We start from the raw sequence: 144179 nt of genomic DNA, 5'->3' as shown, positions 1-144179 counted from the left end.
TCCTGACAGCACCAATTTACTTCAAAAGAGGATGATGGGCATCAAAGAACCTCCATATGGCATTTGTTTTCTTTATGGCAGAAGCTAGCCATTTGGGCAAAGAAATGCCCTTGCCTCAATTGCTAACAGCATACTATCCAAACTGGACTAGCAGAATGAAAAAAAAGTGACTGCCAAACTTTGCCAAGACAAGGTAGGACAGTCCTCCAAAATTCCCTGCTTCTCAAAAATGTCCATCAGATATACTAGGCCTATAGGCCAAACATACATGCACCAACATTACAGAAGAACTTTGGGTGACTGTCCAGGTAGCCAGATGTTCCTGTTGTTAGGTAACATTATACCCTTCTGGAGTCTTTGGTGAAGTTAAAGACTAAATAATGAGAGTTAAAGTTTTCCTTAGTTATAATAAAAAGTTAAATTAGGTATAAAACTTTAGACTGATAAATATAAGATAGATAATATTTTCTCTAAATTTACCAAATAAAAATGGACTAGATATTATAACTGTATTTCTTACTTCATAACTGCTTTTGTTGTATGTAATTTTACTATGTTAAAGTTAAAACCTTTCTTTTAATTAGACAAAAAGGGGGAAATATGGAATATTCCTTTACACTGGGTGAATATGTCATTCTGATTGGTTCAATAAAGAAGCTGAATGGCCAATAGCTGGACAGATAGAGGTTAGGCAGGACTTGCAGACAAAAAGAGAGCATAAAAGAGAAGAAGAATGAGGAGTCTCAGAATTGCAAGGAGATGCAGAGAGAAGGATATGAACTTGCCATACTGAGAAAAGGTACCAGGCCACATGGCTGAATGCAAATAAGAGATATGGATTAATTTAAGTTATAAGAGCTAGTAAAACAAAAGTCTAAGCTATCAGCCAAGCATTTATAATTAATGATAAGTCTCAGTGTGGTTATTTGGGAACTGGCTAGTGAGACAGAAAAGTCTGCCTATAGGTTACATCATATATTCCCTACTACATGTATTGATACTAACTCTATTAGAAATGAATTGCTTTCTGTTATTGTTGTTCCCACTGGGTTCTACCCAGTAAAGTTCTGTGTGAATTTTGTTACTGTGGTTTTCAGATTCTGGATGTTTTTAAAAATTAACTTTGAGTCTCTGTAGGCAGAGAGAGGTGCATCTCTGTGAGTTCAAGGCCAGCCTGGCCTACAGAGTGAATTCCAGGACAGCCAGGACTACATGGAGAAGCCCTGCCTGAGGTGTGTAGGTGGGGTGGGGGAGGATTAGCTTGACTCAAAACATCAGTGTATCATACCATGATTACTTTTTATGCTTTCTCCCTCACTGCATCCCTTGCTTCCTTGATCTTTCTCTCCTCCGCCCCTCCCTCTCTCCCTCCCTCCGTCCCTCCCTCCCTCCTTCCCTCCGTCCCTCCCTCTATCCTTTGTGTCTTTCCTTGTTCCCTCCCTCCCTTCCTTCTTTCCCCTTATCTATTGAACAGAAAACTATTTTGTTACCATACCACCAAGAAAACTCTTCCCTCATGCTGCTGGACCATGAGGGAGCCAGTGAATGGCACACAGTGGGATATTTGCTAAGGAGACCCAAGTGCAGATGGCTCTGGAACATAAGCAGGAAAGGCGAGATCGGAGGGATGCTGTGCAGGACATCAGCACCATGGGCACTTGAGGCCACTGCTCCAAAGCCAGTGAGTGGGGTGAATCATTTCCCATAGCATTTGTCTGCAAGCAGACCAGCTTCTTTCCACAGCCCGCAGCTTACTGCTCTCCTGAGCTCATCTCCCTTATTTAAAGCACCTCTTTAAAAACGTTGCCCCTGAAGGATTGAGATCAGGAAACTGACAGCTCACAAAACAGCCTGCTGGCACAAGGGCCCAAAGGAGCAGCCCCTAAGAGCAGAGGTTCTACTCAGCCCAAATACAACCTGCTGTAAACCGCAGCCTTCTGTGTGTTTGTTCTACAGCCTTCTTCCATTACAAGACACTTTGAAGATCTCACCTTCTCCCATTACTTTGTCTTCTACATAAAATGCCCGCAGATGTGAGACTGTTAGAACGTGTGAGAACTGCAGCTGATAATTTATAAACCAATAGGGCTCAAGCTGTTAGGATTCCATGTTGGTAAGCGGGCCTATTGCTGCAGGAGCACCCCCTACTGGCTTTAAGGAGAAATGCTATAAACTGGGCACAAAAACTGACAAGTTTAGAAATGCCAGTCAACATTTACTGTGTACTTAACAAGCCATTATTGGCCGATGTTCTGCCGTAAAAGAGCAACGAGTTTGTGTATTCAAATGATCAAACTAAGTATCTTGATTTTGTCACTTTTCAAACTAATGCGTTTAATAATTTGACACCTTCTAGAACAATTATCACTAAAGGATCTGAGATTTGACTAAATTCTAAGGTCTTGGGGATTGTTCACCTTGATTTTTTTTGTTTTTTTTTTCTTCAGTTCTTCTTAAAACATGTCAAAGTTGACTGTGTAACAACTGAGCAAAATGGAATGATGCAAAGAAAGATTTAGACATACCCTCTCTGTACATGGAAGGATTCAAAGGTGAAAAGACATCTAGAAGTACAAATATAACATAATCAGAAACAAATTGGGTTCCTTTATGAGTATCAGTGGATGCTAAGCTCTTACCCAAAGAAGGCAAGGCTTGTCTTGTTTGATATGTCAAATATCAAACACAATGCCAAAGTATTGTAACGGAAACATCACAACACCAGTAAAGTGAAGTTGCCAGAAACAGACCAGGTATTTCAAGGGAGACAGAATTGGGAAAGGCATCATGGAAGTTAATTGAAAGAGAATTAAATGAGATGTTGAGAAAATCCAAGCAATGCCTTACTTAAGATCTATACAACAAAAGGTTATAGCTTGGGTAACAATCTAAGCAAAGGAAATCATAAAAGCAATGGGGGAAGTGTGGGATGGGATTTTGGTCATTCTAGGGAAGGGACGTATTCCCAAACCAGACATAAAATGAGCCACATAGTTGGAAGAGGAAGGAGGTTGGTGGGAGGGGCAGGGGAACAGAGGAGGATGGGGAGGACCATATGGTGAAAATATATTAGAGACATGTATAAAAATGTTGTGACTAAACCCGTTATTACAGATAATTAACATATACCAATAGAAAATGCTTTAAAGATTTCTTTAAATGAGTCATAGCTTCAGGCAGCAAAAGGAATACATTATCTTACAATTTCATTTGACATGTCTGTGTTCCTCCCATTTATTTCTGACTTTTCAGCTACTCTTAACACATACTTTGTCACTGTTACTTACTAGGCACCCTTTCCATTTTATAATTTTCTCTTTTTTAAGGTAGGAAAATTGAGGCACATGGTGTTGGAGTTACTTGGCTCCTATTTGGAGAGAGAGTAGGTGAGGGGTAAAGGGTGTCTCAGCAGGAGAATGTATTTCAAACTGATGGAGACAGGCACATTAACAACCAGGATGGTCTGTGAAGAAGACAGTTTCCACACCCTGTCAAAACTGGAGAGGAATCTGCTGAAGAAGCTGCTGCTTGCAATTTAATGCTCTAGTAATTGTTCCATAAAAAGACCCAAGAGCCTTCACTGTGTGAAGGAAATGGTCTAGACACCCGCGGTCCAAGAATGTGCCCTTATGTGGATAGCCAACTTAGTTTACACACTCCTCCTGAGTCACAAAGGGGATCCAGAGTGCCAGTGGGCCAGGGCCAGGATGTGGGTGGTTAAACAAGAGCTCTTGGAGGGACTTTCCTGGCAGCCACCTCATCACACCAGCTGATGAGCAAATGCAGAATTTCTGAATGAAATTAGACAAGAAGATAAGTTGGCCATGTTCTTTCCAATAAGTGAAGGATGGGCATCCACCAAACTTCCACATTTCTCCAGACTGTCAAATTTCCAGGCAATCCTGAGTAACTACCAATGTTTCTCTGTGAGCTTCACATGGGGAAGACCTGTCTATACCAATTATACCTTGGGATTTTTGACTACACATGCACTACTGTGCTTTCCAAACTGCCTTTGTGATTAGACTGCGCTTTCGAAGCTGCTGCTACATTCCACTTACGGTCAGATGGGAGCAGGGAAATGGAAAGAGGAAACAATCTACATGTTTCTCCTGGATTTGCAGGGTGTATTTTTCCCCTTAATGTATTACAAAGAAGCCTTAAATCCCACCTCTTTCACAAAGAACTTCATTGCTTAATGAAAAACAGTTGTCAAGTTTTCCACACCCAAAGCTGTTCAAACTCATTTCCCCTGATTATCTATTTGCCTAACACATGTACGTAAAGGAATGTGTTCTTTCCCTGTGAGTAACATGTTTTTATATTAAGGTGTTCTATTACATAATATCCATTATTATTTTCATAATGCAACATAGATTTTGCAAATGAAAATATTTATATAAAAATCTCCCCACAATTTACTTTTCTGTAGCAATCATGCTGCCCATCATAGGCATGGTAATATAAAGTTTGCCTCATCAGGACAAAGAATTGGATCAAAGGTGTTAACTTGGCAGCTTGCCTTTGGCTGGGACTGAAAGAGGAGAACCAGGCAGAGCTCACTTTTGGACCCACTCCTTTCATCTTCTAGCCAATGCCCTCTATGTCCATCTTCTCCACATATTTCTCTCCTACCCCTTCATGGTATACATTACTAACATTCATCAGTATCAGCTTCTCCTTTGTTTCCTACAACACAAGGACTGTATCTCTCACACATCCTACCTCCTGGAAATTAGGTGTGCCCGTGTGACTTATTCTGAACAAGACAATATGAACAGAAGGAATGCAGAGCCAAGGAAGGGACAGCCCTTCAGCTAAAGTGATTCTGAGTATAGATCTTATGCTGACCTCACTCTGCCCTCCAACAGTCAGAACATTACCAATGGACTTCCCTTCCATCTAGAGTGAAAGAGAACTGTACACTGCCTCAGTTAGAGCTTAACCAGAGAGACAGGGCCACTGAATATTACGAGAGATGATAGATATATAAAAGACAGGTAGATAGAGAGATGATAGATAGATAGATAGATAGATAGATAGATAGATAGATAGATAGATGCATACATACATACATAAGTAGGTAGGTAGATAGATGATAGATTAGATAGAAAGATGATAAATGATAGATTCATTGGTTCATATATATATATATATATATATATATATATGTATGTATGTAGAGAGATTCATCGATATATACAAGATATACGTATGTATTTGTTATAGTGACTCAGCCTTAAGCAACAATGGGAGATGATGAAGCTGTCTTTGAGGGACTGCTGTTTGCAATGTGATGCTGGATCTTGAAGAGCAAAGGATGGACAATCAGAAAAGGAAGACAAATAATGGTGAAAAGGAACAAGACTCACCAAACCACAAGAACAAGCTAGTCTTCCCAAACAAGACTGATGCCCAGGTCAGCTCCCATTGCCTCTGTCCTTGATTACAAAGGTACTGTGGTAGGTAGATTCACAACCCCCAAAGATGCCCAGTCCCTGAGACCTGCGAATATGTTCCACATGCCGTGAATGGGAGTTAGGACATCAGATGGAATTGGAAACAGTCAGGTTGGTTTCAAACATGAGAGTGATTTTTTATTTCCATGAAAGATAGAAACTGTCTCAACCTCATTATACATAAGAGGGAGCTCATGTGTTCAGCATGTGGGTCTGATTTAAGTAAATTTGTCCTCTTTGGATAGAAATCATATGTAGTCCCAGGCTGTGGCCTGAACCATTTGCTTGTATGAATTGGGTTTTGCTGAAATCAGCTGACCGTAAGATAGGAGTTTATCCCCGTGTCCATAGATCCCGTGTAGACCAACTCCTTGAACATAGAAGAAGGTAGAAAAGTGCGAGTCAGAGCCACGAACGACAGGAAAGACCCATCACCCATGGCTAACATTGGAGGCCAATGAAGGAAATCTTGAGCCAAAGAATGGGTTTGCCTCTCCTGAAAGTGGCAAAGAAATGGACCCCTTCTAAAAGTGAAGGGAAATTTGCGGACAGCTTGATTTATTTTCCCCGTGAGATACTTGTCAAACAGGGACTGCAGGATGATGAAGTACTTGAACCTGCAGGATTCTCACCGTGTTAGGATGGTAGAGGGAGCTTAAATAGGCGCCTGCTGATGGGGCCAAGGTATCAGAGAAACTGAAGGAGGATCTGAGGTGAGGTGAAGCAGTTTCAGGCCCAACTTCTTCGTTAAGACAATGGGATGGATCGGGAGAAAGACAATAGTATAGTAAGTCACGAAAGCACCACTGCTTCCTTGCCTGTCGCCCACACTGTAAGAGAAAGGACTCTGTGAAGCCTGCAGTTCAGCTGTACCGGGCTAACACGTTACAAAGCCATGACACAGGCTTCCAGCTCTGTGGAATTCACATCTGATCTTATTTTCTTCTTTCTTCTCAAGGAAATTAATGCCAAACTGACAGTTGTTGAAATTTCACTTAATATTAAAATGTCTGAGCGTGTTGAAAATGTTTTTTCTTTAGGGTATGTGTATAAAATAATCCTCATAACTAGAGTTTTGAGAATATATATTGCTTTTACATACACATTTATTTGTGGCTTAGAAAGGGAATCTTTATTAAACTTTATTTAAAAAGCTCCTAACTGGGATACATACAGTTTCTCAAATGAGCAATTTATGAACATGTATGGTTTCCTGAAAATCGTCCCTATCACATAAAAAAAAAAAAAGAATCACTCAAAGGATCGGTGTATCTATTGCAGTATGGGAAAATGATTAACAATCTTAAGGGCAGGAAGTATGTTTCACTTATACCCTCTCCACTCTGGCGTTGGGCTTGAGAACAACATCTTATTCCTGTGCACGGCAGTTGCCTTCTCAGTGAAATGAAATGATCTTTTCAGCTACCTTCAATTTCATAGCAATCACCTGAATTATCTGTGACTTTTGGAGCCAAAGGGAGTATATGAAAGCAGTTGTTAGAAGGGGACTGTTGTTGTCAACCAGCCTCTTTAACTAACTGATAAAATTGGCTTGTACCCACAAGGAAAACAACCCTATGTATGGGTAGATCCATGGATGCCATCAAGACAGACTTTTTAACCTGCCTGAGAAGAATTCATTAGACTCACAAACAGGCTGATGCTGTCACTCTGATGGGCAGTCCTAGAGCTCTGAAAACATGAAACAGAGCAGACCCCATCTTCCTGAAGAATACCTTACCCTAGGAAGCAGAGAAGCAGTATCGAGGACACACAAGAATGCCACAGTCCAAAGGGAAAAAAAGAAAGAAAGAAAAGAAAAAATAAGGAGCACTGACTCTTTGCTGTTTATCCTCAGTCAAGGGCTTTTGTCACACACAGTCTCAGAGAACAAATTTTGGCTGTGAAATGTATTAAGAATTTAACGTATTGACCATGTGTTATCTGAAACAAAGAAGAAAAACTACTGTGGAAACATTTAAAAAAAAAAAAAAGAGTTGACCACATTAAGAGTGAGACTCAAAAGGACAAAAGGATAGTGACTGTCGTCCCTAACTCCCAGCCTAAACACAGTATCCCAAAAGTTCCCTTCACAAAAGTCCCAGATGGTTAACCCAGCTGAGGGAAAACAGCCAACTCGATTTCAAATGTGAGAGTGATTTTTTTTATTTATTTAAATGAAAGATAGAAACTGTCTCAACTTCATTGTACCTAAGAGGAGAGCTCGAGTGTTCAGCATGTGGGTCTGGTTTGAGTAAACGTTTGTCTCTTTTGAATAGAAATCATATGTAACCCAGGCAGTGGCCTGGACCATTTGCTAATACTAATTGTTGTCGGTTGAAAGTGGAGTAGGGGATTGTTAAAGTCTTCCCTGGCAGAAACCCGATCTGTGGAAATGTACTTCACAGGAACAGTGATGAGGTTTGCAGCTGGCAGGAGAGTGTGACAGTGTGGCCGCATGTGTCTCCATCTTCTCTTTGCCAATGGCAGAGAAACTCACATGAAACACACTGGGAGTGAGGTGCCCCAAATTCAGATTTTGACTTCCTCTGCCTCCCACCCCAACCCACCCAGCCAGCTCACAACTTGACAACAGATACTGAAGTATGTGTGTTCACCATTTCTAAGAACATGTTTTGTTTTGTTTTTTCAAAAATTATTTTTTAATAATGTGACTATTTTGAACTATGATTAATATAAGTACATTTAAGGTATAACATTAGCAAGTTATAAAACCACCAAGTAAGGCCAGATGTATAAACTGACTTGATGTTTTAATTTAAAACACTGGGACCAAGTTGAAAGGCCTGTTATAATCCGAGCCAAATCATGGCAAATTCACATACATTGCCTACCTGTTATGCACATACCTGAATGTCATTGCCTTGTGCAATTATTATTAGCCAATCTATATGTGATCAAAATAATTACATTTCTTTTTAGGGAAAACTTAAGCTAGACAAGTGAACCTTTGATCTTAGGTTAATCACAACAGTATTTGAGAACCCAATTGTGTTTGGTAAGCTATAATATAAATTATCTTGTTTTTTAAATAGTTATGGGGTGTGAAAATGGTAAGTTAGTGTGACTTTCTTTTCTGGTTTCTCATTTGCCCCCCACCATCAGCACTGTAGGAACTAGCATGTATTGTCAGGTCAGTCAGTTTTACTGGGCATCAACACAGCTCATTTCAGGTTGTGAAGAAAGGTATCAGCAATATTCCTCCGTAAGAATAATCATACAGTGTCATATAATATTCTTCCTGTGCCGTAGAAGCTAAAGACTGATGCAATACCTGCACTCTTGGTATATTCACTAATCATTTATTTAATAAACATAAAGCCATGCATGATTCTTCCCTGTTGGCTAGAATGAATCCTCCAAATACTTCAGTCTCACCAGCAAATATTCACTATTACCCTTGTTCAGACACGGATGCCCAGAACCCAGACAGCCTGAGCGAAGCTGGCCTTAACATCTGCTCTCTCTTCATGACACCCAACCATGCAATAAAGAGAAAAGCAATAACAGTAGCACAACCTTGGGAAAGGTGTAAGAGAGCCTAGCCCATGAAGGAAACATAAAATAGTTAAGAATCCATGTGGCTTATGAGCTGTCTCTCAGATATAAATCACAAGTCTCCTGCTGTCTTCACAATAGTAGATAGAGCCCCAGGGCTAGAAGGGTGGCTCAGCAGTTAAAGAGCATTGGCTCTTCTTACAGAGTACTCAGGTTCGATTCCGAGCACCCACATGATGGTTCACAATTACCTATAACTCTAGTTCCAGGAATCTGACTTCCCCAGGCATCAAGTATATACATGGTACACATATATACACTCATATACAGTAACTAAAATAAATCTTAAAATCATATTTAAATGCTATAAATTATTACCCCAAAGACTCTTGTGTCTTTAGGTCATACCAGTGTATTAAAATAGCTGAGGTTGACTTGTTATTAAGTTTGGCATCATTTTAAACACTTTCTTGATTCAAAGACACTAAAACAGTGGTTTTCAACCTCCCTAATGCTGCAGTCCTTTAATACAGCTCCTCATGTTGTGGTGACCCCCAACCATAAAATTATTTCGTTGCTACTTCATAACTTTAAGTTTGTTACCATTATGAGTCATAATGTAAATATCTGTTATGCAGGATGTATGATTTGCAACCCCAAAGGGGTTCATGACTCACAGATTGAGAAGCACAGCAGTAAAGGATCATTTGTACCAGCAATCAGCTACCTGAGAGTGTTGATGGACCTTGCTAACTGGCCATCCAAACTCTTTCCTTTTCTTCCTGCACAGCAGAAAGGCCACACTTTTTAATCACTTGCAGTTTGGTGCAGCCACATGATGTTAAGGACTAAGTGACAGCAGCCCCTTCCAGTCCAGACCCATAAAAGCCCCCACACACACACACTAATCCCATAGCAACACATTCCCTTTCCTGCACACACACACCAGCTTGATGACAGGATGTGACTCTCATCCAACAGAATGTGAAGGCAGACAGAGCTGTAAAAAAGGAGATGTTGAGCACCCTAAAAACTCCACCCCAGGGAGGCTGCCTGTAGGAATTCACATGACTGTGAGCAAGTGTGACTTCCCTTCTACTGAGCAACTGAGCCGGTGGGGGACTATCAGTTGTGGGACTAACTCACAACCTAGCCTTGGTTCCACTCCTCTTGCAAATTGAGTGATGGGTGGGTAAGTACAAGGACCGAAGGAAGGTTTTGAGTACTCACTCTTCACACACTGTGCCACACGCTCTTTCATGTGACATATCATCTCAACCACTGCAGAGATAAGAGACAGAGATATCATTGCCCTCCTTCAGCATACAGGGAGACATCCATAAGGTTACCAGCCTCTAGACAGCAAGATTAATGTTCAAGTCTGACTGTGCCACCTGGGATGAGCCAGCTCACCAAGAACCCTCCTGTACTACCTGAACTATCCCACTTTCTGTATCCTGGGTAGACATTTCCCTGAAGTGACAGCTTCTGGGGTGGGCAATGTAGGAAGCCAAGTGCTTTCACTGGAATGAGAAGTGGGCAGAGGATGCATTTATAACTTGGAACACTTTTTTTTGTTTGTTTGTTTGTTTGTTTTTGTTTTCCCCCACGGAAAAATTATTATGCAGAGATGTTCCATCTTTCAAACTGTATGCAAAAGCACTTTGCAAACCATTATGAACTATATAATAAGACGATAAGGAATTACTATTCTACAGTACATTAGCACTATAATTCCGACCCATCGTAGATAAAATAGCATTTTGTGAAGTTGTTTGAGAATTTTTTTCCCTCAGTCTTTTTTTAAATTTCCGTTTCTTTTTTTTTTAATTTTATAATTAATTTAATTTTACATATCGGCCAAGGACTCCCCTGTCCTCCCTCCTGCCAACCTCCCTCCCCCTAATCCACCCTCCCATTCCCACCTCCTCCAGGGCAAGGACTCCCCTGGGGATTCAGCTCAGCCTGGTAGATTCAATTGAAGCAGCTCCAGTCCCCTCCTCCCTTCACCCAGGCTGAGCAAAGTGTCCCAGCATAGGCCCCAGGCTCCAAAAAGCCAGCTCATGCACTAAGGACAGGTCCCGGTCCCACTGCCTGGGGGCCTCCCAAACAGTTCAAGCTTATCAACTGTCTCACTTATCCAGTTTGAGAATTAAAACCACTGCTGTGCTATTGCAAAGTAAAAATACATTCCAGTAGCCCAAACAGCTGACTTGTCACCGATTTTTGGAACTCCATCCATCAATAAACCGAGAATGGCGTGGATGAAGAGGACACAGCATCACTGTCCTCATCGGTCATTATTTATTGAGGGCAGTATATTGGGGGAGGCCTTCAGAGTAGGGTGGAAAAAGGGAAGTGTTAATCGAACTGCTCAGCGGCGACAGTTCTCACGCCCACTTAGGAAGGAGCCCAAACTGTTCCACAGCATCGCTCTCATCCTTTGCTGTCCTTCTGCCTTCGGTGCTTTTTCCTCCCACCTTCACTGATCCTTTGCTCTATGGGACGCGTCTCTTGTCGTCCTTCTTCTTGTCTATCATGCACACTGACTCCGTCAGTCGTCACTGAAGACACTCTCTGCAGGGGCTGACTCAACAGTCAGGGTTTGTGTCTAAGGGCCCCTTCTCCCTGCTGTGGGCCACACCAGTACAAACCTTCAAGACTCTAAAATGGTCCTAACCAATCTCACGACATTGGTCCCCCTGCCACCCAAAGAATAGACTGTGGCTGGTCAGCACCCACTCAGAAGCCACACATCATTCTCACAGAAAAATTCCTCATTACATTTAGAACCCCTACAATGTCGTGTCTAAACCCATCCCTATCCGAAGTTCCCCTATGTATGTACCCAATTATTGAGTTACGTGATCTCCTGTGTACAACTCTATACACCTCCTTCCTTCTGCCTTTGTTAACCTGCCTTCCTCAACAGCGCTCTTCAGGTAACCAGGATAAATCAACTTAGTGCATTTTTTTTCACTATTTCCCTCAAAGATCATGTACTTGCAGAACATGTCTATATCACTTCAGCTATGGCTCTCTTGTGGGGATAGAAAGAAGCATGTTTTCAAAAGCCCTTTACGCATTAGGCACAGTGATGGGTACTTTTATGTAGAATGCTATTTCATTGACAATATCCCTACAAAGTGACTGACAATTTCCTAACTGTTTACATATGGAAACCAAGACATTAAGGATGTTTTGTAGGTCAGGAAAAATGCCAGGCCTGGATTTGACCTACTGTACACTGAACAGCAAAAGCCATGGCTGTCTCCAGCACTATTTCTCTTACAGCAAGACTTGGAATGTGGTGTCCACACATGTCAATGTGTCTATGATTCTGTCTATAGATACTTTCAGGTCAGAAGATGAATCTCAACCATCTTTGCATCATGGAGGATCTACTGTTATGCCTGGAATAGCAGATGCTTAGTGTATTATTGATTTGGGCATGATCCTGAATGGGGGTGGTTATGCCAAAAATTCTCTATATTGTTGCCATACACAAGTCACTCATCCATAAGCAACCATGGATATGTCTGCAGATACATTCACAGAAAGAACCAGGCATGGGAATCTCTCCAGCTCAATGCTCCATAGTGATTTGAATAAGAACAGCCCCCATAGGCCCATCTATTTGAATGCTTAATCACTGGGGAATGGTACCATTTCAGATAGATTAGGATTAAGAGGTGTGACCTTGTTGGAGAAAGTATGTCACTGGAGGAGGGGGGCGGCTTAATGTTTCAAAAGCCCACACTAGGCTCAGTGTTACTCTCTCTGTCTGAAGATCAGGCTGCAGTTCTCAGCTAATGTTCCAGTCCCATGAGTGTTGCCATACTGTTGGGTGACAAAACTTCTCCTTAGGAGACATAACACACATATGTCTACTCACCCCAAATAGGGATCCCACAACAGGCCAAAGTACAGATACTACAAAAGCCCAACTTGGTAAACCAATGGGTTTTATTGGATTACCTCCAGGTTTATGTGTGACGTGTTACTTACAGAAATGGCTCAAAGACAGCTGTATCAGCAAAGCCCACACCAGCATGGGTGACAGCTCCCAAAAGCTGGGACCCTGGAGCACACTACACAGCCTTCAGGCAGCTCAAAGGGGTGGTGAGTGTCCTTTCCTGGTGACCCAGTTGTTCTAAACCTCTTCTCCCAGGCAGATTGTCTGGTCTGTCTTCTTTGTAGTTCAGTTTTTCTGAGTCCCACCATGCACCACCACGGTGATAATGAACTAACCCTCTGAAACTGTAAACAACCCCACAATTAAATTCTTTTTAAGAGTTACCTTCATTGTGGTATCTCTTCACAGCAATAGAACAGTGAATAAGATATTCTCTAAAGAAATTTTGAACTGAACAGAAAGTTGAGTGATTGGCTCTTGGTATTTGCACCTGGCAAAGTCTGATAAGAATGCAATGGGGTGTCAGCAAGCCCTGAAATACTTTGTTTGTTTGTTCAATGAACTATTTGCCAGTTTTGTAGATTCAAACGTAAGACTGAGACACATACACAAGTGTTTCTCCTCAGCCAATAATAGTTTCTATTTCTATCTGGAAGTCTATTCCAGTTAGAGAAAAAATATCTCTGTTTTTTCTTTTCTTCTAAGACCTTAAAACTTGTAAATCTGGGATCTGTGGGGTAGTAATAAGAGAGATCCAAAAATTAAGGCCCTCTATAAAACTCAAGTTCTCTGTTGGCCAAGACTTCAGATTGTAGAGACCCTGATCTGTGGCCCAGGCACAAAATGCAGTTGCTATAAGTTCTGAACAAGCCTTGTTGTGATACAATTTAAGGATCAATAAGGCCCTGTAAATTACTATGACATTTTTAGTGATGCCATGTCAATGGACCTTCTACATTCTAACAGAAGCATGTTGTTGAAACACTTAAAATGTCTTGGCACACTTTAAAAGTGCTTTCTATAAAGGAGACACGAAATTAATGGTGTGTTTCAGTCAACACATCCTACATGATGCTTTCTTTCCCCTTCCTCAAAGCCACAGAATTAAACAAAGTGGGCCTACAGGAGCCCTTTAGACATTTCTCTGATGGTAAGAACATGTGGGTAGTGAGGAATGAAGTCAGTGTTACAATCTCTTCTCACACTCCCATGTGCACATGGCCAGCACTGAGCTAGCCTTTATCATCTGATTTCTTACTTAGGAAGTTTTAGATATAAGCGCTTCTCGAGTCCTTTCTGTGGTGTGCTGGGAGCAGGGCGTGGTTTACTTCTCATTTCTGTACCCTAGTCTTTGTCTTGGTGGGCTCCAGCCTGCCTCTTTCCCCACCACTTTCTTCATGCCCCGTTCAGAAACATTCACACCCACTGTGACTGCTCTCACTCCACCCACAGCACGTTTTCAAGGCTGTTTTTCTGCCACACAGCAGTCTCCAGCCATCCAACTCTAGGTGTACATTAGCTTGGAAATGCACACCCCACCCTTGGTTATCTTATCCATAACATGTATAAATATTACCTCATTCATACTTGCCCTGGCTCCAGAGATTAACTCTGAAGTGTCATGATAAATGTACAATTTAAAAAAAATAATCGTTTCCTCAAACTTGGTCGGCCTCATTTCAAACTTCATCCCTGTTGTGATGGAGCTACAAGAACTTGTCATCTTTTACACTGCTCCATTTCCAAAGACTGGAGCCAAATATGATGTCATATGTTCTGGTAGCCCAGCACTTATCTAAAGGAAAAGGCTTACCCAGGGCTCTTAATAATGTTTTTATTTGTTATAATAACACAGAGAGCATACGCTGGAAAACATATTTTTAAGGGAAGCCAGTGAGACAGGCTTTAACCTTTAGCCATGAAAAGGTTTTTTTTTTATAATATTTCAAAAATAAGACAAATTGTACTTGTCAGACAGAGTAAGCATTGATTGGCAGAGGTTTTAGTCACTAGCTTTTAATGCTGGAAAAATGTGCTGGCCAGCATAGCACTGTGCAGGGGTTACAGCAGGCATCAAGAAGTGAAATATTTATTCCTACCCAACATACCTGAATAGTTAGTTTTTTAAAGGAAAATAAAAACATTAAGATTCTCCCATGTTCTAATTAGCACCCATTGTATAGTTAAGTCGCATGAAAAGGAGGTGATGTCATGGGAAACAGAGCAGATTTGCAGAGAGAGAGAACAGGACGTGGCCTTGGAGGGGAATGATCCTGAGAAAATATCTTCCTTGAAGATAAACAGTTCCACCTCCAACCCAAGGATATAAAAGTACTTGTGGTGATCTTTTATTTGTGCTAAAATGTGGTGATATTTTATTTGTATGTTAATAAATAAATAAAGCATGCCTGGAGGTCAAGGGGAAAAAGGCCAACCATTTTTAAGTAAATATAGAAGTCAAGCAGTGGTAGCACACACCCTTAATCCAATCACTTGGCAGGCAGGGTCTCTGTGCATTCAAGGTCACACTGGGAACACAGCCAAGCGTGGTGACACATGCCTTTAATCCCAGTACCAACCATAGAGACCTGGAGGTCTGTACAGACAGGCAGTAACAAGGAAGTGAGGTAGCTGGGCTAAGAGTCAATGAGAGAGCAGAATGGCAAGGCAATAAAAAGGCACGGGTAGACAGGAAGTAACTCACCTTTTGGTAGCTGCAGAGCTGGAGAGGTAAGATTGATGGCTATCACTATTTCCCTGATCTCTAAGGCTTTCACCCCTATATTTGGCTCCATGTTTTTCATTTAATAAGACCATCTAGAAATTCATCTACAAATACTTAAAAAGCCTGAAAAACAGTGCAAATATGTAGAGTAGTTTGGCCAGTTCTACGCACACTATTCTTTCCCTTCGTATTGAAAATAGATTTTTTTCTAATACACTATATCCTGATTATAGTTTCCCTTCCCTCTACTCCTCCCACTTTCTCTCCATCTCCCCTCCCATCTGGATCCACTTCCTTTCTGTCTCTCATTAGGGAAAAAAAAAAAAAGACAGGCTTCTAAAAGATAAAAACAAAATGTAACAAAATAAAATACAATAAGGTAAAATAAAGACCATCACATCAAAGTTGGACAAAGCAAACAAACAGGAGAAGAGCCCAGAAGAAAGCACAAGAATCAGAGGAACCCCCCCCCCCATTCATACACTCAGGAGTCCCATAAAAACACTAAACTGAAAACTATAGCATATACCAGAGGACCTGGTGCAGACCCCTGCAGCCCTGTGCATGCTGCTTCAGTCGCTGTGAGTTCATATGTGCCTTGCTTAGTTGATTCAGAGCATCTTGTTCTCCTGGCGTCCTCCATCCCCTCTGACTCTTACACTCTTTCTGCTTCCTCGTCTGCAAGGTTCCCTGAGCTCTGAGGGGAAAGACTTGATGAAAACACCCATTTAAAATTGTCATGCTGCTTACTATTTGCACATCGCATCCTCTCCTCCCTGACCAGCCTGTGCTGGAATTATATCTACAAAATCACCCCTCCCACTGGTCTGCAAGTTTCTGAAACTCAATTCATTATTCCATCTCCGGTGTTTAGGACAGTCCTGGGCAGCAGGCCTGTGAATGATTTACTTGCTCAATGAGTATTTTGTTGGTCCCCAAGTTTTCCATAATTCATGTCCGATTTCCTTTCTTCCCTGAAAGCCCAGACTTATTGTCTTTGCCTCATTACTACCCTGTCTATACAACATAATGTTAATTTTTGACCTATGTCCCAGAGTTTCCTTCACTGTTATTTTGCCATGGTGTCCACCTTAGACAAGACATAAGAATAAATACTATAAATAAAAAAGTTACCCACAGCAGAAACTTTCTCTTCATTCTTTGGAGTTAAACTTTAAATACCATGTACATTTCAATAGAAATCTACACTATAGCCAAATTTAACTTAATCAAAACAGTATTCTCCTAAAATACTTAATTAAATAACTGCTCCAGAAAAGGGCCAGATTCATCTTGCATAATCGAAGACCCAATATTATAATAACGTCCTCCAAGACCCAGCAATAACTTATATTGAGTTTTATTTTAATATATTAAAATTAAGGGGGAATCTGAACTCACAATGTAACTGCACCTTGTAAACCTCCCATGACCAACAAATTACTGTGTTAAAAAGTCCAGAGGCCATCCTCGTTGTGACTGGACTTGATATTTGTCAGAGTAATCTGAATTTCATTTTTGCATTGCCTAGGGAAGTGTCTGTTTCATACAGGAGCCAACAAATCCATTGTTGAGCATCATAACAATTTATGAGCTTCCAAGATGCTTCCTACTGTTCTGACAAAGTTGAGAATTTCTGAAGTATTTTCAATTAAGACATACCAAAGGCAGGATAGCTGGAGACCTTAGGAATGAGGAACAAACATCATCTTCTGGAAGTTAATCCAACAGCAGAGTCCAAAGCCAGGCCTAACTTTGGTATCAGAACAAATGTCTTGCTTCAAAATGAAAATCAGCTAAGGAGCATTCTGCTTTTGGAAGTAACCCAGTCTCAAAAAAATAAGGAAAACACCTGACATTGACCTCTGGCATTCATATGCACAAGCACACCCATGCACACACACATGAACATGCACACAAAGAATCACATTGTGTCCAGAATAAGTATTATAATCCTGAGAAAGGAATCAGAAAGATGAATATGACATGATGACATGCTGTTCAGAGGAAAACTCCTCTGTCCTTCAAACTGTTTTGTGGAAAGAGCATCACCATTGGGCAAGATGGTGTAAAGCATGCTGGTATTAGATTCAAAATGATCTCTGGCTAGATCCTGACTGGATCATGTGTCAGCTGTGTGACCTTACAGAAGTCATTGAGCCTCTCTGATCTTCACAGACTCACCTGCAAAATAATTTAATATATATTAACATAAATCCATCTAAGTAAGTACAATGGCTGCTCTGGAATAAAAACTTGATGTTGGTGGCTATTATCATTATTATTAGATATTAGACTATTCACCACAGTCATTAAAATTATTTAATTCATACTCCTTCCTTTTTGCACTTACAAATTACTTAGAAATCACCTCTTATTAAAACATATGTCAATTGAGAAAGAATATAAGGATTAGTGATCAGAAGTATATGCTCTACCCCAAAGTTTCTGATGCTTATCATAATAAGGATCACCAAAATGCCAGAATCACTATTCATATATACAAATCTTCTGTTAATGGCATTAGTCAATTCCCTGAAACAAAACAACTGTGCTTATTTAACTACAAATACCTCTTTAATGTTGGGTTCTTCCTTACAACCTTCCAGGGCTACCGCAGCAATCAGGAGGTAGAGTCAGAGAGATCAAGAGTTCAGGATCATCCTCAGCTATATAGTGAGTTCCAGGCCAGCCTGGGTTAGGTGAGACCCTGTCTCAAAACAGAAGAAAAGGGGGAGGGAAGAAGGAGAGGTAGAGAAAGAGAGAAAAAATGATTTCCCCTTCCAAGAGACTTCCTGCAACACTGTTTGGCCTGTGCCAGGCAATGACTCTTCTCTTCCTAATTTTCTACTTTCTCCTAGACTGTAACATAAAGGCTTCATTGGTGTTCCTTTTAAAAGAACTGTGTGACTATATTTTTCACTGATAAAGACAATAAAGAAGGTTTCAGGGTGGCTTATATGAAAACATTTTGTAACCTGAAAAGTGGTATTGGGTGTGACTGAGAGCCTGCTACATGTCAAGCATTGTCCTCAGCATCCAGCAGTACAGGAGACAGAACCCTTAGCATCACTCTGGTGGAGGAGGTAAATAACAACAATAATAAAACATTATTGTAATGTAATCTAAGAACTATGAAGAACAATGAAGTTAGTTGAAGAGGATTTAGTAATGATGACATAGAAAGACCAATCAACGTTATCCAATCATTTCAGCAGACATCTGAAGTGAGAGAATAAAAGAACAAAGAATAAAATACACACACATATGCAAGAACAAAGCAAAGTATCAGTGCCAAAGACCTGGGATGAAAGGCAGTAAGTCAGTGAGCCTAAATGCTAACTTAGGGAAAGCAGGAACAACATCCACCAATATCCTTGGGGAACAACAACAACAAAACACTGTGTCTTGCATTTCATGAGAGTGTGTGCTTACAGAAGATATCAGGAAAACAATAAAGACAGAGCTAAGAGCAAGGATGTGACTGAGGTTTGAGAGACCACTGTGGTTGGAAAAGAGACAGCACACACATAAATGTTATCCCTACACCATGGATCGACCAATGGATATTTCTCCTAAGGAGGTAAAATTTGGAATATCAGGTACACCATGCAAGTGGTCACAAGCATCCAAAACGAGGGCAGGAAAGACACTGAGGGAGGCAAAGGCTGATTGCCATAAAGAGAAAGGCAAGTTGTTGGTTGATGTGCAGCACTATGACTGCTCCTGACTGTATGGTCATTTGTATGTGCACACATTAAAAATGATAAATTATGGCATGTGACAGGGCTTGGGGTTTGTTGCATTCTTTTCCAAGGGAGTGCAGTTCTTGAGATCAGTCTTTAATGCTGTCCTGGTTGTGTTTCTCTATGTTCATCTGAGAAGGAATGGTGTTTCTTTCTCCCAAGTGGTGAACCACATAAACAATTTGAGTTAATTTTGAGAACTTCAAAAGCAATTATCCATTTTCCTTTTCAAAAACATCCTATTTGAGTCTGAATGGCTTATAGAACAGAGAGTGAGAAGCCCAGACAGCCTGGAGTGGCACTGGCTGTGGTGAGGGCCTCATGACAAATGGCTATGGTGGGACTACATAGAAGATGTCATATGGCAATAAAGGAAGCCAAAGTCTAGGGCAGCTCAGTCTTGCTCTCTTTTACCAACTCTTTCCCCAGAGCTGGCCAGAGTCCCAGAAGAGCAGATTTAATCCCTTCAGTGACCTAATGACCTCTCACAAGCCCTACCTCCTTTTTTCTCTATTTATTCTCTATAATATTGTGTTCAGCAGTCATTTGCTAAATGTAGCTGAAAGTTTTCCTGTATCCTGCCTGATCTGTAGCCACTCAGACCCAAATAAACACACACAGGCTTATATTATTTTTAAACTATGGCCATTGTAGGCTTCTTGCTAGCTAGCTCTTATATCTTAAATTAACCCATTTCTACAAATCTATACTTTGCCATGTGGCTTGTGGCTTACCAGTATCTACATTTTGCTTCTTGTGGCAGCGGCTGGCAGTGTCTCCTCTGCCTCTCCTTCCTCTTCCTGTCTATCTGTTTGGATTTCCTGCCTGCCTCAACGCTGCCTTGCTATAGGCCAAATGGCTGTATTTATCAACCAATCAGAGCAACATATATTCACAGCATACAGAAAGACATTCCCCCATCAGCTAAACTCATGGATGGATATATATATATATATATATATATATATATATATATATATATATATGTATATATATATATATATATATGAAAAATAGTCATTTGCCTCTTTTTTTTCTAATTAGCAAGAAAGAGGAGGGTTTATATGAGCAAGAATTGTTGAAACCAAGGTTGGATAAAGCACAGGGACAAATAGCCAAATGAATGGAAACACATGAACTATGAACCAAAGGCTGAGGGGCCCCCAACTGGATCAGGCCCTCTGAATAGGTGAGACAGTTGATTGGCTTGATCTGTTTGGGAGGCATCTGGGCTGTGGTACCAGGTCCTGGGCTCATTGGATGAGTTAGCTGTTTGAAACCTGGGACTTACACAGCAACGCTTGGCTCAATCTGGGAGGAGGGGACTGGACCTGCCTGGACTGAGTCTATCAGGTCGATCTCAGTCCTTGGGGGAGGCTTTGCCCTGGAGGAGGTGGGAATGGGGAGTGGGCTGGGGGAAGGGGAGGGGGGGCAGGAAGGGGGAGAACAAGGGAATCTGTGGCTGTTACATAGAACTGAATGGTATTGTAAAATAAAATTAAAAAAAAAAAAAACATTTACCTCTTAATAATTTCTTCTCTTTCCAAAGACCTATCTAGTGCCAAGTGTGAGTCCTTTGGTTCTGGAGCAGTACTACTATGTACAAAGCAAGAATGTGAAGACCATGTAAAGTCATCATAGATATTACTTACATGGTTGTGTAACATATCTTCAGAGTTGTGCTGTGTCTTTTTAAAAAAAAATCTTTGAGAATTTCACACAATGTATTTGATCACATCCACCCTCTTCCCTAAATCTTCCCAAGTCTACTGCCTACTCCCCAAAAAATTTATGTCCTTTTTTTTTTTCCTTTGTGATAACCCACCAATTCCAGTTTGTGCTCTCATTTACTCCTGGATATATGGCCATCCACTGAAGCATAATCTACCTACCAGGGGCCACACCCTTCTGACTCTCCTTTCTCAGAAACCATCAATTGTCAATGGTTCCTCAGGCATGGGGGGCTTATGAGCTCCACACCTATCCATGTTAGAATATTAACTGGATTGATCTTCTGTAAGTCTTGTGTAAGCAAACACAGCTCTTGTGCATTTCTGATCACAGCAGCCCTGTCATGCCCAGAAGACACTTTTCACTCTGGTCCTCCTCCAACTCTGGCTCTTAGAATATTTATGCCTCTTCTTCCACAGCAGCCCCAGAACCTTGTGTGGGGAAAGTGTGCATGTTATAGGTGTCCTAGTTGTATCTGAGCACTCCACTGACACATTTTTTATACTTTGGTTGTACATTACCCACCATCCACGGCAAAAGAAATTTCTCTGATGAGAGCTGCACTAATCTGTGAGTGTAGAGACATGCATGTAGAGGGCAGTTTGTTACTATGTCCAGATAACAAAATAAGAATAGTAGGTTCATCCTTGGTAGGCCCACCTCTTAAAGATTCTACCCCATCATAATATCACCATATGGATAAACAAGCTTCCCTGATGTGAAACCATGAAGGATGAACCACATCCAAATCATAGCAGAATCTATTTATGGATGATATGTGAATTATTTGAATTTTTCTCTAGAAATAGCTTTGAGTGTACAGCATTATTGGTTAAGAAATAGCTGAGGGAGTCTACCATTCTAGGCACTTATTTTAAGTATACCCAGAATTCTACCTTGTTAATCTTTGGGCATCAAAAGAAAATGGCCACTTCCATAGTGATATACAGCACCCTCTGCAGGCAAAAAGAATAGAATTACCCATAAGGGAAACATCTTTAAAGGGAATTTGTGCATGAATTTCTTTATTGTTGTATTGTTTGTTGTCCTTTGACAGAAAACAATCATTTTTTCTGAGAGAAAAACAGTGGCATGAAAGGAGTATTGTGCATCTCTTGATCATCTCTATTTTGGAGTCACAGACTCTATGAAATTTTCCTTTCCTCCACAATTAGCAGACACAAAAGTTTGAGGTCAGTTTCTGGGGTTTGTGGACCTTAGGGTCTCTGGATGTACAATCAAGCCAAGGTCAAGCATTTCTGCCCTAAAGGACTTCAGACCTGACCAAGGCAAATTCATGGTCCTCTCTGACAATGGCCAACATTTAACAGTCTTATACTTTTTTGTGACTCAACATGTAGTTAAAGGTACATAATGTTGCAAAGGAGAGAGTTAATTAATGAGATAATTTCTCCTAAGAAAGACAACTGCAGGCAGAAACCACAAAGTTTCCATGAATTTGAAAAATAATGAAATCTTATGAGAACCATTTGGCAACAGATACATTTGTATGTACAAAACAATATGAATAGCCCCAATTGATTATATTTAATAAACATTTGCTCATTATAACTCCCACACTGATAGGAAATCCATAACATAGGAATATTGTTATCTAAAGACAACTAGTGAAAATTTGTTACACAAGAACCAGTTGATGCTTTCAGCAATGGTCCTTGCTTATAGTTTAATCATATTCACCCAAGATCTGAAGAGATATAGTTAGGACTAGAGAAAAGAAAATTCTGAGAGTGTGGGGTGTAACTTCCTGTGAAGCATTCTATTCTCATACACCCTGTGACCTTATAGAAATGGGAACCATGAAAATATTTTCTAGCTTGGGGGGTTAATCTATAGTTCACTTTCTCCAATGTGTCCCACCAAAGACCAGATGGGATTCTAAAATGAACTAGGCTCTCACTACAAAGCACCCTTGTAGCCTGAGGCATGAAGAGGTATTGCAAATATGTGTGCTATGTGGAGGTCCCAGCAGGATTTCCACAGAGAGCCTGTCTAAAGATGCATGTCCACTCTGGGAAGCACACCACTTTGAACTTCTCAGTTCACTCTAAGCACTGACCTTGCAGCATGGGCAAAGAGGCCAATTCAAACCATGTGTAAAGAATAAGGTCAGGGCAGACCCAGTACTCCCACCCCACTGCCTGGCCATGGTCCCAGCTTCAGACACTTCACAGCTCCTTGCTTGTGGGACACGCTCTCTAAACGCACTACAGCATCATAGCAAAAGCACACACCTCACCACAAGGAAGCATGAGTAGTTTGGGCATCATTTGTCCCTGGATTGAGTTGTGGCACTACCAGAACTCTACCAGAACGTCTCCACTGCATGACTTTAGACAAATTACTGAGACTGGGCCTTCAGGGCCCTCACATGTATAAAGGGATGCTGACACCTAAGTTGTAGGATACTACAAATGCTAATTAAGATAACAAAACATACAGGGAAGCAGTCTAGTGCCAACATCAAGCTCTGTCAGCCTCAGTTTCTTTGCCTGTTAAACGTCAACAATATTTTCCCAGTGAGATCCTCATGAGAATCCAGTGAAGGGCAGCAGAAAATATTGAGCAGAACATGGCAGTAAAGTGGAGGCTCAAACACAGCAGTGCTATTTCCCTTCTATTTTTTCCTACACACAGCGCAGAGGAAAAACTAATTGTTTTCCTACTGTCTCATGGTCAAATTAAGAATGTTGAGTGTTCTTGGGACAGTGAGTCGAATCAGCAAGTAAGGGCACATGCCACCAAAGTCCGACTACCTGAGCTCAGTCCCCAGAACCCACGTGGTTAAAAGAGAGAACTGATTCCGGGAAGTTGTTCTCTGACCTCTGCAGGCATGCTGTGGCATGGGGGAGCAGACGCACCAGCACAAAACGAGCAATCAAACAAACAAATAAATAAATGGAAAAAGAAGCCTACAACAGAAATTTAGTGTTCTCAAAACTATCTTTTTACATGCCCTGAACATTTTTTTGCACAATGTCTACATTCTCTAAAAAGTGCTAGCATGTGTTGAATACACACATTTTCTAGGACTACAAAGCAGAAGCAGAGTCATACAGATTCCGTGAAACCTAAAGAAAACACACCAGGAGAGTATCAGTTTGGGATTAATTATGTGTCATGGAAAAATTTGGCAATCTTAGCCAATACATATCTGGGTACTTCTTCAAAATCTCATCGCAACTGGTGTTAAAAAAAAAAAAAAGTTCGGCCATCAAATGAAAGATTTATATAATATTTTCATAATAGCGATTTTCATCCTGTAGCCAGGTTACCTTAAGGAGGAGAAAACCCAGTTGTGCAGCCTACCATGAAAATAATTCCAGGAGCAACCAGACCTCGGTATTTGGAGAACTCTGCTCTCAATTCATTTCCTCTAATTCACTTGATTTCCCCAGCTCTCAATTGCCAGTGCATGTGTCTCAAAAAAGGCTATTGTGCCACCAAACTTCCAAATTAGGTGCTGGACATGTGCCTTCCAGATGCCCGACAGAAAAGTGGTTAGGAACGCAAGAAGATTTATGTTCACTTGACATTGGTTAATGTTTTGTCTGCACGAATGTATGTGCACCACGTGAGTGCGTAGCGCCCTCAGATGCCAGAAGAGGGCACTGGATACCCTGGAACTGTAGTTACAGATGGTTGTAAGTGACCATGTGTCTGCTGGGAACTGAATCGAATCCACTGAAGGACTAGTAATAAGTGCTCTTAACAGCTGAGCCGTTCTCCAGCCCCACTTACAGTTTTTTAATAACCATCTCCTTTGTGCTAGTTCCACGGAGAAAACAGTAGGTTTTTAGTGCTAACTCACTTCCATCTACATGAGACGGCACATGTGCATGCAGTCACTGAAAAGCAGAGTTACCAGTCTCTGTTGTGACCTTCACTCTTGGGTTTGAGCACAGGGGAAGCATTGACAACTGCAGCTGCTCTGTCAGGTGTCACATAAGGAGCACGGGTCACAACTGCTGACTTAAAGTCCATTGCAACCTGTTCTTTGTAGAAACAATGACATGGGGAGATTACCAAGGGGCTCAGTGCTGTCATGGTATCCATGTCAGGAGCAAACCAAGATGAATTTGTCCCAGGGAACACCAGGAAAATAAGGTAAGTTTTAGTGCACAAACCTTCAGACTCAGTTGCTAAAAGTCAGTATTTTTGAAGGGAGTAAAGGCTTTTCTCTAACAGAAGTCCTGTGTATATATGAGCCTACTAGTATTTCTTTACATGGAAAAAACTATTTCTTGCAAACAACTAAATAAACAAAAAGAACTATGCAAACAGAATAGTCTTCATTACAATGTTTAAAATTACATTTACAGAAAGCAAAATACAGGAACACACAATCAGATTGATAGTATTATTATGTTGCTTTAAGAGAACTGGGTAAGAGTCCATCAAACTGGGAAGGTAATGCCTCAATGTTCCATATGAAAAACAATGATCAAGATTTTCCCTTTTAATATTAAATAGTAATTTATGCCTTCCTCTCTTACAATAGCAACATCTATTTATTCTGCACCATTAGGTGCCACTGAAAAGACCATTCAAAGCCCCTTTGTTACTTCTTGGTGACATTTTGGGGCCTTTGGGAATACAAGTTATTACTTCTTGTGACATTTTGGGGCCTTTGGAAACACAAGCAACAGTCACTTCTCATTGTGCAATCGGTGATGACAATTTACTTTTTAGGATAGAGCATCCATCTTAGCAACTTTTCACACAACGTGCATGTGATGCTCGTGTCAACATCAGGCAGAGCAAAGAAGGCTTATAAGCAGGGACTAAGTAACAGATAAATCACGTCCTGCACTGCGGATGTAAAATGCTCCATTCTTCCCGTGCATTATTGGCTTTGTGCTGTCTCGCCACTGCCACAGCTTAGGCGTTTTTTTCTTTCCCTTTCTTTTTTAGTATGACTGCCAGCATTTTGATGTCATATGTTTTGCCTTACTGAGCCATTTGGACCACAGGTGTGCCACTGTGTTTTTGACGGAGTGTTGCTATTCAAGAGTGCTCCATCCAAAACACAGCCCCACACATGTAATCCAAGCCCAAAGATGAGTCAGTCATTGCATTTGCTGTGGCACTCACGAGAACTTTGTACCAGCTTTACAGCCCTGCTAACATGTATCCTAGTAAAAGGACAAGCCTGAAATTTTAAAGACTTACTCTCTCTCATATGAATTTTTAAGGGAGAATTTCTTTGTGTGCATCCACTCTACTGGAGTTAAATTGTTGTCAGATTGCAAAAGGCTTTTTTTTTTTTTTTAACAAATAATCCCCCTTTCACATGCCTTTTAACACCCTTTAAATAGGAACATTTCCAAAATGCCGTTTAAATAGTCTTCGAAGTCAGAACCAGGAACTTTACAAGAATTTCCTAACAATGAAAATGCTGGTTAAGATTCTAGCCATCCTGATAAACACACAACAAATTTCAGAAATTGCATGCCAAAGGCTTTAGTTTCTTATTGCATGAAGGAAATGCCCGCTTTGAAAAAGCTCACAACAAAGAGAATGGCCCGGTTTGGGAGGTTTAATCTGGGTATTATTTTCAAGGCACACTTTGGAGAGGGTCTTTGAGCTCCGCGAGCACTCCATCAGAATTGTAGACTTGCCTTCGCCGGTGTTTATTTCTTGAACTGATTGCGGTTACGAGATGATTAGCGGCAAAGATGCTTAAAGGGAGGGAGGGACCAGAAGGACAGGTGTCACAATCTCTGCACGCTTGTTTAGCGCTTGCGCGGCCAGCTCCACAGTGGCACATTTGGCACGATGTGGGTGGCGGCCTGACTTCAAATACTCAGCTGCTCTGGCTCCCAGGGCACTGACAGACTGTCTCCTCCACTTCAGAATCCTCCGGTGATGAGTCTCCGACCTTTTAAACAGAAAGGCCTGACAACCATATGGTGATTTAAAGAGTGCTATCTAACGACACGAGGGCTTTATGAAGCACGTCCCTACGTCACTCCACTTCATGCGGTCAGGATTGTCTGCTGTTCTTGTGAGAAGCCACCTCCCAGTCTGTATCCTTTAACAAAAGCGTGGGCCTTGACTAAATGGGAGGGGGTGGGGAGGATGTGGCTTGTAAAGCATCTATCCCAAACTTCTCAGAGGGGCAAAAAGATCATGTGTGTAAACAATTCATAATCTTAAAACTTCTTCCCTCCAAAGCAATTGCTTTTTATCTCAAAGATGTCGAGGGCTACCACTGCAAAGCCGTGACTTTTCTATTGTACCTTCAGTTGGTAGACAGCCTCGTCATCAATCTTCACATTTTGTTGAGAAGTTTTAATTACAAAGTTCTTACAATGTTTGGAGTGAGTTCATGAGTTCCATGCCTTCTGTTTTGGATTAGGGGTTCAAAAACTCTAATCCATGCAAATAGATGACCTGGCCAGCAATACATGATGATACTTCAAACAAAATCCTTGTCAGCCAGATAATGCCTCTGTATATGCAGGTGTTCATACAGCCGATACCAAACATCTCCCAGGACAGAATCATAAATTTAACCAAGTTGTTTTCCTTTGGGGAAAATAATGAGAGTTTGGTGTAAAATCCTGGGTAATGTTTTAATACCAGAAGTTTCCCAATGTCATGAGGAGTTGTTACATTCCAGGAAGCAGAAAGGCAGAAGTAACTGTGCATTAGGCCTAATTGAGGGAAAGGAGGTGCTCGTTGATTCTGATGTTCACAGCACCCTCTGCTGCCACAGAATTGGGACTGTGCACCAAAACCAGCGGTGCCCAGGGAACAGCCCAAAGAGGCCTAGATACCCACAAGTGGAATCTGAGAGCATCACAGATGTACTGAGATGTTGGCTGAGCCCATTTCTCCATCACTCCTGTATCTCCAGGATACAGACTGCAGGGTTGCCTGGCCCAAGCACAACCCAGTCCCTCTACCAGAAGCTTCTCTCACTTGCTACTGTGCCTCTCAGCTTCTCCATAGCAGATTAAAGAACTGTTGGGGAAGGAGGGAAGCTAAAGGGTTCTGAAAGGAAATAGGAAAGACATGTAGCAGGGTTGACTTTACTCAAACCTAAGAAATTAAAAACCTGCTTCGATTTTTTTTTTACCACGTTGTAGTTTCACAACAAATTTACACATGAATGTTGTCACTGTTGGAGGAAATGGATAAGAATTTGGAGTGATTTCCAAGTTAGCAAATGAATGTGACATGTAAGACAATCCCCATGTCTTAAACCGTGTGGCTGGAACACAGTATATTCCAACAACTTCCAAAGCAACGAAGATGCCAGATGTCCCCTGTCTTGTATTTCAGTACCTGGGGCCCTTTTAATTTGTTTTCTTTTACAACGTGATGATGCTGGAGATGCATCCTGTTGTATAAGATCTGTCAAAAGCCGCAGACGACAAGTGTCAGTACACTGCCCACTCACACCTCCTTGGTTAGACTGTGCCTAGTACTGGCCAGGCAAAAATCTGATATGCTGTTCTCAAAAATATAAGCAGCCAAACAGGAATGGATTTTCTTTCTTAACTGGAAGGGGGAGGTGGGTGTCGGCCCATGGATTTATTTCCATGGTTCTCTTCCATCTTAACTAAGGGAAAAGCTTGCAAGTCCGTTACTCCAGTATTATATTGGGAATTTTTAAACAAATAACCATTTTTTTTATAACATAAAGTGTGTCCCAATTCACCCCAAGCCCATAAGAGAAAGGAAAACCGCTTAGTATAGAGGACAAATGGTACTAGAGCGAGGACCTCTCAGTGTGGTGCTGAGAGTAAACACACATTCACATACTGTTTATTATACTTCGGGAATTAAAAAAAGTTTCGTGGGGGGAAATTTTTTCTAGCTGTATTTAGAGAGTGATCTGAGATGTGGGAAAGTTGTCTATTGCTTATGTTATTTTTTTCACCCACTTTTGAATTCTTTGAGGCTCCATTTCCCCTGAGTTCAGCGGATTGCCACCCACCTTGGCTCTTCCTGCCTCTGCCCCAACAGACTTTCTTTGTTGTTTTATCTAATCAGATTCAGAGGCCCTGCGAGGGTTGGCCCACTTGGACTTTGCAAGGAGGTTATATTTCTGATTTCCCAGGCTTCAGAAGAACTAAAAATAACTGACTGAACATCTGAAAGGCAAAGCTGTTCTATCTGCCAGTATCATCAGGAGATGGAGTTGGGCTTAACCAAGAGAGAGGCTCTCTCTGCTCTGTGCAAACTTGTAGCTCATATCAACCTGCGTGGCTGGAGCTTCTGTGTGTTTCATGCTCATAGGCGACATATTTTCCTTATGTTCATCCATTAAAATTATCCATATTAGGGGCTGGGGAGATGGTTCAACCGTTGAGAGTTCTTCTTGCTTTTCCAGACAACCAGAGTTCAGTTCCTACCATCCATCTGTGTCTCACAACCACCTGTAACTCCAGGAAATCTGACAATTCTCCTCTGGCTCTCGAGAACCAGCACCCAGGGTGATACACCTTTACACAAACATATACATGTACACATAAATACAAGCAGATCTTTTTCAAAGTATCCATATTAGCACCTATGCTTCAATGACAATCTTAAATATAAAATTATTCATGGGTCATGTTGACCTTTATCCTTGTTGAGTCATTAGACTTGGTAGACAAGGTGTTCTCCACATATGAGCTAAGGCCCCAACCCCCCAACAAAACTAGTCTTAAATAACACCAATGGAATGAATGTCCTCTGTCTGAAGGATCATTATTGCCATCTAGAACCACATTCTACGTTTTAGTCTCACGTTAATTCTTTTCCTATTTAATGTGGAACCTAGCAGATAAAATTGACCAGTGTGTGCCCCTAAGACTCATTATGAAGGATTTGCTAATCAACACAAGCAAGATTCATTTCACGAGCCTCTGCTGGCTGGGACTTCCACCCTTGTGTTCTCTAAAGATGGATTATGCTCATGAAACATGGTGAGGGAACATCTGTCATACATGAAAGATAAAAGATATCTGGCTTTTCTTTTTCATGTTTTATTTTTTTAGAGCCATAAAAATGAAAGAGACTAAGTCAGGGGGAAAAGCTAAAAAGGGGGTGGGGTGGGGTTTGTACCGCTAACTCTGCTAGGACATCAGAGAAGATATAGAATTTCAGTTCTGAACAAATACATGAAACTAGAGACTATGAAAATAAATATTTAGCCATATTTGTAGTTATACTTTTGTAAATGTTAGGAGGTTCAGACTGGATTAAAAGGCACAAACAAACATTGTTGGACCTGCTTTCTCTGTCATGTTGACTATAGTAATCCTGTCTTACAAGACTAAGCAATAAAAAAGATGGTAGACACTCCAAGATAATATTAAATGGCATCATTACTAATAATCATTGAAAACATAGAAATGTTACATAGAAATTTTAATAAGTCTTTGTAAATATGGCATTAATAACCCCCTGTAGGGAGTGAATGGAGTCCTTGGTGAATGTGTATTGTTGGACATGAGTGTAGCCATGTAAAGGACTCCAATGCCTCAGACCCATGGGAGTGGCAAAGCCCCGAGTTGGGAGAGGCTTAGAGGGATGGCAAAGTATTCCTCTCATCCTAGGGAAAATGTTGACGATGTGTGTAGAAAATGTCCATCATGCCCAGATGTCCATTGCCAGAAGATTACCCCCCTACAGAGTTGGCTACTACTGAGATCAAGCTAAACCTGCCTCTTTGTTCAGTTGTATACAATCCTGCTTCCTTTTTCATCTGTACACAATAACCACACCTCCCTGTTCAACTGTATACAATAACCACACTGAGCTTCGACACCCCCCCCACACACACACACACTTAGGCATAAATAGCCAACTGGCCACTGTATCCCCATATCTGCGCTGTCTCAGTCAGTACTTTGGAATAATAAGAGTGACCTAGGTGGGGGAAGAATGAGTGAGACCGTCGTTGCACAGGAACAGAAATGAAATCTCCCACGCTGAATCACAAAAGCTTTAGTAGAGATTCCTCACTCTCTGCATGATTTTGTAAACATTTATCCAGTTCTGACCATCTTTTAAGCTGCACTGGGACAAGGATGATATCTGAAACAGTCCCAATTGTCCTCTAAGACCCACCAGCACACAGTAAGTACTTGCAAAATACTCACCAATGGTGAAAGAATGAATAGGTGAATAGACTAAGTAGATGTGGCTTCCTTCCCATGACATTTTTTGGTGAGAAACATGAGATAGACCGATGTTTTCTGTGAACGTTGGCCACATTTCATTTTCCTCCTTGCTAATACGGCTTTTCAGTGTAAAATTTTGCAAGGGTTGAAACAGAACTCCAAAGCCTTTTTCCTGCAAACTGAATCCCTCTGTTACTGTATAGCCATTCCAGGCAGAATTCTGTTTGAAATGAAGAAAGGCTGAATAGATTAGGGAGGAACAGGAAATCCCTTTGAAGAAGAGCCTGAGGTACAAAAAGGCCACAAGCCACAAGCATTGACACTTGTTAAAAAACAAAAATGATCAATATCTCCAGTCTCTTTCCTGCTCCAGTAGCTTTCATGTTTCTTTTCATTCCAAAAGCTTCTTTGGCTAAAAGAAAAAAAAATATTTTAAAGCATACAAATTTATCTCAAACCATGTTAGATGTTTAGGGTATCAAAAGCATGAATATTTTTGTAAAAGTATTTTCATAGGTCTAGACTTGCTCACAGAATAGTGTATACATATATATATACATGCTAATATCAATATATTATTAATAATATTTAGTTATAATATATTTAATTTTATATAATATAAATTATACATTATTACTAATAATATATTCATTGCTAATACATAGATAGCTAATATTTTATTTTATGTAGCTCAAGTAACTTTGAAGTAGAATCTTGCATGCATTGAGTATTTTGAATATATTATCTTCACAATAAACGGAAGAAAGATTTCCCCAGACACATTAAACAATGTCACACATTCAAAACCTCTTTCTTTTGCATGCGTGTATGCATTTCTTGTATAAAACATCTATTAACATATGCAGAAGTCTATCAGAGACAAGTGTGAACTAGGGTATCAGAGGGGGAAAAAGGATGTTTCACTGATGAGCACATGGGAAGGAATTGATGGGCTATACTGAATGGTGTTGTTGGTTGATTTTTGCTCTTTTGAGAGACCCACCACTCAACTCCCAAATAAATCACACATGGAGGCTTATTCTTAATTATAAATGCCTGGCCTTAGCTTGGCTTTGTTTCTTGCCAGCTTTCCTTAACTTAAATTATCCCATCTACCTTTTGCCTCTGGGCTTTTCCCATTCTCTTACTTCTGTAAATCTTACTTTTACTCTATGGTTAGCTGTGTATCTGAATGATTGGCCCCTGGAGTCCTCCTCCTCCTCTGGCTACTTCTTTTTTACTCCCAGATTTTTCCTTCTATATATTCTCTCTGCCTGCCAGCCCCACCTATCCTTCCTCCTGCCTTGCTATTGGCCATTCAGTTCTTTATTAGACCATCAGGTATTTTAGACAGGCACAGTAACATAGCTTCACAGAGTTAAATTAATTCAACATAAAAAAATAACACATCTTTAAATAATTCTACAACAGAATGGAGCTATGAGGATCTGCTGGGTAGGTAGAGGATATTTTGTACTTGGAATCTTAGACACTTTAGGAGGTGCTTAAGGGCTAACTTGGAGTCACGGGTGAGATCTGCAGGTATATTCTGGGTCTATATGCCTGTTTCTCTTTAAAGTTTCTTTATCTGTATGCATTAGTTCTACATGTTGGTGGAGTGTGGGGGGTTTGTGCATATATAAAGAAGTCTGCCTGTTCCAACAAAAATACACTTATTTTCAAGTGTTTGATAATTCAGGGCTCCATGAAATGGGTCATTTGAAAAACTAATCAGCTGCTTAACAAAACTATAGTACCTCTTCCTCCAGTTAAAATTGAGTTTCACAGGTTACACAAAATACTTTACAATGGATGACAGAAATTTCAGAGTAGTTTTAAGAGTGATTGCTAACTGACAGTGCTGAAGGGTTCCTTAAGCTAAGATGCTTAAATTCAGTTATCCATCTACACCTACACACTGAACATCTCCAACTACTCCTTGCATCCAGCAACTCAGTGGATGTAAAACTTGCTGGATTATGTGCTCAGTGGCTATACTATCCATCCATCCATCCATCCATCTATCCATCCATCCATCCATCCATCCATCCATCCATCCAATCATCCATCCATTCATCTATCTACCCATTTATCCAAACTATAAATCTTCAAGTTTTCATCTACTTCTCTCTATACCCCAGCCTACAGATCACCAAGACCAATACAGTTTCTTCTAGACAAGCTCATGAATTGACTTTTCCCTCTCTTTCTCAATACTCCATTCTTTTAAAACCTTGATACTTCTTGCTGGACCATCAAGGTTACCTCCAACTTGGATTTCTTGTCATCATTCCCATCTTCCTAACCAAGCTCAATTCAAGTACAAGAATTCTTAAGCACAAATATATTTTAAAGACTTCTATGTGGAGAATATTACCAAGGCATAAGGGGCCTTTCACATTCTACCCTTGGCCTTTTCAGCTCCAATATGAACACCTATTGATCCATATAACATTTTTAGTTGAAAGAAATATTGTCAAAGGTGTAGGAAAATAATTTGTGACAAGATGTATTCTGAGTAGTTGACAGAAATTTTGTTAAGGTTGAGAAACCAAACTGAAAAATAGGTGGAGGAGACCAGGGGATTATCCAGGAAGAAAAAGAAAAACAACATCAAGGAAAACCAGTCAAAAGCAGAGTATGCAACTAAGCCAGGTGAAGACCCTATCGCTACCACCATAGAACAATGATCCTGGACTGCAGAGATAGCACTGCTGTGCTCTCCAGACACAGTCTGTGGCCTAGTGTCACCCACCCTGCCATCACCGTCACCAGAAAGTGCAAACCCTGTGATGCCATGAAGATTATTCCTCTTCAGTGTGTTTTTCTTCTTTTTTGTCCCATTAAACTAGCTATTGGTCCACCCCTTGCTAGGGGTGGAGACTCGGGGTGTAGAAACAGGAGGGAGGAATTCCATCTTCATAGAGAAGCTGGTCGTAGAAAGCAGACTCTGATGCTCAATGGTAATGCCATCACTGCTTCTACTACCCAAGCTACGCAACTTTCTCAAAAAGAAAAAATAAAGACATGCTCATTTTGCCCTCTTTGAATAGAAAGATAGGCTCTATTTGATAGTAGGTGATGCCTACCCATCTGCGACCTAACGCCATCTCCTCTGTGGAAACACTGATTGGTGCCTCTGAGCAGAGCTGGCAGCTCTGTGGTGATATTGTGTTCCCCAAAATATCGTGTACCTTAATAAACTTATCTGGGGTCAGAGAACAGAAAAGCCACTAGTTAGGCAGTGATAGCACACGCCTTTAATCCTAGCATTCCAGAGATAGAAATCCCTCTGGATCTCTGTGAGTTCAAGGCCACATTGGAAAAAGCCAAGCATGGTGACACACGCCTTTAATCCCAGAAAGCCAGCCTTTAATCCCAGAGAGTGGTGGTAGAAAGCAGAAAAGTATATAAGGCATGAGGACCAGAAACTAGAAGCGTTTGGCTGGTTAAGCATGTGGCTGGTTAAGCTTCAGGCTTTCCAGCAGCAGTTCAGCTGAGAGCCATTGGGATGAGGACACAGAAGCTTCCAGTCTGAGGAAACAAGACCAGCTGAGAAGTTGACCAGGTGAGGTTAGCTGTGGCTTGTTCTGTCTCTCTGATCTACCAGCATGGACCCCAATAACTTGCCTTGGGTTTGATTTTATTAATAAGAACTTTTAAGATTCCTGCTACACAGCTCTTTTGGTTTGGGGCCATGGCACTCAAATGCAGCACCATTTACATCATTTGTCACATGTCATTCCAAGTGTTTCCCTCATCTTCAGTGAGTTCCTGTCTCTAGGGATTATATGTTTCATCTCTGTACCTTCTAAGATCAGCACAGTGCTTGGAGCTGACTATGCCATCCATTACATTTGGTGAGTAATTTTGGTGGCTGTCCTTAGGAAAATACCTTGGACTCTGTGGTCCAGAGGCCTAAAAACACTGATCTTGACACTCAGTAGTCAGAGCACATCTTCTTTTACCTAGTGACAGAGACTAACAGTCCATAAGGCAACTGCAAAATGGAGGTGCTCTTGGTGTGAAATTGACCCTCACCCTCTTAACCAGCACTCCTCCACTCCATTCTCACTCCTGCATCCATTACAGCATGTTGTTGCAAGATATTTGATCACACTGTGTAAAGAATGTCACTGTGATTGGTTTAATAAAAAGCTAAATGGCCAACAGCTGGGCAAGAGGTATAGCAAGGACTTCTGGACAGAGAGAGCTCTGGGAAGAAGAAAGGCAGGGTTGCCATCCAGACATGGAGGATGCAGAATGGGCAAAATGGAGATAGGGTAATGAGCGCATGGAAGAATGTAAATTCAAAAACATGGGTTAATTTAAGTTATAAGAGCTAGTTAGGGGGGCTGGAGAGATGGCTCAAAGGTTAAGGGCACTGACTGCTCTTCCAGAGGTCATGAGTTCAATTCCCAGCACCCACATGGTGGCTCACAACCGTCTGTAATGTGATCTGGTGCCCTCTTCTGGCCTGCTGTATACATAATAAATAAATAAATCTTAAAAAAAAAATCATACTGTAAATATTTAAAAAAAAAAAAAAAGAGCTAGTTAGGTCCTGAGTTTGATTCCTAGAAACCACATGGTAGCTCACAACCACCTGGAGTCCTCCTCTGGTGTGCAGCCATACATGCAGGCAGAGCTTTCATAATTAATAAGTCTCTGTGATGTTTTATGAGTTGGTGGCCCAAAGAAAAATCCATTTACAAATGGCGTCCAGTGTGGGGGTTCAAATACCCAAAAATAGGGCCTAAGAAATCTAAGAAAAGCTCTGGACAAGGAGCGAGATGTGGATTTCTAGTCCTGCACTTGGGCCAGCGCTCAGCATACAGAGGCACCTCTACTGGCTGCTGCCTGTGGGCTAGAGCTAACTGCCAGAGCCATGTGCTAAGCTGAGCCATGCTGGTGGGTAACAGCAGTTTAAGATTTATCTCACACAATCAGAGAAAGCTGTAGATGCTCAGTAAAGATAGATCCAAATGGGAAAAACTTCTAAACAGGTTACAGCATGTTTTAAAAATGTGCATAAGCTTTTAAAAAAAGAAATTGGGTATTGTCAGTGATAGTAAAAGTAAATAGTTTATAAATGAGATAAAGTCTTTAAAGAAAGACTAAAATAATATAAAAAGGATAAGCCACTTAAAGATGGAAAATACACAGAGTCTGTGTAAGTGGACTTTTCTGTTCTGCTAGCCAGTTTCCAAATAACCACACAAGGACTTAAGAATAATTATAACTGGTTAGCTGATAGCTTAGGCTTGTTTTTAGCTGGCTTTTATAACTTAAATTAATCCATTTCTATTCATCTATGTGCTGCCCCAAGGCTCATTTGCCTCATCTACATACTTCCCATCTTGCTCACTCTGCATCTCATGGCATTCCTCCAACTCTGCCCTCCTTCTTCCCAGCATTCTCTCTGTGCCCTGAAAATCTTTTATTAACAATGAGAGCAACACATCTTCACAGTGTACAAAAGGATTATTACACAGCATTTCCCCCTTTTTATCTATTAAAAAGAAAGGTTTTAACTTTAACATAGTAAAACTATATATAACAAAAACAGTTATCAAGTAAGAATTACAGTTATGCCGGGTGGTAGTGGCACACGCCTGTAATCCCAGCACTCAGGAGGCAGAGGCAGGCGGATCTCTGTGAGTTCGAGGTCAGCCTGGTCTACAGAGCTAGTCCAGGATAGGCTCCAAAGCTACAGAGAAACCCTGTCTCGAAGAAAAAAAAAAAAAAAAGAATTACAGTTACAATGTCCAGTCCATTTGTTTTTTTGTTTTTTTTTGCAAAATTAGAGAAAATACTCTAATATCTATCTTATCTTTGTGAGTCTAAAGTTTTATATCTAATTTATCTTTTATCAAAACTAAGAGTTTAACTATTTAGTCTTTAATTCCATCAAAGACCCATAAGGGTGTAATGTTATCTAATGACAGGGACATCCAGCTGCCTGGTCAGTCACCCAAAGTTCTTCTGTAATGTTGAGGGATCCATCTTCAGCCTAGAGGCCTAGAATATCTGACAGACTTTTCTGTGAAGCAGGGATTTTGAAGGACTTGTCTTGGCAAAGTTCAACAGTCACTTTCTTTTGTATCCTGCTGGTCCAGTTTGAACAGTATACTCTCAGCAATTGAGGCAAGGGCAATTTCTTTGCTGAAATGGCTAGAATTTTACCACAAAAAAAAGTAAACTCCATATGGAAGTTCTTTGATGTCCACCATCTTTTTTTGAAGTGAATTGGTGCTATCAGGAGCAGACATGTCTCATTGTCATGAAAAGCCTTAGGTTATATATTAAATGCCATATTGTGTAGGTCTTTGAAGTGTTTGAAGACCATATATCTATCAAAATATCTGTTTAACCTTGAAAACATACCTAATAAGACTACAAGTTTGATTATTATACATGTTTAACTACTAGCCTGTATTTTTAATTATACATTACATTTTTAAATGAGTTACATAAGCATAAAACCCCAAACAAGAGTAGAAACATAGAGTGTAGAAAAATAACTGTAAATTTGTATCAATAAACCAAAATCCATACCAAAGTAAAATATTTTGAGATTCATAGTTGTTTTTTGGATTAAATTAGATTCAATAATTGACCCTTTTTCCCATCATTTCTATATCATATCCCCCTTTTCCTTTAGAAATTTTCTTTGAATTTAACTCTTTTGTTTAGCTTTTTTTCTCACTATGACCAATAACAACTTGTAACCAATCCCCCTAAACAACGATAAACATCCGTAATATATTGAATAACCAAAACCCACCCATACCTTGTCCCTTGGGAATGTAGGTGTCATTTTCTATACTATTTCCTGTTGTCTGTGGGTGCTGGTATCTTTGGGGAAAACTTCAGAAAATCAGGATAATGGTTAAGTCTTGGCTGGAGTACTTTGTGAGGCTAGACCATCTCAGCCAGCCCCTTTGAAGCTGTTCTGGATGCAGCATTCTGAGGAGACTGTAACAGAGCCATTTTGAAATGCTGAATCACCTGGGCCATCCATTTTAATTGCTGTCTGGTCCCCCTATTCTGAAAATACATAAATTTTAAAAGGTAACATACACGTCCTCATTATATAGACTGTGTCTTGTACACAAGTTAACCAAAGATGATTTTTTTGTTCTATGTTTGAACAGGTAAAAATATACATTATGGGTTTTATAGTTTTTCTAGGTTTACTTTTTTATGTCTTTAGCCAGGGATTTTTTGATATTTTTATTTTATAATTAATTTAATTTTACATATCAGCCACAGATTCCCCTGTTATACCAGTATAACAACATGAGCATGTAATTATTTTCAGGATGTATACGGCTTTCAAGATTCTAAAGATAATAAAATATATGGTAAACACTGAAAATTTTATCAATAATAAAGACCCAATCCCTATGGGAGCCCACAACTGACTCAGTTTCCCAGTTTGAATCTGAGGTCTATTCTGAGTCAATAGAGTTCAAGCTTGTTTGCTCCAAGGCTGTTAGAAAGTCCTGATTAACCCATAAGAGGGAACATACTATCTGGCTAGATGCAAGCTGCTGATGCCCTCCAGAGGTACATTGAGATAGAAAATGAAACTGCCTGTTCCTTGGTGCAAGGCAGGATAGATAGATGGTTGAATGCCTGTGCTGTGCATTGTTTTACCTCTGTCCTTCAAAACTGTATATAAGCTGGCTGTGAAATAAACTTGGGGATGTTTGGCATTGCTGTCCGGCATTGACCAGAAGACTTCTCGACTCTTTTCTGTCTTCTTCATTGTCTCTTCAATCCGCACGCCTCTACCCAGCTACCCAGCTGACTGTCGGCAGGCCCGACAAATTCCCCAGTCTCATCCCTATCTCTGTAACAGAATACCACTGCAGCCTTCCCTCACCCTTCCCTTCACCTCCTGTGGATCCCACTGACCATCCTCTTCTACCTCCCTCCCAGTCCCCAACTCCAGAAGGCACCCCTGGCTAGCCCAAGGGCAACTCTTCCCAGGGCAACAAGTAGACTGAAGGCAGACCCATACCTCTCCTACTGCTCCTGAAATCCAAATCTCCAAGTCTCATTGCCAGCTCTGTAGCAAGAAACCTATTGTGGTCTCCCTTTCCTCTTTGATGCCATCTCTAAGGCATCACAAAGGTATTCTCCAACCTTCCCTCCCCCAACTCATCCCAGTTACCCAGCTTCCAACACCAGCAGGCATTCCCTATGAACACACCAGCTGAACAAGCCAGAAAAACAGACAATGCACAGCCATCACACGCTCCAAAAATTCAGAGAGGAAACAGAAACCCAGGATCAAAACACCCACCCAACAAATCCAGAAATCAGCTCATAGAACTTTAATCATCCAAATCCAGATGCCAAGATGCCAGCATAAGAACACAATCAACACCAGCCAGGGCAATATGTCTCCAGTAGAACCCAACTATCCTATCTCATCAAGCATTTAGCCATCAGGACAATGCAAATCAAAACTACTTTGGGATTCCATCTGAAACCTGTCAGAATGGCTAAGGTCAATAACACAAATGACAGCTCATGCTGGAGGGGATATTGAGCAATGGGAACATTCCTTCATTGCTAATAGAAGTGCAAACTTGTACAGCTACTATGAAAATCAATACAGCAGTTCCCAGAAAGTTGGGAACTGATCTACCCAAGACCTAGCTGTACACTCTTGGGCATATACCCAAAGGATGCTCCACCCTACTACAAGGACATTTGCTCAACTGTGTTCAGTGGGGGCTTTATTCATAACAGCTAGAAACTGGAAACAACCTAGATGCCTCTCAATAGAAGAATGGATTTTAAAATGTGGTACATTTTCACAGTGGAGCACTACTCAGCTGTTAAAAAAATGGCATCATGAAATTTGCAGGCAAATGGATGGAACTTGAAAAAAATCATCCTGAGTGAGGAAAGCCAGACCCAGAAAGATAAATATGGTGTGTGTTCACTTATAAGGGGATATTACTTGCTAAGTAAATGGTAACCAAGCTACGATGCATAGACCCAGAGAGTTCAGGCAAAGAGGAAGGGTCTAGGGAGGATGCAGGGATCTCCCTGAGAGAGGGAAATAAAATAGATTTTATGGACAGACTGGGGGTGGAGTCAGGACATGGGGGGAATCAGGTGAGAAGGGGAGATAAGGTGAAGGGAGAGAGTTCAGGGAAAGACAACTGGAATGGGGGGGGGCATGAGGAGGTGGTGTGGAAACCTAGTGCTGTGGAAGCTTCCTGGAGTCTATTAAGGTGAGTCTAATGAGGACTCTCAGTAGTGCAGGATACAGAGTCTCAACTGGACATCTCTTGTACCCAGGCAAGGCTTCCTGTGGTGAGACTAAGATGCATTCAGTTGAGTCATTGGCCCAGGAGGGTGGGATCCTGTGGAAATCCTAAAACACCACAGGCTGTTGCTGAGACAAACTGACAGTAGGGGCCCCATTGCCAAGGACAACACCCACACAACTCATGGAACATGGAAAAGTTGGTGCTTACTTGGAGCACTTACCTCACTCCTACATTCTAGTCTGCTCGGTGCAGGAAGGTACTCTGCAGGATACTGAAAGAGAAACGTGGACACCAACCCAGCTACAACCTTTGAACTACAATCTGTCCTGGCTACAAAATTATGCTGGGCAATGGTGGCGCAGAATGTGTGGGAGTAGCCAATGTGATTTGCTCTAAGGCCCACTCTGAGAAGGGACCCATACCTAATACTGCTTGAGTAACCAAGAACTAGAGACTAGACAGCCCAGAGACCTAGGATAAAACCAAACACTACTGGTCTTTAAAAAAAAAAAAAAAAAAAAAAAAAAAAAAAAAGTTGCCAGGAAGGAGGTGGTGGCGGCGCATGCCTTTAATCCCACCACTCATGAGGCAGAGCCATGTGAGTTTGAGGCCAGACTGGGCTACAGAGTGAGTTTCAGGAAAAGCTCCAAAGCTACACAGAGAAATTCTGTCTCAAAAAAACAAAAAGGGGGAGGGGTTAATAAAATGATTTCTAATGATATTCTGCTATACTCATAGGTCAGTGCCTTCTCCAGTCATCATCAGAGAGGCTTCCCCTGGCAGCAAATGGGAATAGATACAGAGACCCACAGCCAGACATTATAGAGAAGTCGAGTCTAAAATTAGAGATCTCCATCAAATCCCTCCCCTCAGAGCTCAGAGAATCCTATTGAAGAGGAAGTATAAAGATTATAAGAGTCAGAGAGGATGGAGGAAAACAGGAGAACAAGGCCCTCTGAATAAACTAAGCAAGGTGCATGTGAGCTCACAGACTAAAAGCAGGAGGCACAGGGCCTACATGGGTCTGCACCGGGTCCTCTGTGTACATATTATAGCTGTTAATAGCTATTAGATTAGTATTTTTATGGGATTCCTGACTGTGAGAATGAGTGAGTTCTGACTCTTTTGCCTTCTCTTGGGACTCTCTTCCTCCTGTTGGTTTGCTGTGTCCAACTTTGATATGATAGTTTTTGTTTCACCTTATAATTTATTTTATCATGCTTGGTTGTTATCTCTTAGAAGTCTGTTTTTTTCTAATGAGAGACATAAGGGGAGTGGATCTAGAGGGGAGAGGAGATGGAAAGGGGGACTTGGAGAAGTAGAAGAGGAAAAACTATAATCCGGATATATTGTATGAGGAAAAAATCTATTATTAATAAAAGGAAAAAAGAAATTTTACAATAACAAATGAAATGCTAAATATATTTTATGTTACTAATATCAACCAAGAGATACTAAACCAATATGTTCATTGGCCTTAGAGGCTAATGTTTTGTTTTTTGTTTTTTTTTTTTTTGCCTTTAGAGTGTTTGGGTTTTGTATTTTGGAGACATAGTATTTCTGCATATCCCAGGCTGGCTTGGAACTTGCTGTGTGTTGTGGAATATTTTGATCACACTCTGACACTCCCAAGACTGACAATAAAGTTACCTTGAATCAAGGGCAGAGCTAGCTAATAGCTGACCAGAATTAGCCAAAAGGTTTTGGAGGACTGAGGACATATAGAGAGACACAGGAAGTAGTAGGCAGGGGCTTATAAAGATTCGAGAGCCCTTTTTGGATTGAGGAAAGAGAGAGAGAGAGGAGGTCACTGGTTGCTTCTCCACAGCTTCTCTAATCAATCAGGTCTTTATCCTGATATCTGATCCCTGAGTTTTATTTAACAATATAAGTAATCGCTTCAGCTGTGTGGCTCAGAGTGGTCTCAAACCCATGATCCCAAGTGCTGGTAGATAGGCTCCACTGTGCTCAGATCCATTCATTGTTCTTAGCACTAAGACTTCAGCAGTATGATTCTTCAACTAACAGGATTGTGAAGGTTGGTATCTCTTAGAAAGTTCTAGGCATCTAATAAATGGTGAACATGGCACTTACTCTCCCTATAGGCTCCAAACTTGCTAAAATAAAATTGGCCTGAAACAGCTGACATTGGGACAGAAATGATGCAACAGTTGAAATTGGAAAACTGTGTGAACAATAATTATGCCTAAATTCAGGGGAATGTGATTGTTCTACTGTGCAGCCCGTTATCTCTCGTTTACACACACACACACACACACACACACACACACACACACACACACACACACACTTAACTACTTTCTTGTACAAATTACAGCTTTCATTAGTGTGCCCGGAAAGCACTGGCAGCAAGGTCTAGAAATTTATTACAGTATTTTTGAAGATGGTGTTCTGAGCACCTTTATATTGCATACATTCTGAATAAGTTCTATCCAACTGTGTCCTGCTGGTGGAAGTACAGATAGTATTTCTATGAAACTATTAAAGTATATTGTTTACTTTAGTGCATGGGGCCCCCTGACTTAGACCCAACACACTAAAATTAAAATACTCAAGTTTCCGCCGGGCGGTGGTGGCGCACGCCTTCAATCCCAGCACTCGGGAGGCAGAGCCAGGCGGATCTCTGGGAGTTCGAGGCCAGCCTGGGCTACCAAGTGAGTTCCAGGAAAGGCACAAAGCTACACAAGAGAAACCCTGTCTCAAAAAAAAAAAAAAAAAAAAAAAAAAAAAAAAAAAAAAAAAAAAAAAAAAAAAAAAACTCAAGTTTCCACTTTATGACCTAGATAAAGAAACACTGGGAAGAATTTGGTTACAATCCTCAACTGATATCTTTACCCATTCTCATCTTTGTATTTATTTCTTTATAGTCTGTTATTACTTTAGATTCTTTCCACAACATGAAATCTTTATTACTAACATAACTTACTCTATCTTCATGTATCCTAAAATAGCTTTATAAATTACTTATAATTCCTTATTCTGAAGTTTCAAAATATAAAACTCTCACATTTATGATTTATCCAAGGAGTAGGCATAAACCTGAGCAGCCCTATTGGTAACAGCTCGGAAATGTTGTCATTTTCTTTATGATTATGAGAGTACTTATGTGGCTGGATAAATGGCTCAGCAGTTAAAACCATGTACTGCTCCTACAGAGGACCTGAGTTCTGTTCCTAGAGTGCATCATCAAGTACCTCCAGAGGATCCAATGTCCTCTTCTGCACTGTGTGGGCACCTGCACACATCAACACACAATCACACGCATGTACACACAATTTTAAAATGAAACAAATATGTTTTAAATAAGTGTATTTAAGAGGAAATAAAAGCAGAAAGTTTAATTTTTATCTATTTTATTAATTTTATCTCTAATAATTTATGCTTCAAAAAATAAATCTCAAGTAAGAATAATACATTGTTAACTAACAGTTATCTATACGCTGGTGATTTGTATTTTAGTTAGTCTAAGTATCTTCATTGTTCAAGCTTCATAAAAGGTTCCTTGTTCAATAGAGATAGCTAAAAAGAAAAATGATAAAATACAAATAAATTAAATATGGTTTCCCAGCTCAGAGAATCTTGATATACATCCCATGCATTTTTCCATGACATTCTACACACATACTTAACAAAATTTGAATTATAATTCTAAATTTAATATTTGAAATTCTGCCTCATTCTAAGATTTCATTTCATAAAGCCTGGGGAACTTTTTGAAAGAGAAAAATAGCCTTTCTTCTCTTGAAAAGTTGCCATCACTAAATAATGTAAGATGAACGCCGAGTACTATATGTCGGTGGTATTATCCAGGCTTTAAAAGGCTGTTGAGTTGAGCCAACACTATTCAGTCCTCTAAAGTTCAAGAAGCTACTGTTCCTGGTAGCCTGCTCCTAATTGGCTTGCATTTCATTTCCTGAGAGTTCCTGCCAATTTGCCCCCTCCCTGCATCATCTACCAGGCTGTGGCCTCTGTGGCAGGCAGTGCTGGGAGCTCTCAGACCCTCGGACGTAATCCTCCGTGACAGCCCACATCAACTGGTGGCTTGTCTGTCACTCCTGGTACCAAAACAAACCCACTAGATGTTTAGGTTCAAACAAAGCAGATTCATGATGGTGACACGTCCAAGCTCTATAAAATGAGTTAAACCACAGCTGGCACTCTCTCCTACGCGGCTTTCCCTCTGATTCCACCATAGAGTTACACAAAGAAGTGAGTTTCAAACCAGGGTTCAGGTTTGTAATGTTAATTAATCATTGTGTTCTTTTTGTCTCTTTGTGCAGTAGTTTTGTTACAGATTTTTTTAAAATAGAAATTCTATTTAAGGATAAATAACATAAAATGGTCAAGATTCTGAAACGACTTCTAAATATCGAAATCTCTGTGTTTTTATTCAGTTTTTTAAAGAAAAAAAAAAGTCAAGTATTGACATCTCTTTTGTTGGGGGGGGGAGTGGAGCATAAATCTTGCATCTTTACCTAAAGTTTCCATAACTCGGATTCACAGCATACTGGTGGCATTATTCAGGACTTTAAAGGATGCTGATCTGAGTCAGAATTACACGTTTTTCTGACATCTGGGTACTACATTCCTGGTAGACTGGCCCTCATTTGTTTCTGTTCCATTTCCTATGCGCTCTTGCCAACTTGCCCCTTACTCTGCCAAGCTGTCTCCCACCCTGCCAACCTGCCCTCACCCTGCCACCCCACCTTGACCTATGGAATCCACCAGGTTGAAGCTCTACAGCAGACAGGAATGGGGACTCTAGGGCCTTCCCACTTAATCCTCCATGTGTAAAACAGCTTTTCAGAACACGTGCTTTGCCAAATTGTGCTTCCTGTAATGAGAGGGAAGAAATGAAGCTGATGAAGAAATTTGCCTTCCTTGGAGTTACATTCACTTATAAGAAAACCATGACACAAAGAACAGTATTCAAAGACACAAGGACCATAGCTTGAAGGCCATTAGCAACAGTTATCCTTACTTGACTCCAAGGAACTCTCTACAAGAGTAGTAGAAAATTAATGAGTTTTTTTTTTTTAACTTAGTACACATTCATCAGAATTGAGGCCCAAAATGAAAGAATGTTGCCATCACTATAGTATTGCTCAGAGTAAAACAATCAGCTTTATTCCTATACTAATTTGATCCTGGAAATCAAGAGACCTTGTGGATTCAGAGAGCTGAGCAACTGCTGAGCAGGTTAAATAGATTCTATGATCCCTTCCTCTCTCACTGTTCTACCTTAGAGACAGTCATCACTGCTAACATTGGAATTAGGGAGAGTGATACAAGATCAAAGTGTCATCAGACCTACCTAGCAATAATGCAGCTCAGAGATCAAGGTCTCCGTCTATACACAATGATGGTTGGCATGTAGTAGAGAACAGAGGGAGAAAGGGAAGGATCCGTCTGTAATAAGACATTTGGTCAAGATGTAAGAATACTTTTAAAGTATCCATTTAAAGCTTAATCTGTCAAATAATAAAAATTAGACCAACGGACAATAAAGTCAACAGTTCAACAAAATTCTTCTTATACAAAACACTGGCAAGATATGAAAATTAATAACACAATGCCACCCTGAAAGAGTTTATGATCTGATTAAAAAAAAGAAATGGAGAAGAACAGAAGTTAAATAGATATGTAAATAAAATAGGGGAGGGGAGAAATAAATTTTCTACCTGAGGTAGAAGCAAAAAGTGTTGTCTCCAACTTCAAGTGTCAGAAGGTTACTGCAGAGTGGTGTGAGTACAGAATGACTCCAAACTGAATGGTTCTCCTCATTGTTTAGTCTGTGTAGATGTTCACATGTGTATGAGTAAACTGTGGGTGCCGTTCCTTGTGACCCGAGGCTCACCAGTTTAGCTACACTTACTGGCCACTGAGCCCTGGAGATCCTTTTGCCTCCACCTTCCCAGCACTGGGATTATAAGCACATGCTACCGAACCTGGGTTTTTATATGAGTGCCGGGGGTTTAAACTCAGGTCCTTGTGCCTATACAGGAAGTACCTTAGGGACAGGGCTATGTCCACGGGCCTCTGAGCTACTCTCCAGCCCCCTCCCAGACTTTCCCAGGATCTGAATTCCTCTAACAGTGGTGTCACACGGCCATTGCTGCTCTCATCGTTCATGACTGTTGAATATGGAATATTGTGAGTGACAGATTATTCATTCATGACTGTTGGATATGGAATATTGTGAGTGACGGATTATTCATTCATGACTGTTGGATATGGAATATTGTGACTTTCCTTTCTTTGACTGTCACCCTGAGAACCATTCTGTTGCTCATTAAAACCTCCTGCTGTGGGCAAGGGTAGGATAGAGATGAAATTCATTTTGGAACTTGTTAGAAGCACTGATGAAAGGTTTGCTGGGATTGTGGAAACAAGTCTCTTTATATTTCCTTATTCTTTTAAATAAACCTTGTTTTCATCAGTAAGATTTATATGGTGGCTAGAGAACATATGTGTGCTTTGCCTTTCTGTTTAAAGCAGTTCCCCAAAAACTTCACGGAAAAAATTCAAATTTTCTCCCAATCCATATGAAATACTTATTTATACTTTTTCTGTTAAAATTGACTGCATAACTACAAACAAATACCTGAGCAAAATGGTTTCAACCCACTGAATACGTCAATATTTGTGTAGGTAGAATCTGCTTTCATGTCTAAATAGCATGCTTTTAATGTCTATACACACTAAAAATATCAAGCAAGTATGAGCCACACAGGTCTAAAACTATTTTATAAATACCCAAAGAATTAAGAACAGTTGTTACTATCAAGAAAAGGCCATGAATTAAAATGATGAGGTCTCCAGCTAGGATTTTTTTATTCTAGATCATGCCAGGAGTTTACTGCACCTATCTGAGGCAAAGAAAGTGACTCCAGATATGAGCAGGCTGTCCCTAGGAGCAAGATGAAGGCTTCCTAGATCTGAGAATTGTGATCTCGGATAGCAAGCCCAGCAAAATAGAGCTGGCTGGAGGAAGAGGATGGAACTTGGGGCTGGGAGATAACCACATGGATGTTTGTGATGGCTAAGTTTTGATTGTTTAAGTAAATAGTCCTTAAAAAAAGAATTTCATCTGTTTAGTCAACAAACTTGTCCCTGAGTTGTTATTAAGGCTTTTTGAAACATAAAATTCCTGGGATTCCAAGACACAAACATTAAAAAGTCTTTCATAGCCCTTATTAGAAGAAAATAGTAATAATGGTAGTTATCAAATCATTGATTCTACATACACTAAAGGGTGTTGTTGATGTATCCAACAGTCTTATTAAATAAGAAACACAGAAACAATGTAAAAGAGAAAGCCGAGAGGTCAGAGCTCAGAGTTAAAATCTCACCCTTCCTCCTGCTGTTCCAGCTTCCCGAAAGAGAGCTATTCCTTTGTGTGTCAGTCGTTTCCATAGTCATTCTGCCTTCTCATTGGTTGTAAACCCAAACACGTGACTGCCTCATCACTGTCTGAATGTACAGCCCCCTAGGTCTTAAAGGCATATGTCTCCAATGCTGGCTGTATCCCTGAACACACAGAGATCTATGGGATTAAAGGTGTGTTCCACCACCACCACCACCACCACCACCACCACCACCACCACCACCACCACACTCTGTCTATGGCTCTAATAGCTCTGACCCCCGGGCAACTTTATTTATTAACATACAATCAAAATCACATTTCAGTACAATTAGAATACCACCACAGGGTGTCATTTAAAAAGAGTAAATTTATGTACAACATGTTATTAGGTACATGGTTTTGTTTAAAATTTCTGTGTTTTAGGGTATTTAGAGCCTACAACAGTGTAGTGTAGATGGTATTCTTTCTGTTGAATCCATGAGGAGTTTGGAATAGCCTCAAATTTCAGTCTAAATATCTTATCTGAATCAAACATAATTTCTTTCAACCAGACCTCAGTCCTTCAGGGGCTCCTATGTCCACTGGTGGCTTCTTAGGATGGGCAGGGCCTAGCTAGGCAGAACCAGTGTTGCTGAGAAATACAAGCAGATCACTGGTAGTAAAAACAATCTTACAACTCCAGACAAAGGATCTGGTTGCCCAATATCCGCTCATATGCCAAGCCACTCATTAGAGTTTGGTTTTTGTTGTTGTTGTTGTTTTTAGATTTATTTATTATTTTGTGTATACAAGTATTTTGCCTGAATGCATGTATATGTACTATGTGTGTGTATGGTACCTGAGGAGGCCAAAAGAGGGCATTAGTTCTGTAGAACTAGAGCTATAGATGGGTAGTTGTAAACCACCATATGGGTGCTAGGAACTGGACCAGATATCTGGAAGAACAAGTGCTCCTAATCACTGAGCATCTCTCCAGGTCCTGCTCAGCAATTTGTTTGTTTTTTTAGTGAATTAAATACATATCAGCTAGTGTTTGCCATATTGACTATTTTTAAATTTACAGTTTAATAGCAAGTACATTCACACAGCTATGCAACTGGTGTTCAGAAATCATTTGACGTTGCAAAGCTGAGAGTCTACATTCTTTAACAACTCTAGACTCTCCCCATTCCAGTTCTCAGCAATCACCACTCTGCTCTGCGTCTACTACAAGTACTTCATGAAAGTGGAATCACGCAGTAGGCTGTATGTGACCTGCTCCATGTACCACAGTATCTTTGAACACAGTATCTTTTGAGGCACAACAGACTATACCGATAATCATCTCATAAGGTTTTAAATTATTGTATAACAAAGAGTAGCACCAATGGATGACCTTATGATTTAAGAAAACATAAGTGCAAATGATTTTAACTTGCATGGGCTTTCACAGTTCTAATAATTTATCTAAAGCAAAAGAAAAAAGCCTCAAACCAATATACGTTGCCCATAACTCAACCAAAATACTTATCAATAAAGGATCTTTGGGGTTGGAGAGATGGCTCAATGTTTAATACTGACTGCTCCCAGAGAGGACCTGGGTTCAATTCCCAGCACCCACATGGCAGTTCACAACTGTCTGTAACTCCAGTTCTAGGGGATCTGGCACCCTCACACACACAAAACACCAATGCACATAAAATAAAAATAAATTATTTTTAAAAAGGGTCTTTAAATTATAATTTATTGTAAATAAGGTAATACATTTTACAACAGCAGTTTTTCCAGTGAAAAGTCTGAGACACATTTTACCACTTCTCATGAAGTACACTAAGAAATGTATTCAAATATATTCCAGAGCATAACTTTACTTTCTTCTTTGCTTCTTATTTTCAAGAATATTTTTTGCCCATTATAGAATTACAATACCAACTGAAATTATAAATTCATGTTTTCAATCCAAGTAGTTACTGATAGTTTTTATTTTAAATGTTGTTCTTAAAAATGAAAGTGAGTACACATGTCAAAAAAAAAAACCAGCTGATGTTCTTATAACCCACCAGATAACCCCATTTCCCTTAAAAAGTTGTCCTTATTTACAAATGGCATTGTGTTGTGATGTTTTCTTTTCAAGTGTTCTAAAAAAAAAATTGCAGTTTTAGCTTTAGTTATTTCCCACAAAACTCCAGATTTCAACTCTGCATTGTTCTTTCATGACCTCTGATGGTAAAAATGCAAAGTGACATTATAAACACTACCAACAAAAATACCTCAAATCCCATTCACCTCAGTAGAGTAAAACTGTATACCCCTTTTCATGTGCACATATCTTGACAAGGCGATATCCCTACTGATGTGAAAGTAACAGTGGACAATTTCAAACTAATTTAAAGAATGGAAGAAGTTCTCCTAGTTGAATCCTGTAGGTAACAGAAAGGACATTTTAGTAATACAGTAGCTTACAACCCACTATGGCTACAATCTATAAAGTATAAATTAAAATATAGATATGTAGGATAAATCATCAGTGCCTATATCTATGTGTGCATAAATAACAATAATGAAGCATGATTATATATTAAGAATTGAGTTATTTGTGCTTATATATTAGTTCAATTTAGTAAGATTACTGTCAAAGCCTTGGTTTCTCTCCCTATAAAAGCTTTCCCTTAATCAATTTACCTGGGACTATAATCCCAGAGAATATAATCCCAGGAATAATGAAAAAACAGGAGTTAAATCAGAAAGGAAGAAAATACTGAGATAAGAATGCATTGTCAAGGGGCTGGAGAGATGGCTCAGAGGTTAAGAGCACTGACTGCTTTTCCAGAGGTCCTGAGTTCAATTACCAGCAACCACATGGTGGCTCACAACCATCTGTAATGAGATCTGGTGCCCTCTTCTGGTGTGCAGACACACATACAAACAGAACACTGCATACATAATAAATAAATAAATCTTTAAAAAAAAAAAAAAAGAATGCATTGTCAAATGATAACTTCTGTGGCCAAACTATGCCATTTTTGATGTCTTCTGCAAAGGCTTAATGAAATGCCTAGGGCTGGGGAGAGTATCATTTCTTCATGGACTGCCACCCACCGCAGGTGAAAGTGGCCCTGGGACTTTGACTAATACATAATTATTTGTCAGTTGCATGTATGTAGTAGCTCAATGGACATTTTATGCTGAATTTGAAAAATTCCAGGGAAAGAAGTCTCCACTCTGGCCAGAGGTGAAGCATTTTCCAATTACACTTAAGGGCAGCTGGCCAAAGTTTGTGAGAACCAATTGTGAAAGTGATTGTTGCGTGTGGCTAAGGGGACTTGTGATGGACAGAGTGACATTGGGGCAATAGGCCCTTTGCACTTCTCCAATCCACCTTCTCTGCTCATTAAGTCCGATCTATCATAGAGACTCCTGTAAGGGGCTGGCCAGCCACAATCTCTGCAAGAGGTTCTGTGACATTAGCTAGCAGTCCTGCTGCTCTCAATGGTTATAAGGCATTGCTAACACCATCATCTCTTTCTTCCCTTAGCTATTAGAATGTCTCTCACCTTTGGCCAACACTCTGATGATCTTCTATTGCCTGATAGAGAGACCCAAACAATCCTTCTTGTCAAGTTATGGTTGCTGCAACTGCAACAGAGTCATCATCTGTGCAGTCACCTGCCACAAAACCACTTCCCTTGCATGATGACAGGGTATTTGGGGGACCTACATTCACCCCTTCCCAAGACAATGGCGGACCTACATTCACCCCTTCCCAAGACAATGGCTGTACAGATATAGGATCCAAAGAGCTGTTCCAGTGAAAAAGTACACTTGTAAATTGTTTACATCCCTATCATTCACTTAAGGTCACAGGGTGAACCAAAGACTCGTTGTGACCTTCATGAGACATATTTGAACTTGGGCTTGAACTTGAATCTTACATACCCTCCATATGGTTCTCACTCACATCAAAAACCATGGTGACTTTCCTTGTCCTTGTCTTCAGTGTCAGCTCAGACTCCTTATCAGAGAGCCTTTAAAAGATTTAACTTTCTTTCCTCAGTGTGATATCATCTTGGTAAATGGCCATAGTGTGGCCTCCTTGTGGAAAGAAAGAGAGATCTTCTGATATTAGTCCTCACTCATAACCACTCATCTTTCCTTTAACTGATGTGGTCTTGGTCTAAACTAGGCACCAGCCTGGATTTTTCATTGTGATAATGTTAATCTCTCTCTCTCTCTCTCTCTCTCTCTCTCTCTCTCTCTCTCTCTCTCTCTCTCTCTCTCTCAGATGTAAAATTTTAAATATAGAGAGTTAAAGGAAATACAGTACTGCCAAAATAATTTTCTGGTTTACTGGTTTACTTTTAGTCACAAAATAAATTTATATCAAAGAAGGGACTATATATTAGACATTTGAAAATAATTTTATCTTTAGTCTTCTATTGCTATATCAAACTACAAAAATTTGTAATTCCTTACACATAATAATCAAAGGCTAGTTTTGGTTGCATCAAAGAGACACGTCTTTTCATGTGTGTGCTGGTTAGTTCTTGTCAACTTGACACAAACCTAGACACACCTGGGAAGAGAGAATCTTAATGGAGGGATTCCCTCCATGAGGTTGGCCTATGGCCATACCTGTGAAGCATTTTCTTAATTGCAGCAACCTACTGTGGGAGGTGTCATCTCTAGGTAGACTGGCCATGACTCTATACAAGAAAGGTAGCTCTGTGAGCCAGAGGAAGCAAGCCTGTAAGCAATGTTTCTCCGTGGCCTCGGCTTTTGTTTCTGCCTCCAAATTCCTGCCTGTGTATTGATGTAACCAACCTTCTTATTAAATAAGAAACACAGAAACAATGGAAAAGAGAAAGCCGAGAGGTCAGAGCTCAGAGCCAAAATCTCACCCTTCAGCCTGCGGTGTCCCAGCCTCCCGAATGAGAGCCCTATTTCCTGTCCTGTTCGTCTATTTAAAGAGACAGAACAAGCCACAGCTATCTCACCTCACCAGTTCCTCAGCTGGTCCTGTTTCCTCAGACTGGAAGCTTCTGTGTCCTCATCCCAATAGCTCTCAGCTGAACTGTGTTGCTCCAAAGCCTGAAAGCTTAACCAGCCAAATGCTTCTAGTTTCTGGGTCTCACGCCCTATATATCTTTTTGCTTTATATCACCACTCCCTGGGATTAAAGGCTGGCTTTCTGGGATTAAAGGCGTGTGCCACCACCGACACACTCTTGCTATGGCTCTAATAGCTCTGACCCCCGGGCAACTTTATTTATTAACATACAATCAAAATCACATTTCAGTGTAATTAGATTACCACCACACCTGTGCTCTTGCGCTAACTTCCCTCCATGATGGACTGTGACATGGAAATGTCAGTTATATAGAACTTAGTTTCCCCAACTTGCTTTAGCTCATGGCGTTTATCACAGTAACAGAAATCAATCTAGAGAAATGTACTTATTAGCCAATCTTATATCCTCTTTCATGGAGTTCCTGTTCCTGCTTTTACTCCATCTTTATATTTTATTTTTACTACTGAGCCTGGAGGGTTCTCTATATATTCAAATATTTTCTCTGAGTCTTTAGCTTATCTTTTCATCCTCTTATAAGGGCTTTCATAAAATAACACTTTTTTTTAACTTGATGAAGCCCAATTTATCAACTTCATAATTTTCCATTTATATAATGAATATAAAACCACGTCAATTATCTTATTTAGAAGTGTAGTCAAATTGTTATGGTTACTGGCACCCCCAGTGGCCATTTTACAGAATTATTGGAGAATTATTTTTAAAAGTTTCATAACTGAATCATCATCTATGTCGTCACAATATAATTGTAAATTGGCAGCCATGCATGCCCTAAGGAAAGATCATCTGCCTGTGTTTCAAAAACATTTAAATAATTACAAAGATGGCTGTACAATTTCTCAAAATTTCATTATGGATAATTATTTTTATTTTTCTTAGGGAAAATTATAGCATCAGCAAAACTTTGAACACCAGATTTCATATGTAAAAGAATTAAGAAAAATTTTAATTAAAACAAAAGCAATCAGGATATGGACAAATGAAGAAAAGTAAACAGTAACAATAAATAAATAAAAGCAGCACTATATGGTCTTTAAACTTAATTTTCTTGTGACTAGAATAACACAAAGCTTTCAGTGTCTTTCCTATTACCTTCCCAAGTAAAAGGAACCCACATCTTAAGAAGAGGTAAAGAAACAGGACTTTGTTAAATTTAACTATTGTATAACTAAATTTGCTGCTCCTTAACGCAATCCCAGGATGCCCTTGGTCTGCATCCCTCTGATGTTTCAGGTCTCAGTTGCAGTTGTGCTGTGGATGCTGACCACATTCTCACACTGTACAGTGTCATCAGAAAATGAATTGAGAGCTTTTTGTGAGGTATGGTTCTTATCCCTGAGAGACTCAACTTGGAGCAAAACAAACACATATATGTATCAAAGTTGACAGCAGTCCAGGAATCACTCACACAAAAAGCACAGAGGAAAGCTGTGACAATTATGAAAAACTATAAATGTAGGAACCTTTGATCTATCCAAAATGGTACTTACTGGCATTGCCTACTCACTTCTCCATTTCATAGAGATCCTAACTAGATGCATGCTTACCATGAGAGTTGGTATTATGCAGTATTTAAAATTAGTCATCTTTCAGTCAGTATGTCAGAGCTGGAATCTTGGATATGCTTCTTTTTAATTGTGTGAACTTCAGAAATTTATTATTTAAATGTTGGCTTCTATAAGGTGTACTTAACACTACTTACTTTAAAAGGTAGTCAGGAAAATTGAGTTACATGAAAATGTATGCAGCCATGCCTAGCACAAAGCTCTTAAAAAATATAACTAAAAAATAATAATAAAGTCTAACAATTAAACAGAGCATCAAAAACTTAGTGAATGGTATACCATATAATTCAGTGTGGCAAACATTTGAACCTTATAAAAGTGTTTTGGGGGTCAGACCTTGGTTCAAAACAATGGCTATTCACTCTGTAGACACAGTAATATTCATTATACATCCTCTACATCAAAGCTGTAATGATTACCCCTACAGGACTACTAGTAGACTATTAGTCTAACAAAAGGACTAAATACCACAACTGAGCTTCAAGTAATAGTGTCAGCTTTAGTTAGTACAAGGGAGATGAGGCTATATGAATAGGTCACACCAAATGCATCATATAAGGCCTTATAGATGTTCATAGAAGTTTAATGTAAGTTCAATAAGAAATCACTGAAGGATTCTTAATAATGAACCAATCTTATTTACGTTGTCAAACAATGACCTCTTAAATTATATAGACAATGGTCTAGAGGTGGGTAAGTGAAGAAGTAGGAGGCTAGGAAAGTAGTTCAGGGAATAATGTGGTGGGTCAAGATATCAACACTTAAGATTTAGAGAAGCAAATAGAAGGGAGACATGCTTTGAAGGAACACTGACATTATCAATTATGTATAGGGAAGAGAAAACTCCAAGACATCTGCCAATAATTGCATTCTGTACAACACACTGCAATGGGAAGTATCGGTAGAAGAAATAGGCATAGAAAGGGAATAAAAGCCAGGCTTCTGGGGCTGAGGGGACAGCTCAGTGTGTAAAGTGCCTGTGGTACAAACACGAGGACCGGAGTTCAGATCCCCAGCACCATGTCAAAGCTAGGTGGAGGTGCAACCTGCCAGTAATCCCAGCACTCATGAAGGCAGAGACAAGGAATCCTCAGAGCAAGCTGGAGATCTAGACTAGTCAAAAATCAGTAAGCTCTGGGTTCAAGTGTGTGCTGTGGAGCATTTGCTATAATGATGCAAAGATGTGTTGCATTCTTTTATGTTGCATTGGTTTAATTCTGTGAAGCTGTGTTACTGTGCCTGTCTAAAATACCTGATGGTCTAATAAAGAGCTGAACAGCCAAAGTGAGGCAGGAGACCTACAAGCTCCAATTTTGAGAAAATCAACAAGATAGACAAACCCTTATCCAAACTAACTAAAAGGCAGAGAGAGAGAGAGCATCCAAATTAACAAAATCAGAAATTGTAGCAGGAATCTTAAAAGTTCTTATTAATAAAATCAAACTCGAGGCCAGTTATTGGGGTCCATGCTGGTAGATCAGAGAGACAGGACAAGCCACAGCTATCTCACCTCGCCAGATCCTCAGCTGGTCTTGTCTCTTCAGACTGGAGGCCTCTGAGTCCTCATCCGGAATGGGTCTCAGCTGAATTACTGCTCAAAAGCCTGAAGCTTAACCAGGCCAAATGCTTAACCAGCCAAAAGCTTAACCAGCCAAAATCCTCCCGTTTCTGGTCCTCACGCCTTATATATCTTTTTGCTTTCTACCACCACTCCCTGGGATTAAAGGCTGGCTTTCTGGGATTAAAGGCGTGTGTCACTATGCTTGGCTATTTCCAATGTGGCCTTGAACTCACGGAGATCCAGAGGGATTTCTATCTCTGGAATGCTAGGATTAAAGGTGTGAGTGCCACCATTTTCTAACCTTTGTATCTAGTGGCTGTCTGTTCTCTGACCCCAGATAAATTTATTAAGGTACACAATATTTTGGGGAACACAATACCACCACAAGAAATGAAAAGGGAGACATAACAACTGACAATGAGGAAATCCAGAGAATCATCAGGCCACACTTCAAAAACCTCTACTCCACAAAATTGGAAAATTTAAAAGAAATGGACAATTTTCTGCATAGGTACCATATACCCAAATTAAATTAAGACCAGATAAACAATTTAAATAGACCTATGACTCCTATGGAAATAGAAGCAGTCATTAAAAGTCTGCCAACCAGCCAGGCAGCAGTGTCACATGCCTTTAATCCCAGCACTCAAGGGGCACAGCCAGGCGGATCTCTGTGAGTTCGAGGCCAGACTGGTCTGCAGAGCAAGATCCAGGACAGGCACCAAAACTACACAGAGAAACCCTGCCTTGAAAAACAAAAGTCTCACAACCAAAAAAAGCCCAGGACCAGATGATTTCAGTGCAGAATTCTACCAGAATTTCAGAGAAGAGCTAATACCAATACTTCTCAAATTGCTCCATACAGTAGAAACAGAAGAAGCATTGTCAAACTCTTTCTATGAGGCTATAGTTACCCTGATACTCAAACCACACAAAGATGCAATAAAGAAAGAGAATTACATACAAATCTCCCTGATGAACATTGATGCAAAAATCCTCAATAAAATACTGGCAAACCAAATCCAAGAATAAATAAAAAAAATCACCCATCATGATCAAGTAGGCTTCATCCCAGAGATGCAGGGATGGTTCCACATACAAAAATCTCTCAATGTAATCCATTAATAAACAAACTGAAAGGAAAAAAACCACATGATCTCATTAGATGCTGAAAAAGCCTTTGACAAAGTTCAACACCCCTTTATGATAAAGGTCCTGGAAAGATCAGGAATACAAGGAACACACCTAAACATAATAAAGGCAATTTATAGCAAGCCGACAGCCAACATCAAATTAAATGGAGGGAAATTCAAAGCAATTCCATTAAAATCAGGAACAAGACAAGGCTGTCTACTCTCCCCATATCTATTCAATATAGTACTTGAAATTCTAACTAGAGCAATAAGACAATAAAAGGAGATCAAGATGATACAAATTGGAAGGGAAGAAGTCAAACTTTCACTATTTGCAGATGATATTGTGGTGATATTTTATCTGTGTGCCCCAGTAAAGCTTATCTGAGGATCAGAGGGAAAAGCCAGCCATTATAGTAAACATAGAAGTCAGGCAATGGTAGTACACACCTTTAATCCTAGCATTCAGTAGGCAGAGATTCATCCAGATCTCTGTGAGCTCAAGGCCACACTGGGAATAGAGCCAGGCATGATGGTACATACCTTTAATTCCAATACTAGTTAACCATAAAGGTCTGAAGGTCTGTACAGACAGACAGGAAGTGACAGCTGGGCAGAAAGAGGAAGTGATGTAGCTGGGCAGAGAGAGAAGTGAGATGGCAGGGACAGAAAGGCATATAGGTGTGAACAGACAGGAAGGAGGTCTCTTTGGAGGCTGAGGAGTCGGTAAGGTGAGGTTGGCTGTGGCTTGTCCTGTTCCTCTGATCTCTTGGTTTTTATCCCAATATCTAGCTCTGGGTTTTTTTTAATTAATAAGACAATTTAGCAGTTCATCTTACATGATATGATAGTCTACATAAGTGACCCCAAAAGTCCTACAACTGATAAACACCTTCAGTAATATGGCAGGATACAAGATTAACTTAAAAAAAATCAGTAGCCCTCCTATACACAAATGGGAAATGGGCAGAGAAAGAGAAACATCACCCTTTACAATAGCCACAAATAATATAAAATACCTTGGTGTAACTAACCACACAAGTGAAAGACTTGTATGACAAGAACTTTAAGTCCTTGAAGAAAAAAATTGAAGAGGATATCAGAAAATGGAAGATTCTCCTATGTTCATGGATAGGTAGAACCAACATAATAAAAATGGCAGTCTTACCAAAAGCAATCTACAGATTCAATGCAATCCCCATCAAAATACCAACACAATTCTTCACAGACCTCAGAAGAAGAATATTCAACTTCATATGGAAAAACAGAAAAGCTAGGATATCTAAAAGAATCCTTTACAATAAAGCAACTTCTGGAGGCATCACCATCCCTTACTTCAAGCTCTACTACAGAGCTATAGCAATAAAAACCCAGCTTGGTATTGGCATTAAAAACTGACATGTGGACCAATGAAATTGAATGGAAGATCCTGACATTAATCCACATACCTATGAATACCTGATTTTTGACAAAGAGGCCAAAACTGTATAATGGAAAAAAAGAAAGCATCTTCAACAAATGGTGCTGGCAGAACTGAATGTCAACATGTAGAAGATTGCAAATAGATCCATATCTATTACCATGCACAAAACTCAAATCCAGGTGGATCAAAGACCTCAACATAAATCCAGCTACACTAAACCTAATAGAGGAGAAAGTGGGAAGTAGCCTTAAATGCACTAGCACAGAAGATCACTTCCTAAATATAACACCAGTATCACAGAAACTGAAAGTAACAATTAATAAACTGGACCTCCTAAAAATAAGAAGCTTTCGTAAGACAAATAAAACAAAACAACAGCCTACAGAATGGGAAAAGATCTTCACCAACCCCACATCTGACAGAGGGCTGATATCCAGAATATATAAAGAATTCAAGAAACTAGACAGAAAAATACCAAACAATCCGATTTAATATATATATATATGGGCTACAGATCTAAACAGAGAATTCTCAATAGAAGAATCTCAAATAGCCAAAAGACATTTAAGGAATTGCTCAACATCTTTAGGCATCAGGGAAATGCAAATCAAAATGACTATGAGATACCATCTTACACCTTGTCAGGATGACTAAGATCAAAAACACTGATGACAGCTCATGTTGGAGAGGATGTGGAGCAAGGGGAACACTCCTCCACTGTTGATGAAAGTGTAAACTTGTACAGCCACTTTGGAAATCAGAATGGCACTTTCTCAGAAAATTGGGAATCAATCTACCTCAAGACCCAATGATACCATTCTTGGGCATATACCCAAAGGATGCTCAAGTATACCACAAGGACACTTGCTCAACTATGTTCATAGCAGCATTATTTGTAATAGCCAGAACCTGGAAGCAACCTAGATGCCCCTCAACAGAAGAATGGATAAAGAAAATGTGGTACATATACACAATGGAGTATTACTCAGCTGTAAAAAACAATGACATCATGAAATTTATAGGCAAATGGATGAAACTAGAAAATAACCTGAGTGAGGTAACCCAGACTCAGAAAGATGAACATGGTATATACTCACTCATAAGTGGATACTAGAGGTAAAGAAAAGGATAACCAGACTACAACCCACAACTCCAGAGAAGCAAGGAAACAAGGAGGACCCTAAGAGGGATGCATGGATTACCCTGGGAAGAGAAAACAAAGGAGATCCCAATGAGAAAACAGGGGATGGGGGGGGGGGCAGCAATAGAAGATAGGTGGTAGGGGATGAGAACATGAGGGAATGGGATGGTCAAGCTGGGGGAGGGATGAGTGTGAGAGCAATATAAGAGATATCTTGATAGAGGGAGAAACTTGGTGCTAGGGAAATACCCAGGATTCCACAAGGACAACACCAGATTAAACTACTAGCAATAGTGGAGAGGGTGTCTGAACTAGCCTACCCTGGTAATCAGATTGGTGAATAACCTAACTGTCATCATAGAGCCTTCATCCAGTAACTGATGGAAGCAGATGCAGAGATCCACAACCAAGCACCAGGCCAAGCTCCAAGAGTCCAGTCAAAAAGAGAGAAGAGGGATTATATGAACAAGAGGGGTCAAGATCATGATAGGGAAATCTACAGAGACAACTAAACCAAGCTCAAAGGAACTCACAAACTTTAGACTGACAGCTATGGAACTTTCATGGGACCGGACTAGACCCTCTGTATTGGGGATGTAGCTGAGTTTGTTTGAGGGGCCCCTGGCAGTGTGATCAGGATCTATCCCTGGTGCATGAGCTGACTTTCTGGATCCCATTACCTACGGTTGGACAACTTGCCCACCCCTCATAAAGTGGGAGTGGGGGGTAGAGCTTGGTCCTGCCTCAAATGAATGTACCAGGCTTAGCTGTCCCCCCCATGGGAGGACTTACCCTGTTAGAGGAAAAGATGGGGGAGGGGAAGGCAGGGGCGGGAAGAGGGATGATAGGGGAATCTATGGTTAGTATGTAAAATGAATAAAAAAAAAATAAGCCTCCATGTGTGATTTATTTGGGAGCTGGGTGGCAGACCCCCAAAAGACCCAAAAGAGTAAAAAACAACCAACATTTTGGCATTTCAACATGAGCCCATAGAAAGCTGACCTACAAGGAAGACACTCAATAATCAACCTCTGGCCTCCAAATACTTGTACACAAAGGTTCACCCATGCACATGTGAACATGAATACACACATGCAAAAAGGAAGGCTTCCATTACACTAGAGATGTTTGTAGAATATCATGTGAATATATATAAATTGGTAATTGTATATAGAACACTAGAGCTCAAAAGGAAATTTAGAACAAGATTTTGATATCAACTAAAGTTAAGTAGTAGAAAACCTTTTTCTTCAATCTAGCAACATTCTGTGATAAAATTAGGAATACCACCAAGAATTGTTTTAGTAACTTGGTGTGGGCGGAAGGTAAACTGGAAAATCTAACAAAAGAGGGACAAGGTGGAAATAATTCCCCAGATTAGAAAACACTCAACAACAGGTAAATACAGAACGAGGTATTTTGAAAGTGGCATTTAGGGAAAGGATCCCACAGCGTGTTTTAACTCTCACCAACAACTAGAGTGAGACATGAAAATAACTAGTAAGACTTAAGGTCAGGAACAATGGGTGACGCTCCAAGTCATATGTCGGAAGATGGATAGTAGCGTCACTGGAACAGATAAGGCAGGTCAGGATGGTGCAGACACAGACATGGCTTTCAGATTTAGTGAGAAAGGGATGAAGAAATTACAGCCTGATGAACTCGATCCTGAGAGACAGACAAGGACATCTTCTCATAATGGTTGTGTGCTATCAGAGGACGGATCCATAAAGGAAGAAAGGAATGGGGTAGGTGAGACAACTATGGGTTTGCAATGGACTAAAGTTGTTCTTGTGACTTGGGGAGTGTCTTAGTTAGGGTTTGTATTGCTGTGAAGAGACACCATGGCCACAGCGATTCTAATAAAGGAAAACATTTCATTGGGGTGGCTGGCTTACAGTTTCAGAGGTTCCGTCCATTATCATCAAGGCAGGGAGCGTGGTGGTGTGCAGGCAGACACGGTGCTGGAGAAGCAGCCAAGAATCACACATCTTACAGGCAACAGGAAGTGGACTGAGACACTGGGCAGCATCCTGTGCATAAGAAACCTCAAAGTCTGTCCCCAAAGTGACCCACTTCCTCCAAGGCCATACTCACTCCAACAAAGCCACGCCTTCTAATAGTGCCACTTCCTATGAGATTATGGGGCTAATTACATTCAAACTACCACATTGGGAGTTTCAGCAATCCAAACCTCCAGGAAAGTCTCAGCAAAATGCTGAAGGGGAATCCAAGCAAGGCGCAGTTGGTAGAAGATGGTTTTCATATACAGCAGAAGCAGAATCTACTAGTACAAATAGTGACATTACTAGTTGAATGCTCAGTTGATGGTAAAATTGCTGTATGTTGAGCGAGACTGAAATTAGACCACAGATGGAAAAGTCCCCAAACCTTCTCCGTTTGTCTACACCAAGTGTCACCATATTTTTTTTCACTGAGGTCCTTTGGCAGTTGTCTGGGCCACTCGTCTGTTTTACAGTACCAACGTACACAGGGCAGGGACTGTGTTCACTCAGTATGTACTAAAAACAGAACCATAAATGGAATTAAATTCACTCGTAAATTGTAAGAATTTAATAATGCACAGAAAGCTTCCAGCAAGTGCTCAGTAAATGGTAGCTTAAAACATGGTTAATATAATTCTTGCCTATGGTTATTGTACTTATTATATTTAGACAAAAAGGTGGAAATGTATGATATTTTGTTTGTGATCTGACAAAAGAGTGTGCCTGGAGATCAGAGGGCAGAGCTTTATCTGTCAGAACACAAACAAAATATCATATGACACGGGTTTCTATTATATGTTTATCGGAATGTTTCTGGCTTGTAAACACTCGGATGGCAATACGTATTGTTGAGTGAAAAGTTCAAAATTTTTGGAAATTTTTAGAAATACAAAGGAGGTACAGAATTAGGTCTACCAGAAGCAAGCTCCTCTACTGTTTGAAGATTTTACTTTGATTCCTGAATGGTCCTCGGAGATGCGGAACGTGTCTGCGTGTATATGTATTGAGAGAGCGAAAGAAGGGGGTTGGGGAGAGGGAATGGGAGAAAGAGAGCGCAAAAAACCCAAGCAAGTCACTGTAGAGGAGAGCTTTGAAAAGTAGGATACCAGAAAAACCAGAGCCGCTGTGCAAGTGCGGCTGGCTGTCTCACTGGGAATCTTGGTATTGTGAATTTAAAATGCTTGTCCACTAGGTGGCGGACCTCTCTTCTTCAAAAACTAGAATTATTTCTACCAGGTGTGTGTTTCTCTCACAACACCCACACATGACTTGTTACGTGAAGGAAATCCAACCTCATAAATCGCTTTTGAAAACTTTCAACCTAGAAAACAGGGTTCAAATGCAAGGAGTGAGAAGGACTGGAAAGAGGAGCAGCCCTTTGCGGAAGGAGAAGCACCGGGGGATTAAACTACAACTCCCAGGAAGCCCTGCGCTGCCTCCAGATTGTGTGCTTGCGCCGGGTTCCCGAGTCAGGCTTTGCTGCACTCGGGTTTTTAGGGATCAAAGGAAAAGCTGCTGCCACACCCACGTCCCTTACCGGCCGCAGCATCCTGCGGAGCCTTGTGGTTCCATTCTCCACTTGCAAAGTCACTGGGAAACTGACAGCTTGTCGGAGGGCTCCCGTGTGTCACGTGACCTCACGTGACTCCCGGAGCCTGCCTGCCGGTGGAGGTCTGTTGCCCTGACAACAGCTGGCCTGCCGGGACTTTCCGGAAAGCGCGGGCTCCCGGTAGCAGGTAGGTCAGGCGCTGTTGCTGCATGCGACCCTGTTGATATTTTCAGGTTGTATCTCAGGCCGGGTCCTCAGACTTTTATTTGCGCGCCATTCCGCTCCTCTGACGGACTCCAAGTCGGATGCGTCTTTGCTTCTGGCCAGCCCCCCAAAATCTGCGCTTTCTGCAGCCTGGACACCACCAGACTGAGGGCCCTTTCGTGGGGTCCGCCTGTGACCAAGCTATTTGTGCAATGCCTTATCCAGACTCCCTGACCTCTCGGTCAAAAATGCAAATGAAGGCATTAGTTATTTATTGTCCTGCAGGTTGGAGGGGATATTATACGCTCGAGTCCTCCCGCTCCTGTCCCTTAGAAAAGGCAACCAGGGTTTGTGATGCCCCAGGGAGTTAAATCTGAAAGCTAGCACAGATCTGAAGGTGGCCTCGCAGAGGGGAAAGAGTTGAGCTTTGAGCTGCAACTAGGCTAGATCACACTCAAGATGTTCAGGGCATTGTTTCTGTTAGCCTGCCTTTGCTTCAAGAGAAACAATTCATGATGATTAGCGCATCTCATTAACTTTCAAGGGTATTTTGTACTTGTTTGGGATGTTTTAAGACAGGTGTTTAGCACTGTGTAGCTCAGGCTAACCTGGAGCTCATGCTGTAGCCCAGGCTGGCCTCCGTCTAGATAGCCTTATGTCTCCTTATTGTAGGGATTTCAGGTATGCACTACTAAATTCTTTATTGTATTGTCTTATAAATTCACTTTGTTTATGTCTGGCGACATCCCTGCTTGTAGGAAATCTGTTTTGCAAAACCATTAATTTGAAAATAACTGATTGAACCAAGCAGCACAAACTGTACTGTGCTTTGCAAGAAAAAAAGTGCTCTCTCCACTTCCTGCTTTTATTTTATGTCTGTGAGGACCTGGCTTCTGAGAGGTATTAGCAGAGACAAATACGTATACAGTGGAAAATATCTTGGGGCCCAACTCTTAACAATTGGGTGAAATGTAATTACGGACTTGAGTAGAAGGTTAAACTTCACAAACTACTTATTTTCTCAAGTCAGTTTGCTTCAGAGAATTAGGACTCCCCTAGCATGTCATAATTGTGATTATATCCTGTCTTGATGAGATTTTTTCTGACAGTTAAGTAGTGTTGTTTTAATGATGATTTCCTCAAGAGGTGTTTTGTTGTGTTGTGTTTTTCTGTTTCTGTCATTTAGCGTTTCCAGTGCCTTAAGTACTTTTAGGATGCTTTCTGTGTGAAGTGAAAATTACTAACTATGGCTCACTATTCCAAAGAAGAACTTGATGAAGAATTTGAACAATTTATGAAGGAGGTAAGTTCAAGCTTTCTAAAGCTAGGTTGTAAATTTGTCTCATAAGACCCATCCTGAAGTGCTTTCATTTGAAAACATAACCACTGTGGAGGGATCAGCTTGACCACACAGCTACTGTGACAGGCTTAGGGGCCCGGACACAGCTGCTGTGACAGGCTTACTGGCAGGCAACACCTGGATCCAGGACAAGCCATAAGCTGACCCCACCCAAGGATGGGGAAGTACCTGACATGCCAAACATTCCAACTGTTAGATAAGGTTAGACAAGATGGCCGGATGTCCCTGAGCCTAGCACACACCTTCTTCTTTTTGCTGAGATACCCCGCAGACAAATGTCAGCCAGTAACCTCTGCTATGATAAAAACCTTACCCTACCTGGGCTCTCTACCCTCACCGCTGTGTGAGACAGACAGAGATGAAGCCTGGGCTCTTTGCTATTACTTATGGAATTCAGTCTCTGTAGTGGTCTTTTGGGGGTCCCCGCGAGATCTGGGCATAGCACCACCCCATCAGCAAGCGCATTCCTTCAACTCCCACCTACAGAAGATACCCAGCAGCCCTTGGTTCCTTCTCATTTCAAATGCTGGTACCAGTTAGCTCAACGCCATCATACCTAGTCTACCCCCGCAGTTCCCAATGAATATAGCATTCCTTCCATGGTACGTGTGGTATGCATGCACAAGTGCACATGCACGTGTGCACAAACCCACAGAGAGAGAGAGAGAGAGAGAGAGAGAGAGAGAGAGAGAGAGAGAGAACCATCATCCATCATTTTAAGAGGCATGCTAACTCCTTTGATCATTTTGATAAATTGTTGAACGATTTAGTTAATTTGGATCCCACTAGATATCACTCTAACAGTTTGCAACTGGGGCAGTGGTTTCCCTCTGGGTTTCAGTTTCTCATCAGTAATCTGTACAAGATTGTTTAAAGATAAGTGAGGTAAACCAGGTATGGATCCTGACACTGGGAAGCCATGTGATAAACATGATTTCTTCCTATGGAGTTGGGGGTGAGGAGGGGGTTGTGGAATGAGGATGGAGAAGGATGAAGAACATAGTCTAGGAGAAATCTTACGTTGAAGGGGTGGGCTCAGGAGTCCCTAACTAGCTGTGTGAGGCCACAGAACTGAAGAGGAACCTAGTAGAAGGATGCTCCTCAATTCATAGGTACAGTATCCCAGGAGGCGTCAGTTCCCATAATGGGGTCAGCGGATGACTGGTCCTATTTTTGTCTTGGCAGGCATTTAAAAAAGTCTTCTGGTCCCTGGGGGAAAACGTTTTGGATGAAGCCACATTTTATGGGACTGAACAGTTAATTCAAGAATTGCTATGTAAAGGGAAAGCTAGGTAGAGTACGAGAGAGGTAGAGATGAAGAACTCATCCTGTATCCCCTACCCCAAAGTAAAGCAGACTCCGGTATTCCTCCCTTAATTCCACAGTTGTGCCAGGTACTGTTTGCTAGGTACTGGAGACCCGGTGCCGAGCGGATTATAATCTGAGGGAAGTGGGAGGAGAGGAAGCAGAGGAGGTGAAGGTAGGGAGTTGATGTGTGTGTGTTGCTAAGGAGCAAAGAAATGCAGAGGAGAGGTGACCCTGCTGCAGGTTCTCCTGAGAGCAGAGGAAAAGAATGGACTCTCTGAAGTGGGGAGAAGGTCCTCCCAGAATGAGAGCTTATAGGCGGGATAAGGAGAAGGGTGATGTCTAGTTCGCTTTTCTCAGAAGAGGGAGGCTACCTTATTGTCTGGAAGGGAGGAGGTGTTGGAGTTAGAAAAAGAGATTCAGAATTGTACCAAGGAGTAGAAAGGGACAAATACATACATGTTGCTTGATATCTGGGACAAAATGTTTATTTCTGTGGTCACTACATCTCCACCCCTTGAGACTCTAGAACTCTGTGTTTTAGAGTCATTGTAGTAAGTTTGTTAAATTGCTACTTGTTCTTGAACCCTAGAAAATGTACAGAATATAGGATTTTATCGTTTGTTTTCTAAGCAAATATGTTGATCATATGTTCTTTGTTGTTGTACCTATCTTAGTTAGGGTTTCTTTCTTTTTCTTTTTCTTTTTTTTTTTTTGATAAGTGACGTCATTTTATTTACTTTTTCATTTTTATTGAAAATAGATTTTTTTGTTTGTTTTTTTGGTTTTTTGAGACAGGGTTTCTTTGTAGCTTTGGAGCCTGTCCTGGAACTTGCTTTGTAGACCAGGCTGGCCTTGAACTCACAGAGATCCACCTGGCTCTGCCTCCCGAGTGCTGGGATTAAAGGTGTGCATCACCACTGCCCAGCGAAAACAGATTCTTTTTCCATACAATATATGTTGACTATAGTTTCCCCTCCCTTTGCTCCTCCCAGTCCCTTCCCATCTCCTTTCCCATCCAGATTCACTCCCTTCCTGTCTCTCATTAGAAAAGAACAGGCTTCTAAGGGATAACAAAGCATGACAAAATAAAATATAATAAGATGAAGCAAAAACTATCATGTCAGAGTTGAACATGGCAAACCATCAGAAGAAAAAAAGCCACAAGAGCAGGCACAAGAATCAGAAACCCACCTTTCTCACTCTTAGAAGTCCCATAAAAATTTAGTTAGGGTTTCTGTTGCTGTGAAGAGACCACGGCAACTCTTATAAAGGAAAACATTTCATTGGGACTGGCTTGCAGTTTCAGAGTTGTAGTCCATTATCATCATGTCAGGAAGCATGTGCCACTCAGGCAGACATGGTGCTGGAGAGGTAGCTGAGAGCAGGAAGAGAGAGAAACACAGGGCCTGGCTTGAGCCTTTGAGACCTCAGAGCCCACCCCCACTGACACACTTCTTCCAACAAGGCCACACCTAGTAGTGCCACTCCCTATAGACCCAAGGGGGCCATTTTCATTCAAACCACCATGGAACCTTACTTGTTTAATTCTAGATATGAAATCAGTAGTCGAAGACGTATGTTCGATTTTGAAATTTGGTCACTTATGTCTGGAGATGGAATTTTATACGTTATTTCTTAGACTGTTCATGTGATAATTGAACTGTGAAAGAACTAAAGGAAACACATGTAGTTATAGCTGGGATTTTGTAATTTGAAATGTATTTTAAAATTTAACCTTTTGTATCTAATGCAGCTTTCAGATGATTCTTTTGAAAATTCAAACAAAACACTTAGACAACCTAAAAAAGAAATGAAGAAAGATACAGTGCCATGGTGGATAACCGAAGATGATTTTGATGATGGTAAAGCCTGCTAAGTTTTCTTTATTTTAGATGACCACAAGAGGTCAGTCAAGACTTTTAATTCTGCAGTTATTGCTTTATTAAACTGTAAAGAAAACTGAGGTTTGAGTTGATTTTCATAATATCCCACTTTGTTACACATTATGTAATTGAGAATGTCTTTTTATATTAATTTGCATTGAGATCATTTAAATTAAGGAGATTAGTCAAGTATATTTCCATATTTACTTACCTTGTATATGATATAAATAGACGTTAGGTGGTTTAATAATCTGCCACTATATTCATGTAACCACATAAACAAATAAGTAGAATTTGGAATCACAGTTTACTAATAAGTAATGAAAAGCAATAATTTACTGCCTCAACAGTAACACATGCATTTGTTTTCTCTGATAAGTGTTTAGACTTTTCCCAGGATGTCCCTAGTCACATTGTACAAATGCAGTGTGACTTTAAGTATTGCTTACATAAATAATAGGTGTGCATCATATGGAGTGCTGTCTATGACTCGAAGCAAGTCACACTGGACGACATAGACTTCTGCTTATGTTGCTGCCACAGTTGTAAAGAATCATGACTACTACCATGTTCTCAGTACCCGTGGGTCAGGGTTAAATGCAATTATGTTGACTAGCAGTATTTCTGTTTCTCCTATCTAGGGGAAGATTTTTCCTATGGCTTTTATTGTTGTCGTTGGTGTGTGTGTGTGTGTGTGTGTGTGTGTGTGTGTGTGTGTGTGTGTTGGGGGTTGTTGTTGTTGTTTTTCTTTCCATTTTCCCCCTACACGATCGAGCCTGAATTCTCTCAAACGACAGTTCAGGTTCTGCATCATCTGATGGTAGCCCTCCTCTCTACGCTATGTGATCTAGCCACACTCAGTTGCTCTGTCTTCTAGAAACACCTTTGGATGCCCGCCTCTGTGCCTCGCTTATTGCTTCCCTGTGTCATAGGCCTTCTTCTCAACCTCCTTGTCCAGGCCTGTCACTCCTCTGCACAGTCCTGCAGTAGCCCTTCCAGCTCCCTGTTAGCAGAGGTGTTTTCCCCAACATCACAGGGCGCCTCCACATTGTGTGGCGCTCCTGGACTTGGCAGCTTTGGATGGGATGGGAAGCGCTTCTTTTCCTGTGTTAGCATAGAATTCACAGTGCTCCTTAGTTGTTATTGTTGGTGATGGTGTTGTTTGTTGGTTTGCTTGCTTTTAACACTGCAATACATTAACAGAATTTCTCAGTGAAAACTTCAAGGTTTTTTTCATGAATTCCTCAAAGCACATCACAATTAATTATGCCTACATTCTTTACAAAGAATTTTTTTTTCTAGAATCATTTTTCCCGTTAGTATTCAAAAAAGATGTAATAGGATAAAAGTACTTTGGAAATTGTTGCCAAAGATTTGGGACTTAATTAGCATTGAAGCCTTTTTTCTAGAAGGTACCAAATCAGAGTAGAAATATGCAAATATCCCAGGAGGAAAGAACGGCTCCTAGAACAAAAATACTTGCCTGTAGCAACTAAAATTACGAGTTGTTTTTAAGAAAGGTGTCAGTCCAGAGTAGGTGCAGTTAATAAAAGAAACAGGCAAAGCTAGGCGAAGCACAGACCTTCAGACTCCACTAGTACAGGAGAGCTGCGCTACACTCCACCCAGAGTGTAGCCTGCCCCGTTCCCGGTCACAAGCATTTAATGAGTTCAGAGTGCGTTCCGTGTACCAGGCACTACCGCACTCACTAGATGGGAGTCCTGCAGCAGATTGAGAAGCTTCTGAGAGACCTGTATACCCATCCTAAGGAGAGGGATACATTTATTACCAGTCTTGAGTAGCTACCAGTAAACGTTAAAACTGAGCAAATTCTCATAAAATGTTGGATTTTGATTTTTTTTTTCAGTTGTCTTAAGGCTAGAGTGTTCTGCCTAGTGAGTGAAACTAGTATTTTCTTATTGTTCAGTAACTAAATTATCTGTGAGTTTCTGTTGTTCGTCTGGGTCACAGCTGTTGGATCCAACTTTAGAGCCAGAGTGAGGCATTACCACAGCAGCACCCCAGCTGTGGTTGGCACTCAGTCATCTGCAGGGTCTGTGGAGAGATCGTGACTTTGTACAGCTGTGTGGAAGTTACTGCGCGATCTAGTAAGATCATTATTCGCATCAAGCCAGAAAATAACTTGATTCTGGAGACCAAGGTGTTTTTGTCAGGTTGATAGCTGAGGCTAACTATGACACAAATCAATCATAAAATACATGTAATATCGCCATTATAACTTCGTTTCAGAGAAAGTGTGACATTCAAGAATGTTATTAGAGACTGTGATAGCCTCGCCTCTCCAAAAAAATATTACACATAACCTGGTGTGAGACTTTCCTAGTGTTTGTGAAATGATGACTTCAGAGATGTCCTGGCGTTTTCTTGAAATGATATTTACAAGGAACTTATTTAGCCCTCATATCTGTCCTTGAACCTACTCTCCCCGTCTTGAGTTTGGTACGTTGGTTCATAACCTCCACAGTCTGTTTCAAGCAGCAAAACTGGGTAAAGGAATCTTATGCAAACTTTTAAAATGTTCTTTTTAAAACAAAGGGTACCGTAATCAAACAGAATTAGAGTTTTTCTTTTGTAAATTCTAGGTCTAGTTGTTTTATTTTTATTTACTATGACAGATTTGTAGCCACTATGTACAAAATCAATAAGACAGTTTCCTTGTGTTGGCATAGTGATCAGAACAGGCTCCCTGAATACAACCACCTGAGTATAGATATGAATACCAACTCAAGTCTCGTTCCTAGGACTGCTTGGGACAAATGTGAGCTATTTGAAGACAAAGAAGACGTCTCAGCCTATTATGGACTCAGAAGAGGAGTCTGCTGAGAAAGCTCAATTTCTTAAGAGCAGTGGGACCTCCATCTTAAGTGTTGACAGCCTAGAAGCCAATGGTGAGAAGGAGGATGTGAGTCGGGAAGTCATTGTCACGGTACTTCAGAGACTTTTGTAGCAGGGGGCTCAGCCATCCCGAAGCTTCCATCACAGATGGTGCGGACAGATTATATGATCTCCCCAGAGAATCAGAATCACAGCTTAGAGACAAAGTCTACCCTACAGTCTTTTGTAGATCTGCCTGATGGGGGCGGGGAAGGGGGCTCCTGTACAACATCAGCAGAAGCATCGTGTTAACAAGGTATGTTTGTCATTCATTTCTATGTAGAGTTAGTCGTTTCTGACCTCCATCATAGTACCCTGGGGCTGGGCTTGGACACATTAGAAGAAGAAGAAGAGAAGGAGCAGTTCTTTGCCAGACTTGAAAAAGGCTTGACATCTTCTATTGATTATTCCAAATTAAATCAAGAACTGGATTCTGATGACTCCACACAATTCAGAGCTTTACATAGGTAAATACAATAAAAATGTGAACTAATGTTTGTGCTTTTCTGTATTTCTATATGTGCATGAATTCTAGTAGATAAATATATAACAGACAGATCCCATCCTGTTTTTTAATGTGTGGAGGCCAGGGTTTGGTGCCAGGTATCTTCCTTAATTACTCTCCACGGTTTCTGAAACCATGTCTTTAGTGAACCTGGAGATGGCCCGTTCAGCTAGAATGGCTGGCCAGCAAACTTCAGGGATCGCCTGTCTCCAGCTCCCCATTGTTGGGATTACAGGCACATGCACTGTGTGTGGCTTTTTATGTAGTTTCCAGGGACATGACCTCAGGTCATCTTGCTTTATCTTTTGAACTGTGTTCTATGTTGATTATTGTCAAGTTTTTCTAATGTATGGACAGAGTATGTGGATGTGTAGTTGAATCTCCATTCTTCCTTTAAATACATGAAATTTCATACCTAAGATACTATGGAAACTAATAGTACACTGCCAGGTTCTTGCTGGGAAAAATACTGGCTTTCTATGGACAAAGGAAAATGAAAGTCCATATTATTTTAAACTTGGATTTAAAAAAAAAAGAAGAAGAAGAAGCCAAGACAAGTTTGGTTTGTGTCTTACCTCTGTGCATAGTGAGTGTTGATTATCAGAAACCTCCGTTATCTAGAGATGCTAGTTGGCTGAGCTGGCCACTCTCTCTAGAGCACAGTAAACCATTGCCACTCTTTGTCTTTGTAAGGCCTTTAATTTCCTTAGTTTAGCTATCCATGTAGCTGTTTTTCCTCTCATAAATGAAAATCAGGTTGTGGTCTTCTCTAGGTTCTTAAGAGCACAGAAGTAGAATTGAAAGAGTTGGAGGATCATGGCATGTGAACATGCACATGGTTGGATAACCATGGCATGTGGATGGCCAGAGCCAAATCTCAGCAGATGAAGTGGCACCTGGACCGGCATGAGCTCTGACAAGCTTCCAGCATTGTAGGTAGTGGCAGTTAACAAGTCTTCAGTCAGAAGCAGTGGACTTTATTTCTCACAACTGTACCAGTACCTGGTTTAAGGCTCTGTCCTGGTTACTTTCTAATGCTATGATGGAAAACCGTGACCGAGGCAGCTTATAAAAGGAAGAGTTTACATGGGCTGAACGATTTCAGAGGGCTAGAGCCCATGATGGTGGAGCAAAGGCGTGGCGGCCGGCAGCAGGGACACCCCAAAGCTCACCCCTAGATCCATAAGCACCAGGCAGGAGAGCTAACTGGGAACGATGGGTTTGGGGACCTGAAAGACCACCCTACTGACACGTCTCTTCCAACAAGGCCACACCGTTTCTCATCCACCCACTGAGGAACAAGTGCTCACATATGTGAACCTGTGGGGTCATTATCATCCAAACCACTGCAGGCCCCCTATTCAGCTTCCATTAAGAGCTCAATTGCTTATTGGCATACAAATGCTAATCCTATTTTGTGGAGTTTTGTTGTTGTTTTGGCCTTCTTCTAAACTTTGCTTAATTCTCATAGCTCGTAATTCCTAATCTCTAGTGAAGAAGAGGTGTCTGGTTCATGGGATGATGTGTGTTCATATTAATGCACACACGTGTAAAATTGTGTGTGTTTGTATCTAAAAAAAATGGCATTTTCTTTTGATTATTTATGCAGCTACAAATTAGTTTTAGGCTTTAAGAATCTTTTGTTTTCAAAACATTTTCCTTCTATCACCCTAGTTTTTAGCTTTGATAAAACTACGGTAGAACAATGGTACTTTAGAAAATTTGCAACAAATAATGCGACATATATTGTATGGATATATATTAACCTGTGATATTGCATGTTAAATGTTTTTCCAGTTACCACACTAACACAGAACCAGCTGAAGATGGACATGAGAATGAATCAGAACGTGAGGGACTGCCAGGTAACTTCACTGAAAAGATAATACAGTGGATATATAGTACAGACATTGATAAGAACGGTACTGAAAAGGTAGACCACACTGTCTCAGAAAGTGCTGTGAGCAGCAGTGTGTAGAGTGCCTGTGCTATTGTCTCAATAACTAAGAAATTAGTAAGAGGGAACCACTGTCTCATATAAAGTTTGTTGCGAAGACAGTGGGGATCCAAAGGCAGAACCAAGAACTCCAGTGTGTGGTGCCAGAAAGTGGTACTTTTCCCTCCTTTGGACTTTTTTTTAAAAGATAAAGTCTTGCTTTACATTGCTGGATGGCCCTGAAGTTACTCTGTAAAGCAGGCTAGCCTTAAACTCACTGCATAGACCAGGCTATCCTTGATCTCGGAGATCCTCTTATCTTTGCCTCCCAAGTGCTAGTAAAAAGGTGTGTGTGGGTGTCCGCTTTTACATTTAAAGTGGTTTGCTTGGCTGGGCTGCACTTTGCTTCTCTGACTAACATGGATGGCTGCCTTTGGTGTGTAATTGATGAGCGTCTACCCTTTATAAGTGGTGTTTAATGTTTTTATTGGTTTTGTTCTGCATTCTCCTGGTTTACTTACAGAATTCACTACTCCCTCTTTTGGCTTTTTATTAAACCTTTTTGTTGAATTTTTGTCTTAAGTGCTACAAACAATACACATTTTTAATCTTATTTGAGGGTATTCAAATAACTTTCTATTTTATATGCATTTTAATAACATCAAATCCCCCGCCCCAGGTGCCCATTTTAGGTATTTTTTGGTTCTACTTCTCTTAAAATACCAGCATATGTTGTTACTGTTGTTGAAAATCTTTTAAGGAATGTCAAGTACATCCTTGTAAAGGTTTGTGTTGGTCCACTGTTCACTGTGGGGTCCTGTACTCTACTCCTGTGTGTGGATTGCAGTTTCTACACATACTGTTTTCTTCAGGGTGAAGAACCTCCTTTAAACCATCTAGTTTAAATGTTGTTACAAAGTCTCTTAGCTTTTCTTGTTTGAAAATATGCTTTGCCTTCATTATTAAAGAGTATTTTCAGCCTGGGCTACAGAATGAGTTCCAGGACAGGCTCCAAAGCTACACAGAGAAACCCTATCTCGGAAAGAAAAAAAAAGAGTATTTTATATGAGTTATCAAGGCTTGGGAAGCTGAGGCAGGAGGATTGAGAATTTAAGACCAGCTTGGACTTTGTAGTGAGACCCTGTTGAAAGACAGAAATAACAGGACACTACTTTCTTGATGTAGGGTTTGGTTTTGGTTTTGGTTTTTGTTTTTTTGATAGAGTTGGATTTTATTTTCAATTTTTTTCTGACCACATTTCTCATGAAGTCTCTTGTAACTTTTTATAGTTACTCTGCCTGTACAGCCATCCCTAGGTATCTGGAGCTATTGGCTTGAGTCCCCTGCAGGCACTAGATGCCAGGTTCCTTTACAATTGGCTTGTATTTACATATGACCCATGCACATCCCTGTGTGCCTTGTCATTTCTGGTTTACTTACTTTACACCTGTAAGTGCAGCGTAAACAAGTGTTGCTCTGCATTGTTTACAGAATGATGACAGAGAGGGAAAGGGACATGTCTAGTGCAGACAAGGTTTGTTTCCAGATATTTTTACTCCACCGTTGGTTGAACCCGTGGATGTAGAACCTGTGGTTACCATGGGCCACGCTTTGCAGCCTGCTTGCTTTTGTTTCCAAGGCTTTCCCTTTGCTTGTATATTTTAACGTTCACGTCTCGGCTGTCTAGGCTGCCTTTCTCGTTTGCATCCTGCTAGAAATGGTTCAGCATCTTCGCTCTGTCGTTGGTGGTGGTTGTCACCATATGGTGCTGTGGCCGTCCCTGTTGCCCCTGCCCTGTGCTCCTCATCACAGCTGCTAGAGCAGTGAGCTCCATCCCTCAGGCCACTGAGAGCCTCTTAACGACTTTCCAGCCAGGGCTCTGGCTCTTGCTGCTGAGCCCTAACATTCACTGATCCTTTCTTCGGTCACTTGACGTGCATCCATTTCTTGCTTTTTCCCTAAGAGCTCCTTTGGATTTAAGTTTCTTCATTCTCCTTGTCATGTTGATTTTTATCAGATCGCTACAATATTAATCCTCCTACAGATTACAGGATTTGTTCTAGTCTAGGTCTCTGGACTGCTTGCTCTGGACGTGGGATCCTATTCTTTGCTTGCTTTTGTTGGTGGTTGTGGATTCTACGATATCTGGATTTCCTTTTCTTCTTTAAAAATGTCCATCCTGTTCTGGTAGACAGTCCGTGTGCGGCCTTTCTTGTTTCTCTTAGGGGGGTCTGGAGCAGCCCCTGGGGGTATCATTTGTCTGCTCAACTGTGGCATTCCCTCCTGAGGTTTCTTCCAATGGTCCACAGTGATCAGTGGGGGCCTTCCACTCACACAGTCCCTGCCATGTGTCACCTGAAGGAACTGTCCAAGCTCTACTTTCCCAGCGCGTGACACAACCTTCACTTGAAGGGTTTAATTTAGTAATGACCCAGAAGGACCCTCATCCCCAGGGACCCATGCAGATTTCTTCTGGAACTCCTTCTGCCTGTGTACACCCATGCCTCATCACGGCCCCACGACTTCTGCGTGTCTTGGCCTCTCAGAACTCTTATTTCCTCAGCTCATTGAGACTCCCCCACCTTCCCCCATACTCCAAAAATGCATTCACCTTCAGTGATTCTGGAGCTCATGTCTCATTGGTTTATATTTCTTCAGAATTATTCGGTCTCTAAAAACAAGTACTTCCTATATTTTGTGCCAGAGTCCAGCTGCAGCAGGTCAGAGAACCTGGAGAGATGTGATGTCAGCGGCTCTGCAAACACACATCTGAAGAGGCCAAAGTTAATTCTTTTCTTGTCTTTGTTTTTCTCTTAACTCTTTTATAGTATCTAAAACAAAAATCCCCACTCAAAAAGGAAATCACCTCACAAACACAAGTTACATATTTTCCAAAAACAAATTAAAATCTTTACATAGGAAGAAATCACATTATGATCACAAGTTACATGTTTTTCTTAGAAGCCACATGTAGTTAAACATTTTTCTTTGTATTAATTTTCCCACTATAACGTCTTCACCCCAAAACAATGATTCTTTTATTGTCGGTTAACAAAGTTTTAAGCAGGCCGAGTGTATTTCAGCCAGTTCCTTTGTGTGGGCAGGCAGCTGTCTGCGGTTTCAGGGAAGCAGATTCCTCTCCTATGTCTGCTCTACAAAACTTGACTCAAGTGTTCTAGCTAACCATCTATTTTTTTTTCTCTATACACAATAGAGTCATTTAATTTCCTTTCACAACTTTGTTTTTTCAAGGTGTACACCGACACCTGTGATTAATTCTGTAAGCTACATGACCAAGGAACTCAGCTCTAACCCTGGGTCCAGGGCCATAATTGCCTTCTTTGATCCTCAGCCCGGTTTTCCACATGGGTCTATACTACATGAAACTTGCTTGTTTTTATTTCCATCCTCAGCAGGTCTCACATCTCTGTGCATTATTGCTCTATAAAAACCATCCCCATTAGGATTTGCATGAAAGTTGCCCAGTGCAGAGTGGGTTTTTTTCCTGTGAAACAGTCACAACTGTACTAGATACAGTCGGATTCTCTCACACAGTAATCACACCAGGCCAGATACAGTACACATACACACACACACACACACACACACACACACACACACACACACACACACACACACGACTGCAGCTTCTCTGACATGGCCACTGCCAGTTTTGTCTAATTGTTCACGATGGATTTTAACTCCAGTTCCTTCTATTCTAGCAGACAGAGATTGCACCGTGCACATAGTTTACAGGTACATTTGCCAATAAAGGATAGAAATATCTCCAAAAGGGAGTATTTAGACTGTAATTGCCTCTGGTTTACATCATCTGAATTTTAAGAACATAGTCTTGTTTGGAAAATTATAATTTTGAAGTTAAGCATAGGGAATATTTTGAATGTATAATATATTGTAGTGTATATGGCTCTCAGTGTTGCTATGGTTGGTGAGGCTGGGGACTGACCCAGATGGTTCTCAGAGAATGACCACCTGTCTGGGTTGTTCCTTGGGCTGTATGTCAGTTTAATTCACTTGGATATTTCTGAAATCTCTGACGTGTTTTCCTCTCATTCCTGTGTCCCTTCTAGTGACATTTCCTTCTTATTTCACACTAACTCTGTTCATGACAGATACCTAGGGAGGAGGCTGGTCAGTCAATTGTTAGATGGTAATATTTTCCTATAATTTGTTCAGCTACTAAGTGAAGACATTAAAGTGTAGTTGCAATAATGTACATTAGCAATTTTCCCATTTAGAAGGAGGGGCTGGGTACTTGCTTGGCATGTCCAGGTTCATTTCCACACTGCAAAGAGAAAAAAGAAAAAAAGTGATGTATGGCTTCATTAGCTTTAATGTAGACTAAGCAAAACTAGCTATAATACTGCCAATCAGTACTGCTGCACATCATATTTGGCCCTTAGATCGTGCATATTAGGTATGAAATACTCCTTAAATACTGCTTAGCTCTCGGATCTCAGTGTCCCTTGAGATCAGTGCTGTTGTCGTCTCTATGGGTGAGAAAAGTAAGGCCAGGGGTTTGTGATGGACCATCATTCTGAAATTGAAAGTGGTGGGATAAAGAACTGAGTCTAGGCCTTCCGGCTCCAGGCCCCACTCTCAAGCACGACTTTCCATACTATCTCTATACACCCACACTGTAACTCTTTGCATTCTGAAAGAGGATTCCTTTCCTTTAGCCCACTGATCTCAATCGGTTTCTTGATTTAAAAATAATAAACAGCCAGGCGTGGTGGCACACACCTTTAATCCCAGCACTGAGAAGGCAGAGGCAGGCAGATCTCTGTGAGTTCAAGGCCAGCCTGGTCTACAGAGTGAGTTCCAGAGCAGTCTCCAAAGCTACACAGTGAAACCCTGTCTCAAAGAACCAAAATAATCATCATCATCATCATCAACTTAAAAATTGATGAAAGAGATGTTGGCCATTGAACTCCTGCCCAACCTGCCCCATGAATAGACTGATGAGATCAGTTAACTTGGAGATGCCTTTTTCTCACACTACAAAGACACTAAGATATAGTCAGGAGCTTTACACCAAGAATTGTCCAGGAATGAAAAACAGAGGAAGTCATACAGGGCCAGGATTTATGTAAGGGACATGTCAAAGTACAGAAAATAAAATAACCTAAAATAGCCTTCATTTTCAATTGAATTCATTCATTTAAAAAAAGAAGAAGAAGAAGAAAGAAAGAAAAGAAAAAAGATCCTGGGAAGTACCTTATTGCTAATACTTCAGTGGATTATATTTGGAGATACCTTCTTAATAAGCCAGTAGTCCTTCCTTGAAACTTAACTTTGACAGTATGATCCTTCTGTTTCTAATAATTTCCTTCAGAAACATACAGTGATGATTTTGAAGATGCTGAGGATGTTGATGCACCTTTGATTACTAAAGATGAAGAGACCCATCCCAAAGAAAACTCAGAGTCAGGAAAAGCGAATGTCCCCATACAGGTATATATCAGTTGTCCTTCAACAGTTTTGTAACTGCTTTTATCTCGACACATGATGACTTGAGGTACAAAGTTCTTCATGGCCTTGCTCATTGTTAACTTCAAGTCTCAGGGTGTCAGTATAACTTAAACAATCATAATAGTTGATGCTTTTAGATAGGATAACCTTTGCTGTATTAAAACCTAAGGTACATTTTAGCAATTGAACACAATTAAATGTTGATACTGCTTTTCAGTTGGTCTGTGAAGTGGCATTGTTGTATGACTTGACCTTGTGTAAGCTGTAAATAGGCCTTCTCAGGATTGGCCAGAGTGGCAGTGTTAGTGTCTGGAACTCCTGTGCTTAAGATGAGGGGCCACACTACTCTGCTCACAGCCAGTCTGCTGTTCTCTAGGTCTGTCATCCCTCAGTTCTTACCGAGGTGTGTTTAGGGCTACCATTAAATATTACCTATGTACTATAATTTATCACTTAAGCTATATAATAGTCACTAATGGGATCATTGTTATTTATTATTTTGGTTTGATCTGGACAGTTTTTGGGGGGACTGTTAGGACAAGATGTTTTAAGCTTATGTAAAACAGTAGATTCTCTAAATAGAAACACTTGGAGGTTATACATAAATGGCTTTGGTTTTTTAATTTATGTAATACATTTCCTCAATATCACTCAGTCTGCAGGAAGCAAGATGATTTTTAAATTAACAGCAAAATTAATGTGACCTCATGACATCATTAGAAATAGATGGTATTTATGTTTGAAATTTGGCAATCCCATCATTTTATGAAAAGTAATCAATAAGGGGCATGATATTACCATTTATCAAGAAGGTGTACTCTGCATAATAATGTGGAGTCCTCCCAGAGAGCTGAGTAAGAATCAAAATAATAAGAAAGTAAAGTTGTTACTGTAGGAGACCCTACACTCTGCCTAGCCAAGAAGGGAATCCAGGGCAATGCTACTTAAAAACCTTAATATTGAAGAACTGCTTCTCTCCTGCCATTTGGTAGCAGCCTGTCTGAAGTGATGTCCTTCAAACTGTAGAGGAAATGGGGAATTGGATGCATGTTTGGTAATTAATTTTTGAACAGTTAATTGATTGATAATGTTATAATTGTAGGCTCCTGTGTAACATAGGCCTGTTACTTTGATATTAAAAAAAAAAAAAAAAAAAGACAGAATTTTTAAGCACAGTAGATGAGCTGGTGACCTCTAACTACTTTAGGCAAAGCTTCTTAAGGCCTAAAATAGTTTTGGTAATTGCCCAGGTTTAGAAGAGACAGGTAGACATTCCTACACAGCTGTGGCCCAGACAAGTGTTGGTGAAGGAACCTAGAAAACATGGTTCCTGATCTTGTAGCTCCTGCTTCAAAGAACTGTGGGCATTTCTGTGGTCATTCATATAATTTTGCTTCCACAATATGTAATTTTCTTCTTTTGACTTAGGAGGAAGAGAAAACCGGCATGCTGGCTAATGGTAAATATTAATTGGCAAGTAATTAGACTGTTTAAAAACCTCATCTATATAATTTTGATGAAATTCTTTATTTTGAATATCTCTCTAAGGAATTAAAATTCATAACTTTCTCAGTCATTTGTCCTTTATGCCTATCTTGACCCCATCCTGTTATGTTTGAAATATTTCCTTTTCTGTTTTTCTTGGGCCTTTTACCTTCTAAATAAATGTATAGATATAAAGAATCACTTGTGTTTGTTTTGATGTTAGCCTATTATCTGGTACATACTATTAAAGTCATGCATGTGGAAACACATGAGTGTACACTAACAACATTTATATGTAAATATTCACTTTTGAGCATTGCATGTGCCTGATTGTACTGGACCAAAAGTCACACAAAGTCTCCCACACGCCCTATGCTTTGTTTATGTCCCTGCAGTTGAGCTGCTCGATTCTTTAGACTCTGTTGAGGATGTTGACCTTCCTGATCAAAAGAAAGCAAGCCCTAAAGCAAAGGCCCTCCCAGAAATGACTGGCGGAGAGCTAGCGGGAACAGGTAAAGTATGTGAAAGTTTGAATCTTCTCTGACTATGGAATGCTCTTTGACTAACTGCCTTCATTTCTTAAAAAATCCATGAAATAACCATCTGGACATTAAAGGCATTCAATCTCATAGATTGAATATGCTGTCAATACAAAAGGAGTGTTCTAGGTGAGGATGAATTGGTTGTTGTGTCCTTCCGTGGTTTTCTGTCAGCTCACCATGTGTAGGAGAAATGACCATATGTCTCAGCTGTGCTTTACATAGTTCCCTCCTTAGGAGAAGACTGGGTCATGCCCTTAAATTCTGAACTATTTTCCTTAAAGCTTGTAACAATTTTGTGATAATGCCCTTTCAGACTGTAACGCACTAGAATCATTATTGCCAATTGGTTCTTCCATGAAATTAGGATTGTGCCAGGCAGCATATTTTGTTTTAATGTAGAATATAATATGTTCTTGATTTCTCACATGGGTAGTTGCAAATGGGAACTTTTTAACTGTCTTGCTCTGGGCGTTGGTCAAGTAAACTGAGACACTTCGATAAAAACCTACTCTAAGTATCTTGTATTTATTTATACTAATTACTTTCTTGTTGTAGAAAAGCTCATGTAATCCCAGCATTCAGTAGGCTGAGACAGGAGAATGGCGAATTAAAGGTCAACCTGGGCTATATAATAAGACCCAATCTTGGAGGTGGCAGTGTGGCTCAGCCAGTAAAGGTATTAGTTGTCAAGTCTGACTACCTGACTATCTGAGTTCAATCCCCTGGAGCCCACATGATAGAAAGGGGGGGGGGCACCAGCAGGTTGTCCTCAGACCTCACATGCACCATGGTATGTACACATAATACACATAAATAATGTTTTTTAATTTAAAAAAGACCAGGTCTCAAACAAATAGAGAAAAACAAAAAGTACTTAAAATGAAAAGTTAGACATTTCATCAGGACATAGTTTTGACACCCAAAATCTACCCTGATGACGTGTTTGCAGAGCACGTCTCTTGGTCTTACTACTGTTGCCTTATGCAAGCATGTCGCCTCCATGCTAGCACAGTCTGTCTGTCTTCTCACGGTTTTTGGTAAGCAGTCATGAGCTCTTTTAAAAGATGAGGATAGAACCATAGCTGTCCTGCTCCCAGTATATTCTAGGTTTGTGTGGGGGAAATGATTAGGAGTGTTAAAATGTGCAGGAAACAAGTAAAGAAGGCAAGAGTTATTACGTGATTTCTGCAGAGTACTACAGAATTATGGAGGTAGCACACTTGATTGTTTAAATTGGCTTTTGTTACAATTTTAATTTTCAAAGCAGGATTTCAGCCAAACATCTGGGGATTTATGATTTTTTTCCCTGAAACACTGATGTTATAAAACAATAGGAAAACCACTGCTATGGGCTATAAAGAAAGACTCAGAAACCAAAAGTATATTACTCAAAGTAGTAATACATTTGTTGTTCCTGTTTCAATGGTTTTGAATCTGTAATGATTCTTTTAGGCTGTCACTGGGAGTGCAGTGTGACTTTGTTATTCAGATTTGTGTTCATGTTCCCAGCTTTGCTGCTTATGAGCTTGGACAACTAATGACTTTATCCTATTTCCTCCTCTTTAAAATGAAGCCTTGTAATGGTCAGCTGCTGAGGATACAGCATAGTACATTGTTAAGATCATGGCTCAGTGAGATGGCTCAGGGGTAAAAAGTCCTGCTGTGCAAGCCTGAAAACCTAAGTTTAATCCTCAGAATCCATGTAAAGGCTGAAGGAGAGAACGGATTCCACAGAGTGTGTGTTCAGTGCTGCTCTGCCACCCCCTCAGCGTTCAGGTCATTCTGTAATGTATTCAGCAGATCATTCAGTGGCCTCCTATTTTTATGGAAAAAAGAAAGCACATTATACTTTTTCATTTTTCATAAAAATTACTTCCTCAGTTGTCCCCCTGTGGGTGTGACTAGTAGGCGAGTAGGTTCACTTCTACATAAAAGACAGCAGAACAGACCTTTCCCTCAGATCATCTTCAAAATATCTTGCTCTGTAACTGTTGGAAACTCTGCTGTAATAGTACCCTCTACTTTTAGGCTTTTTTCTGTTTAAGATGTTTGTTATTGCCAGGCGTTGGTGGCGCACGCCTTTAATCCCAGCACCTGGGAGGCAGAGCCAGGCGGATCTCTGTGAGTTCGAGGCCAGCCTGGGCTACCAAGTGAGCTCCAGGAAAGGCGCAAAGCTACATGGAGAAACCCTGTTTCGAAAAACCAAAAAAAAAAAAAAATGTGTATGTGTTCCAAACAGTCTTGGTGACTGTGACCTGGAGCATTAAAAGCCTCACTGTAGGGCATTACTACACATGCCTCCGTGACACTCATCTCCTCCTACATTTTGAAACCCTTATCTAATTATTCGTTTATCAATAAAAACCCGGGAGTCAGATATCAGGGTGCAAACCTGATTGATCAGAGAAGCAGTGTCGAAGCAACCAGTGACCCCTCTCTCTCTCTCCTTCCTTAATCCAATAGCCAGAGAATCTTTACGAGCCCCTCCCTACTACTTCCTGTGTCTCTCTATATGTCCTGGGTCCTCCAAAACCTCTATGGCTGATTTTGATCAGCTAGTAACTAGCTCTGCCCTTTGATTCAAGGTAAACTCTATTGTCAGTCTTGGGGAGTGCAATGAAAATAGTCCACAACAACATTTAATGTGGAAAAAAAAATTCCTTACAAGCTGTGTTCTGTACAGTTTCTATTGTGTATATAGAACATGAGGTTCTATAAACTGTATAATTTATTTTATTATTTAAGCATTAATCATAAATGTCAAAAGAGGAGACTGGTTGTTCTATTTATATTTTTTCCCATTCTATGGCTTATTCTTTAATTTTGAAAAGTCCACTGTTAAAATTGTCAAATGTTAAGAAAATATTCATGAAAGTATTAGGTCATTATTCCCATTAGTTTTCCCAACATTTGTCAGCTATTGAGAGGGAGGGTACGAGGGCAGGAAGAGTAAGAGGTGACATCAAGGTTTCTGGTTTGGTTTGGGACTACTGAAGCAGGCATACAGATAAGGTGAAGGGCTAGCTGAAACTAGCTGGGGGCTACAGATACAGCTTGGTTTGTAAGAATGCTTGCTAGGTATTCACAAGGCCCTGGGTTCAACCGCCAGTGCTTTCTAAGACAAGCGTGATGGTGCATGCCTTTAATTCCAACCCTTGATCGGAAATTCAAAGTCATCTTCAGCTGTATAGCAAGCTCAAGGCCAGCCTGGGCTACATGAGACCCTTTCTCCAAAAAAAAAAAAAAGGAAGAGTCTAGAGTGCTGGCTCAGTGGGCAAAGGTACTTGCCATGCAAGCCTGGTGAGCCAATCTCTAGAACCAACATAAGTAGACAGAGAGAATCAATTCCAGTGCTGTCCTTTAACCTCCACTGTGTAATTTGTATTTGTATGTGCATACCATATACATATAATAATGATAATAATAGAGTTTTAAAACAAAGGGAAGATGGAGGGGAGGAGAAAGGGAAGAATGAATTGGATTTTTTAAAAAGTCTTCAGAGGGCTTTAAAAGAGGACTAGAGGTAGACCACTCTGGACCATTGATAATAGAAATGGAGAAGCACTGACTGGAGTGGTAGGAATTACAGGTAGAAGGAAAAGTGTAAAAGAAACGACCAGGTAAAGGATAATGTCAGATGCTCAGAAAGGACACCTGACGGGCTTGGCCATCAGGAAACAGCTCTGAGTCGGAGCAGCTTCAACAAGATGATGGAACACTCGGGGATTTGCAGAGTGGAGGAGCATGCTGGTATTAGAACCATCCCAGGCTGAGATTACCACACAGCAGTGTGAGAATGGGAGTGGTGAGGCAAGGAGAGGACCCTTCAGAGGAGCGTGTCCACTTAGGAAGTGTGAGAACAGCTGTACCCGGCACAAGGAGGCTGGTTAAGGACAGTAAGAAGGCCGGGACAATTATATCATCAGGACCGTCTTCACTTGCTGTGACTTCCAGGTTTCTGCTCGACTCTGCTTTTCTAACATTGCCATTGTCCCGCAGCGCTGTTCACCATTCCTGAGAGACTAAGGAATGACTTGGGTGCTTCCTCTCTCCTGCGCACATCACCTTGTGATACCTAGGAATCGCATTTATCTCAACAGGCGTTTCTTATGGCCAGAGCAGTGGGGACACTGAAGCCCTGCACCAGGCTTACTGTCACGTAGCTCATTCTCTGGGGGATACGGACGAACCAAGAATTGAGGCTAGCACTATGGGAAATGTCAAGAACTCAGGAAAAGACCATCTTCAAGAAAATGAAGAGTCCTCAAAGAACATTTCTACCACAGAATCTGGTAAAGGCTGACAGCTTTAGCAGAAAGATGCTGGGTGGATTATGAATGGACAGAATGCCTCTACTGTTTGCCCTCTTTAAACAGTGTCCATTGAAGCATATTTTACATACGGTTTGCTGCGGTGATGGCTACTCAGTATTGGATATAAAGGGCATGATCAAATGGAACCTCACCTGGATTAACTCCAAAGTTAGAACTAAACACAGAATGTAGCTTAACCAAATTAAGCAACAAATTTGGCATACATATATATGTGTATTAATGCTTTTTAATGGGAAATAGTATTTTGAGATTAAAAAAAAATTCCATAGCAAGTGTGTATGTGAGGTCTGGATATAGATAATGGAGATGTATTTTATAAGTTCAAAGAAAGGCTTCCTGGTGCAGTTTTGTGATACAAACTTCATTTATTGTGCATGCTATTTTGTTAACTAAATGAAGTAGAGAAAAATTTGGTTTTTATGGCACTCAGTGTGTAATTTAGGCAATGTTTTGGTTTCTAATTTAACTTTTGTCCCCTTTTAGATCTGCCCACAGTAGAGGAGCTGATGAAACCCATCAGGATAGACTCCTATGGGGTCAGTGGCTTTGACTTGCCACCCATCAGGTATGAGGTTTGCCAGTGCCCTGTGTAGGATGGTTGCTCAGCTGAGTGGTGTTCACTGTTTCTCTTCTTGTGTTGTCACGGAGACCTTCAACCAGCTGTTCTGTGGTAGATGATTAATCAAAAATACGGGCTTGCACATGTCTGCCTGTGAGCCACTGATTTCTTTATGTCTGTCTTCCATCCATCAAAATTCTCCCACTACTGCAAGAAAAAGAGCTGCAGAGAAAGTTGGTGCCATTAATCAGATCTAATGTTTTCACTGAAAATATGATTTCCTCATCTTTCAATGGCACATGGATAATTGATTCACCATCGGGAAAATTAATTGTATTTTTATATGAATCATAGGTTTTCTATTTTATGAATCAGTTAGTTCTGACGTAGTCACCAGCTGGCCGTCATCTCACAGGGCTAGCTCTGAGGTCATGAGAGAAATTGGCTTTGTGGAAATCCTCCAGCTCTAGTGTTTAGTGGCAGTGTGCGCAGGGTTCCATTGTTCATCAGCACAGGATGACAATCACAGTAACCTGTTGCAGGCAACTTTGCATTCATGTAGCATTTATACTATCCTATCCTCTCCCTCACGTCCTTATAACATGTAGGACAGGCATCTTCAGACTCCTCCCTCAAAGATGACTCTGAATTAACTGGATCTAACTAGAGCCAGATGATGCTGACACTGGCACCTGACGTACTTTACATGACAGTAGTGAACAAGAATGGCACATTCTTTATGTGCGTTAATTCAGCCCTCCAGCAGCTCTGAATGTAGCCCACTGTTTTCCTTAGTTCACAGACAAGAAAACTGAGGTTTAAGGTTAAAATAATTGTCCAAGGTCAGATGTCTGTAATCAGAGAACCCAGTTAGCCCGTGTGCTTAGCCACTTGCATGGTTCGGTCTGTGATCCCATGAACTATTTTCATGAAATCATCCTGCCCCCATCTCATTTGTGTTTTCAGATACATTTTTGAGCCCCTACCTTTACCGTGTTCTCATTGGGTGAATCTGCTCGTGGGTTCTTGGCCTTGTTCCACACTTACTGTAGTCCAAGGGAAGATGACACGGTGAAGCTCACACTAAAATCCCCCACTCGAGTGCTAGGTCTGGTCCTCACACTGCTCTCTCCAATGCTAGTCGGCATTTGGAACGGGGAGCCTGTACTCCCATCGATGTTTGAGGGGATGTAAATGTTGCTGATGGATTTTCTTATATGTAAAACTATTTTAGCACTATGAATTCTAAAACATACATCTTTACATTTGTTTAAAAGCTGAGAACAGACAGCTCTTGTAGAGTAGACCTGTTTTCAGTTATTCAAGGTATATGCCCATAAAGGGAATTGCTGGCTCGCACAGAAATCTGTTTTTACTCTTTGTGATGAACCGAAACTATTTTTAACAGGAGCCATACTTTCTGACATTCCCACCAGTAGTGCACAAGGATTCTAGTCCCTCCGTCCTCACCACCACCAATTGTTTTCTGGTAGCTATTGTAATGGAACTTTGAGGTCAGGAACCTAGAGGCAGGAGCTAATGCAGAGACCATGGAGGGATGCTGCTTACATGGCTTGCTCAGCCTGCTTTCTTACAGACCCCCCAGCCCAGACATGGCCCCACCCACAGTGGGCTGGGCCCTACCCCGTGAATCATTCATTAAGAAGATGCCCTGTAGACTTACCTGCAGCCCCATCTTAGGGAGGCGTTTTCTCAGTTGAGGCTCCCTCCTCTCAGATGACGTTAGCTTGTGTCAAGTTGACATAAATCTAGCCAGCAGACAGCTGTTGTGCTGAGGGAAGTAAGTCAGCCATGAAAAGACAAACAACAAATGCTCCTGCATGTTTGAAGTCCATGAAATAGAAAAATCATAGGACAAAAAGAAGAAAGGCAGGCGCTGCAGCAGGAGAATGGCAGTGGTGGGGACGGGGTGGTCTTTGATCCTTCTAGAGATTCATCTGCACAAATTCAACAGAGTATGGGGATAGATGCGGTAAAGTTTGTTCATCATTATAAACAGATTTTACCACTGAAACGCACACTTACAGTGGCTAAAATGGTAAGTTTTATGTCAAATACATATAACACAAGAAAAATAAATAAACATAGCAAAAAAAACCTGAAGGGACAATAATTTCAGAAATGTCAGTAATGCACCATTAGAATATTTAAAGCCTTTAGTGAGCTGTAAGGTAACTTAACTGCTATAGCACATAGTCCTTGAAGTCCTCGCAGTGTACCTTCAGACAGTTATTTCTCACTCGCTCATGAGTCAGTGAGGTTGGGCGGGCTCTGCTCTACGTGGGCATTTAGTGCCCCGTGTCTCAGTCACGAGCTGTAGCTCTGAGGCTGTCATGTTACCCAGCCAGTCAAGACATCGCATATCACTTTGCTTGCATTCTGTCAGTCAGCACTAACACTCTTAGGAAGCCAGTTGAAGGAAGGTGGAAATGTGATTTGCTTGTGTGCCTAGAAAGAAAAGCGTAGTAGTTTGGTAGTGTCTAATTAGTACCTAATGACCAGATGGCCGATAGCAGTCATTGTTCTTGACACAAAGTCCTACTCGGAGCTCTCGCCATCTGAAAGGCCATGACACCCTAGTGAAGCACAGCCCTCTCCAGTTTGGGTGTGATTCTTTACCAGTCAATGAGTGAAAAGACGGGTAATGTGCTTCCTTACCCCCAGTCGGCATCTAATAATGGAACTGGCTCCATTTAGAAACGGAAAGTCTGAGGGAAACAGAGCATCAGTGTAACCACTTAACAAAGAACTAAAGGACCTCCTAAAAACCATAAATAATGGGATTGCTGGATCAGGTCATTGTACTTTTCCAGAACTACATCCTAATATATTGCTCTGGATAACCGCTGCTCCTGTTCCTTGGAGGATTTATCTCAGTTTATCAACATTGGCCAAGCCAAAGTGGTTTTGTGAGGAGGATGTGCCGTGTTGGGTGACATGCTTTTTCTCAGTCTCCTTCCTGCCTCAGGTAGTTTTGGGACTCCCATTTTCTGGCTCTGGGGGGTTGTTCTGCTCTGCTTTGCTCTTGACCATGATTGGTGGTCCTCAGTGGCTTCTGGTCTGTCTTGCTCCATGTGCCAGTAACCAGATTTAAAGTTCCTTTGCTAGATGAAATTTTAAATCTACCTGAGGTGTTTGGTTCTTGACCCTCTGGCAGTAACCCCGTGTGAAGAACACACAGGATCTATGGCCCTGTCAGAAACATTCAGCACTCTTTCAATTGAAAAATCTAATGAAATTCTATTTCTCATAGCATCTTTCCAGAGTGAGTCCTTTGCTGATGTGTATACGTGACAAGTAAACCCAATAGATCTTAAATTTCTAAGGATTTCTTTTCAGTTCTGTCAGTTCTCTGGAAGAGCCCATCTGTCCTGCGTTCATCTGGTTTCTCATAAGATCTTGCTGAAAGCAGCCAGTAATAGCCAGCACATAGTATCATTATTCCTCTCCAGCCATTTATTCCTTACTGCTCCAGGTGTGGCATGTGGTCCCCTCATAGGAAGTTAGAAGTGGTAGATGAGCAAGTGTTTTGCATTAAAATGCCTCTCTCTAGCCTCTGCCATCAGTTTCCTGGCACCTAAAGCCCATCCATGCTAGTGCCCACATCCTAATGGCAAGAATTAATAAATGCCCGAGAAATGTAGCTGAACTGGTACCCAGCAAGAACAGGAAACAGTTTGCATTGGCATCTAGACAAGGAAGGAGCTGATGTGTTTCCCGCTGACTCCAAGTACTTTAGAAGTTTCCAGCATTTACTGAGTAGCTTGTCTACATAGTATAAAAACGGTAGCCTCTTAAAATGTTCTTCAATCACAAATCATAATATATTTGCATTTTTAAAACCCTGTGGCTTATTGGTGTTTAACTAAATATAAGACATTCTCTGGAAATATAGTTCCCAAATTTAAAAAAAATATATATATAGCCAGGTGTGGTGGCACACGCCTTTAATCCCAGCACTAGGAGGCAGAGGCAGGCAGATCTCTGTGAGTTTGAGGCCAGCCTGGGCTACAGAGCAAGTTCCAGGAGGACTGTACATAGAGAAAACCTGTCTTGAAAAAAAAAATCTATATCAGTGTTGGAGTGCATTATTTCAGGTCACCATGTGCATCCCTGATGCCCATAAAAGGCCAGAAGAGGGCACTGAGTCCTCTGGAACTGGAGCTACAGGAAGTTCTGAGTCACTCTGGGAACTGAACTCAGGTCCTCTGCAAGAGCAGCAGTACTCTTAACCACTGAGCCACCTCTCCAGCCCCTGTTTCTGACATTTTTAATACTTGTCTAATTTGTTTCAGTTCATTAAATGGTAAATGGTCTAATTTTAAAATCCTGGTGATTTTTATGTTTTTATTTTGAAATTTTCCTATACTGTGGTTATTTCTATGCTTTTTGGTACACTCTATGATTCCCTGTCATAAATTATAGTCCTTTAGAGTCTTACAGAGACATATAAAAAAATTCCCCTACTTCAAATATGTGTTGATATAAGCCAGGCAGTGGCGGCACAGCACTCTGGAGGCAGAGGCAGGTGTTATCTCTGTGAGTTCAGGGCCAGCCTGGTCTAGAGAGGGAGTTTCAGGACAGCCAGGGCTGTTATATGGTGTTCTGTTTGTGTTCTGACAAATAAAGCTTGCCTAGAGATTAGAGGGCAGAGTTAGCCACTAGTTAACCATAGAGGCCAGGCAGTGGTGGCACACACCTTTAATCCCAGCACTTGGAAGGAGGAAACAGGAAGATCAGGAGTACAAGGCCACCCTGGGCTACAGGAGATTGAGCCAGTATAAAATAAAAACAGAGCCAGGTGGTGGTGGTGGTGGTGGTGGTGGTGGTGCATATCTTTAATCCCAGCACTAGGGAGGGTGGGGTGGAAACAGGAATATAATGCAGGTGGAGACGAGATCTCAGGCCCTTTTGGTCTGAGGATTCAGAGAGGTAAGAAGTGATTGTGGCTTCCCCTTTGCTTCTCTGATCTTTCAGCTTTATCCTGATATCTGACTCCTGGTTTTTATTGATAAGACTAATTAGGATCATGCTTCACAGGGATGTTACACAGAGAAACCCTGTCTTGAAAAACAAAACAAACAAACAAAAAAACCAAATACATGTTGGTTTAGTAAGAAGTTGTGGTAAAAGTTATTGTGCTGTATTAAAATTATCTGATTTGAGTCGGGCATAATGGCACATGCTTATAATCTCAGCACTCAGAGGTGGAGGCAGGAGGATCAGGAGTTACGCATCCCCTTCTAAAAGATGAGTTAGAAGCCAGCCTGGGCTTCAGGAGACCCTGACTCAAAAGAACAGAAAAAAGTATAAACAGTTACAGGATAACCTGGGAGCGTCCCAGACTAACTGGTATTGCGTTGTATTGTATGACGTGTTTAACGTTGTAACTTCATTTGAAGAGTTACAGCTCCTATGTCTGTACAAATGTGGGCGGATAACCATGGAACTTGAGGAATTATGCTGCATGCAGTTTATACTGTGCCCTCCCTTCGTCTGTAGCCGTAAGAAAGCAGCTGAGAGTCAAGAAGGGGACTCTGTGAGCTCCATACCCCTGAAGATGCACGCACACACCGTGACTGAAGACCTCACCCTCAGGAGCCCGTTCCCCCACAAACCGGGTGAGAGTGCGGCTTTACGCAGGACAGGGGGTGCCAGCGTGGGCGGCGGCTGTCCGGCAGCAGCTGGTATGGAAGAGCGGTTGGACAAAATGTACCTTGAGATTTTGAGGAAAAAAACAGCTGCTAACCCTTCACTATTACCTCAGGATGACAAAACGAACCAGGTAAGAAGTATATGCTTGAGTTCATGGGGCTGATGTCATCATCCGTGGGTGGCGCTTATTACCAGACCAGCCAGTCTCCCAGTTCAAAGTGCCACCCTACCATTCACTTGTTTCTTCTCTTTTATTCTCTCATACTTTAAACCCCAACCACAGGTTTCCCTCCCTCCATTCTTCCAACACCCCCTCTACATTCTCTCTCCCCCAGATGCACTTTTCTTTCATTACTCTTCAAAAAAAGAGCAAGCCTCCCAGGGATGTAACAGACACAGCATAACAAGTCACAGTAAAACTAGGCACAAACCCTCATATCAAGGCTGGACAAGGTAACCCAGTAGGAGGAAAAGGGTCCCATAAGCAGACAGATGAGTCAGAGACACCCCCAAATCTCACTGTTGGGAGTCCTACAAAAACACCCAGCTACACACCTGTACCTATATGCAGAGGACCTAGCTCGGACCCATACAGGGTCCATGATTGTCTCTTCAGTCTTTGAGCCCCTATGAGCCCTGCCTGGTTGATTCTGTGGGCCATGTCCTTGTGGTGTCCTTGGCCCCTCTGGCCCCTGCACCCTCCCCTCCCTCTGCCCTCCACAGGGTTCCCCTGGCTCAGTCTAGTGTTTGGCTCTGGGTCTCTGGATCTGCTCCCGTAGGTTCTGGACGGCACCCCTGTGATAACAGTTGAGATAGGCACTGATCTCTGAGCACAGCAATATCCGTTTCCTCATGCCTTTCTCTCCTTTCTCTTTCCTTTGAGTAACTGGTTTAAGATTTGGGTAGTTCCAGAAGCTAGTCTCTGCATTAATGTGTTGCTCACGGCTCGTCTGCCTCATAGTCTGCACCACAGGAGAGTTGGCATTTTATAGGATTGTGATTAGCAACTGTGACGAAAGGCACATTTCATTGTTCTTTCTGTTTTTATCTTTCTGCTTTATAGTTCCCATGGTTCCAGTGTTCTATTTTTACCTTCTAATTTTGTATTTGCTATAAAGCATCTAGGCGATGTGCTGTATTTCTTTTTTGTTACTGTGATAAAATACTCTAGGAAAAAAGTGACTTGGGGAAGAAAGGCTCTGTTGCCTCACAGTTCACGGTGCAGCCCGTCGTGGTGGGAAAGTCAAGGCAGCAGACATGAGAGAAGATGAGAGCGATGAATCCCAGATGCATCACAGTTCCTTTCCCCTTCTGTATAGCCCAGGGTCCCAGTCAGGGAAAGGAGAGCCTTCTCGCCAGTCAGGAGAACCTCTCACCCCAGGCTCCCCGGCCATTTCCCAACCAGACTCTGTCAGGCTGACAGTTCACTAGCCATCAGAGTATTGATATTTTCAATGTCCCTTAAATCCAAACAAAATTGAAATGACAATTTCGGTTGTCATTTCAAAATCACTTCCTCCTTGATGTATTCATTATTCTAGTAACTACACACACCTTACTTTCCAGCAAGTTTATTTTGCTTTAAAGCACTTTGTCCTAATGCTAACTTTGAAGATGGGCTTCAACCCACCGAAATTCTAATAAATTAGAGAACCTTGCTGTAGTAGTTTGTCTTTCTCAGTCCTCGATTATTTGCCAATCACAGTCTTGCCAAGTGTTAAATTTTCATTAACAACAACAGTCATTGAAGTTCATTTCCATACTAAAGAGTTTTTTCTTGTTGTATACAGACTTCCAGGACTCGGCTCAGTGCTGGGGAAGAGGGACCTGTAACCGGCAAACAAGTTCTGTATAAGAAGGTCAGAAGTGCACCTCCTCTGCTTAAGAGAAAGCCACAGAGTGGACTGTATGTTTCCACTCGGAGCTCAGGCTACGGCAAACCCAGTTCTCCGCTCCAGTTACTTTCTGCTCTTGAAAAGAAAACTTCGAAGGACAATACAAAAAGTAAAAACGTGAGGTCCATTCCCACCTCAAATCAGTTTAGGAGAAAAGGTGAGAATACATTCTTTTCAAGGTAAGAGTTTGATGCATATAGCATATTATTTCATTTCCTTTGTTTTTGTGGAGGAGAATATTAAAGAACTGGGTGTTCCGTTTAGGGTAGGAGTAGTTTAGAGCCTTTGACCTAGGGTGGTGGCGATGAAGACAGCGAAAAGTGGTTGATGAAAAGATGTGTAAAGGTAGAACTGATAATATAAAAATCTGATTGGGTCGCCGCAGTTTTGGGTCCAAGCAGCTGAAGGAATGAACTGCCACTCCCTGGGGTGAGGAAAAGTGAGGTAAATTTTTGGGCTGAGAGGAAGGAGAGATTCTGACTTGAAGATGACTATTTTGATTTACAAGTAGTGATGAAGAGAAGGCAGTTAGATTGAAAGTCTGGCATTCAAGAGGAAGTAGACTCAAAATACCATTTGAGAACTTACTAAGACCAGAAGAGGCGTTTTGTTTTGTTTTGTTTTGTTTTAAGCAGTGACACTTTCTGAGCATGAGGATGTTCTTGTTAGCTCTTTCTCTTGTTATGATATAAAACTATGGCCGAAAGCAACTTGGGGAAGGAAGAATTTGTTCTAACTTACAGGTTACAGTCCCTCGTTGTGGAAAGCCAAGGCAGGGGCTTGAAGCAGAAACCACAGATTACTGACTTGGTTGCCCTGGATTTCTCAGCTACCTTTCTTATACATCCCAGGTCTCCTGGCCTAGGGGTTGCACCACCCACAGTGGACCGACCCTTCTACTTCAATTAGCAGTCAAGAAAATGCCCCACAGACATGCCATCCACAGACCAGTCTGTTAGAGGCAATTCCTTAATTGAGGTTCCTTCTTTCCATATGACCCTTAAGTCTGTGTCTTTCGACACCTGAGGCTATGACAGGGTGACTGGAGGGTAAACCCAAACAGCAGATCCCACAGGACCCAGGGGATCTGCAAAGCTGGCAGAGTGGGGCAGGAGAACCCTGACAGGACCTTCCATCTAGGGACGTCGTATCTCCAGGGGGGTCTCTCCTGCCACTTGTTGCCCACAGGGGAGGAAACTGGACTCATGAGAACTGCTCTTCGGTTATAGCCAGCCGGTGGTCCTCAGCAGTGCAGGTCAAGTTCCCTTGCAGCACTGACTGAAAGGCAGATTGAATGGGAGTGTAGGGGAGGATGTGGGATGAAATTAGTGCTTCAAGTAATAGAACGTTCTGGAGGAAAGTTCCTGTGGAAGATGGAAGCTGGTGTAGCTGACTTGGGAAGAGGAGTTAAGAGATGCCTTGGGGGCCACCACAATAGCACTGTGGGTAAAGATGTTTGCTGCTCTAGCCTAACAACCTGAATTAATCCTGGAACCCACATGAAAGTGAAAGATAGAACCAACTCCTAAGGGTTGTCCTCTGGCCTCTACACCTCCACACACTTATACACATATTATATACACAATAATAATAATTTTAAATTTAAAAAAAAGGAGAGGCTGGAGAGATGGCTCAGCAGTTAAGAGTACTGGCCACTCTTCCAGAGGTCCTGCATTCAATTCTCATTACTCACATGGTGGCTCACAGCTTCCGTAATGGAATCCGATGTCCCCTTCTGGTGTGCAGATATACATGTATTCAAAACACATACATAAAATACACAAATGAATAAGAGTTTTTTAAAAATTTAAAAAAGAAACTTGTGGCTTTACTCTTAGTAGCTGTAGTGACTATATGTGTGCCATTAAGAAAGATTGAATGGAAGGAAAAAGAAAAGATGGTGTAGTAGATAGAAGGAAGTAGGGCAGTGACCTTGGGTTAGAAGACCTATAATGGTGCACAGTAGGACTGCATTATCGAGGAACGTGGACAATTCTGAGTTCTAGGAAATGCGGAGGCACAGGAAGAGAGCACAAGCTGGCAGTTGGCTAGATGTGGGAGGGAGGAAATCTGGATGTTCCTTCTGTTTGCTACAGTCTTCTCAGAAATCAAACGCCATGCCATTAGATAGCAGTGAAGAGGAAAGAAGGGAGGATGAGAAGTAGGCGTCCAAGAGGTTACTAAGTTGGAGGTTAGAAGGTCATTGCATGATTGGTGATGATAACGTAGATCATGCCCATGTGAGTGAGCAGCTAAGAGGGAAGGAACATTAAGGAACCAAAGGCAAGGGGTTGCCAGGGTCTGAGGATGCTGAAATCATTGCACATGAAGACAGAAGTGTCATGGTGATTGAGAAGAGATCAAGGTAAATGATGGGCTGATAGTTGAAGGCAACAATATTTTTATAAGTTAACTAATATTCTAAACATGTTTTTCCATATTTTAAAATCTTACAGTATTTGTGACTATCAGAATCTAAACACATTACTCATTTTTATACTAAAACATGCAGTGATGGACTATACCAGGCTTTTTCTTTTGAGTCACCAACCAGTTCCCAAATCATGACACAGAGACTTCGTATACTTATAAATGCTCGGCCCTAGCTTAGGCTCATTTCATGCTAGCTCTTATAACTTAACTTGTTTCTCTTCATCTACATTTTGCCTCGGAGCTTTTACCTTTCTTTCTGTATGTCCTACTCTGTGTCTCCTGGCTGGTGGCTGCCTAGCTGGCCCCAGGCATCTCCCTCTCTTTCTCTCTTGTTCTCTCCTCCTGCTTCTCCCCCAAGCCTAGATTTCTCCTTCTACTTATTCTCTCTGCATGCCAGCCCCACCTATCTCTCTCCTGCCTAGCTATTGGCTGTTCATCTTTTTTTTAGATCAATCACATCTTTACATAATTAAATAAATGCAGCAGAAACAAATGTAGCACACCTTCACATAGTTAAAGTAATATTCTGCAGCATAAACAAATGTAACACGTCTTTGCCTAGTTAAAATACTGTTCCACAACAATGGACCTTGTCTAGCTATTCTTTCACTGAACTACTTTAACCTCTCTTTAGACTGCTAAGTATGGTTTTTGTAGCTATCTCTTTATTGATACTCTGCCCAGAGTGGCTTTAGTTTTATTCAGAACTGTAATTCTTTTGGAGTGATTGTTACAGGTTGGGTTCCTTGGGAAGTAAACTAGTGTAGAGAATGCAATTCAGATCAACATTGGTTAGAATTAAAAAAAATTAAGCCCAGTTGCTTAACCAAATGAAAGTCTTTTCTCTTTGATGTTCAGAGATAGAGAGCTGAGAGATACAGCCGGAAAGGAACGAGATCCCTTCTTCCTTATTGCAAAATCTGTACAGTGTGACTACTGTCTTCTTTGTAAGAATTTTTTTTTGAAAGAGTGTGTCTATGTGGAGTTATGTGCATGTATGTGAGTACAGGTACCCATCGAAGTCAGAGGCATCAGATGCCCTGGAGTTGGAGTTACAGGTGATTGTGAGCCCCCTGGTGTGGGTTTAGGGAAGCAAATTTAGGTTCTCTGCAGGGAGAATGCATGCTCTTAACCACTGAAGCATTTATGCAGTTCCCTCTGTCTCCATTCTTACGAAATGATGTCTGTCTCCACGTTCTGTCCATGAATAACAGTAGAGCAGCCAAACCCTTAGCATTTTCTTAGAATCTCTGCCCTGAAACACCTACCGAGGAGACTTTTGCTTCCAGCATTTGACTAAAACGTGTAGCCACCCCAGTTTGCATACAATTTGGGGGGACAGTTGTGTTGAGCTGAGCACATTGCTGCCTGTGACAGAATTAGGTGTCTGCTAGTGGGAAGTGGAGGTGAGTGGCTAGCAGACTTGCTATGTGGGGCTGCCTTTTTTTCCAGTTACCTTTTATTTAGCATTTCATGTTTATATTTTCTTTTGTAAAGTAATACTGTTATGAAAAGAAAACTTGCTGATGAGTTAAAATTCAAAAATAGGAGAAAATAAGAAAAAGGAAAGGTAACAAGGAATACTGTGCAGTGCTGAGTGCTTAAATGAGGGGAGAAAATGAGTGAGTGGGTGGGTGCGTGGGGGTGGATGGGTGGGTGAGTAGAGAGTAGAAGTAGATAAATGGACTAAATGTTTTCTAAGAGTAATACCTGAAAATGCCAGATGAAACCCATTAGTTTATATACTGACCTAAAAATCAGTTTATAAGAAATGATGAGATCACACTTTATAAGTTCTTTTTATTTTTTTAACTTTTTAACTTATTTTATGTGTATGGGTATTTTTGCCATTGTTTGTGTGTGTGTGTGTGTGTGTGTGTGTGTGTGTGTGTGTGTGTGTGTGTGTGTACCATTTGCATGCCTGGAATGTGAGAAACCCAGAAGAGGGTGTTGGACCTCCCAGAACTGGAGTTATAGACGGCTGTGTGCCACCAGATGGGCACTAAGTATCAAACCTGGGTCCTCTGGAAGAACCTTCTCCCCAGCCCCTAGAAGTTCTTTTTAAATATATTAGATGTAGGTTACTTAAATCTCCAAGGAGATACACTTCATCCTTAAAAATTACATGTTCTAAGAGATCCCCTTAAGAAAATAGATTTTGATAACCTCTGAGAGATTGCTAAAGCCATAATGTTATTTCCTGGCTTTATTTTCAATTTTATGTATTGCCAAACACTTCCTTCCCTTCTAGGAAATATGAAGTAATATATTCTCCTTCCTAATATATTCTCCTTCCCCATGCCACTCAACCAGTGGTTTTACTTTTTTCAAGGTATATTTTCTCTCACAACCATATCTCTCTCAGTTTGGAGATTTAGTTCTTGCTTCTGGTTGTTAAAGACATTTTGGATGTCTGTTACTGATAGTGGCTCCACTGTGGAATTATTTTGGTTCATTTCTTTTTGATTGAATGTTATTAATGCATTGTTTCTTCAAAGAGGGCCTCAGGGTTCTAATTCTGCAGTGTTTTTCTGTTTGAATTTCATATTAAGAATTTTTCTTTCTTAGGTAAGGGGGGGGGGCAGGGGAAATACCGGGTAGAGTCTTGCGGAGGACCTGGTTCTGTTGCCAGCACCCACATGGTGGTTCCCAACTGTCTGGACCTCCGGTACCAGAGAATTCAGTGCCCCCTTCTTGTGGGCACCAGACAAAAGCACGGTGCACAATGTACGTTCCATAAACACTCCGATATATGGAGAAAAGATTAAGGAATGGAGATTCTGGTGTAAAAGGACTGGTCGGCTACACTTAGACACACAAAACCACTGTTTTTGGCTGTCTGGTCCTAACAGTCATGCGCTGGCAGGACATACCTAGCCCTTGGTCATGGTATAACCTGCCAGTGATTGGAAGGGATCATATGTTTATCTGCAATGATTAGATCTTTTTATGAATGCTCTAAGAAACTTCTTTAGAAACATACATGAAACACCCTATGTATGAAGATGACTAAAAGGAAAACTTTTATATGCCTACAAAAAAAAAGATAGAAATGAATCTTTCTATGAGGAACTATTGAATTATTTTCTTCTTTTAGCTTATCTATGTTTTCCAAATATATGATGAAGTTTTAATTTAAAAAATACATTTAACAAATCTTTAGGAAATCATTGTTAAAAAATAAAATAAAATTTGAAGTTACTTATTTACCTTTAAGGCATCTGGGTAATGTTTATGGAATGTACAGAGCCTGTCACGTTTGAACATGGGCTTTAAGATTTTACAGAATCATGTCCCCTACAATGCTTATTGCTAACTGAATAACATACTGGCCTCAGAATTTCTTCCCTCGTTAGAGTTTACAAGTTACTGTAAAAGAAGAAAATTAGACCAAATATATATTAGTCACACTCTTTTCTAATGCTAGATGATGCTATTGAATTATAACCGTACTAATTACCCTTTGAAGTCAGACTTAAGCTAACTGCTGTGGTATCCTCTGCAATGTACATTGTTCCATTGATGCTGTGATGCCCTGTCTCACACTGAGTATCAAGAGTGCTCAAGACACACTGACTCAGAACTAACAGTCTTCATACTACCAGCTGCTCTTCCTGATTCATCATGTGGGCATCCTTACTGTGACTCTCTTAAAGAATAATTTGTTTAAAAGTGGGAAAGTCTTGAAGTTACCCTGTTCCACAGTCCCCTCGCATTTATCATTATCCCCATCTGTAGATGTTGATTGTGGTGGTTGCTGGGGTGCAGTGGGTGGCTTCTGGGGTGCAGTGGGTAGCTGCTGGGGTGCAGTGGGCAGCTGCTGGGGTGCAGTGGGTGGCTGCTGGGGTGCAGTGGGCGGCTGCTGGGGTGCAGTGGGTGGCTGCTGGGGTGCAGTGGGTGGCTGCTGGGGTGCAGTGGGTGGCTTCTGGGGTACAGTGGGTGGCTGCTGGGGTGCAGTGGGTGGCTGCTGGGGTGCAGTGGGCGGCTATTGGGGTGCAGTGGGTGGCTGCTGGGGTGCAGTGGGGAGTGCAGTGGGCAGCTGCTGGAGTACAATGGGTAGCTGCTGGTACAGTGGGTGGCTGCTGGGGTGCAGTGGGTGGCTGCTGGGGTGCAGTGGGTGGCTGCTGGGGTGCAGTGGGTGGCTGCTGGGGTGCAGTGGGTGGCTGCTGGGGGGCAGTGTTGTGGTGTGGTGTCTCAGCCCATGTAATGATCTACATTTTACCTCCACATTGCCGCTGTCCTCATATTTATTGTCCATCATTGCTGAATACACATTCAACCTTCCTTTTATGATGCTTTCTTCTGTTATCTATATAATATTTAGAAATATTATCTGGAACAAAACTCATCAAGCCTGCAGCTTTGAATAAACCATCCCCCCAAAGTGAAGGTAGCCTAGCTACTCCTAAGAGGCCTGAGGATGCCACAGCTGACGCCTCTGTCCAGTTTCAGACTGTAGGTATTGAAGTTCATGTTAATAATTTTCATATCTTAAAATCATTTTAAAACTAGATTATAAATAAAGAATATATTCATTGCACACTGTTAGAAAATATGACAATTGAAGTTGATTAATGTGTACAAATGAAATAAGAGATGTCTTTCCCTTATTCACATTGCTCTTACTGGTTTCTTTGTAATAGAGCATTATTAACCATGTTGGTCCCAGGCTCTGTTTCTGTTTTTGTGTGCTAGTCTTAACCATACAACTAGGGTAATGAAGTCATGCTTCTTTTTGAAAGGAGCCTTCAGGATCCTCTGGCGGGAACAGAGAGAAAGAATTGCTAATGTTGAAAAGAGCTCAGGACGCAGAGGAAAAATGGAGGGGTGCACAGGCCCTAATTGAGCAAATTAAAATTACATTCTCAGAAAAGGAGAAGGAGCTGGAGAACACGCTGGAAAATCTGAAGAGACAGCAAGAAGAGGAGCTCTTCAAACTGAACCAAGAAAATTACATTCTTCAGGCCAAGGTACCGAACACACTGTTCTGTGATTTTCCTTCTTTTTTTTTTTTTTTTTTTTTTTTTTTGTTGTTGTTGTTGTTGTTGTTTCAAGACAGGGTTTCTCCGTGTAGTTTTGGTGCCTGTCCTGGGTCAGCCTCTATTCAAGGCTGGCCTCAAACTCACAGAGATCCACCTGGCTGTGCCTCCCAAGTGCTGGGATTAAAGGTGTGCACCACCACCGCCCAGCCTTATTTCTTAAGAGAAAAAAAAAAAAAACAATTATGTTTCCTACTAAATTCCGTGGTATCCTGGAGTCTGGAGCTGTTCAACTTGATGTATGTGCCGCATACAGTACAGACTTGGTTCTTGGTTCTCTCCAGAGTGAACTGAACCGTGGAGAAGTCAAACTTGGCCCATTTTGATGATTTTCCTGGGTCATCTGTTCTTTTAGACACAAATCAGTGAGTTCATCCTGACCTTCAGAGAAGTGAGAGTTTTAGCAAGAAGTGCAGTAGAAGGTCTAGAACCAGAGCCACCGTGTTTGTGGGTTCTTCTCTCACCAGAAAGCCACCGTGCTGGCTTGACTGTGCTCACAGCACTTCCCAGCACCCTGCTGACTTGACCGTGCTCACAGCACTTCCCAGACGGTCAGTGACGGAGGCTATCTGGGTCTGAGAACCTCTTTATTGCCCTCACTTCTTTCTTCATCTTCCTGCACAAATAAGACAATTTCTCCATTTTCTTCAAGTTAAGTAGCTTTGAAGAAACAAACAGAAAGCAGAGATGGCTGCAGCTTGGAGAAACCTCGGATCCCATCACTGGAGAAAAACTGAAACAAATCCAAAAAGAGATACAGGAACAAGAGACGCTTCTTCAAGGATATCAGCAGGTGGGGGGGTCCGTCAGCCTCTGACAACTTGGGTTTTGATCCTTTAACTATAGAAGTAAGGTATATTAAAATACTGCTGTGGTCATTCAACGTGCAGTTATAGTGAGGTAATAATTTGACTAGTGTTCTTACCCCTCACCTTTCTCCCCCTCTCCTCCTCCTTCCCTCCTGCCCTCTCTCCTCTACCCTGGAACTCACTGGTTAGCCCAGGTGGGCCTCAAGGTTGTGATCCACTTCCTAAGTGCTGGGTAGTTGCCCAATTGGCCTGCACATTTCTTATTAGCCAGATTAAAGTAGCTAAGAACATCAGTTTGGATTCAAATAAAAACCTCATTTTAAGTCTTAACTCTAACTCCTGTTGTGGAGCCATGTGCAACCCCCTCGCCCCTCTGTCTTTATGAGTAGGGATATAATAAGACAAGGGACTAGTGAAATTCAAAATAAAACAATACAAACCAGCCTCCTAACCTGGCACACAGTAGCCAATCAGAAACCATTGCATGCTATTTTAATTGCCATGTTCCTTAGAAATGAGTGTATTTCCTTAGCTTTCTACAAAGTTTATAACAGGTTTTGAGCAGTTTGTTATTATTTTCAGCATATCAGTCTGCACTCACATGCTGACGCCCCAAGGATGAACATTTTTTCTTTAGTGTAAGCTCTGTTCGTTTATAGTGGCAGGGACTTCTGGTGTGTATAAGTCTGGGCAGGTTTAAGATCTGGCATCCTCACACAGACACACATGCAAACAAAACACCCACGCACATAAAATAAAAATGGATAAATTATATTTTTAAAAAAGATGTAGCTTCCTTCTCTGCCTCCCTTCCTGTCAGATTCCTCCAGCTCCCTAAACTTCTCTTTGCAACTATAATCTGAGCTCGGCGCCATTCTTTATTGCCCAGAGAAGATTGGGAGACAGCATTTTCACACCAGTTGCTCTGAATATTTGGGCCGTAGGTGCTGCCCTCAGTTTAGTCAGAGCCATTCAGGTCCTACATGCACTGTGTCATCTTGCCATACAGGGAGGGACTTAAGATTTCACGGGCCCTAAACATGTCAGCAGTCCCCTCAAACGACAATATACAAGTTCTGTGTGTGTGTTGACATGCCATCTGCCAGGCCCTACTCCACACATGACAAGGTAATCCATAGTTCTTGTTACCACCTCAGAAGCTTTTAGTTTTCAGCAGATTCTCAATATAAAGTGAGGTCAGGAAGTCAGAGCACCTAGTCACAGGTTCATTTGTTCCATGTCTAATTACCCCACTGTTAGAAGCCAGGCTCCCGGAATCGTCCTCTACCCCTGAGTCTTTTTCCTGCTGCCCTTTCTCTCACTCTCCCACCACATAGGTGATAGGATGCTGGACTCCTTCTCCACTCTGCCTTCTGCTTTTACACTAACGCTGGACTCTTCAGTTTGGGGGAATTTTGTAACTGTTTTTCAAGGACGTGTTTTTAGCAATTTAGAAAGAGTTATGTCTAGGGAAGTTGACTTCTAAGATAATAAAAGATATGTGAAAAGGATTTTGTAAAATTAAAATTAAGGAAATTTTAAAGACCACCTAAGTGATTTATCTATTAGCATTCCATTTTATGTTATAAAGTACTGCTAACTTTTAACTAAAAATCATTTTTCTGTTTTTAAAAGGAAAATGAAAGATTGTATAATCAAGTAAAAGATCTCCAGGAACAAAATAAGAAAAACGAAGAGCGAATGTTTAAGGAAAATCAGAATTTATTTAGTGAGTTAGCCTCTTTAAAGTAAGTTCTCTTGAATATACTTACCTGTTTCTAATCATATTGCTACCACATTAACACTGTGGTTTTTTTCTTAGAAATGGAAAATACTTTTATGTGTATCTGTTTTCATTTGTATATTGATTTCCAGTCTTGTAACTGTTAGAGTGCATATTCAGAGGATTTTTCTTTTCGTGATTGATAGCTAGTATATACTCCAGTATTCTCAATATATCCACATGTGAGTTTGACATTTTAAGAAAGTGAAAGTAGAACATTTGCCTTTGTCAGTAGATAACTATTCCTTAAACAATGATTTGATTAATTGATTAATAGTACAAAAGTAAAATTAAAAGCCACACTGTCAGCTTGGCCTTAGGTTCTGTAGAAACAGAATAACTCTGGAAAGAGAAAAAGAAGTCATAATTCTAGGAAAAGAAAAAAAAAAGAAACAAGGTGAAGAAGGAGAGGGAGAGGATGCAAAGGGTATGGCCTTAGCTGGAACCTGGCTTCACACTGATGCCACCAGGGAGCTCTAGAGAATAGACCACACCACAGTTTGTGCCACTGGCTGGGATGTACCTGGGAGGGGGACTCAGAATGTCTTCAGGGTCAAAGGCTGTGGTTTAGATGAAGTTACTTGTTCAAAAGGGGCCAAAAAAAAAAAAAACCCACCTATGAGTTATTACTCTCCAGCACTCACCATAGAGCAGTGGACATCAGAGCCTGCTTACTCAAGGCAGACCCTGGTCCATCACCCTACTGTTGGAAGAACAGACCCCAAACCTACAAACATGGACATACTAGAGCACTGCCTTTCACTAGGAATGACTTCAGTGCATCATTCCACATAAATGCCCAATCGTTCAGGACGGGGCCAGAAGTTTTGGTGACCATGATTGTCAGGAATGCCAACCGTATTTATTAACAGGCTCCCTTTTTTAGATGGCTTATAACATGAAAAGTGTATCCATTAGCGTACACTGACCTTTCATGTAAAATAGAAAAATATACACCCTGTAGTAGACAGGCGTGGCAGCTCTACAGATTGGTGAACAGAGGAAAGGAAGAAAGAGAGAGAGAGAGTTTTAATGTCCCTTTTTCCTGGAAGTCAGTGTGGCCCCAAAGCCATGTGTGCTGATGGATGCTTGAAAATACATCTTACTTCAAGATGCTTCTCATAAGGATTTCTGGCAAAGATCCTGTCTGAACTGGAGATGTAGCTCAGTTGATGAGGTCTGGGTTCAGTCCCCAGTACCACACACCCTAGGCCTGGTGTGCGTGCCTGTAGTCACAGTAATCTGGAAGGAGGCTTGGAAGTTCAACGTCAACCTCAGCCATATAGTCACTTAGAGACCAGTTTGGGCTCTGTGTCAGTTATTAGCTAAATAAACATAACTTTAAAATTACTACATTTTTACTACCTGACTTCTAGAAAGAGCTACTCCAAAATCCCAAACTAAGTGAACTTCCATGATAAAATAATTCACTTAAATAATTATTTAAATAATTTATTTAGAGCATTAGGACTATATTATTTTATAGAAATTTCTTGAAAAAAATCTAAAATTTGAATCTGAGGTCTAGATATGTTTTTGGTTTTGTTGTGTATAAAGTTGGGATTTGTATGTCAGAAGCAAAGAGTCAGCAACTGTAAGACCAGGAGTACACAGAAAGCTCTAGAAAATGAGCTCCACTTCATTTTCTCTGAGAATTAGAAGCAAATGTTTTAAATTTCAATTAATTAAATACCAAAAATCTTAGTATTTCTGTTCTTCTAAAGTGAAAAGTATAAGCACTTCCCTCAAGTCTACTTCTCCTTAACATGTCCATACTTTCATCTTTAGACTAATATTTTTTCCTCCAGTGATACATATAGTGTGAGTTTATTAGGATATTTTATATTAAAAGGAGTATCTTGTTTTTTAAAGTCTTTTCATTTTAATTTTCATAATCAGAGAACAGATGCACAAGGATCGTTTCCTGTCTCAAGTAGTTGAAAATGCAGAACCCATCAAAAACCAGAGTTTTACAGATCTGCTAGCAGAATTACGGGTGGTGCAGGTAAGTTGAATAAGATTTAAACTATTGCGGTCGGTGAAGTTATCACAGAAATTCCAGTATGTGTAAAAAATTGTACTTGTAATAAATATGTAAATAAAATGTATTTTAAAAGATGTTATTTGAAAACTAAGAAGTCTCTAAGATGAGCCTTTAGTGTGCGTGTGACTTGAATGTACAGAAGCCCCGGGAACTGGTTGACATGGCTCCGCTCTGCAGTGTATCATCTCCTCAGGTGTTTACCATACAGGACCACAGCAGGGGCACTGCACTTGGGCCACAGATATAGATTATTTCAAACAGATTCCCAGGGCTGAAAAGATGGCCCAGCTGTTGGTAAAGAACATGTGACTGACTACCCTCTCAGAAAACCCAAGTTCAGTTCTCAGTACCCATTTCAGGCAGCTCACAACCATCTCTAACTCCAGTTCCAAGGGGATCCAGTGTCTCTACCATCCAAGAACACCTTCACTCATGTACACACACACATAATTAAAAATAATAAAAATAAATCTTAGAAAAATCAAATTCTTCATTGTAGTACATACACTGTGCTAAAATAGGAAAACAGTGTGGCAGTGACCGTTACCTTTAAAAGTAACTCTTCTCCTGTCTCCCAAAGTGTTCAGTGCACATCTAGACAGACTGTATTACAAATATTTATATTGCAGATACCCAGGATAAAGGTGGGAATCAGCTGTTGGTCTTAGTTCCTGGACAAACGATCTTATTCATGAAGTCCTTTCCTATGCCTGTGTCTTGAAGGGCACGGCCTGTGTTTTCTTACAGCAGTTTCAGTGTTTCGGGTTTCCTGTTGAGATCTTCGGTCCACTGAAGTTAAGTTTTTTGCAGGGTGATAGATAGCGGTCTATTTTCATTCTTCTACATGTGGACATCCAGGTTTCCCAGTACCATTTGTTGAAGACACTTTCTTCAGTGTGTATTTTTGACATCTTTGTCAAATACAAGAAAGCTCTAGTTACTTGTTTTCATATTTGGATTTTTTCTTTTGTACCATTGGTCTACCTGTCTGTCTGCTTTTGTACCAGTAACATGCTATTTCTATCACCGTGAATCTGTATGTTCTGAAATCTGCAATGGTAATCCCTCCAGTGTAGATGTAACCAACCGTCGTCATATTAAATAAGAAACACAGAACCAATGTAAAAGAGAAAGCCGAGAGGTCAGAGCTCAGAGCTAAAATCTCACCCTTCTTCCTGCGAGCTCCTAGCTTCCTGAAAGAGAGCTATTTCCTGTGTGTCTGTCCTTTCAAGTATTTTGTTCTGCCTTCTCATTGGTTGTAAACCCAAACACGTGACTGCCTCGTCACTGTCTGTATGTACAGCCCTCTAGGTCTTAAAGGCGTATGTGTCTCCAATGCTGGCTGTATCCCTGAACACACAGAGATCTATGGGATTAAAGGCGTGCACCACCACCCACCACCGCCACGCTCTGTCTATGGCTCTAATAGCTCTGACCCCTGGGCAACTTTATTTATTAACATACAATTAAAATCACATTTCAGTACAATTAGAATACCACCACACTCCAGCGTGCTCCCTTTGCTCGGGATTGCTTTGGCTATCTGGGGTCTTTTGTGGTTCCATATGAATTTTAGAACTTTTTCTCTATTTCTGTAAAGACTGAGATGGAGATTTTGATTGGGATTACATTACATCTGTAAATAGCTCTCGGTAAAATGGTCATTTTCACAATATTAATGCTACCAGCTCATGAGCAAGGGCTGTTTTTCCATTTTCCAGTGGCTGTCTCTTTCTGTAGAGGTTTAAAGTTTTCATTGTGTACACAGTGTCTCCCAAGGGAGGCAAAGTCCTATTTGCCAGGTAGAACCCCCCACCATGTACACCATACTGACACGAGGCAGCCTCTGTCTCTGTATCTATGCAAACCTAGAGCAGATTCATTATCTATTTAAGCACTGATTGGCTGAATTCAATAATACTTCAAATTCTGTAATGAAGTAGGCGCCACTAGACAGCATTTCTTTTTTTATTAATTTTTTTTCATTTATTTTACATACCAACCACAGTTGTCCCCTCCCTCCTCTCTTCCTGTCCCCTCTCCCCATCTCCTGTCCCCTCCATCCACTCCTCCGTTCAGAAAGGGGCAGGCCTCCCATGGGAGTAAACAAAGCATAGACAGCATTTCTAAGTCAAAAGTAATTAAATGAATGGTATTTGCAGAAAGATACATAGATTTTGAAAACTTGAAGTTCATTTCCTTGAAAAGACATCCATGGATCACACAGATTAAACAATGAAATGAGTCTGAGATGTCCATAAAATCCAAAATGACATGATGCTTTATGAACATATTTATTTTTTTTTATCAGACTTAACTTTAAATCATAATATAGTATAATACAGGAATTGTGAGAATTTGTAGTTTTATTACTGTGAGACATTCTTCCGCAATTTTAAGTCCAATGTATTTGTGTATGTGTGTGTGTATGTATGTATGTAGTATGTATGTATGCATGTATACACAGAGAGAGAGTGTGTGTGCATACCATGTGCTTATACCATAAAGTAAGCAGAAACTATAAGCCAATTTCATAGAAAGTGAGAAGAATCAGTACACAGATCAGGTTGTATAAAACAGAGGTTCAGGTTTGTGTGGGCGTAGAAGGGATTCCTAGGAATCTCTTCCCCAGCTGCAGACTGAACTCTGAAGTGTAGGTATGAATTTTGCAAGCCAGAGGAGTGAACATAGCCGAAGTATTGACAGTAGTATGGAGTAAAGGATACTTGGGGATTCATTTAGCTTTTATTTCAACTTTTAAATCATTCTTATTTTATGTGCATGAGTGTTTTGCCCGCATGTATGTCTATGTACCACACACATGTCTGGTACCTATGGAGGCCAGAAGAGGCCATCAGATCCCCTGGAACTGGAGTTACAGATGGTTGTGAGCCACCATGTGGGTGCTGGGAGTCAAACCTGGGTCCTCTGGAAGAGCAGCAAGTGCTCTCAACCACTGAGCCATCTCTTCAGCCTCTTAACCTTTATTTTAATGTCCAAACTTTTTATGTAAGTGTGATACAAGAGTTATCAAAATAAGCCAGGCATAGTGGCACGAAACTTTAATCTCAGCACCCAGGAGGCGGAGGCAAGTAGATAGATCTCTGAGTTGGAGACCAGCCTGATCTACCTAGTGAGTTCTAGGCCAGCCAGGGTTACATAGTGAGAATCCTCCATAAATAAATAAATAAATAAATAAATAAATAAATAAGTAAGTAAACAAGTAAATAAATAATCTGCTTTTAGGTATATAGGCAGTAAATCAGGTAATGATGGGAGTGCTAGTGAGGGAAAATTTGCATTTTCAGAGAAAGTGGTCAGGCAAGGTCTTCCTGGGGCTTCTTTGAGTAGTTCTGACAGGAAGGAGCAAGCTAACTACCTGGCAGAGGGATACCTGGCAGACCCTTTGGATAGGAGTACTCTGGGTGTCGGGGGTGTTCAGAGAACAGCAAAGAGGCTTCTGTGGCTGGAGTGAACAGATTTATAGTAGTGTGCTCAGTCATAGTCATGCCTGGGTTCTGTGACACTCCAAGTCACGGTAAGTACAGGATTGACCCTAAGAGACTGGAGGGGTGTGGCTGATCCCGCTAACTGCTGTGAAAACAGGCATAGGGGCGGAGAGGGAGAATGCTTAGATGTAAGGTTATCGCAGTGGTCCAGGCAAGGGGCTTCGGGAAGAACACATTAGGATGATAGAGCAGGGCTCCAGTATGATGCCGAGAAGACAGGAACCAGAGCCAGAGACTGCAGGAAGTTAATGGTTCGGGGGTAGAGCACCCTCTGTCCCGTTCAGATAAAATGTGACCTGATGGAATGAGAGGAGAGACTCACTCATGATTTGTTTATTGTGTTTGGAAGTAACCTACTTTTGTATTCCATCAAATATCAAGAAAGAGAAAAACCATCTGATGGAAGACATCAAAAGACTGAAGCAAGACAAACAAGCTCTGGAAGTGGACTTGGAAAAAGTGAAGAAAGAGAGGGACCAGGCCAAAGACCAGATTGCTTATGCCACAGGTGAGCACGGCTGAGACCGTTCTCTGTTCTCTGATGGATCCAATCGTGAATTCAAGTAATAGAAACTGAACGGTATCATTAAAATACTTACCCCGACGGTAACTTGAAATCTTTGATACTAGTGATATGCCCCGCCTTCAGGGCTACAACGGGTTCTCGACCACCCTAAGGAGGGAATGTAGGGACAGGAGAAACAAAGGAAAACACACCAAGTCTAGATTCTGATCAAGGTGCCATTTTATTTTTCTTCCAGAAAGGTTTATATAGTTCCTCAGGGTGGGGGGAGCAAGAAGCTGTCATCTGCATAAGGTGGGGCAAGCTAACAGGATGTTTGTATAGGATGTTTACAGGGTGAGGGGGTCAAGGGCTCTGACTCAATGTCCTGTTGCTAGGCAACCTGACTGTAAGCTGATCTAGTTCCCTGTCATATTGGGGGTCTGTATTTTTCCACTAACTAGAGATTTTGTCCTTGTCCCTGACAGTGATAAAATGATGTATACTTCTTATTTTTAACTAGAATAATTGCAATATCAAGGGGGAATCAGGCATTAACTGAATCCATAGCTTTGTGTTGAGTCATTTAGAGGCCTGTAGTCTTAGCCTGGCCGAGAGCTTCCTGAAGGCAGGGCTGAAGCCTGCTCTGAAGGATTTGCCACATGAACCCATAACCCTGCATTATTTTATAGGGATGAAAAGAAACATGGCATGGCACCCACCAGGAAAAAATGGGGGAGAAAGATAAGAATGAAAGGAATTTAAAATGCGGGAGCAGGGAGAGGAGGTTTACAAACACCAAGAGTCTTGGAGAATGGCACTGGAGCCAGGCCCAGACAGTGAGATTCGGAAGTGAAGGACTAGAGGGAGGCTCAGGGGCCACACCCTCAGCACATTGCTGGGCAGGTGCTCGGGGCGACAGAACACAGGCTGGGAAGGCCAGCGGAGTGCTGTTTGTGGGTCAGTCTTCTCTCTACAGTGTACAAAAGCTGTACAAAGAACCCATTCTCACTGCTTATGACAACACCTTGTTCCCTTCCCTTCTCTCTAAAGTAGAAGAGTGACTGTTATTCTTAAAAACTTTTTTAAAATGTCAAAAATGTTTTTCATATAAATTTGTTGTGTTAACGAAGCCACTTGTAAATGTATGCCATTTTTATTTAACTATAAACTTTCCTTATTTTTTATTATGCCTTCAATCTATTTATTTTTCCCCTGAAAGCAACTTATCTTCATATGTCAGTGGGAAACAATCACACATTTCTAGACAGCCATACAAGATTTGGATTGTGAACACAATCTCTTGTCTCCACTACTAAAGGACTGACTACACTGATGTGTAGATCATTTGTGCATGCCTCTCGCGTCTTCATAACGCTTTCATTAGATAGACATCGGCTTTTTATTTGTATTGGAATTTTGTTATTTCCATATTTTGAAAAATTACTATCAGGTTATTGAGTTATTTTATTGTGTAGGTGAAAAACTATATGAAATAAAAATCTTAGAAGAAACACATAAACAAGAAGTCAGTCGTCTGCAGAAGCGGTTACAGTGGTACGCCGAGAACCAGGAGCTTCTAGATAAAGATGCAGCTCGTCTCCGAGAGGCCAATGAAGAAGCGGAGAAGCTGAAACTCGAGGTACTTTTGCACATGAGCCTCTAGCTGCGGTGCCCCTCCCCGGTGGCTTTGCCACTGGTCCCTTACTGTTTGTTTTGTCTCCTGAACTGGAGACGAGTCCAGGGACTTGCTCCTGCTCCGCCGTGGTCCCACATGCCTAGCTCCAAACCCGTGCTCGGAACTTACAGCTGGTTTGGATTTTGATTTGAGTTTAGATGATTAGTCTTTCTAGATAGACTGTAGATAGACACCAGCTACTTATCACAGCCTGTAGGGACCACGTGGCCTGACCAGTAGGGGCCTGACTCAGCACCTCCTCTGTGACACTCCCGTGCGTGCATTGACTCCCTCCGGCCACACCCGCAGCTCCTCCAGACTCATCCCACTTGCTGCCTTGTCCTTGATTTTTCATTCTCTCCTCCTCGTCAAAACTCAAGTTTCTAATCTTAGAACTTCCTCCCCACCCCGAGCCTGCTTTTTCCTTTCACTCCATTCTGTTTGGTTGATAGCACCTGTCTCTCTGTAGAGTGATTTTCTTTACTTGTTGATTTACTTGGCTTATCAACCATCTGCCTCTACAAGCGCAAGGGTCCAGATTCTCTTGTTTGCTGGCGTCCTCTGCCCCCAGTGCTGCACCTTGGAGACACTTGGAACAAAGGGGTAGCTCAATCCATGTCTGTTACAGAGGTCATGAGTTAACATTATGTACCCCCCACCTGTGATGCTCTCCTTTTGTTGGAAATACACTTCTTGCCTCACCGCGTCCTCCCTTTGTGGACAGATTGAAAAACTGAAAACTGAGTCCGGGAGCCCAGCTGCGCAGCAGAGGTTACGCTCGAAGGAAAGAGCTCTGGATGCCAAAAGAATTCAGGATCTGGAGCGGCAGGTAAGTGTCAAAGAGGAATTTTTATTGAAGCACTTTTAATATATACAGACTGAATTATTCAGGAAATCCTTCAAGTGCCCGCAATGAAGTGTGTAACAGATTGCGTAACCCAGGGCTCACCCCTGCACAACATTAGGCTGATGCTCTCAGTCGGAAGACGGAGACCCTATTGATGAGAGATCTCTTTGCCTCTCAGCTCTAGGAAGATGGAAGCAGACATTTGGGACATTGGGTATTGAGTTTTACTCCTGCTCCTTGGGAGACTGAGGCAGTAGGTTCACCCGAACCCAGGAATTCAGGGCAATCTTAGAAACATAGCAAAATGCTTCTTTTAAGATTAGCCCATATCCTGACCAAAAAAATAGCTGCGAAGGGAGCACAGGAAGAAAGATCCTAGAATCTGGAAAATTGTCCAACACTCTGGGAAATGTTAACAAAACAAACACGGTGCACAAAGAACGTTCAGTTTCCCGACCCGCTGGCCATCAGCCTGAACCTTGCTCCCGACCGGGCATCACAAGCATTCACCTCAAGGTGGCTGTAGCAAGAAGACTTTATTACACTCTTCCTGTGGAACTTCTTAAGATGAGGAATCTTTTATTGAAGTAGTTTTGGAGGGATACAGACAATTTCCTTTTATTTTGAAAGCACCCTATGTAGCATTTCTATTCATAACTAAATATCAAAGTATGATGTTTCTAGCCTTTGATGAGGGAACAGGACTTGTGTAATCACCTCCTGGTACTTAAAGAGACGGCTATTATTTCATCACAAATCCAAGACTGTGAGGTCATCACGGAGCTGAGTGGTTTTAGCAGGAAGGAAACTAAGTAAAAATTCAACTTTGTTACTTTCGCAGGACCTTTTCTGGTTCTAAGAGGTATGGCTTTGTAATTTGGTTCGAGAGCCAAGAGAAGCCCAGGACAAAAGTGTCTTGAAGAGGGAGAGATATTTTAAAGTGAGTGTAGTGTGGTGTGGGATTGTGCTCGGATTGTCTTTGGGGCATGGAGTTTCCATTGACCCGTGTAGAAACAGCTGTCCAGAGCTGGGAGAGGACAGAGACAAAGGAATAAGTCCATTAGATGATCTCCTAAAGAGAGACCATGTCCAACTGGATGTGTAGGAGTAAGGAAATGGATGCTTAGCATGTGTGTGAGACCTCCAACGGTGGGGCTGGGGCTAGGGCGCTGGCTGGGTCATTAAAATGTTTGCTGTGGGAGCATAAAGAGGTGAGCTCAGGGGCTGGAGAGATGGCTCAGAGGTTAAGAGCACTGGCTGCTCTTCCAGAGGTCCTGAGTTCAATTCCCAACAACCACATGGTGGCTCACAACCATCTATAATGAGATCTGGTGCCCTCTTCTGGCCTGCAGGCATACATGTAGGCAGAATACTGTATATATAATAAACAAATAAACCTTTAGTTCAATCCTTAGGGCCTCCAGAGACAGCTGGGCACGGTAGCATACAGCTGTCATCCCAGCAAAGGAGGAAGCAGAAACAGAGGAGCCCTGGGTGTACTGGGCATCTAGCCAGCAAGCCCAGTCCACAAGCCCCAGATACCAGGGAAAACTCCTATAAAAACCTGCCTCCTGAGACCACCCCTGAGGAACAGCACTCCAGGCTGACAGGCTTATGTCTGCCAGTGCAGGTGCATACCCACACTGTCTTCCCACCTCTCCCGTCCCCGGGTGGGGCTCCATGTTGGCCAGAAACACACTGTTTAAAAGCCACACTCTTTGATTAAACATTTATCGATTATCCATTTTAGGGTATATCTTTGAAAATATTCTTTGATAATATTTTTAGTTAGGCTACTACATGTACATATCTGATATGCGTACTTATTCTGTCTCCTTGAGCCCTTTTGTAAAGAGTTTATGCCTGAACATCTGCTTTCTAGCCAGAGTATATCATGGTATAGTTAGAATCATTTCAAGCCATGTTCTGAAATAGATCAGTTGTAAGTAAAATGTATTTTCTAAATAGAATATAAGTAAGAATTAGGTTAATTGGATATACTTTATAAAAAAAAATTTACATTATATCTATTCATGCTTTTAATGGACTATATCATAGTTTAACTGTCATGATGTGACATTTTTAATATTAAAATAAATATATTAATTTAAAATACTTTAATCTAGTTCTCTCTCTCTTTTTTTTTTTTTTTTTTTTTTTTTTTTTTTTTTTTTTTTTTTTGGTTTTTTGAGACAGGGTTTCTCTGTGTAGCTTTGCGCCTTTCCTGGAGCTCACTTGGTAGCCCAGGCTGGCCTCGAACTCACAGAGATCCTGGCTCTGCCTCCCGAGTGCTAGGATTAAAGGCGTGCGCCACCAACGCCTGGCCTAGTTCTCTTTTTAATACTTGTGGCACGTATATCTGCCCTAATTACTAATTCACTCAGATAACTAGGTTGTTAATACCAGAGGAAACAGATCTGAATGTTGTCCTGGTGAAATACCTTTCTAATATGTGACTGGATAGATCTCAGTTGATAACATACCATGAGTGTAGGCCATTTAAAGAAACAGTAATGCTTTCTGCTGACTTTGCAGATGGTATGCCCTAAAATTTCTACTATGAGTTGTGTTGTCTGCTAATAGGATTTTGAGCTCCAGCAATTAGGAAAGTTAGTCTTTTTTTTTTTTTTTTTGACCAATTCCATACTAAAAGTCAGCATTTATTAATGTTCACTGTATGCTGGTACTCTACAAAGGCTTATCAAGAGGAAAGTGAGTTGATCCTCCTTGTGTGAATCCTGAGAGTTAATATTGTTGCTCTCTTTGTTTTACCCATAAAGCAAGAAATTTGGATTGAGGGGACCAAGGTCCTCTTGTGAGGAACACAGTAACCAGACATGACCCTAACCATTGTGCTGCATTGTGTCTCAGATATGTATTATTGCATGCTCATGGGCTAGGGAAGTGTTCAGAGACTGTTGGGTTTAATGCATAGTTTATAGAATGTAATGGCCATAATACCATTTTAAAGCAGGTACAGGCGCCTGTAATACCAAGCTGCGGTTTCCATGCATTGGGGCACAGCACTTGATTACAGAAAAGTCTTAAATATGTCTTTGGTTTTTAGATTGAGTGAAGTAGTCTTTTATGAAGACTTTAAGAAGGTCATTTTAGGAGACAGAAAGATAACTCTGCAGTTCAGAGCACTCACAGCTATTGCACAGGACCCAGGTTTGATTCCCAGCACCCATGTGGCAGCTTACCACAGTCTGTAACTCTAGTCCCAAGATGATGCAATGCCATCTTCTGACCCTGTAGACAGTGCATGTACATGGTGCTCAGACAAAACACCCATACGTGTATTTTTTTTCTTTTAAAGGGTAATGTTAAGTCTCCTTGGCAGGGAGGGCTGACGTCCTAGACAGGCAGGTGCTTAGGCAGTTGTGTCTGTGGTAGTGCGTCGCCTGCTCTATGCAGATCAGTACATGAAGTGGTCAGCAGGCAGAACAATAGCCCTGTACTCCAGACAGGCTACTACCAATAGAACGGAAAGGCTGAATGAAGGTGTGCTTTCAGTGACTGTAAGATCTCTGTAAGTGGAACAGGTTCATTAGATGTTAGAAGGTGATCTTTTAAAATGACTACACTCCTGTGCCTTTGACTCAGCATGGCGGATGTAAACATTCTCGACGTGGATGGTGTAGCATAATCTAAGCTGCTTCTTCATGTATATTTGTCAACTTACATATGTTTAACATGTTTTCATAGGTTAAAGAAATGGAAGGAATTCTGAAGAGAAGGTACCCCAACTCTTTACCTGCTTTGATACTGGCTGCCTCGGCCGCTGGTGATTCAGTAGACAGAAATACAGTGGAGTTTATGGAAAGAAGGATAAAAAAGTTAGAAGCTGACCTGGAGGGCAAAGATGAAGAAGCCAAGAAAAGCCTCCGCACCATGGAACAGCAGTTTCAGAAGATGAAGGTAAGTCAGGGTAGCGGAGATGGAGCAGGGGAGCAGGTCGTTCCCAGCCCCCACTTTAACCAGCAGCTCCGAGCATCCTTGCCCACCAGTGTGGTTCCACAGAAAAGAAGTCTCGGTCCATCATGTTTTTCTGAGCTCTGTCAGCAACTCCTTTCTATTACAGACAGAATAATCAAGCATAAGATATTTTTTTTAATTAATTGTTTTATTTATTTTATATGCAGGCCACAGTTTTCCTCCTAGTCCCTCCCTGCCACCCCCAGCCCTGTCTCCACCCCCCAAATCCAACCCTTGAATTCTGTTTAGGAAGGGGCAGGTCTCCCATGAGTATCAACAAAACATGGCATATCTAGTTGTAGTAAGACTAAGCACCTCCCCTTGTATTAAGGGTGAGCAAGGCAACCCAGTATGAGGAGTAGAGTCCCAAAAGCCAGTAAAAGAGTAGGAGACTACTCCTGTTCCCACTGTTAGGAGTCCCATAAGAAGACCAAGCTACACAACTGTAACATATATGCAGAGTGCCTAGGTCAGTCCCATGCAGGCTCCCATTGATTCAGTCTCTGTGAGCCCAGGTTAATTGATTCTGTGAGTTTTCTTGTGGTGTCCTTGACCCCTCTGCTTCCTACAATTCTTTCTCCCCCTCTTCCCTGAACTCCACGTAATGTTTGGCTGTGGGTCTGCATCTATTTCCATCAGTTGCTGGATGAAGCCTCTCTGATGACAATTGGACTAGGCACCAATCTGGTCACAGGAGATGGCTAGTTCAGGCTGCATATCTGCTATTTCTTTGAGTCTTAGCTGGAATCATCCTTGTAGATTCCTAGGGAGATTCCCTTGCCTTAGGTTTTTACCTGACCCTGAAATGCCCACCACTTTCCAGTATCTTTCAGTATTCTCTCCCTCTGTCCCCTCCCCACAACCTAATCACTCATGTTCCCATCCCCACCCTCCCTCAGTCCACTCACAAAATCTCTTCCATTTCCCATCCCCAGGGAGATCCAGGCATTCCCCCCATGAACCTTCCTTGTTACCTTGTCTCTCTGGGTCTGAGGATTGTAGCCTGGTTATCCTTTATTTTACAGCTAATATCCACTTATGAGTGAGTACATGCCATGTTTGTTACCTCACTCAGGATGACTTTTGTTCTAGTTCCAAACAGCTGAGTAATATTCCATTGTATTAATGTACCACATTTTCTTTATCCATTCCTTGGTTGAGGGACATCTAGGTTGTTTCCAGGTTCTGGCTATTACAAATAAAGTTGCCATGGATATAGTTGAGCAAGTGTCCTTGTGATATGACTGAGCATCCTTTGGGTATATGCCCAAGAGTGGTATATCTGGTTTTTAATGGTAGATTGATTCCCAGTTTTCTGAGAAACTACCACACTGATTTCCAAAGTGGCAGTACAAGTTTGCACTCTCACCAGCAATGGAGGAGTGTTCCCCTTGCTCCACATCCTCTCAAGCATGAGCTGTAGCTTTTGTTTTTGATCTTAGCCATTCTGACAGGTATAAGATGGGATCTTGGAGTCATTTTGATTTGCATTTCCCTGATGGCTAAGGGTGTCTTAAGTATTTATCGGCCATTTGATATTCTTCTGTTGAGAATTCTGTGTAGATCTGTACTCCATTTTAAAATTGGATTATTTGGTTTGTTGATGTCTGGTTTCTTGAGTTCTTTATATATTTTGAAAATCAGCCCCCTGTCAGATATGGGGTTGGTGAAGATCTTTTCCCCTTCTGTAGGCTGCCATTTTGTCCTATTTACAGTATCCTTTGCCTTACAGAAACTTTTCAATTTCATGAGGTCCCATTTCTTAATTGTCAATCTTAGTGCCTATGCTATTGGTGTTCTGTTCAGGAAGTGGTCTCCTGTGCCAGTGTGTTCAAGGCTATTACCCACTTTCTCTTCTATTAGGTTTAGTGTGGATTTATGTTGAGGTCTTTGATCCACTTGGACTTGAGTTTTGTGCAGGGTGATAGATATGGGTCTATTTGCATTCTTCTACATGTTGATATCCAATTAGACCAGCACCATTTGTTGAAGATGCTTTATTTTTTCCATTGTATAATTTGGCTTCTTTGTCAAAAATCAGGTGTCCATGGGTGTGTGGCTTTACATCTGGGTCTTCAATTCGATTCCATTAATCCACCTGTCTGTTTTTTTGGCAATACCATGTGGTTTTTATTACTATAGCTCTGTAGTAGAGCTTGAAGTCAGAGATGGTGATACCTCCAGAAGTTCTTTTATTGTACAGGATTGTTTTAGCTATCCTGGGGTTTTTGTTTTTCCATATGAAATTGAGTATTGTTCTTTCAAAGTCTGTAAAGAATTGTGTTGAGATTTTACTGGGGATTGCATTTAATCTGTAGGTTGATTTTGGTAAGATAGCCATTTTTATTATGTTAATCCTACTGATCCATGAGCATAAGAAATCTTTCCATTTTCTATCTTCTTCAATATCTTTCTTCAAAGACTTAAAGTTCTGCACAAGATATCCTCATGCACCCCTGTCTGTATTAGAGACCGAGGAAATAAGTCAGGAAAAAAAGATTAAAACACCTCTGCTGTATGTTCAGAAGCAAAGGAGAGAAGACACTGCCGTTGTCAAAATGTTTCCACTGAAGTTCATCTAGTCGTGGGTGTGGGTAAAGAGATGAGGCAGAGGCACCCACCTTGGAGGTGGGATGGGTCACTGAAGAGCATTCTTCCCCGGGGATTTAATTCCTGGATTTTCCATTCTTCTGTGGCACAGAAGTAAATCAAAACCTAAGTGCCAAAACAAACCAGGAATGAAACAGGTCGTGGTGTATCCGCTATGCTTTTCTTCTGCAGCCCAGCTCGGCTAAGGCAGGTTTTCTCCAAGTTCCGCTTTGTGAGAGTGCTGCCCCCCAGGGCTGTGGGGTCCCGTCTTTAAAGGCTTTTAGTGCTGCTTTGCAAGCCTGTTGCATCCGGCTCTGATTAGTTCCTTCTTGATTTTTGGAAGTGTTCACTCCAGCTCCCTCAGGCTCCTCTTGCCCCAGCTGCACATCTCATATGCACATACCACCCTGGGGATAGACGCAGGGTTTTGTATGTACTAGTCGGGTGCTCTACCCACTGCGCTACAGCCCAGCCCCATGCACATGCATGTTTGTTGATACCCCGTGAACAATTTCTATGTGATCACATTAAATACCCAGACTAGATACTTAATAACTATTTTAATCAATTAGCCACTAATTAAAATACTAGGAGGATCAAGTGTCATCTTACCATATGTACCTAGATACATACCTACTGCCACACAAACATTCAACTAAATGATTATAATTATTGTGAACAGTTCACTGAACAAATCGGGACTCTCAAGTCTGAACTCTAACCTACTACCCTGTTTCTGTGTATATAAACCTACCTACACTAATTTTCCTCCTCTTGCAATCCCTTACCCCCATTCCACTCCTGCCCTTCTTCTTTTCATTTCTGATTTTCATTAGACACTGACATTCAACATATCCCGCTTCTGCTCCTGGGTAGCTCTGTATCTGCTTACCCCATGTTTACTCAGTCTTCAAGACCAAATGTAAATGTGACGTCTCCATGCAGTCTCCGCACCTTCCTCGGTCTCCCGGTAGTCAGCGTGCCTCCACCACTGTACTGCGTAGCTTTGCTCCAAGTGTCATAAGACGCGGCAGCTGTGTATTGCTTCCCTCCCCCCCCAGACCATTATCTATTGGAAATCACAGCTGAAGGTCATTAGAACCAAGCACAGTGCCTGGTATAAAGTTGTAGCTTGGTAAATACTCATAAATGAGCAAACATTGGTACCTGACTCCAAATAGAATAAACTGTTTATTCTTTATATTTCACGTTGCACTAAAGGAGCAGTATGAAAATTCTAAGCTGTTGCACTCCCTGTTTTGAAAAGGTAGTGTTCTCAGGAGGTAGAAACAAGAAGATGGATCACAGGTTCAAGGCCAGCAAGACCCTCTCTCAAAAAACAAAACAAATGGAAAACGTACTATTTCTCAGACACTTCAGTACCTCCAGTTGCTTTACACGGTTATACTCTGGGTATGACAGCTTGCATGGAGAAGCAGCATCACAGGCTAACATTAATTGAATTAGTTAACAGCATAAAGTACCAATACTATCTATCGCTTTTGTAAGCCTCAACTATTTTTTTCTTTTTGAGACAGGGCCTGGGGTATCTCAGGCTGGCCTTGAGCTCACTGTAGCCCCAACAGATCTTAGACTCCTGACCCTCCTACCTTTTCAAGTTCCAGGGTTGCAGGCCAGTGCCGCTATGCCCTGCTCTTAAACTTACTTTAAAATGCTAAGCACCTGAGGGCTGCATAGGCCCAGGTGTTATCTAATAATATATGAATCAGTTTTTAAATGATGTAGTTACACCCTTCAGAGAATAAGCCTTCAATACATCTGATTTTCAAAGGAAGTTGAAGACATAAGACTATGTGAGTGTTTGGACAGAGGACACTCGTGGGCTTCCTATAAGTAATGACGTGTTTAACGGGGCTTTGATAGGACCTGAATTCTTTCCTCAGATCCAGTACGAGCAGCGGCTGGAGGAGCAGGAGCAGCTGCTTGCCTACAGACTGAAGGAAGCGCCACAGAACCAGCGCAACAGCTCATCCAGGCTTAAGGCCCTTGAGACAGAACTTGGGGAGATAAAGGAAGCCCATCAGGTCACCGTAAGAAAGCTGGAAGCAGAAATCGATGTGCTTAAGCATCAGAATGCCGAGTTAGAACACAAGAAGAATGGCAAGGAGGATGAGGACCTCCAGTCCATAGAATTCCAGGTAGAGCAGGCGCATGCGAAAGCAAAGCTGGCGAGACTCAACGAGGAACTGGCCGCCAAAGGGAGAGAGATCCAAGACCTTTCGAAAACTGTGGAGAGGCTCCAGAAGGAGCGGAGGATGATGCTGTCCAGGCAGAGCCCCAGGAGCAGGGAGGAAACGTCCGCCAAAAGGCCGAAGAAAGAAGTTCTGAACCCACATAGAGGGAATGCAAATTCCTTCCCTGGAACCCTAGATGCCAAACTGTACCACCCACACACCTTTACTGACTCTGATGTTTCGGAGGTTTTACAAGAAAACTACAGATTGAAAACCGAACTAGAGGGATTGGTCTTAGAGAGAGATAAGCTGAAGATGGACTCGGAAGCAGCAGTGTACCAATTTGAAAACTCCATGAGAAGGTGAGAGGTTGAACTGTCCCTCAGTATATGGGAACACGGCTTTTTCAATTATAAGGCATATTTTCTCTATCATGACTTGGAAACACATTCATAACAACATTTTAAGAAACTGTAGTTGATTGATTGTGAGAATGCTGGCCTAGCATACATAGAACCCTGAGTTTGATCCCCCACCACCACAGAAACAGGGTGTTCAGTGCCTAACACACAACACTTGGTAGAAGCTGGAGAATCAGAAATCCAAAGTCATTCTTGACTACGTAGCAAGTTAGAGGCCAGCTTGGGATACATGTGACTTGCCTTAAAAAATAATATTTATTATATTATGTGTATGTCATGGTAGTAGTATGTGAAGATAGAAGATTTTCAGTGGAGGATTCTCTACCTGATGAAACACCAGATTCTGATGAGCTGAAACCTTCATGCCAATGTCTTTGGGGTGGCGGGCAAGTTTCTTCTTCACTTATAAACGAGTTCTCCACCCCACCCCACCCCCAGGCTCCCATGCCTGTCCATGATTGCTAACTATTAATTCCAACTGCCAGTCAATTTTACCTCTAATACTGCCTGAGTTCGTTGTCTATAGGATACTGCCTATAAATGTTCCCACCTGTACCACCCTCCTTTCTGTACATCATACTTTCCCGCCCCATCTTCATTTCTTTCTCTCCCAGTCATCTTGCTTTATATATATATATATATATATATATATAATATATATATATTATATATATATATATATATATATATATATATTCTTAAAATGCTGTCATAGTCATCTGGTCACTGTGTCCTTCAATAACTCCCCACTTCCTTTAATATCAACACTAAATTGCTCTGCTTGACATTTCAAATCCCATAGGCACTCTCATATTCTCTCTGCGCCTAACTTGCCCTGTTACTTTGTGCCTCTTGCTCGGTTGTTTGAAGTTCTGCTTCTTCCACAGAACGCTTCTTGGCACATCTCAGAAAATCGCCTGCTCCCACCCACAACTCCTACAGAAGCATTAGTTATCGCCAGCCTTGTAGCTCCCAAAGAACAGAGAGAAGATTGCACTGCCCTTGCATGCCCATGCCTAACAACTACCTGGTTTTGCTCAGCAGGATGAGCATGGGGGTAGCACCCACAATGCTTATTTGATTGATTGATTGACAGCAGTGTTAGCACCTAAGTCAACATGGCAGCACCATATTGAAACCGCTTTCTCCAGTGCTGGAGAATACAGCTTCAGATGGAGGAGAGTGGAAGGCTCAAATTTTAAACTCCATTTGTGCTTAACTTGACCTCAGGCTAGACTGTTTATAGATTTGCACCCTTGGTATGACCTGTGTGTCACTTTTCTAAACCCATTACTCTTACAAAACATAGAGAATGCTAGCCTGTGAGTGACTGGAGGAGCTCGGAACAGGCGTTGAACACACCTCACTCGCAGCCAGTAGTAATCCCAATCCCCTTTCCTGCCTTCTCTTCCAGGCCTTGAGTACGGTTTGGGCTCCCTGAGTTAGAGGTGTGAGAGCCACTCTGCACGTTATCTTGTGTTTGTCCCACAGGGTCAAGGACGACACTGCAGCACACATCGCGTCCCTCAAAGAGTCTCATCAGAGGGAAATAGAGAAACTCCTTTGCCAGAATGCAGTAGAAAACTCCTCTTCCAAAGTAGCTGAACTGACTCGAAAAATCACAACTCAAGAGGTAGCTGGTCCTTCTTAGATGTTAATAGTGTATTTTTAAGACTACTGCTAGAGCATGATTTAATTTGGAAATTTTAACTTTATTTTTTTCAGGTTGATGATACAAATGGAAAATAATTATTGACTTAATTTTTATACATATAGTGGAGATACCATTACCATATTTTTAACATTTTACCTTAAAGTTACACCCTATAAATAAGTGTCTCTACAGACTTGGTCCTACATTTCCCAGATCTTCCTCTCCTTAGGCTGTCTCAGTATGCTGAGGTATATGTCTAGCTGAGTAGGACCTTATCACTTGAACGTGCATGTTGACCTTCCTCCCTGCACCCCAAGTCCCAAATGACAAGTGGCTGTCCTCACACATTCTTCCTCTTGTTACCTTTCATCATGGAACAAATAACGGCTCCAGTCACTGAGGCGCTAGAGATAAAGAAATGAACAGAGACACGCAGCTCCAGCCCATGGGAAGCACAGCCTTCCACCGGCTGTGGTGGGGGATGCTGACAACCCATCAGCATCTCCTCCTTGGCTAAGGCTAACAGGTACATCGTCTACTCAGACTATCTGAAAAGAGCTGCCCTGTGGCCGTTTTCTGTACTATTAGGATGAAAACAGAACTTTAAAAAACAGGAAACATAAACAGTAGTGAATGAGGCTGTTTATTTTGCTCCTCATCCTTCCTGGAGGTTTTTATTTTCAAAAGACAAGCTTAAGGGGAGGCTTCAAGAAGTTACTGCCATCTCTCCCACCTGTAACCACTTCCCACCATTATAATTACAAACAAATTCTTCATTGGAGAAATTTAAAAAGGGACAGGTTATTGAGTATTTTTAAGTCATTGTAAATTACCAGATGTAAAAATGTTGTTACATCTTTTTAGAAATGCCCTATTACAAGAGTGTGTTGGTGTTGAAGCACTCGGGGGATGAAATGTAAGGAAGTCGGGACAGTTCTCATAATGCAGTAAGAAGTATTTTAAATGCTTTTCTAAAGTATTCTTCAAAGTATCACCCCATGTAGCCCTGCAGATCCTGGCCAGGTGTCAGAGGCAGCTGCCATTGCACCCAAATGATTTGCAGGGATGGTCTGGGACAGTGAGAGAGCAGTGTTGACCTAATACCACAGTAACACAGATAACGTGTTTCCCTGAGATGATAAATGTAGTAGAATTCCATAGAAGTCAGTTGCCACCTGCTCTTTAGGACAACAGTGAAGGTGCAGTGTCACAGAGTAGAGAGCTAGGCATTCCACACGTTCTTAGAATGTCTGATGGAAAGCTGTTCATGGATTCCAATCCTTTGTCTAAAATTATGACCTGACATTTTTAGTTCAGAGATTATGACTATTATCTTTATTTAATAATCTAACATCCTTCTTAATCACAAAGTATGAAGATAATACTATCCACTTCCAAACTTAGACTTGACTGAGGTTTGCTTCTAAAGGCTTGCTTCAGTCTTGAGCTGGCTTATATTAACTACACAGTATTCAAGGGGAGCCTTATGAACCAAATCCTCCCAACCCTGCTCAGCTTCCAAGATCAGACAAGGTCGTGCGCATTCCGGGATGTGTGGCGGTAGACTAACCCTACTTGTCCTATTTCCCTAGGTACTTATAAAACATTTCCAAGGTCAAGTTAATGAGCTGCAGGGTAAACAAGAATCCCTTGCACTTTCTCAAGTTCGAGAAGAAATCCTACAGAAACAGGTAAGAAATAACCAAAATATTGGACTAAATAAGTTTTTTTTTAGGGATTTCAATTATGTTAATATGTGTATAAATTGTTTTTTTTTCAAACAAATGCACACACTAACATAACCTAGAAGTCTGTCAGTGTAGAAAAATCATTAGTAACTTAGTCTGCTTTCTAAAAGTAATCAGTCTAGATATGAAAATCCAAGTCTGTTTTAATGTGACTTATACAATCAACCTTCATGCATCTTTAACTAGGAAGTCTTGTAGCTTAACTTGTTTGTAGTACAGGCTTCCCAAGCATGACTGCTAAAGAGGCAGCCCCCTCAAATCCAAAGTTCCTTCCCCAATGGCTGAAGACCTGTTACTGCACACTTGGTGAGAAGGGTATTTCTGGAGACATTGTTTCCAGTCACTGTGGAATGTAGGTGGACTCCAGCTGGACCTGGAGATGCAGGCACAGCTATTCCTGTGTGTGACTTCGGCAGCACCAACCAAGCAACAAAGACAGAGAAGCCAAAGGCCCCTAATGGACCCAAAGCCAGCAGAGAGAGGTGACACTGCTTGGTGGTCTATCCCCAGACCCTCTTGTAGGTGGAAATTTCTCTGGTCCTGCCTTGTCCGGCAGTCCAGATGAATGGTCCTGCAGCCACTTATAAAATAATCACTCAGAGGCTTATATTAATTACACACTGTGTGGCCTATGGCTTCAGCTTCTTGCTAGCTGGCTCTTTCATCTTAAATTAACCCATTTCTATAAATCTCTATGTTGCCACATGGCTGTGGGATTACTGGTCTGCTTTTGACCGTGGCGTTACCGGTCTGCAGGCATCCTGTTGCTCCTTCAGCAGTGGCTGGTGTCTCCTCTGACTCCGCCCTTCTTCTCTCTGTATCTCTGCTTAGATTTCCTACCTGGCTGTAAGCTTTCTTGCCATAGGCCAAAACAGCTTTATTTATTATCTTTAAATCAGAAACTAAAGAGAGGCCAAAGGGTCATTGCATGGTGATTTACCGGAAGACACAACAGTTGTAAAGGTGTAGGTACTCAGCACAGTACTGCTGAAGTCCATGAAGCCAAAGGGACAGACTCCAATGCTGACAAGTCATGTAGTCAGGAGACCAGCAAGAAAACATGAACTGAAACACTATGGGGCAAAGTCATTTCATCCAACAACAGAAAGAACATTCTCCAAGGTAAGTCATGCATTAAGCCACAAGTCAAGTCTCAGTATTTTCAAAAATTATAATCTTATTATATAGCCTTAGACCACAGATAAAACTACATGTCAACAAAAAATACGCAAAATGTGGAAAATGAACAACCTTCTCTCAGATGACACATTGTAAAGTGGAGACGTTAAAGGGAAACCGAAGACTCACTCTGGAAACATGACGGGAAAGGACAACATGCAATTCTGTAGCCGTAGCAAGAGCACTGGGAGCTTGTCTAGGGCAAATGTACACGTCAGAGAGAAAGCGTGCAGAACCAAGACGAAAGATTCCTGAAGTGCTTCTTGACAAAACACAAAACTGACAAACTTTTCATTAGATTTGACAAGAGAAAAATCAAAGACCAAAAGGGAGAGATCTTACTGATCTGACCCAGTTCTAAAGGACCATAAGGAAGTTCCTGTGCATCATTATATGAAAACTGGTAGGCCCAAAAGAAATGGATAAGATCCCACATGCAAACACACCAAACGCGAGTCAAGAAGTATGGAATGTAAGAAGAACAACAAAGATAATACAGGCGGGGCAGTAATTTAGTCTGCTGCCTAAAACCGAGAACCCAGTGACCCAGGTTTCTACAAAAGGTTTATTTTAAAAATTCCTCCAGTTCCTTTTCAAATAATCCAAGAAACTGAAGTGAAGAGAACTCTGCCAGTCTTGTTGTGAAGCCATTACTGTGATACCCAAACCACAGGACAAAATATGGGAACTGCAGGCCTGTGTCTGCACTGAGTGTAGATGCAGAAACTGTCAAGGAAATGCTGGCAGCTGAGTTCAAGAGCACATCACAGTGCTCAGACACTGCAGTGCTCATACACGGTGATCACAGTGCTCAGACACTGCAGTGCTCAGACACGGTGATCGCAGTGCTCAGACACTGCAGTGCTCAGACACGGTGATCGCAGTGCTCAGACACTGCAGTGCTCATACAATGTGATCACATTGCTCAGACACTGCAATGCTCAGACACGGTGATCACAGTGCTCAGACACTGCAGTGCTCAGACACTGATCACAGTGCTCAGACACTGCAGTGCTCAGACACGGTGATCACAGTGCTCAGACACAGTGATCACAGTGCTCAGACACTGCAGTGCTCAGACATGGTGATCACAGTGCTCAGACACTGCAGTGCTCATACACTGTGATCACAGTGCTCAGACACTGCAGTGCTCAGACACTGTGATCACAGTGCTCAGACACTGCAGTGCTCATACACAGTGATCACAGTGCTCAGACACTGCAGTGCTCAGACACTGTGATCACAGTGCTCAGACACTGCAGTGCTCAGACACACTGTGATCACAGTGCTCAGACACTGCAGTGCTCAGACACAGTGATCACAGTGCTCATACACTGTGATCACAGTGCTCAGACACTGCAGTGCTCATACACTGTGATCGCAGTGCTCAGACACTGCAGTGCTCAGACACTGATCACAGTGCTCAGACACTGCAGTGCTCATACACAGTGATCACAGTGCTCAGACACTGCAGTGCTCAGACACAATGATCACAGTGCTCAGACACTGCAGTGCTCATACACGGTGATCACAGTGCTCATACACTGCAGTGCTCAGACACGGCAATCACAGTGCTCAGACACTGCAGTGCTCATACATGGTGATCGCAGTGCTCAGACACTGCAGTGCTCAGACACAATGATCGCAGTGCTCAGACACACTGTGATCACAGTGCTCAGACACTGCAGTGCTCATACACGGTGATCACAGTGCTCATACACTGCAGTGCTCAGACACGGCAATCACAGTGCTCAGACACTGCAGTGCTCATACACACTGATCACAGTGCTCAGACACTGCAGTGCTCAGACACTGTGATCACAGTGCTCAGACACTGCAGTGCTCAGACACAATGATCACAGTGCTCAGACACTGCAGTGCTCATACAATGTGATCGCAGTGCTCAGACACTGCAGTGCTCAGACACTGTGATCGCAGTGCTTAGACACTGCAGTGCTCATACACGGTGATCACAGTGCTCAGACACTGATCACAGTGCTCAGACACTGCAGTGCTCAGACACTGATCACAGTGCTCAGACACTGCAGTGCTCATACACTGTGATCACAGTGCTCAGACACTGCAGTGCTCATACATGGTGATCGCAGTGCTCAGACACTGCAGTGCTCAGACACAGTGATCACAGTGCTCAGACACTGCAGTGCTCAGACACAATGATCACAGTGCTCAGACACTGCAGTGCTCATACACGGTGATCACAGTGCTCATACACTGCAGTGCTCAGACACGGCAATCACAGTGCTCAGACACTGCAGTGCTCATACACACTGATCACAGTGCTCAGACACTGCAGTGCTCAGACACTGCAGTGCTCAGACACTGTGATCACAGTGCTCAGACACTGCAGTGCTCAGACATGGTGATCACAGTGCTCAGACACTGCAGTGCTCAGACACCGTGATCACAGTGCTCAGACACTGCAGTGCTCAGACACCGTGATCACAGTGCTCAGACACTGCAGTGCTCAGACACCGTGATCACAGTGCTCAGACACTGCAGTGCTCATACACGGTGATCACAGTGCTCAGACACTGCAGTGCTCAGACACACTGTGATCACAGTGCTCAGACACTGCAGTGCTCATACACGGTGATCAGTGCTCAGACACTGCAGTGCTCAGACACTGCAGTGCTCAGACACGGTGATCACAGTGCTCAGACACTGCAGTGCTCAGACACACTGTGATCACAGTGCTCAGACACTGCAGTGCTCATACACGGTGATCACAGTGCTCAGACACTGCAGTGCTCATACACGGTGATCGCAGTGCTCAGACACAATGATCGCAGTGCTCAGACACACTGTGATCACAGTGCTCAGACACTGCAGTGCTCATACACTGTGATCACAGTGCTCAGACACTGCAGTGCTCATACATGGTGATCACAGTGCTCAGACACTGCAGTGCTCATACACGGTGATCACAGTGCTCAGACACTGCAGTGCTCAGACACTGTGATCGCAGTGCTCAGACACTGCAGTGCTCAGACACAATGATCAGCTGAAGCTCTGGCCAGAGATGCAAGAATGGTTAGGCTTGATACAAAACAGTAAGCATGGTCAAACACCCCTAGGATGAAAGTTTTCCTCTAAAGTCTGGAACAGCAACAAAAGGACAGCCACTGTCACCGCTCTTACTTAGTAATATAATCTTGGCAAAAGAAACTGAAGGCATCCAGCTTTAAAAGGAAGAGGCAGATGATCTCTGTTCGCAAATGATGTGGCATTGTGTGTTGAAAGCCCTACATTCTCCATTTAAAAATACTGTTAAGTGATTTTAAACAAATTCAGAAAAATCACAGGACCCAGAAATCAGCATACAGGGACTGGAGGGATGGCTCTGCACTTAAGAGCACTGGCTGCTCTTCCAGACCTGAGTTCAAATCCCAGCACCCACATGGTGGCTCACAACCATTTGTGACTCCACCTTCAGTGACAGGATCTGGACAAAACACCCACTTACTGTAGTAAAATAACTATTAACTATTAAGATAACTGAGGCTTCTATTGATACTATTTTATACCTACTGAGCATGGATTTAATACTATATTATTTTATATTAATATTGGATGTTAGAAATTAGAAGCTGTAAAATCAGCTGTAGCCCCACTGCCCCAAAATATATTTTGCTACACCTTTTTCTGTTCACACAGGGGTGCAAACAGTGTGGAGGTGCAGTCCTTTGTGTGTGTCTATGTGCATGATTTTTAAAGGTTTAAAGGTCTTTTTTCACCTGAGAATATATTGAAATAGATTTTTCTGTCAGTGTATAGCTCCATTATCTATTCCTTACACCATTTATTTAACACGATTAACAATAGTAGAAACAAGTATATATTATTTGGTCTGAATCGACAATGCTAAGTACATAGATTAGTTTATTTGATTCTAATCATAACCAAGGAGTGGGTACTGTTTTTCCCATTATAAAGGTCAAATTTATACCAAGAAAATGAAATAACTTTACCGTTGTGACCAGCCAGCATACAGGAAGAAATGCTAACAATGGACCCATCAGTAGCAGAAAAATCTAGGTTCTAGAAATACTAAGAATAAAGTAGTCAGGAAAATCCAGCTCTTGTGGCCCTTACATTCTGTGGAATCACACAGTAAACAAGTGTAATAAGCTGAGGCTGGTATCTAGAAAGTTCTTAGCACTAACTCACTGAGGTTTGTCCGTTAAAAGTTCTCTTTGAAGACTCAAGCCAGTGGCATCTGCCTTAGGAGTCCTCCCACCCACCCCTTGGTCCTCCCCACCCTACAGATCCTTGGCCGTGTTAGAATTCTCATTGACTCATTGGCTCCAAAAGACCGGGAATGTGCTACAGGTGTTGCACAAGACAGCAGTGACTTAGAATGACAGAATCATTTTCCAGCCATGAAAAGTTTATGAGGAGCTGGTGATGTAGCCCAGAGCTACACTATACATTGTATAACATGAAAACTGACTCATTCTTCAGGACTCACTCGCAAAAATAAGTTTCCAGAAATTGAAATGTTTGACCATCCATTGTGTATATGATCCCAGAACTCGGGAGGCAGAGCCAGGCGGATCTCTGTGAGTTCAAGGCCAGCCGGGTCTACAGAGTGAGATCCAGAACAGGCACCAAAACTACACAGAGAAACCCTGTCTCGAAAAAAAAAAAAAAAGAAAAGAAAAGAAAAGAAAAAAAAGTCGTGTAGGGGCCATCAGAGACTTACAAATAAAAACTGAGTTCTTCCTATCACTGAACATTGCAGTGCTGCATGACTGAGCTGGACTCTTAATCCTAAAAACAGTCACTAACACCTGGAAGCCGAAGAAAGCGCCCAGCTCATTTGTACCCTGTTAACAGTCATGGGAGAAGGTGGTCCAGACATCTGGAACCAATCAGAATGTGGGTCAGCTCAGCTAGAATGACACTTTATTTCTTGGATGTGAGAGTGGCAGCTATTAATTTCTAGATGAATCCAAGGTGCCACTTGAGAAATTTTATACAAATATTCTTGATTTTCAAGATTATCTCTGAGAACAATGGTTTCCTTGTGATTGTGATGTTTCCATTCCTACTTCAATTGCAGATTACAAAACTCTTGGAAGAATTGAAAGAAGCCAAAGAAAACCACACACCAGAGATGAAACACTTCATGGGCTTAGAGAGGAAGATCAAGCAGATGGAGATGAGGCATAAGCAGAGGGAACAGGAACTCCAACAGGTGAAAAGGCAGGGGTGTGTGCAGCCTGCAGGGAAAAAAAAGCAGGGGTGTGTACAGCCTGCAGGTGAAAAGCAGGGGTGTGTGCAGCCTGCTGGTGAAAAGCAGGGGTGTGTGCAGCCTGCAGGTGAAAAGGCAGGGGTGTGTGCAGCCTGCTGGTGAAAAGCAGGGGTGTGTGCAGCCAGCAGGTGAAAAGCAGGGGTGTGTGCAGCCAGCAGGTGAAAAGGCAGGGGTGTGTGCAGCCAGCAGGTGAAAAAGCAGGGGTGTGTGCAGCCAGCAGGTGAAAAGCAGGGGTGTGTGCAGCCAACAGGTGAAAAGGCAGGGGTGTGTGCAGCCTGCAGGTGAACAGGCAGGGGTGTGTGCAGCCTGCAGGTGAACAGGCAGGGGTGTGTGCAGCCTGCAGGTGAACAGGCAGGGGTGTGTGCAGCCTGCAGGTGAACAGGCAGGGGTGTGTGCAGCCTGCATGTGAAAAAGCAGGGGTGTGTGCAGCCAGCAGGTGAAAAGCAGGGGTGTGTGCAGCCTGCAGGTGAAAAGCAGGGGTGTGTGCAGCCAGCAGGTGAAAAGCAGGGGTGTGTGCAGCCAGCAGGTGAAAAGCAGGGGTGTGTGCAGCCAGCAGGTGAAAAGGCAGGGGTGTGTGCAGCCAGCAGGTGAAAAGCAGGGGTGTGTGCAGCCAACAGGTGAAAAAGCAGGGGTGTGTGCAGCCTGCAGGTGAAAAGCAGGGGTGTGTGGGGCCTGCAGGTGAAAAGCAGGGGTGTGTGCGGCCTGCAGGTGAAAAGCAGGGGTGTGTGCGGCCTGCAGGTGAACAGGCAGGGGTGTGTGCAGCCTGCAGGTGAAAAGCAGGGGTGTGTGCAGCCAGCAGGTGAAAAGGCAGGGGTGTGTGCAGCCTGCAGGTGAAAAGGCGGGGTGTGTGCGTTACTGCGCGCTTTACTGAGCCCCTTCTCTTGCTGTGACTTTTGCACCTCTACCAACGCTTCAAGCGTTCCCATTATCGCTTATTTGTGTTGTATGGATATGGATATCTTTTCTGCATGTGTGTCTGCACCCCAGAAAAGACATCGGACCCCATGGGACTACAGTTCTCGACGATCGTGAGCCGCCATGTGGGTGCTGGGCATTGAACTCAGGACCCCTTGAAGAGCAGACACTGTTCTTAACCACTGAGTCACCTCTCCAGCAACCCCACCCCCTTCATTGTCCTTTTAATTCCTTAAAAGTATGGCTCTGCAGAAAAAGTAAGACTTAAAGCCTCAGATACTTTAATATTGACTTGCCTTATATTTTGAGAGAGAAAACTTATGTCCTTAAGCACTGATGGGTACCTAATAAGTTTTACATTTACTACCCTGGGGACAATTTTTCATATTCCAATCACTTCACATGTTTATAGAATTTTGGTTGGAAGATGGTCATGGATGCATTACGTACCCAGCACTGGGACAGGCTTACTGCATTCACAGACAGAGAACGTGATGCTTTCGGACCGGCCTTGATGCCGACGCTCAACTTGACCCTACAGCGGTTGGTCGACTCCAGCTGCCATGACTGAAGTCTCCTGGATTAGACTGTTGTAAAGCCTGGCTGATTTGTTTTCTAATGAGGCTGCCTTCCTGGCTTGCAAGCTGCATTCTTGAGTGACCTCTACTTGAGGCAAGAAAGCCCTTCGATGTGTGTCTCTTCTTATGAGGACACTAATCCTATCAGCTCAGGGCCCCATCAGTACAACCTGATTTAACCTCATTTCCTCAATCCAATACAGCCACACCAAGGATTAGAGCTACAGCATGTGGTTTTGGGGAGTGATGAGACATTCAGTCCATAAAAGATGGTGAGAAATTTACATAAACCTTTGAAGACAACAACAACAAAAAAAATTAACCTTTACTAAGGTTGATCTGAGTTTCCCCCAAGAAACCCTGGGTGTACCTTCAGTGTACCTGTCCCGTTCTTTAAAACTGTCCGTGTTCCTCGTTTCCACTATGAATTGGAATAATACTGTGAAATGTTCGTGTTTTCAGATAATACAGCAAACACGGCAAGTAGTGGAGAGTGAGCAAAACAAGGAGGTCGAGAAATGGAAGAGACTGGCCCAGTTGAAGAACCGGGAGCTGGACAAGTTCCGCACGGAGCTCGACTCCATGCTGGACGTTCTGCAGGAGCTGCACCGGCAGGGCGTGGTTGTGCCCGTCGTCCCTCTCGGGGATGAAGTAAACACGGCCGAGTTCTAGTGGCAGCTGGGATCCGAGTGACCCCATGGGAAGACGGATGAAAACGAGCCACTGTCGGGCAGCTTTTGAAAAAAAACGAGGCTCCGCTAGACAGGCGTGTGTGATGGCCAGAGCAGCAATGCTAGCCAGAATAAACTGCCCCGAACCGACAAGGGAAAGAACGTTTGTCAGTCACGGTGTGGTTTACTGGAAACGGTTAACTAATCACATTGGAGATGACTCCACGAGCAGGTCCCATAATGTCGGAAGACCACGACGGGCAAGGTTTATTACCGAAGGGCTCGCTCCCAGGCTACAGCAGAGGGAGAGCGGGGCTTGTCCTCAGCCACATTCCATAGATTAAAGGTGTACTTTTCATTATCCGTGGGACAGGAGAGCGGCTCTTTCTCGTGACATGGGTGGAGGAATGTGAGCTGCACGTGGGGGTCAGTCTCATCAACTGCCCGCTGAGCCATGGAGAGCTCAGTAATTTAAATGGCAGCCGTAACTTCTGTACAGGGAAACAGCAGCAAGTTCTCTTGGGTTTTTGGACCTGATATAAATTGACAGCTAATGGCACAGTTTGATGTATCCATTCCTAGGCCAGGTCTAGTAAATGGCAGTCCTAATTTTTGGCAGCTCTAAAATTATAAACAATATAAGAAGTTTTACCTTTTCTGTTGAAAAAGAAATACTATGTACATTAGAAAAAATAAAATAGCTCTAGCTTATCTTACAATCCCATTTTTTTTTTTTTAAAAGCAGATCAGAAACGTGTGAGATGATGGTAGACCAAAGCTGCAGCCAGTTTGCCTTCAAGGGTCTCTCCCAGTCTGTCTTACAGCCCCTTGCTGGAGAGCATGCTGTTCATGAAGACACACTTGGTGTCTGTCCTGGGCGCTCCTAATCATCCAGAACACCTGGTTGCTCTTAGTAGCCCTGGGGAGCATAAGAGCTACATAGTAAATTTTAATTTTTAGTCACTTACAAGAAACTGTGAGCTAAATCTTTAGAATATATTTTACATTAATAACCCATTTCGATTTGGACTACATTCCAGCTGCATGTGCCAGTAAATGCAATTCTGAGGTAATACTTGTAAAGTAGAACATTTCATAAGGGACAGGTGAGCGAGCCTAGTGAAGTCATGAGCAAAGGCTGTGAAGGGTGTGTGTGTGTGTGTGTGTGTGTGTGTGTGTGTGTGTGTGTGTGTGTAGCACCTGTTAAATACAAGTGTAATTACTGTCTTAATGCCAACATTCTGTAGTGTGTTTTTTTCTGAGAGGGGAGTAAAAAAGCATATCATTTTCAATTTTCTCTTGTACAACATTTCAAAGTTAAAATACAAATAATTTATTTTATTATTTAGGTGTTGTGTGTTTATCAGTATACATGCCTATGAATATATAGCTTCCCACCCCACCCTGTCCTTTTGACTGATTCTATATATGAGCCATTCAAAGTATAAAGCTGGTTCTGAAACACAAGGAAAACTTACAGAAAAGGTTGGTGTTGACTAGTAAGCCAAGTCCACATACATTATTTCTGTCTGTACGTGGATGCCCTTCATGGCCATTTTGCCTTGAGGAATGGGGCTTGGCATATCCTGGAGCAGTTGCAGTCCTACTGGTCCATCCAATCTGAACATCCTTGTCTCCTAAGGTGGGCTGCTACAGTGGTCTAGAGAATGCACAGGAGAGGGTGGCATGCTTAACACACAGTGACTCTTCGTGAAGTAATGGTGTTCAGAGGGCCCTGTTTACTACTGCATGGTCCCTAAGAGTCTAGTTCTCTTGTTGAGCTTCGTCTTGGAAACAGTGGGGGGAGGCATCCTGGCTTTACTGGTGCAGATGTGTTTAGAGGCTAAGATGGCTTAAGAATGAGAGAGTAGTGAAGAGCATAGAACCCAATTTTTAGTAGCAGTAGGATGGAGGCTATGACCCTACAGTTTGGGGTGACATGGTGTGAAGGCTCTGACAGAGCTCGGGATGTGGAGCTGCTAAATTCCAGTGCGATTTTCTTCCTTTTTGACAGTACAGGGAATCCGACCCAGAGTGCCATAGATGCCAGGCAAGCGCCCTTTTTAGTTTTGAGACAGTCTTGCTGTGTGGCCCAGATTTAAGTCCAACTTGAAATCCTCCTGCCTTGGTCTCCTCAGTGCTAGGGCTACAAGTGTGTATCACCCAAGTGAGCTTCAATTAGAGCTTTTCTTTCTGATAGTGCTGGTGTTCTAGTTTTCAGACAGGATCTCATCTAGTTCAGTGCTGGAATTTGAATCCAGTGCTCTGAACTATACATCCCCAGCCTGATGAACTCTATTCAGAAGTAGGCAATAGCAGCTTTTCACCACAAGAGGGAATTAACCTTGCATTGACTCAAACATCAATGGCCTATCCTAAGGCAGGTGCCAAGCGAGATAATGCTGGTTTACCTTGAAGCAGAAAGCCACCAACCCTGGTTGCTTCTATACCTGTAAGTGGACTTAAGTCCCAATAAGCTCCCAAAGGTGAGATATGAACTGTAACCCACAAGGAGGTGTGGGTTTTCTAATTTATACAAGTAGATTCCAAGGGATTAATGGAAAAATGCATATGAAGGAACATGAAGTTGGATCAGACTAAACATACTGATATGCATCCACAAAAGCAGAGATTCTGAATAAAGAACTCATCAGATTGGGGATGTAGCTCCATCAACAGAGTGATTATCTAGCATTCACAAAGACCTGGCTTCAAATTCCAGCACTGAAATAGATGAGATCCTATCTCAAAACTAAATTTTGCATTTCAAGAAGTTAGAAAGGGCTTCTAACAGTTTGTTTGGCTGAAACATGGATCAAAAACAGCTGATAGCAAATTGGAGATGTTTAGGGATAGAAATGTTACCATGTAATTGTCAAATGTATTAATATGCTACAAGGATTGTGGGAGGCCAGCTCCCACCTCTGGAAGGGTTCTTATGAGAGAGGGATAAGAAAAGATTACCTAGAAAGAGGCCTGGAAGACTAGAAGACAGACAGAAACACAGGATAGCTTCAGGAGGGCCTGGATCACTACCCAATGGCTCAAAGTGTAGTGGTGTTTGCTTCACCCATGACCGAAAGAAGAAAGGCAGAGGCAGAAAGATGTGAGCCCACTGCTGAAGGAGCAGCAAGATGTCAGCAGATGGGTAACACCACAGTCACATGGTAACAGATTTCTAGAAATGGGTTGATTTGCCATGAAAGAGCTAGCTGACAAGCAGCTAAAGCCATAGGCCATACAGTTTGTAAGTAATATAAGCCTCTGTGTATTGATGTAACTAACCTTCTTATTAAATAAGAAACACAGAAACAATGTAAAGGAGAAAGCCGAGAGGTCAGAGCTCAGAGCTAAAATCTCACCCTTCCTCCTGCTGTCCCAGCTTCTGGAAAAGAGACCTACTTCCTGTCGGTTCGTTTTTTTATAGTATGTTGTTCTGCCTTCTCATTGGTTGTAAACCCAAACACATGACTGCCTCGTCACTGTCTGAATGTACAGCCCCCTAGGTCTTAAAGGCATATGTCTCCAATGCTGGCGATATCCCTGAACACACAGAGATCTTATGGGATTAAAGGCGTGTGCCACCACCGCCACACTCTTGCTATGGCTCTAATAGCTCTGACCCCCGGACAACTTTATTTATTAACATACAATCAAAATAATATTTCAGTACAATTAGATTACCACCACATTTCCCCTTTTCTATTTTAATAAAAAGAAAAAAAGCAAAAGGTTATAACTAACAAAAGAAAAACTATATACAAAAGTACAATAACTATATACAATATATACAAGTAATAAATACCTAAACAGGTATTTGACAAATCAGAGAAAATAATTCCATTATCTATCCTATTTTGGTAAATCCAAGATGTATCTAATGCACTTTCTATCCTAATTAATTTTCAACTATAACTAACTAATCTTCAACCATAACTAACTAATCTTCAACTCCCTCAGAGACCCAAGAAGGGAATAATATTAGCTAACAAAAATAAAAACAGGAAGTGCATGCAAGCAACTTCCAAAAAATTTTGTGAGTTGACAGAAACAGCCAGCTGCCTGGGCAGTCACCTAAGGTTTCTCCGCAGTGTTGGGGCATCATCTTCAGCCTATAGGCTTAGTGTATCTGACAGACTCATTTGTGAAGTAGGATGTACACAAGGTCAACAGTTCAACCTCACATTGGGTGAGAGCAGTCCACGTACCAGAAACACCTGAATTCCACTAGTGTCCTGTCATGATTCAGGATTTTAAATTCTGGAAATTGTTGACAGTTTTTAATTCAGCTGTCCATTCTTCTTGGCTGTGTATATATGGCTTCATCTCAGCATCCCTTCTTCTCCACATCCCTCTATTAAATGCCAGTCTAGTTTTGAGAGGCATGAGCTTTCAGCTGCTGTTCCATTGTACAACAGAATCCATCGGCCCTCTGCCTGTTAAGCTGCCTTCGAAGAAAAGGGCACTGTACCTTTTCCGGATGCGAAGGCCACTTCAGGGATGGGGCCATATTGTCCTGGCCTCAGAAGATGCCTTTTGATAAAGCCATAACCACACTTGTTTTGGCAAGAATCAGGAGTCCCTTGTTTCGTGATCTGTCTGTCCATTTTGTCCTGTTGATTCGAGGATACTTTGTTGTCCAGTGGCTAACTTTTGCCAGAATGAAAGTTGACTCCATATGCAGTTTCTTCAATGCCCATATTTTCTCTAAAGTAGATTGGTACTGCCAGAAGCCAACATGTCTCAAAAAAGAAAAATTTTCTAAGTTATTAAAACATTTTAAATGCCATATTCTGTAGATCTCTGAAGGGTTTGAAGATGACCTGTCTAAAACATCTCTGCTCAATTTTTAAAACATATCTAATATGACTACAAGTTCTATGATAATGTCTAACTACTAGCTTTCATTTCTTTATATCCTAATAGTTGATAATAACATTCAAGGATCAGAAATTTGCATTACATTGTTAAATGGATGGAATAAATACAATTAGAAATATACATATAGCATTTTGTAACAATATCAGTTTCAAATTTGTATACAATATAAAACAATTCAATGTAAAGTATTTAAAACTAGTAATTGTCTTTTTCTTTTCTTTCTTTCTTTTTTTTTCTTTTTTTTTTTAAACAAGTACCTTAAATCTAATCTCCTTTGCTTAGCCTTTTTCCTAACCCTTGACAATAACTTGTAACCAACCCCCCTAAATACTGAAAATTATCCCAGACCCAAAACCCATTAAAAAGACCAAAAACCCACCCGCCCCATACCACCTCTTTGGAAATGTGGGCGTCGTATTCTTAAAATTGCTTCCTGCTGGGTATGGGCGAAGTTTTCTTTACCCTGAAAGAAAAATTTTAGGTTAATTGTCAAATTCTAGGAGAGGTAACTATATCCTTCATTATCCAGTCTGTGTATAATGCCAAAGTTCAGGGTTTATCTCAAGTCCTTATTCAAGTAGTCTTTGAGACTGGATCATCTCAGCTAGTCATCTCAAAATTGCTCTGAGCACCTTATAGTTCAAAGCTGATCTATGGATGATGTTTGTCAGCTTAATGATATTATTATTGTCCACGTGGAATTGTTGTTGTTGTGGGGCCCCATCTTCTTTCTGGAGACTTCAGTTGATGTTAGGCCTGGCCGTGATTTCCTGCAGAAAACTGATAAGAGACTCCAACACAAAAACATATATATGCAGCTAGCCTTTTTTCTAGAATTAGTTAGTACTCTATGTGACCATTCATATCTTAACAAAGTTTAAAATGTATATATATATTAATCTTGTAAATTTTGATATAAAATTTATACTTTGAGAAAAGTTTAAAGAATCAGAATAGAATCAAAGAGTTGAGATTAGTAATAGAATAGTCCCTTAATTAATTTTGCTTTTGTCCTGTACCATAGCAGAAGATGGCTCTTATTCTGGCCTGATACAGGGAGTTTGCATTTTCCTTTTAACAACATGCTTGAGTTTAAAGAAGGAGAGAGCCATTCTCCAACTCCAAAGTCAGCTTTAAATTTTAATTGAACTGGGACTATTAGAAAACCAATAGTGTTAAATCTTTAGAGAAAAGCAGAAACAAACATTTGGGAAGACATAAAAAATTTTTTAGATAATATATACCCATACACCGTTTCACTCTGTTTCTTGGGATAGATGATTTGTCACTTTTCTTCAGTTGTCTCATTTGTCCAGTGTTCTTCAGATTCCTTAACCTTCATTCTCCTACAAGACAAAAACAAAAACCTTTCCCCAAGACTAATTTTGGGGATGTTTCCTTTTGACAAGTTATTATCTGATTAAATGAAAAGGCATGTGTTATTGATACAAGTTAGTTTAAATTGGATGTTCATGCTGGTTGATGAACTATCACCTCCTCAATTAAGAGGTCTCTCTTGTTCAAATCGAACCTTTATCAATTTTGATGGTACCCACAGCTTATCTTCTCCTGTAGAAACAAAAGCAAAACCTCGTCCCCAATGTAATACATACCCTGGTTTCCATTCTGAGGTCAGCACATCCTTAAAGTATATAGGCTGATTTAATTCTGTAGTTTTTTCTATTATCCAATGTCTCTCTGCAGCTGTTGTTCCTTTCTCATTGGCATTCAGAAAATTCAAAGTTAGAAGAGCATTATGCAGTCTATTTCTGGGGGTTTTTGTTACCCATTTCTGTTTATTTAGCATATCCTTTAGAGTTCTGTTTGATCTTTCTATAACTGCTTGACCTGTAGGATTATGTGGTATGCCTGTAATATGCTTTATATTGTAATAAGCAAAAAACTGTTTCATTTTAACAGAGACATATGATGGAGCATTGTCAGTTTTGATTTGTGCAGGTATACCCATGATGGCCATAACTTCTAGCAAATGAGTGATTACAGAATCAGCTTTTTCAGAACTCAAAGCAGTTGCCCATTGAAATCCAGAAAAAGTATCAATGGTGTGGTGTACATATTTCAGTTTTCCAAATTCTGCAAAGTGAAACACATCCATCTGCCAGATTTCATTTCTCTGAGTACCCTTTGGGTTACATCCTGCTGGTAATGGCGTTTGATTGTAGAAGGAACAAGTAGGACATTTCTTTACTATTTCTTTGGCTTGTTGCCAGGTTATGGAAAAATCCTTTTTTAAACCTTTACTATTAACGTGATGTTTTTTATGAAATTCTGAGGCCTCCAGCACATTTCCTATCAATAATTTATCAATCTCATCATTGCCTTGTGCTAGAGGGCCTGGCAGACCAGTATGGGATCGAATGTGAGTTATATATAAAGGATGATTCCTTTTCCTGATTGTATCTTGTAATTGAATAAATAGTGAAGTTAATTCTGAAGCATCAGGGATAAATTCTGCAGTCTCAATATGTAACACCACTCTTTCAGCATACTGAGAGTCAGTTACTATGTTGAGAGGTTCTGAAAAATCCATTAATACCAACAGAATAGCATACAATTCTGATTTTTGAACTGAATTATACGGACTTTGAACCACTTTACTTAAATTTTCTGATTTGTAACCTGCCTTTCCTTCTTTGTTGGCATCTGTATAAAATGTACGAACTCCAGATATGGGTTTTTGCCGTACAATTCGAGGCAAGATCCAATCAGCTCTCTTTATAAGATCAATTCTATTACTTTTGGGATATTTGCTGTTAATTTCTCCCAAAAAATTACTGCAAGCTCTTTGCCAAGGTTCACTTTCTGTCCATAATTTTTCAATGTCCTCCTTAGTTAATGGTACGACAATTTCTGCTGGGTCTATGCCTGCTAATTGACGAAGTCTCAATTTTCCTTTGTAAATCAAGTCAGAGATTTTTTCCACATAAGTTTTTAATTTTTTATTTGGTTTATTTGGTAAAAATATCCATTCCAATATAATATCTTCCCTCTGCATTAATATTCCAGTAGGAGAACGCCTAGAAGGTAAAATAACCAAAATGCAATCCATCTTTGGATCAATACGATCCACGTGTCCTTCATGCACTTTCTTTTCTACCAAGGCCAATTCTTTCTCAGCTTCAGGTGATAATTCTCTTGGACTATTTAAGTCCTTGTCACCTTCTAAGGTTCTGAACAAATTAGTCAGTTCATCATTTTTTACCCCAACAATAGTTCGTAGATGAGAAATATCTCCAAATAATCTTTGAAAGTCATTAAGAGTCTGTAGTCTATCTCTCCGAATTTGCACCTTTTGGGGTCTAATTTTTTGTAGCTCTATTTTATATCCTAAATAATTAATAGAATCTCCTCTTTGTATCTTTTCAGGAGCAATTTGTAATCCCCAGCAAGGCAAAATTTTCTTTACTTCTTCAAACATTATTTCTAAAGTATCTACATTTGAGTCAGCTAGTAAAATATCGTCCATATAATGATAAATTATAGATTTAGGAAATTTTTTACGTATCACTTCCAATGGCTGTTGTACAAAATATTGGCACAGAGTTGGGCTATTCAACATTCCCTGTGGGAGGACCCTCCATTGAAATCTTTTAACCGGTTGAGAATTATTATAAGTAGGCACTGTAAAAGCAAATCTTTCTTTGTCTTTTTCTTGTAAGGGTATTGAAAAGAAACAGTCTTTTAAATCAATAACTATGAGAGGCCATCCTTTTGGTAACAGAGTAGGCAAAGGCATCCCAGATTGTAGAGAGCCCATTGGCTGAATTACTTTGTTAATTGCCCTAAGGTCTGTTACCATTCTCCATTTACCAGATTTCTTTTTAATAACAAATACAGGAGAATTCCAAGGGCTGGTTGATTCTTCAATATGCTGAGCATTTAACTGTTCTTCTACCAGCTCTTCTAAAGCCTGGAGTTTCTCTGTTGTTAAAGGCCATTGCTGGACCCATACAGGCTTGTCTGTTAACCATTTTAAAGGTAGAGCTGTTGGTGTCTTTGGAAGATCATCAGTTATTGTGCCCTGTTCTTGTATAATATGGATGGCTGGTGACCACTCATTAGAACAATATCTTCTAATATTTCTCTCAGTAACATGTGCTAGTTTATGATTTGTTTCTGAGATTGGAGGGATGTTAATCTGAGTATTCCATTGTTGCAACAAGTCTCGACCCCACAGGTTCATAGTTATGTTAGCCACATATGGTTTTAATTTTCCTCTCTGTCCTTCTGGACCTATACATTTGAGCCATCTTGCACTCTGTTTCACCTGAGATAATGTCCCAATTCCTAACAGTTGAACGTTTACCTCCTGAAGAGGCCAAGTTGGATGCCAAAATTCTGGTGCAATTATGGTAACGTCTGCACCTGTGTCTACCAGACCAGACAACAAAACACCATTTATTTTTATTGTTAATTTTGGTCTTTGTTCATTAATAGAAGTTTGCCAAAAAATTTTCTTTATGTTTTCTCCTGAATTTTCTATTCTCTCTGTTTCATCATCCTGACCAGCATGATTTATTCCAATAGGCATTTGGTTATTTAATCGCTCTCCAGAGCAGGCATTTCCTCTATGGTTGCAGGAAAGGGTTGAACTGGATTTGCACTGGGGGCCTGCGTGAGGCCCCTCTGGGAGTTTCCCGAAGACTGAGGCAAAGGATTACCCTGTCTGTCCTTTGTTGATCTACATTCGTTGGTCCAGTGTTTTCCCTTACCACACCTTCTGCATACTCCAGAAGGAAGGGGCATTCTGTTGCCATTGTTCCTTGAAGAAACATTGTTTTTGGGAATGACCTGTCTACAGTCCCTTTTCAAATGTCCTTGCTTTCCACATCCAAAACATCTAACACTCCTCAAACCTTTTGAAATTACTTCTCCTACCCATGTATCATCATGCTCATCAGCTTCAACATTGTTTCTCTAATCCAATCTTCCATAGGTGCAGATCTTGCCCTTAATGGCCTGATTATTCTTTTGCATGCTGCATTCGCATTCTCAAAGGCCAAAGATTCAATTATTGCCTTACTAGCTTCTGAATCTGAGACCATTCTCTTTACTGCTGAAGCCAGTCTTTGTAAAAAATCTGTAAAAGACTCTTTTGGGCCTTGCATCACCTTTGTAAATGACTCAGATTTTTTCCTGGTTCCTCAACTCTGTCCCATGCATTCAAGGCTGCCGTTCGACATAAAATTAGGGTTTGGACAACTTATAAACATTGTGTTTGTGCTGAAGCATATTGGTCTTCGCCCATAAGCTGATCCTGGCAAACTTGTATTCCTTTATCCCTCCATTGTTTTTCTATGTTTTTAGCCTCCTCCTTAAACCAAGTCAGAAATTGAAGTCTCTGGCTGGGTTCCAGAACACCTTGTGCAAGGTCCCGCCAGTCCTGTGGTACTCTCCTATTATATGTTGACCAAGAGTTTAACATTTGCTTTACATATGGGGAATGCATGCCATAAGATACTATTGCCTCCTTAAACCTTTTTAAATCCAACATTTCAATTGGAGCCCAATTATTTTGTGTAGCCATTTGATCAGGCATCTGCTGTACGGTTACAGGATAAATTAAGGGTGACTGTGTGAAAACAGGCTTTCTTTCTGCAACCTTATGATCCCGACTTGAAACAACTTCACTGTTAATTTCTTCTGTCTGAATTTTTACAGGTTTAACAAGTTCTTCTAAAGCTGTTATCCTGGCACTTAAATTGACTATCTTTTTAAATATTAAAATGTGGATTATTATAGTGATAAGGTGCATAATTCCACCAATACTAATATTATATAGTTGTTCCATTGTCAGACTGCCTAAAATTTCGAACAAAAACCAATTTTCTTCCAATGTACACATAAAACCCATTTGTTTTTTAATGTGGAAAAAATTTCTCTTTTAGATAGTTTCCTTTAAAATATCTGATATGTTATGACTTACCAAATCTGCGTAGAACAGTAGAAATCCGAGGGGATTTTCAAAGCAGCCACCTAGTGTC

General features: G+C 41.4%; 1 protein-coding gene and 1 long non-coding RNA gene across 3 annotated transcripts; one reads left to right on the top strand and one right to left on the bottom strand.

Annotated features, from left to right (window-relative positions):
• Nucleotides 1-44993: 44993 nt before the first annotated feature.
• Nucleotides 44994-63444, bottom strand: LOC119088355. Its single transcript, XR_005092015.1, has 3 exons — nt 63359-63444; nt 45873-45967; nt 44994-45392 (listed from the first exon to the last, which is right to left on the bottom strand). It is a non-coding gene; the product is annotated as an uncharacterized LOC119088355 (long non-coding RNA).
• A 22-nt stretch (nt 63445-63466) lies between these two features.
• Nucleotides 63467-133459, top strand: Cep162 (centrosomal protein 162). 2 transcript variants are annotated; one of them, XM_037207825.1, is made up of 27 exons: nt 63467-63557; nt 64761-64877; nt 67996-68104; nt 70888-71034; nt 71304-71487; nt 73323-73390; nt 78818-78936; nt 80383-80413; nt 80835-80951; nt 85082-85273; nt 85799-85880; nt 91398-91680; nt 93341-93602; nt 100203-100333; nt 100621-100848; nt 101570-101710; nt 103362-103474; nt 105409-105514; nt 109444-109570; nt 111043-111206; nt 111967-112071; nt 115798-116010; nt 120561-121213; nt 122765-122906; nt 124520-124618; nt 130938-131072; nt 132457-133078. In XM_037207825.1, the coding sequence occupies exons 2-27, from the start codon at nt 64821-64823 to the stop codon at nt 132613-132615; spliced, it is 4167 nt and encodes a 1388-aa protein (XP_037063720.1). In that variant the 5' UTR covers nt 63467-63557; nt 64761-64820; the 3' UTR covers nt 132616-133078. The 2 variants fall into 2 exon arrangements, with proteins under 2 accessions (XP_037063720.1, XP_028731370.1); XM_028875537.2 differs by lacking the exon at nt 132457-133078 and adding an exon at nt 133085-133459 and having other exon boundaries at nt 63469-63557.
• Nucleotides 133460-144179: the final 10720 nt, after the last annotated feature.

The sequence above is a fragment of the Peromyscus leucopus genome, chromosome 7 (genome assembly GCF_004664715.2).
Source record: "Peromyscus leucopus breed LL Stock chromosome 7, UCI_PerLeu_2.1, whole genome shotgun sequence".
NCBI classification, from domain to species: Eukaryota; Metazoa; Chordata; class Mammalia; order Rodentia; family Cricetidae; genus Peromyscus; species Peromyscus leucopus.
Note: the sequence above shows the minus strand (reverse complement) of the source record. Positions and strands in the feature narration are given on the sequence as shown.

Coding starts and splice junctions, on each gene's coding strand:
- Cep162 (XM_028875537.2), top strand. CDS start 64,821: ATGGCTCACTATTCCAAAGAAGAACTTGATGAAGAATTTGAACAATTT. Junction 64,878..67,995: donor TTGAACAATTTATGAAGGAG/GTAAGTTCAAGC, acceptor TATCTAATGCAG/CTTTCAGATGATTCTTTTGA. Junction 73,391..78,817: donor AGAACGTGAGGGACTGCCAG/GTAACTTCACTG, acceptor AATTTCCTTCAG/AAACATACAGTGATGATTTT.